The sequence below is a fragment of the Labrus mixtus genome, chromosome 21 (genome assembly GCF_963584025.1).
Source record: "Labrus mixtus chromosome 21, fLabMix1.1, whole genome shotgun sequence".
Taxonomy (NCBI): Eukaryota; Metazoa; Chordata; class Actinopteri; order Labriformes; family Labridae; genus Labrus; species Labrus mixtus.
In genome coordinates, this window is record NC_083632.1 from 6,519,588 (window position 1) to 6,652,510 (window position 132,923).

At 42.2% G+C, this 132,923-nt stretch overlaps 6 protein-coding genes across 21 annotated transcripts in view; 4 read left to right on the forward strand and 2 right to left on the reverse strand.

The window, feature by feature from the left end:
* Positions 1-5,462: 5,462 nt before the first annotated feature.
* On the reverse strand, positions 5,463-47,045 carry LOC132955992 (calcium/calmodulin-dependent protein kinase type II subunit gamma-like). Of its 10 annotated transcripts, none has more exons than XM_061029124.1 (23): positions 46,822-47,045; positions 43,865-43,959; positions 35,227-35,286; positions 31,119-31,173; positions 30,865-30,930; positions 28,125-28,197; positions 26,467-26,569; positions 25,921-26,004; positions 24,951-25,045; positions 24,271-24,393; positions 24,017-24,100; positions 23,112-23,154; positions 22,233-22,295; positions 19,556-19,596; positions 18,254-18,337; positions 16,645-16,689; positions 16,483-16,528; positions 16,171-16,245; positions 13,374-13,514; positions 11,018-11,093; positions 10,609-10,703; positions 9,147-9,383; positions 5,463-8,249 (listed from the first exon to the last, which is right to left on the reverse strand). In XM_061029124.1, exons 1-22 carry the CDS (start codon positions 46,884-46,886, stop codon positions 9,151-9,153), a joined length of 1,845 nt encoding a protein of 614 aa, XP_060885107.1. In that variant the 5' UTR covers positions 46,887-47,045; the 3' UTR covers positions 5,463-8,249; positions 9,147-9,150. The 10 variants fall into 10 exon arrangements, with proteins under 10 accessions (XP_060885107.1, XP_060885106.1, XP_060885108.1 ...); XM_061029123.1 differs by having other exon boundaries at positions 16,474-16,528; XM_061029125.1 differs by lacking the exon at positions 18,254-18,337 and having other exon boundaries at positions 16,474-16,528.
* Positions 47,046-56,072: 9,027 nt separating this feature from the next.
* LOC132955991 (NACHT, LRR and PYD domains-containing protein 3-like) lies at positions 56,073-64,685 on the forward strand. 2 transcript variants are annotated; one of them, XM_061029121.1, is made up of 9 exons: positions 56,073-56,345; positions 56,607-56,747; positions 56,830-56,874; positions 56,976-58,764; positions 60,226-60,387; positions 60,482-60,655; positions 60,783-60,950; positions 62,186-62,232; positions 62,688-64,685. In XM_061029121.1, the coding sequence occupies exons 1-9, from the start codon at positions 56,279-56,281 to the stop codon at positions 63,206-63,208; spliced, it is 3,114 nt and encodes a 1,037-aa protein (XP_060885104.1). In that variant the 5' UTR covers positions 56,073-56,278; the 3' UTR covers positions 63,209-64,685. The 2 variants fall into 2 exon arrangements, with proteins under 2 accessions (XP_060885104.1, XP_060885105.1); XM_061029122.1 differs by having other exon boundaries at positions 56,073-56,330.
* A 928-nt stretch (positions 64,686-65,613) lies between these two features.
* On the reverse strand, positions 65,614-87,994 carry sec24c (SEC24 homolog C, COPII coat complex component). 4 transcript variants are annotated; one of them, XM_061029116.1, is made up of 25 exons: positions 87,834-87,994; positions 85,927-86,105; positions 83,462-83,542; positions 82,619-82,745; positions 80,584-80,753; positions 79,747-80,490; positions 79,528-79,670; positions 78,882-78,950; positions 77,352-77,460; positions 76,013-76,140; positions 74,137-74,275; positions 73,313-73,428; positions 72,026-72,150; positions 71,585-71,776; positions 71,389-71,482; positions 71,041-71,157; positions 70,748-70,918; positions 70,538-70,634; positions 70,229-70,374; positions 69,563-69,701; positions 68,721-68,839; positions 68,287-68,466; positions 67,693-67,878; positions 67,273-67,362; positions 65,614-66,594 (listed from the first exon to the last, which is right to left on the reverse strand). In XM_061029116.1, exons 2-25 carry the CDS (start codon positions 86,084-86,086, stop codon positions 66,454-66,456), a joined length of 3,783 nt encoding a protein of 1,260 aa, XP_060885099.1. In that variant the 5' UTR covers positions 86,087-86,105; positions 87,834-87,994; the 3' UTR covers positions 65,614-66,453. The 4 variants fall into 4 exon arrangements, with proteins under 4 accessions (XP_060885099.1, XP_060885101.1, XP_060885100.1 ...); XM_061029118.1 differs by lacking the exon at positions 83,462-83,542; XM_061029117.1 differs by lacking the exon at positions 78,882-78,950.
* A 4,089-nt stretch (positions 87,995-92,083) lies between these two features.
* Positions 92,084-106,557, forward strand: LOC132955380 (synaptopodin 2-like protein). Its single transcript, XM_061028225.1, has 5 exons — positions 92,084-92,492; positions 97,155-97,306; positions 97,426-97,692; positions 98,145-98,533; positions 103,621-106,557. The coding sequence occupies exons 1-5, from the start codon at positions 92,391-92,393 to the stop codon at positions 106,344-106,346; spliced, it is 3,636 nt and encodes a 1,211-aa protein (XP_060884208.1). The 5' UTR covers positions 92,084-92,390; the 3' UTR covers positions 106,347-106,557.
* Positions 106,558-112,068: 5,511 nt separating this feature from the next.
* myoz1b (myozenin 1b) lies at positions 112,069-121,725 on the forward strand. Of its 2 annotated transcripts, none has more exons than XM_061028526.1 (6): positions 112,069-112,232; positions 115,387-115,470; positions 119,211-119,377; positions 119,470-119,536; positions 119,653-119,827; positions 121,064-121,725. In XM_061028526.1, the coding sequence occupies exons 2-6, from the start codon at positions 115,389-115,391 to the stop codon at positions 121,296-121,298; spliced, it is 726 nt and encodes a 241-aa protein (XP_060884509.1). In that variant the 5' UTR covers positions 112,069-112,232; positions 115,387-115,388; the 3' UTR covers positions 121,299-121,725. The 2 variants fall into 2 exon arrangements, with proteins under 2 accessions (XP_060884509.1, XP_060884508.1); XM_061028525.1 differs by having other exon boundaries at positions 112,071-112,232; positions 119,467-119,536.
* Positions 121,726-123,343: 1,618 nt separating this feature from the next.
* usp54b (ubiquitin specific peptidase 54b) overlaps positions 123,344-132,923 on the forward strand; it is a 62,981-nt gene continuing 53,401 nt past the window's right edge. For both annotated transcript variants that reach the window (XR_009665914.1, XM_061028011.1), the window contains exon 1: positions 123,344-123,480. The gene's annotated coding sequence lies outside the window, so the exon portion shown is untranslated. The remainder of the gene's footprint in view (positions 123,481-132,923) is intronic.

Consider the following 132,923-nt stretch of genomic DNA (forward strand, 5'->3'; position numbering starts at 1 on the left):
TCAAGCATCTCAAGTCCTGGGATAGCCTGAAAAGGTCATTTTCTGTTTTCCTGGAAGATGCTATAATTTACATCAACTTCCTTCGCTAAAATCAAAATCAAATAACAGACTCTGGAAACGTGTAGAAGGCATCATAATTATTGTCTAACTTGCATTATTTTCTGTCAAACACTGTTGAAAAGGAGACCAATGTGTTCTCTTCAGATCAATAAAAGTGCATTATTCTACGGCCGTAATGGAGAGAAAAGCTCTGCAGACATGATGTTCCCTGAAGCAAAGTATTAAGAGTCTGCTAATTGATTTTTTTTTTTTCCTCCAAAAAGAAAACAAGAGTCTGCCCGGAAAAACAAAAAAAACCCTGAAACACGTCAACAGGATTTAATCAGCAGCGACGTAAGAGCTACATGATTTGTTGTTTGTAATTTAGGAGCTAAAACTTGCAAAAAAGGAAAAACAGCAGTATGGTCCTTTAAATTGTACAGAATCCTTTTCAAAAGCCATTGGAAGCTGAGTGTTGGGTCATAAAGTATTTTTTTGTACTGATTCCAGCAGGTGGCGCTAGATAGATAGATAGATAGATAGACGGATAGATAGATAGACAGATAGATAGATAGACAGATAGATAGATAGACAGATAGATGGATAGACGGATAGATAGATAGATAGATAGATAGATAAGCTGATAGATAGATAGATAGATAGATAGATAGACGGATAGATAGATAGACGGATAGATAAGCTGATAGATAGATAGATAGTACTCCTGACTTTAGCTCGTATGTGTACTGCATTCATTCTTGACTGAATTAGATAGCCGAACTCTCTTTAATGTTGTCTGTTCTGTTGTATTCTGAGCAGATGTGTGATCCGGCCACAAGAGGGCGACGTAGCTCTATTTTCACAGGGCCGCCTGCTCGCCCTCAGCCCTGATGGTTCTTTTTTATACTGTTGCTAGTAAGTGTTGGGACTTGTGCTTTTGATGTTGTGTGAGCCATCGTGTCGTGAAGCATCCTGCAACACATCTGCAGCTCGCCGTTATTATCCTGTACATAATCTCAATCCTCTCACTGCTCCTGTATTCCTGACATTTTGATGTTTGAACATACAGATCCGGTAGGTTGATGTAAATATGATCCATGTGTGTCTTTGGTTGGATGATGAGCAGTGTAGAGTGTTTTAGGCCTACTTTACCTGTGAAGCCCTCCTGCTGTTCCTCAGTATAATGTGCTGAATCATGGTGGACTATTAAAACATTAACCTGGTGAGAACAAATCCTCAGTGTTGGTGTCGCCTCTTTTTTTTTTTTTCTTTCTTATTTAATAATAATTCTTTGTTTTGTTCTCCTTTATCAAAAGCAACCAAAGGGGTTGTAAGCTAATTTTATTTTCTAATTTAAATACACTATTTTTATCTGATGTTCCTGACATTTTGGATTCAGGATACATTTTTATGTGTGTGTATTTTTGGAGGGGACTATTCATCTGAGAGAATCAGCAAAACAAGAATCCTCTTGGCACGTATGCGATCAAATAGGCATTTCCCAAAGAGGTCATTTAAACGCCGAAACACGGATTTTACAAGTCAGAAAAGAAATGAAACAAAATGTTAATTGCCTCTAAATGACAGTAAATCTGCTTAGCGGGCTGCTGTCGTCACCCATGAGCTTTGTTAATCTTTTCTTTTGTTTCCCTCTGAAAGAAGGACGGTCAGAGGAAACCCTGCTGCAGAGGGTTTGTTTGTCTCCATTGAAGAATATATACTGTAGGGGAGTGATTAAAAAGGGGGACAGATGAGTCTTTATGGGATATGGCAGATTATTTAGAAACTGAAACAACGGAGCATATGATTGAAATATAATTTATAATCTCAAAACGTCATACTCCAAGTGTGGCAGACATGTCGTGTCGGAGTATCTGTTACATAGTAGAGTACCGTAAAACTTGAATTAGGCACCCCAGCTTTTATTTGCTTCAGTCTATGAAATGAACGGCCTTTATTTGGGACAGGTGTCATTACGAGACAGATCTTTCATTATATTCAAACAAAACTCAATCACAGCAAAGACGGGAAAGACTACCAAATTGTAAATTGATCATATAGAATATTTAAGAGTGTACAAAAGTAGGATTTGGATTAAAAACTTACAAATCACTTAATTGATCTTACTTTGTAGATCTGCTAACCTACTGCACTGTAGGGGCCAGAGGGAGACCCCCCCCCCCCAAGTTGTGTCAGGGCTGTCATTAAAGGAATAAAACAAAGCTGATTAAAGAAACATTCTGACATTTGAGCAGGGAGTAATGCTGAGTCACGTTACAGTTTATATTGTCAGATCATTTGTTCAGAGCTATTTAAAGCCTCAGGTGAGAAGACTGAACGAGTAACGACTGTACACTGAACACTGTTTAATCAAAGGTAGTACTCCAAACGGAGTGAGTCTGGATTAATCCAGGCTTTTCAGTAGGAGCAAATAATAAGAGAAAGTCTCTTTGTCTCACTTCATCCCACTTCTTATCGCTCGTTTGGCAGACGGCTGCCTACCAGTGAGTCTGGTTCTGCTGCAGGTTTCTGCCCGTTGAGAGGAAGACTTGTGTTACTTAACCGAGAGCTGCAGGTTTCTGCCCGTTGAGAGGAAGACTCGTGTTACTTAACCGAGAGCTGCAGGTTTCTGCCCGTACTCAACAGAACAGAGAGTGCAGTCTAAACCTGGTTTTTGTTTGATTACATCGAAATAAAAAAAAGATTAATTGAAAGTGATTGATGATAGATAACAAAAGCCCTGATTTTGTCCCGAGAGATGAAAAACAGACACACATCTGCTTTCAGGGAAGGGAAGTTGTTGTTCGCTTCTTGATGAAGACGTCTAACGTCTTTCTGTGAAGACCAGACGCGTAGCTGGTTGGCCGGGGTTGAAGAGCGGACCGGACATCAGAACGTGCATGAACGACAAAGTTCTGTTCTGCAGGATGGATGAAGAGTTCGTCTGCTGGCTGAGCGTCAGAGAAGAAAACGAGACAAGACACCTCTCGAGAAAAATGCGAGCCGGACGATCCGGGAGAGGCTGCAGGAGCGGCACGAGGACAAACACCCGGGTGGACGTCAGTGGGACAGATATCGAGAAAGACACTGAAGACAGTGTGCAGGTTTGAACCGCTCTGATTGCAGCTATCGAAAGAAAGCAAATCAGAGAGGCAGACGGCAATCAAGAGGAGAGGTGAGGGCTTCATTAGAGCTCTCCAGCAAGAAATTAATGCGGAGTGCTGGAGCAGCTCTCACCTACCAGAGACCAGCTACGTGTCCGACAGAGATCGAGTTTCCTTTCAAGCATTCCACACACAAGAGATAGGAGAGTGCAGCCTTCAGATTCACCAGTATGAGAAGAATGGATGAAATATCACTATCTGTGAAGAGAGCTGCTAATGAGCGAGAATGCTTTCCACTACAAACTCACCAAGGATACGGGACAATAGAGCAGGAAGATGTGGTCCTCTCGCCTTGGAAGATGAGGAAGGTTGGGTGATTGCGGATTACGACAAAGGAAAGGGCCTCTTTCTTTATCCAAAGGCCAGGTGTCAAATCTGCTCATTCTGCTTTAAATAAAACTTTACACATTCTTTTTGTGCAGCTTTGTTAATGCACTGTTCGGGTAAAGATCAAGCCAACTAGAACCTCAGATCAATCCTACAAGACCAAAGGATGAATTCTTCAGTCTCTAGCTTTTAACTAACTAAATCAAACAACTAAAACGCAGCAGTTACATGGCGATGTACACCATCGCAAAGGCTTGGAGAATGCTCTTAGGTAGAACAAAAAAAAAAAAGGGAATTTGTGCTTTATGACCTCAACAAGGTCAAGAGTAATTTAGATTCAGGAGGCTTGTCCTGGGTCGGCTCTTCTCCTAATTTTATTGACACGAGGAGCCGGGGAGGTCAGAGAGAGCTAACAAGACACATTCCCTCCAGAGTTTTTTTTTTCCCTCTCTGTGTCTTTGAGAAAGTAAGAGCGAGTGTCTGAGTGAACCAACCGCTGAGCTCTCCTCATTAATCACACAGAAAGCAGAGGAACCGGGGGGAGCTGTCCTACATCCCAGGGACACACACATACACACACACACACACACAGACACACACATACAGATACACACACACACACACAGACCCAATCCTTAAAATAACTGGGACCAACATAAATAACACCAAAAAAGTGTTTTAAATAAGGCTGAAGCATTACTCAAAACTTCACAGAGAAAGACAGAAACAGGCCGATTCACAAGCTGTCGAACGGACGACAGTGATTGTTTCATCCAGTGTGTGTGTGTGTGTGTGTGTGTGTGTGTGTGTGTGTGTGTGTGTGTGTTAATGGCCTGTTGGCTATGCAGCGTTATGCGGGGCTTAATCTGACTTTATGTGATGACAGACGAGTATGGAGGGCAAATATTATGCCAGCTGGTGTTCAGAGCATCCAGCCAAGCACAGACACATGGTCCAGTTTCACTTCAGAAGGATCCAGAGCTGGTTTTTATTCCACTTTAATCAAAACCTGTCTCAGGTGTCTTAATGCTAAACGTCACCTGAGACAATTCCATTTCTCCCTTTTCCTTAAAACTGGACAACATGGGCAGATACTCAGCATGACTAATCAATGTTGCAGTGTTACGTAATCACAAACGTGTGTAGCATGTCTCCAAATTTGGTGATTTTAAGGCAGCGTGAGGAACGCTCTCTAAAGCCAGTCTGAGAAGGTCAAAAATGTGCGCTGATCAGGCCAAAAAAAGGTCTGTTATGTTGTAATTTAGAGAAACGTTTTTTTTCTTCTTCTGGACAGTAGGTATGCAGCATCAGTCTGAGAGACAATCAGTGCACAGAGCAGGGAGTTACAAGGCAGACAGAGAGAAGCACTGAACTGCTCTGGCAGGTTGATTGGGCCGGGGATAAAAGGAGAATGTTTTGAGGGATAGGATGCCTTAAAAACACTTTTTTTTTATGTGAAGTGGAAAAACTTTAAAGTATGATAACCCAGTATATGGATCAGCCAGTATCACCAGGCCTATATGGCCCTTTCATGCAAACATCAATAGATGCATTTTTCCTATATACAATACAACAAAGCTCCCTCTTTACACCTGGCAGAGGAAACAAGAATTTGCGTCAATAATTATGACCTATTATGGCCTTTATTTTGCTTAAATAAAGCAGCACTGCACCCACAATGCACTTTGAAAACTCACTCACAGAGACGTATTTTGATTGACCTTAAGTTCATTTAGTAATAGTGACTTCCCGGTTCATTTCTGGAGTTTGTATTAACCGCCATATTGTTAGAATAATCAATTTAAATACGATGATTCCAAATTTGAATTCCTTTAAATCAGTTTCACAAATTCAAATTGTTAGTCTCAAACAGAATTTAAATCTGACGTGAAGAGAAGGTGGAGAAAAATAACGCAGCCGACAGAGACAAACCAGTGCTGAAATAGTATTTTTATTAAATACTTTCAAGATCCAAGTTTGAAGAATAACAAAGCTATGATGAAGACCAACTAACACTCAGACAAACACTTGATAGTCGTCAATTCATGGTTGTATTTCATTGTACATCATGATCATGCAAAAAAACTCCAGCATCCATGTGAAGGCTGGGGGAGAAAGCGCAGCCCAATAGTATATCATTACAACGCAGGGAAAACGCTAACATCGAGGGCCTCATACCAAGCTACGGCTCCTGAATCCTTTTTTTAAAAATTTTGCAATTTTTTTTAAATATTTTTCATGTCACCTATTCAACATTCTGGATGGAGAATATCTTATTTCAAAAGATGCAAATATCATATATTAACACTAGCTCCATCCTTATTCAGGTAGGTACATGGTAGAAATGCGTAACTGAAACATGCATATAACTAGGTCTCCCGCTCTGGTTCAACAGTGGAGGTCACAATAACCTGCACGCCCACACCAACTCGCGCTCTCTCTCTCTCTCTCTGGCTTTAACACTCCTCTCAACTGAGCAGGCACGATTTAAAACCACCAAGGGTAGATTACATGAGAAATAATTTAGTCTTGATCAATCTGTCATTGCTCAATCTGTAAATTTGTGTTGTCTTTGCTTCCTCCCTCTTTTCCCTTTTGTTATTTTATTTTTTATATATACTCTATGTGCGAGGGAGAGTGCAGAACTCTAGCTTGGCAGATCGGCAAATATACCAAACGACAAGTTAACAGCAACAGCGACGACAACGGAAAAACTCAAACCAGTAACACGGGAACAGAGAAACAACAGAGAGAGAGGTACAAATAAACATCTCAAGAGCAGGGACACGTTGGTACACGGAGGAGAAGGTGGGTGGGGGGGGGTGGGGGGGGGTGGGGGGGATATCAGGATAGGGGGGAGGAGGAAGGGGGGTTAAGATACGACTGTTGCGGATGGATGGAGACAATTAAGCAGCACAGCAAGGGTGGCACCGTGGTCACACAGCAGTGGTGCAGATATGTTACAAAGCCTAAACACACCACCAGGCGTGCGTGTGTGTTTGTGTGTGTGTGTCTGTGTGTGTGTGTGTGTGTGTGTGTAAGTGCATATGATATGAAGAGACGGCTCACAGCATTGTGGGATCAGGATATAAGGACACTATGATGAAGGGGTTTCAGAGTCTTGTTGGGCGAAGGGGTGAAACGCTTTTCAACCGGTTATTTCTTTTATTCCCCCGTCTCAGAAAAAAAACAGTCTTACGGCCATGGGACAAGAGCCGGCAGCCCGCGGGAGAGTGTGTGCTCGCGTTAGTCGAGGGAAAGATTTGGAGCTACCGGTATTTTTAAGGAAGTACTTTTAAAGGAGGAGAATTAAAGCAGTTTTTTTTTTTTTTTTTGAAACTGTGAGGAAGATGATGCTCCTAAACTAGGTGGGGTTCACAGAGGTCATGGGGAGGTTCCCATGCCGAAACGCACAGGATGAGTGTCTCTTAGATACATGTACATATATTACACTTTTCTACATATATCTATACATACACTGTATTTACACAGTGATTATAAACAAACCAGGCCCTTGCAGAAAGCAGAGAAAAAGGGGGGAGGGTTAAAAGAGGGAATGGTTTAAGAGAGAGAAATAAAGGTTGAGGGGAGAGGGAGGGGGGGTGAATGAGGGAGAGGCGGCGGGCAAACATGCAAAACGCAGACGCCTTTCCCCGGCTCGCTCTCTCCCCCCACTGCATACAGACACAACAGAACGTGCCAACACGCGCAGGTTAGCTTAAACTTGCACAATAAAATCCCTCTTTTTTTTTTTTTTTTTTTTTTTTTAAAACTCACTGCTTTAAAACAAAGGGAGCCTCAAATATAGGATCAGTCAGACAAAATAAAATAAAAAGAAGGCTCCGGTTATGTATTCACAGGAACGTAAAAGGGAACAGGACGCTAAAAACACAACAAAACACATAACCTCAAATCAGACGCCCCTCCCCCCCCCCCCCCCCCCCCAAAAAAAAAAAAATCCCACAACACGATTTTTTCCCCCGTTCGGTCGGGAAAACAAGCAAACAAACGAAAACACATAAACACATAAAAAGCCTAAAGTTCTACACTTTGGTGCTTCATGTTTTTGATATCAAGTTTCTCTCGTCATCAAGTTCTCTGACTGAGCAGACCTGATTTTTTCCCCCCCTGCTAGAGTTGGGGAAAAATCTCCCTACTTCTTAACATCAACGTCCGGGTAATGAGCACAACACTTTCTACCCGGTAATCCCTAGAATGCCAAAAAAATGTGTCCAAAATCTCAGCTGCTAACCTCACACTCCCTTCTGCTCCTCCCTTATTAGATAGTGAAGATAAATGCTTGGTTGGGTTTTGGTGGTTTCTGGTACATCTAGTCATAATTTACACAGCATATTCATAACTCATACTCATAAACTGTCACAAGTTCAACTGTAAATCCTCTCCTCACGCAGGACGTCTCATGTCGCGCGGGCAGAAAAAAGATGGCTGCCAGGGGAGGGATAGAGGGCAAAGACGCGCCCTCCAATCAGGCGCCAGATGCATGCATCATCCCATGGGGGCGGTGTCTTGTGTTCAGCCGGCCCCCAGCAGGTCAAAGGGGGGACAGGATTGGTTGGTAACGTGGAGAGGGATGCGATCTTGCCCGGCCGGGCTCCTGGCACTAGCCCATCCACGCAGAGGACTGGCCTCTGAAACACGCTTGCTGAAAAAAACTGCCCCCCAAAACACACACTCCAGTAGACTGGAGGCTCAGGACCACTGGTGGGGGGGGGGAGAGAGGAACACATTAGAGGTACGGTTTAAAGCATACTTTCTGCTTATAGCATCTTACTTTCCAAGTATTTCCTATCTGTTTTTCATAACTAATTTGGACGTAAATCCAAAAAGAAGTCAGGCAGGTCAAGAAAACACCAGTCAGAACATCGGACAGGGTTACAAACAACATTTCTGGGGCATTTCCAGCTTTTATAATTAGGAGAAAGATGACAATGGGGGGTGGCAGAGGTCCCCAGCTGGACTTTATTTGGGCGCTTTGCAATGACATGGCAGATTGTTAAAACTCCAAGGACACCGGGATGCCCTCAGACAGCTTTTAAACAATTAACCAAACTTATTTAGAGGCAAAACTTAAGAAGTGTGAAATGAACATCTGTTACGAGTTTAAACCAAATTCAATCGAAGGTAAGAAGAGCAGGTTAATTAAGTTAAAAAGGGGCGTTGGATAAAGGGATTATCACCTGCCTGATCGTCTTAAGGCTCTAGCCCACAGACTGTTGTCATTACGGTAAGTGCGTGCTTTTATACTGTCATGTTGTGATGACTGACAGAACGACGGTCCAATCACAGGATAACAAGGCCAAAGTGGTCCACGTTGTAAAAACACTTTGTTCTTCCCGACAAAATCTTCACAAAATCTAAGTTAGAAATGTTTTTTGATTCTCTTAAAGGTTCAAATGTTTTCACTAACAGGATTTAAACAGGTCAAAATGTCAGTAATTGTATGCTTCAATATTGCGCAGACGATTTTGATGCTTATTGTGCAACAGCATAAAGTTCTCTAACTGTGCAGCAGGAAGACTTTTATATGAGCACTGGGATCAATTTTCTGCTTTCTCATTTGAGAAAAAAAATGAAAAATGAAAACTGTGTGAGTACCTGATCACTGAAGTGGTGCAGCAGGCGCTCCTGAGCAGTGGAAGTGAACATTGAGCCACTTGCCATCGCGACGATGCCACACCCTGGTCTCCTCCGACTGGCTGGAGCGAGGGCGGCCCGTGGTGTCCACAAACTGTGTGAGCCGGATGTAGGCGATGCACGCAGCGTCCTCGCCGATCAGGTGCACGTGAGGGTTGAGCAGAGTGGTGTGCACGGGCTTGCTGTTCTTGCTCAGCACTAGATGAGATGAACAGAGAAAGTTTAATATCCAGTTGCCTTTAATTCATAACTGATGAATCTTTGATTGTCTTGTCGCTGAAATGTGCAATAAACGTGCTGCCCCTAAATCGTTGGATTTTTTTCTATGGGGTTTTGAGAGGAGTACCGGCTCTGATTTTTCAAGACTAACTTGAAGAAGAAGACTGTTTGAAGAGCAAAATCTAGTTTTTATTAAGAAAATAATTGTATTTAAAAATTAAGGATTATACAAACATGTTGATTAAAAGAAGATAGGTTGTTGTTTTTACCAACGTATTCCACACCACCCTCTTTCTTGAATGTCCCAACAAAACTCCATCCATCCATCCATTATCTATACCGCTTTTTCCCCCATTCGACTCAGCGGGCTGTAGCTGATCCCAGCCGTCATTTGATGAGAGGCGGGGTTACACCCTGGACCGTCAATCCCAGGGCTGTCATATAGAGACAGACACCCAGACACACTCACAATCACACATACAGTACGTGCAATTTAGAGTCACCAGTTAACCTAACAGGCATGTCTTTGGCGTACCCGCAGAGAACCCACGCGTGCACGGGTAGAAGATGCAAACTCCACACAGAGAGGCTCCTATCAGACGATTTGAACCAGGAAGCAGTTAAGTTAAGCTTCTATAATTATATATTTTCACATTGATTTTCTGCTAGTTAAAGTTTAATGGCTCAATTTGTAGAAATGTAAATGATGACTTTTCTTCCACATTAGATTTTATGGAAAATATTTGACAGAAATGGTTCAACAGGATCATTAAAATTCAGATTACAGACTAAACGTGATAATAAACATATTGGAGTTTAGAACTAATCTTCAGACACACATACTGTATACTTGATGGAGAGGCCTTGGCTCTGTGAACATGTGATGGTCATTTTTTACTTTTAATTTTAAATTTATTTTATAGACTGGATGACTCGTAAAGTATTTGTCAGATGAATTAGTCCAATGTGACTGAAGTTTACCACTTTAACACAGGAGGACAGTTATCGGACTAAAGAGAACAACAACAACAACAACACCGGACCACACACATTCTGCCGATTCTTATCCTGTCTGAGACCAAGCGTCACCCAGGTGGATTAAAACAGCCGGATTCATCTGGTCAGTGTGCGTGAATGAGTGTGTGTGTGTGTGTGTGTGTGTGTGTGTGTGTGTGTGTGTGTGTGTGTACATTAGGAGACTCACAGTTTTCAAAGTAGAACTTGTGGAAGTCCATGCCCTCCACCAGGTTCCCCAGGGCCTCAGGTTCGAAAGAGGTGAGTCCAGGATCGCAAATCCTCCTGAGAGAGAGAGAGGGGAGAGAGAGAGAGAGAGAGAGAGAGAGAGAGAGAGAGAGAGAGAGAGAGAGAGAGAGAGAGAGAGAGAGAGAGAGAGAGAGAGAGAGAGAGGCGAAGAAGAAGAAGAAGAAGAGGAGGAGGAGGAGGCATGTGAGAAAAGAAGAGTGGGTGAAACAGAGAGACATTAAAGCAGAGAAAAAGAGTCTTGGGGGGGGGAACATAAAGACATCTCTAACAAGTGCTGCTAGAGTGCAGTATAGATTTTACTTCTGTGAGTCACCCACTTCTTCTCATCACACTCATGCAGTCGTACTCACGTGTAGGCATCGAAGTCTCCATTGTTGATGGCTTCAATCAGCTGCTCCGTTATCTTGATGATCTCCTGTTTACGAGCTGCACAGAGAGCGGGAGAGAAGAGAAACAGACAGTTTAAAAAAACAAAAAAACAGATAAAAGGTGAGTCAACAATTAAGCATGTTGTGGTTTTCACTTGATGACATTTTCTGTCGTCGCGTTCAGCTCCTGCCTCCTTCAGGCTCTCTCTCTCTCTCTCTCTGTGGCTGCAGCTCAACACTCCCTGTTTAACCTCTCTGTCACATCAAAGCAGCTTCCTCACTGCAGCTCGACCTCATCACTGTCCGTCCCTTCCGCTTCTCACCTTCTGTGCACCACACAAACTGACTGAAGCGCTCCTGAGCCACACACAAACAAAGTCGGCCCGCAAACACCGCAAGTTTAGTTTGACAGCAAAAAATACGGCTCTAGCGAACTGAGCAAACAACGCCGCAGTTTGACGAGTCGGCTCAGTGACCAAACGCGACCCGGTGTGAGAGACCTCGAGATGAGATCCTAACTTCACATCCTAACATCCTAACACAGTTCAGACGAGACGGCAAAGATGTTGATGTGGAATCATGCTACTGATCCTGGCACTGTAGATCACTTTGAACCAATCAAGCTTCTCGTTGCCTTAGATATAAAGATTGAAATTTAGTAGAGCGTCACGTGTACATTACATTTTCTTTATCTTATACTGTATCTTAATATAGGTTTACACGTGTATTTTAATGATCTACATGTTAGAAATGTTTGGTTTTTCTCTTTCTAAATTACATTGAGTTGCTTCATACATGAACAGGACTTTATAAATAAGCTTGCCTTGACTTTTAACCCACAGCTATTTACCCCAAACAAATGTTCTATTCTTTGTTCCTCTTTCAGTAATGTTTGCAAATACTACAGTTCCCTGCTGTTTGAGGTGGGACACTGTGTTTGTTTTGTGTTGAGGCAGTGCTGGTGAGGATGCAGCGATGGCTTCTTTGTCAGACAGAACTAGACTGAAGCTTGTTTTTGGGAAATCATTTGCACATTTGAAAACAAGGAGTAAAGTGAAGAATATGACTGGATTTAAAACTTCACCAGAACTGGCCATTTTCAGGTTTTATACTGCTAGCTCAAAGGTTGTTTTTACCTGAATAAAAGGGTTTAAAAAATAAATAAAATGGAACAGGCAGCTAGTGGAAGGACTGATGTCTGACTGAAAGAGGCGTTTGATATCACAACACTTATCCTGTCAATCAGACTAACATATCTGTGAATGACTTTAAAGAAACATCGTCTGAAACAGGCCGCGATGTTCACCCTCCTGGTCTTTAGTTAAAACAAAGAGCAGGAGGGTGAACAGTATGAAGCGGTATGAAGTCAAACTAAAACATAGCTGGTTTGATCTTTTCATGGCTCGCAATAATCTTAAGAAGAAAAAAACCTCATACTTTCACCGTTCATTTAAAAAAACAAACAAAAAAACTTTCGATCTTTGTTTTGTTTTTTTCCTCCAAATAACTTCAGGGGCAGTATAGCCTACGTTTGAACTCGCAGATCCAGTCCTCCCTATTTGTTCATGTGGTAACTGCAGTTAGGACCTAAGGCCTTCCTAAGTCAATGTTCCCGTCCTTACATAAGCTCAGAAAGAATCATAACGTCCCAAAATCTTAGATCAACTCCTCCCAACTTTGTGATAAACACGAGGTGGTCCTCGGCCAATCAGCGTGGTCAAACAACAAAACGTCTGCTAACTTTGTAACATCTGGAGAGAAACTTGAAGTAAGACACAAACCGGATGTTTAAATAAAGAGTGTTCAAACACCTTTGGATCACCTGTCTTAAAGTTTGGAACCAGTTGTTGCTTTTCTTTATTTTATTTGTACAATAAGAATATTGATTTTAGCTCAGCAGGAAGCAGAACGTAGCATTTGTTTCTAGGGTTACATACAAGCATTCAGCTTTGAAACAACGCTGGCTTGAGTATTTGGGATTTCGTACACAGCGAAGATATGAGGAAGTTACATAGGATCCCTACAGTTAGCCAGAATTAGCTCCTGTTGTACCAAACTGGAAAAAAAAACACATTTCACATCTCATCTAAAATCTCTAGATAGAACATTTCCTCTGAAATTGTATCTAGCTTGACACGAGGAGTTTCTTGCATGAATTTCGACTAGACTTGAGACTAGACTAGAAATGAAGCAACTACACCTACATGACTTCCTATGACTGATGCTAACTGCAGGCTGCTTTCTGTAATCCTGAGCTAACCGTTAAAGAAGTGAAATCAGCTACAGTGAGTGAGACGGGAAAGAAGGCGAGGTTTGTTAGTCATGACTGTGTTCTTACTCTGCTTAGTGTTGTTTATAGCAGCGACAGTGTTGCTCCCTAGCGGAGCGGCAGGCATGGAGGACTGTGAGTGCTCAGAGTCAGGGCAGGAGCTGTTGCCTGTGCTGTTCCATGCCATGCGCTTTAGGTCATGCGGTGGAACTGAAACACACAACGGATGGTCAACAAAAGAAGACACATGGATGGATGACAGAAACAAACACGTGATCATCTGCACAAACAACATGCACACAAAGCTCGTGCAGTTAAAACAAAAAAGGGGGTCGGAGCTGACATGTGTTAGTGTTCAGAAAAATGAATGGGAAACAAACAGTTAAAGTCAGTGTGGGGTTATGACAGGCATACTGATGGGTAAACACAAGGACAAGATGGTAGCTGGAAGCCAGATCTGTAAAAGCTCTGATGCTGTGTGATGGGATGTCGTTTAACTGCCTGCTCTGCTCACATCTACTCTCCTCTTAATGCTCGTGTGCATTAACAAAAGCTTCATCTGATGAGCTGCAGCGACTAGCAAAGAGAGGGATTGAAGCCACTGTTTGTTATGAGCTCATGTTATGCCTGTGGGGGAAACTTAGCATGATCAGGAAAGAACAGGGAGAGGAGGAAAGAGGAGGAGGAGGGAGGGAGGAAAAGAGATCAGACTGTCCTGTAGTGCAGGTGTGTCTGACGAGGGCAGGAGGCCAGGACAAGAGGTTAAGAGACGAGAGCAGAGATTAGAGTAAAGAAGGGGGGGGGGGGTCTGAGGGAGGAATGAGGTGAGAGAAGGATGTAGTGAAGGAAGGTGTGTTAGGAGAGAAATGGAGAGGAGATTAAAGAACATAACAAAGGAAGAAAGCATTAGAGAAGAGGAGAATGGGGGAGAAAATGTGAGGACAAAGAGGAACCTAACGCTCTGCGGAGTGGAGTGCAAGGTTCCAGTAAAAGTCAGACAGGCAGCAGGGGCCTGTCAGACGAGGAAGCCGGTTTCGGACACCCATCTGCACAGGGTAAGCAAGGCTTCCTCCAGCTGGAGCTGTCACGTTAGGAGGACGAGGGGAAAGATGCAGTGATCACCAAGGAACACACACACACACACACGCAAGCACTCACACTCGCACACACATTTCAGGGTTCCCACAGTGGCCCTGATATAAAAAATAAATAAAAAAAACTTTTTATTTTTGACTTTTTTTAAATTAACAATGCGCCTGGAAGTGAATGCTGGGTCATTAAACTATTCATGGAAAAACACAGCAGGAGACGATCTCCTGCAATCAGTGTGGAAAACAAATCCATGTCAGTAATGTCTCCTGGTTAAAGGAACATTCCACTCAAGTACAACTTGGATCTTATTCGTCCATTTAATGAAAAATAGAGATCCATTTAGGATTCAAAATCTGATAACTGATTGATTTGGTTTCACAGAATCTGTCCGATAGCATCTTCACTGTTATGTTTCTTCATAAATGTAGTTCTGTATAGAAAAGAAGCCACATGTCGGATTCAAACCTGGAACACCGGCTTGGAAGACGACAGCCTCCGTACATGGGGGGGCGAGCGTACTAACCACTTTGCCAATGGGGCCCCCACCTTTACTTAAAAAAAATATATATATATATTTCAGGATATTTTGCTTCAAATTAGCTTGACAATAGAATGAAAAGAGGCTGATTGCTGACTCATGTTTCTAAGTGCATTTCCAGATTTCAAATGAAAAAGAACGGAGCTTGTTTGATCCCAAGTCGTTACAATAGAGTTTATGAGTCAGTGTAGAAAGAGTCATAGCGGTGTGTTCTTAATGTTAATGCCAGATTATAAATACAACTTTTTCTTAATGTAAAAACTGACAGTGAGAGCACCCAAACTGTGTGAGCTACTTTAACTACTCTATATACAATCCAACCTGGACCGTCAGCGACAGCATGTGGGTTTGTTTATCTTTTTTTCCTCTTCTTGTACGTTTGGCTTGCCTGGGCCCTGTTAGGTCAATAATCCGGGTTAATAGGAGATTGTCAGGCTAAAATGATCCGGTTAAATCTCATCTGGATTATTTTGGTTAATTGTCAAATCTTCTTTTTTTCCAAGGCAACCATTGATCAAGCACATTTCGTTTTTAAACTCTGAATCGTGTAAATTACATTAACAGCTCCCAAAGGTTTCTCAATGACCGGCATGTTCTGTCTATTATGTTCATACCCCCCAAAAGATTAAGAGTATTGATTCATATGGGGGTTTGCCTTCAGGAACCAGCTAAGCGAGAACGAGCTCGTAGTTTAGACAACAGCCCCCATCCAGGTAATCGGCAGTCAAATAAAGCTAGCTTTGTTACCCATGGACAAATAACACCGCGCCTGAGGGGTTTGTTATAAACTTGTCTGATCACTCTTCACTGCTTGACGCTGTCAGACTTGTTTTAAGTGGTTGTCGAGAATCTCTAACTTTAAACATACGATGCAAGTTGTATTAGAGCAGAATCATCTTTGAAATGTATGAAAGAATACCAATATGTGTCCTCTTCACACCATTAGATGTTCCCTGAGTTTGCTCTGGACTTCTTTGAATGGAGTTAATACATTTATAAAATAAAAATCTATAATTTTTCCACATTTGCTTCACCAGTGGGAACCCTCAAAAACAACTTGGTGGATCAGAGTGAGGGAGCTCAAAGATGTGAGACGTCATTGCCAGTGACTACAAAAAGCCAGGGTGGGAGAGTGGGTGGTTGGGTGGAGGGGGGGGTTGGGGGTTGGGGGTGGGGGGGTGTTAGGTCCTTGCCAGTGGCGACCGCACAGCTTCTGGTTGCCATGGATGAACTTACTGGCAGGTGAGCTTTGAGGTGAGGGCAGAAGTGGGGGCATCTCCTCGGTGGCGCTGCTCTGCGCCGAATTGTCCGCTAGAAACACACACACAAAAACGCAGCCGGACACACAATAAGTTCGCACGTACACACACACACAGCACAGACGCACAGACAAAGAATGTGAGAGACACGTGATGTATCTCACCACACCTGCACGTCTCTACACCACAAATACACACTCTTCACTAGATGGGAGACAGAGAGAGAGAGAGAGAGAGAGAGAGAGAGAGTGGATAAGAACAGGGAATAACACTTGATCACCTATCCTACCTTTCATTTCCTCCTCGTCGTTGGTGGCGTTGCTCTCCGTTGATCCCTACAGAGCAGAGAGACGGACAGAAAGACACTAAAATTAACTCCGGCGGCTTCTCCCTCTCCATCAGGCCGGAGAGTGAAGCACCTGGAAGACGCTCTCAGAAAGACAAAGCTCACCTTGACTCCATCAGGAGGGTTGTGCACCACTGTGCTCTGAGACTCCTGTGAAGCAGAACAGAACAGTTAGTCCAACACATTGTAGTCCTGATCCAGTGACTCTCAACTGGCTTCAAACTGGGGACCATACTCTACGTCAGCCATGAAACCTTAACCCGATACAACACCTCCTCCTGGGTAGGTAGTTTGTCCTTCATACTGTCACGAGCTCTCCTCGTCAGGGTCGGGAGATGAAGTCTGTGACGTCTTTGAGCAAAGCTAAAAATGTTCTTTCACAGAAGGAGTTCCCTGACTTCATTGTTCTTAGTGTAATTGTAATCATAATCTGAGTTACTCGGGATCAATAAAGTATCTATCTATCTATCTATCTATCTAATCTAGAAGCTGGAACCCGTGAGATTTTAGTATTATAACATCTTAACAGGACTTGTGTCTCATATTGTGATAAGATCATTGTTTTACAAAAACGCTTTGAGCTAAAATATTGAAGCTATGGAGGAAATAATAATGGAAAATTGAAAAAAACAATTTGCTTGAGATTTTCTTTTCACATTGGAGTAGTTTTGATCGATCAGTTTTTATTATTTGATAATAAAAAGAATCCCACATTCAGGGTCCCAGTTTCTGTAGGGTATCTCTGAAGTCTTCATCCGTCTCATTTTTAAACCAACATTTGTGATCTTAAAGAGAAGCAGCCATTCCTGACACGAGACCACCTACAACCTAAACATTTTCTATAAGAGTCCTCGAGTAAAAGAGATGTAATCAAGTTCTGTCTGATTTAAATTATCAGATAAGGAACAGGATATTTTTCGGCACTAAGTGATTGTGATTACATTTAAGACTATATACAACATCTGTTCTGCTTAATAATGATTTGAAACATGTCCCTGAGACCTTTGGGTCCTGCACCACCAGTTGAGAAGCACTGTGTTGCCAGATCAGACAATGCATTATGTAACCTTACCAGTACACAATGTAATATGTAACACATGCTAATAAACATGCCAGCACTGGATAGAGCACAAGGATTTAAGTTTGGCATTTGGTTAGGATGTCAATGGGGATGTAATGGGAGTGTTAAAGCGGTTAGAGTAAGAATGATGGTTCACAGAGCTAAAAAGATAAATGTTAGGATACATGGATAGAGGAGATGGTTAATCATGGGAGGAATCAAATGACATAAAGGCCAAAACATGACATCACTACTTCCAGCAGCCGAAACAAGATGAACCAGACTCTAGGGTTCTCTGTACTGACGCTTTATAATCCTGAAGACAAGTTCATGCTCCTGTCAACCTCAGAAAGTGCACATGTGCAGCCTAAATCAAAAGTGAAGTTTATTTTTTTTTTATTCATATTCAATTCTGACTTGCATGATTTTGGAGAGTGATTTTCAGGAACACATGTGCACCCTAAGGGTGAGAGGATGGATGCGGACGGGACAGTGATTGTTACACCTCCTGAATGGTAGATGAAGGATGACAAGCAGCGACTATGACGATGGAGGATGATGCAAAATGGGCTACTATGCAACTACAGGGAGGGGAGGAAGGGGGGGGGGAGGGTGTTAGGGAGTTTAAAACGTCACTGTGGCGGCCTACTGTACCATCTGGGCGTTGGTTGCCATGTTGGTGTCTTTCAGGGCATTGATGGCGCTCACTATACTGTTCTTACTGTTGTTGGTGGAAGGCTGGGACGAAAACGCAGACACTCAGAGTGAACACATACGTTACACACACGCACACACACACATATGCATTAGAATTGCACGCCTTTCAGGGGCTAATGTTTGTCGAAGCTCCCGGGCTGTTGAGAGCTAACAGGGTAAATGAGAGGGTGAGTGCCACAGAATGGCCTCTAGATCATCCTTTTTACTGCCTCACTAACTCTCTATGCCTCCGCCACTTAACTGCACAGAGAGACCCCTGGGGCAGGGGTGAAAGAGAGGGAGGCGGGAGGCAGGAGGGAGAGGAGGAGAAAGATGCTTAATAGCAGCAAAGAATGAAGGAGACTGCTCGGAAAAGAGAGCAGCAAAGAAAAGGCAAAAGAGTTGCATAGTAAAATAATTGACTAACACTCTGAAATAGTGACAAAATTAGAAGCTGTGTCCCGCCTCATGGGAAGCATCCTTACAAGGACCCAGCCATAAGACTGCATAGAGCAGTCATGACGAAATGAAATAAGAGCAGGACTACAGAGGATTTCATGTTTGCGTTGTCGGCTGTTCCCGCCGTTACCTCTTTGTTAAGCAAGACCTTGACAGGTGCACCACAACCAGCTCATATGACTAGCCATCATTTTAGAGGTACTTTGAAGTGTCAAGGCCCCTAACGTTTCTCAAAATATAAGTATTGCTAGGTTTTCGATGGAGTTGAGACAAATGACGATCCCTTAAAAGGTGTATTACTCGGTTGCTTGGGAGTCCGGCATCTTGATTAAATTGGTGCAAAATGAATCGTAGGATGTCGGGCCAGGATGGATGCACTGATTGGATCCGACAAAAAGAGGCTGTCCCACTTCTAAGGTTCCTTCAAATGCAACCTTCGGCACACCACTTCAACGCAATCGGTCTTAAAATGCTCACTTGTTGAAGGATGCAGCCTCTGAATTGGGACACAGCTAAAGTTTTAAACTTGTGGGAGTGGGGAAATGGGAAAATTGGGATCTAGCAACATGCCACAGGAGTGCCAGAAACCCTGAGGTGAACAAAACTCTTCTTTAGAAATGCAACTGTGGAAAAATATATTTTACTCTGTGAAAAAGATCAAATGAACGGAGGAGAAAATGAGCTTCAGAGAGATACTAAGAAGAACAGAAAGTAACAGAAATGGGGGGCATCTAATAGAGGGGGGACAGGACACATTGTAGCAGAACAAAAGGGTGCGCAGAGGTGATGTGACAGCCTTACCTTAGCAGAATCGGACTTCTTGTTGAGTAAACTTTTGCATGCTGTAAAAAAGGGAGGATAGAGAGGAGGAGAGACAGGTAGATGGGAACAGTTTAACTGTTGACGACAGCATCCATGCCAATCCATACTTTGTATTCAGCTTTCATAGGAATCCGCAACTTGTGCAAAAACCCGGAGCCACAATTTTTCACATCTATGAAACCCTCCCCAATACCTGAGCCTTCATGACAAAGTGAGTCTGGGTGTTGCCAGAGAAAAAAAAAACATGCATTTAATGGATTTTCTGGGGCAAGTTGCTACACTCTGCAAAACCCATTCAACATCATAATCCATTCATTGCCATCTGGGGATAAAAGAGAAACCTGAGAGCAAAGTAAACTTCCTCAATCCATTTCCTGTCTGGAGGACCCCAGCAGATCTAAAAAGAGAGGGATGGTCAGACTCAAACTGCCGCCAGGACTGACTGAGATGAGTCGGTGTTAATGTAAATCATTGATTTCCTTTAAAGGCCCTGGTCACTTTTCCTTTTGCTCTCAAGCTCTCAACTTCCTGTTGCTTCCATTTTCTACTGACATACATCGTTCTCAAAAATCGGGTCTTTGGTATCTTACCTTTCAAAATGAAATGGGAGAGGGGAAGAGGGGGGAGAAGGGGAGGGTTGAAAAAGAGGGCTTAGCATTTCAGTACATGGGAGAATGGAGAAAAGGGGCACAGCATTTACAGCAGCAAACAATATCAAGTGATAAACTCATGCTCCTTAATCTCAGCTGTCAATATGCAGCCTCTATCTTAACCCGGTCATGCAGCATCCAAAGAAAAAAACCTATAGTAAATGAAAACAGAGCGCTCGTTATTCAGCTACATCTTCTCCCAAACAGCCATTAGGGTGCCAATCCTCGTGACAGCATGGGACCACTACGTTCAAATGCTCTCTAAACACATCCTGCCCTCCTGCTCCTCCAGGGAATAATCACCAAATTCCACATGACAGGATGAGCAAAGTCAAGATGACCCACAGCAGGAGTGCTTCACCACTCGAGCCACATACTGGCTCGATGATGAGCATGGAAAGGAAGGATTAGAAAGCATCTGAAGGTGTATTTCCCCGAGAACCTTTTTCTTTGTTTTTTAACGGGATTTAAACCACACAGGACACCCACATGCGAAAGGCAGCAAGGCAAACACCTTTCTAAATTTTTTTTTTACAGAAATGCTTCAAAACACTTCAGTCACATTTAGCTATAATGTCATTAAAAAGGAAAACAACATTAGCAAGCCTGGCCGCAGCCAAACGATGTATAGATATGCAAGGAAGCTTTTAACAGTACAAAGTGTTTGTAGTGATGTGTGACATCATCAGAAAACCAAACGCTAAAAAAAAAAAAGGCTGCATGATTTAAAGAAGAAAAAAAAAAGAGAGCTAGGAAGTTCCACCTTGAGCAATGATGTCATGTGTCTTCTTTATAAAAAAAAAACAAAAAAACATCAACAACTTACAAACAGGAAACTTGGTCCCGGATCAGAGAGGAAGCCCGCATTCAGAGGGCTCTAGCTGACAATCAAACCACCACAAACACCCCAAAATCTCAGCGCAACAATCACACATTTCTGACGGGGATGATGAATCCGCTTCCCTAACAAATTTGACCTTAAACCTGGAATTAAACCTTAAACCCTGTTAAACATCTGCCTCGTTAACTATGGGGAGATACCTTCACACTATAGAGCAGATGAGATTCTCTCGTCTGAAAAGGTGAAAGAAAATCTAGTCTGCTCTACACCGTCTGTTTCTAGTTTACTGAATCCATGGAGCCACCATCGGAATCGCTGACCTTCACCACCCACCCCGACCTAAATGGACGAGAGCATAGCCTGATAATAGTACTTTGAAAACAAAAGGAATCCATGCCTCTGGTCTTGACTGTGTTTAAGAGTGGTGGCAGGATTGATGCCACGTTAGCGTTCCTTTAAAAAGGCTTGGAGATTTTTTTTAAAGTACTAAAACAGACCTCAGAAGGGAGAGACAAGACCATACCTTTTACCTCAAACCTCATCAGTGCTGGTTTCCACAGTTGGCTATGTTAGAAGGACTCCTATCTGTCTCAGTCTCCCCCTGCTCCTCAACATCCACTTTACCCTCCCTCCCCTCCCGACCCAGGTCAGACGATGGCAGCACGCCAACCCAGCTCTTGCCGACCCCCTGCAGTGTCAGTTCCCGTCCCCAGGATACATGCCCCTCCTTATCCCCCGCCCCAGCCCATCCTGTGCCCGTCTTTGAGGCCGTGGCCGAGGGAGAGCACAGGTGAGCGTGGGGTCAGCTGGAGTTCAGGATGGAGCTTGCTGGAGGTGACGACAAAACTGATTTTGAAGATGAAATGGGGGTTACACGGCTGGGGCTTGAGTGGTTGTGAGGTGTGAATGTGAAAAGAACTTTGGAATGTGGGTTGGACTGAATCGATTATTGTTAAGTGATGCTGATGTTTATGACTGTGTGCAAACTTAAGACCCTAATGTGTGTGAGTATGCATGCGTATGTGTGTGAGGATGTTGATGAAGATGCTTGCATGAGGCTGCATGCAGGACTCTGAGGGTGGTGATGGGGTCCCACCCTGTGCCATGTACCAAAGAAGTAACTGTGTGTGGAGAGGAAGTGGATGGGCGTGTCTCTGGGACGTACCTTCCTGAGCCAGTGAGGCCGTGGAGGAGGCGGCAGCAGCAGAGTTGGTATGCTGCCGGCCCACTATTGGACAGAAATGCTACAGTTTGGTGGGGCTGTACAAATTAGTCAGGTCGATGTCACGCTTTTTTTTTTTTTTTTTTCGCTCATGGGCCTAGAGAGCCACGGGGCGTGCTGGCTGCAGCCCAGACGCATCACAAAGTTTGATGGAAATGGGCTGAAGCTAAAGACGTGCACCCCTGTGGTTTCCTAGGCCCAGGGTTGAAACCATTAACTATTGACAGACCAATTAACTTAGAGGCTGAGAACAAGGCTACAACAAAAACAAGTCACTCTCAGAGGACTGAGAAAGAAACACTTTATAACACCGCACTTTACCCCCCAATATAAAAATCGTAAAAATTTAGGCTTCCTCCTCTCAAACATGCAAACGCTCCATGGGCAGCAGAAAAGAGGGACACACACACACACACTCACACAAACACACACATCCACACGGAGAGAAACATTAGCATAGAAAAGGACATAACCATCGCCCACATATTAATCTTGTAAATGACAGAATATCACATATTAGCCTGCTCACATAAATCAGATTGTAATGCACTCATAATAATCATTTTTTATCAATATACTATTTCTACATTACTCAACAGAGCTTCATGTTTCAAATCAGTTTGGTAAGTAAGCAAACTCCTGTGCACACACAAAAACATATTGTTATTTTGAGGATGAGTGGGTGAGTGTGTGTGTGTGTGCGTGTGTATGTGTGTGTGTGGTGAGGGGGTTAAAAGAGGTGCAGAGGACTCTATCCATTCTCCTTCCTCCTCTCCCTCTGCATTTGCTGCGTGGGAGGCTTAGGGCGAAGGGCACACCCACCTGAGAAGTTTCTGGACACCAGCATGGTGGTGAGAATGGCTCCCTGGAGAAGCAGAGGAAGGAGAAGAGAGGAGTGAGGGAGGTATAATAACCGCAAGGAGTTAGGTTTTATTTTCAAGGATTCAAGTTTTATTCTTCCCGACTTTCTGCTTCGTATTCAATTCTTAAAGGACAACAACATTATTAAATCAAGTCAAGGCTGAGTGTTTGTTTGTTCTCTCTCAAACAATATCTAATTATTAAAACATTGGATCCAGTGCATGTCAGTTGAGAAGCACGATTAACAGTCCTCACATCTCCAAGTCCCAGAACATTTTCTTCTATGCAAATGTATTTAAATGATGCAGAGAAAAAGAATAACTGACACTTGATCCAGTAGTTTGCATGTTCTCATGTTAATGCAAAGTACAGCAGAATAAGCTTGCTATCGTTGAAAACATGTCATTAGAGCGCCTGGTATACTAACGGTTCTGTACCAATATCAAAGCAATAACCCTTTGTTGTGACTCTGAAGTTGAAATATATTTTCTACAAGCATTTTTTTTTAATCCAAGAAAAGAAGTCAAGGCATATCTCTTTCCCTGACTGATATTTAAGATGGGTAAGACATATTTCAATCAGGAACAAGCCAACATTGAGTACTTCTTCTACTTCTTCAAAACTGCGGTACCAAAATAAAAGTCCCCATCCCTTACAGCTACATATAATATAAAGCTTAACATAAATAAAGACAATACTTTTAAAGACATGTGAGATTATGGCAGCTGAGCGACTAAAAAGTGTGAGCTCTCGTAAAATAGAGGACTCTATTGTTAGTATTGTGGTTCTGTACAAAAAGAAGCAGACTCAGCATATAAAAGGGGGGCTTCAAATCAAAAGGGGAGGCGTAGGATTTTGAGGAGTACCTTGAGTTTTCGGCGAGCATTGAACTTGCGGAGACACTCGACAGTTTCCTGTCTGTGCATCATGGAGGCCACTGTAGAGCGGTGCTGAAGGAGGAAAAAAAAAAAACAAGAATAAGACATCCTAATATCTCAGCGGTTGAGAAACACACAACCATTTCAAACTAAAACATAGAATGACTTATATGTACTTATTTGTAGCAGTCTGTGTGAATCCAATAATTGTTTTAGGTTGGGCTAAGAGAGTGAATACTTACGCAGATCCAGGGGTGTTTGAGGGCCTGCTCGGCAGTGATTCTCTTGGCGGGGTTGATGGTCAACATCTGGTTGATCAGGTTCTTTGCCTCTGGAGTCACTGTATCCCACTCAGGGGACGGGAACTGTGCAAAAATGGAGAGAAAGTGTGAACGTTGGAAAGGAATGCTGATTGGAAACATGCTTTGTGAGCGACATGTTAAGAGTTTGCATCATCATGTTTCAGCTAATCCACACCATCTGGACTCTGGGTCTGTTCACATTAGACTGCAATTAAGACAAAACAGTTCATGTTCTTTTTCCAAGTTAATACAGACGCATTAACACATGCTTCTGTTTCGTTTATTAAAAGCTTCTTTTTTTTTTTACGTTGAGTGAATTCCCAACAAATAGGATTCCTGTTTGAGCCTTCCTCAGTCTGCAATATGACTTTATTATCCAGAGACCGAGAAAGAAGGATACCCCTTCTCCGATTCTCTCCCTCTCCCTCACACACAGACACAGAGACACACACACACACACACTCCCCTCTCTGCAATGCGTCAGGGAGGCCCTGATAGGATCAATAGCTTTGGACCAGCTCTCAATTGGACACTATTAAAGATTCAAAAACTGCTTAGCAAACCCCTGCACTGCACCCCTTCACAAATATACACCTCACAAACACACAATGCAGACTCACGTCGTACGCTCCAGCTTTGATCTGCTGATACAGTTTGTGTTGATCTTCATCCCAGAAAGGAGGATATCCCACTAACAAGATATAGAGAATAACACCTGACGGAAACAAAAAGGGGAGAAGGAATTTAGAAACAAATCATGTTTAGACAGCTTCAGTATTTTTCCATTCTTATAGGCGAGGCAATTTTATTCATATAGCCCATTTCATAACAAGAAGAGCTGCACTTTGAAAATGAATTTTACTGACACACAAATTACAGAAGCTTAACTTTCATGCTAAAATGTGACAAAGAGCTGCAGTGCTGCAGAGACGACCTGGCCTGGAAATCATATTCTTTGTTGTGATTTCACTAGTTTTTTAGAGTGTTGAAATAAATATGATGATGTCATAATGATCATTCCCTCTAATTGCGAGCCAGATCTGAATGAAAGATCTCTCTCAAAAATTGTATTACGACATCTTCCTATTCCACAGCCCTTTACAAGTAACCTAAGTTGATTTGCATTAAAAAGTATATTTACAAGTAGAATAAAGTTAATCAAATACAAGAAAATTATAAAAGCAGCTCTTTATTGTTTTGATTTTTAAGAGAGCCTCAATGTCTCTAAACTTCCTGTATTAGAGAAACCATTGACACAAGGCTGAATTCTTCTACTGTGAGCCAGAGGTTGATTCATTCAGCGTCAGGGTTTGATGGTTCATTTCGTTAGTATTATGCCCATCAGTGTCTACTTTTGGCCTTTGGTCTCTTTGTACCAAGAATGGTGTCTTGTAGGCCTGTTTTGGGTTGGGCATACTGTTTATGCATGACATCATCATTGTCAACCAATTAATTTATTGCAAAGGAAAACTACCTCTGCATGGTTTCACAACAGTCAAATAAGGGAACTTAAAAAACTCAAAAATGACAAAAGGCTTATGTTTATTTTCCCAACAAGAAGATTACAACATATTGGGTCTCAAGACTCACCACATGCCCAAATGTCCACTGGCTTGCCGTAGGGGTCCTTCCTCAGGACTTCAGGGGAGAGATATCCAGGGGTGCCGGCGAACCCTGCCCGACAGAAGAGCCACAAGACACAATTAACTGATGCCTTTCATTAAACTTGTCATGGGGGCTATTTCTGTGCAGTTATGTGAATGGTACGGATGATAGTGACCTGTTGGACTCCAGATTATGACAGTGTAGAGTCACAAGCAAATACCCGTTAATCATCTCATCCCTGCCGGAGAGTCAGCCAAATGCTGGCAGCTCGGCCGTATGCCAAGACACAATGGCCTAAGCATGAACTGGAAGAGTGTCTGTGAGCCTCTTAAGCAATGCTCAGACAACTACTCTTTGTCCTCCAAGTGGACAGGCGGATATGAATGTATGTGTATACAGACCGACTAGTTTGAATGAGTGCCTGTTCAGCAGTGATCCTCATGTTTAACACAGAAACTATTGAGTGCTTAACACCACAGTTAATGGACCAGCACATTTGATTTGTGTTTGTCACTGTTTATGTTTTCTTACCGAACCAAGCCTGCTGGTCACCCTGCACTTCAATAGCAAGGCCAAAGTCTGCCAGCTTCACTGCAGCTCCCTTCATCTTACTCGCCAACAACAGGTTCTCAGGCTGTGGGACACACACACACACACACACACACACACACACACACACACACACACACACACACACACACACACACACACACACACACACACACACACACACACACACACACACACACACACACACACACACACACACACACACACACACACACACACACACACACACACACACACACACACACACACACACACACACACACACACACACACACACACACACACACACACACACACACACACACACACACACACACACACACACACACACACACACACACACACACACACACACACACACACACACACACACACACACACACACACACACACACACACACACACACACACACACACACACACACACACACACACGGTGAAGCAGAATGTAGGACAAGAGATCAAGACAGCGAGAGACAGATAGTGACAGGCACTCTTCAGTAAAGCCCTTTCTGAGAAATATTCACATTTAATGTATTCGACACAGCCCGTGTGGGGGTGGGGGAAAGGTGCGAGAAAGCGACGGAAACATGGAGGATGAAAAGAGAAAAAAGAGAGAGAAAGAGGATGAGTGGTTGAGAATCTCCACAACGCCTTATATGGACATGGGTTGGTAGCCATAGAAACCACTTGGGAGTCATTTAGGCAGTGCTGCAGACTGCATGCTAAATGGAAAGTGTACTTAGCGAGAGGCGGCGTGTGTGGCAGCGTTCTAAATGCCGGTTGTTTGGGTAGTGGGACATAAATGGCCGCAGTAAAAGCCCACTCAGGACAAAAGGCTGACAAATCAGACAGGCAGTGCTCGAGGTAATAGCATTATTCTCTGACACGCACATAGAAAAGCCACCCATGAGAGTCCGAAACACCCCCACACCCCCTTTTATTTAGAACGTATAATTCAATACACATGATTATTACTGTTTCCTACCTGGATTATAATCATCACCTTAAAGTGGGCTAAGTACAGAACTGAAGGCGGCAGAGAAGCTCTCTTCTTCCACTCTTTAAATCTTAGCCTATCCAGCTCAAAGAAGGTACAAGCCCCTCCCCAATTGCTCTATGGGTGGTGTGATGTCATATGAGTCGTCTTGGCAACCATGAGGTTTATCCATGTCTTCACCTTCTCTCTCATAATAGATCCCCCCCCCTCACAACAGTACAAAGTGTGTTCATGTGCAGCTCGAGTCCTTGTCTTTTCCTTGCCATAGGTGAGAAACTGACCCCTGCACGTGATCATGACTCACCATCTCTGCACTCCACATGAACGCACGTGCACACACACACACACACACACGCACACAGATAGACAGACAGACAGACAGACAGACAGACACACAGAGCTGAGAACAGAGAGATGATTTAAAAAAAAAAAAAAAAGGAACAAAGGGCGGGAGAGGAAAGCAGGGGAGTAATAATAAGCTATAAAAGCGGAGATGCAGCGAGGAAAAGACAAAAGAGAGATAGAGATGGAGAAACTGAGAGCCATCTGTGTGTTGCCATGGCCACGAGCAGAGGTGTGTGTGAGTGTGTAGTTGTCACGGCAACGGGCAGCCACTCACCTTGAGGTCTCTGTGCACAATATCATGCTGGTGGATATGATTGACACTCTCCAAGATCTGACTAATGCAATGACTACGGAGAGAGAAAAGGGGACAAAACAGAGAGAGAGAGAGAGAGAGACGTGTCAGTCTCTGCCCTTCATCACAAACAAAATCGTCACATAGACTGGTTAGACAGATTTATCTGTGCGTTTCCTTCAAGACCGGTGGGTTATGATCTGGTTATAAAACAGATACATACATACATTTGATTTTTAAAAAATGACATTCTTGTCCAGGATGTGATTAAAAAAACATGATAATGAAACCATTTTGCATTTTAAAGCAATACATATGATGTATTACAGACAATGTCCAAAGTAAAATTACAGACCCTCAATATACATATACCCACAATATTATGTTTTGTTATATGACATCATTTCACAACAATATATACATTCTTAAATGTATTCTTTCCAAGATGTGTGGAAGCCTTGTGATTTTCTGTCCCCACTAAATTATCATTTATTGATCTGATGGCTGATATGTAAAGCATGGCAATTATACCGAAGCCTCCCTTCAAGAGTAAAATGTACAAATGCCAAGTGAGAAGGCAAAGAAAATAGAAAATATTTCATCTGATTTGTTGCATTAAATTCAAATGTTTGCGTTTATTGTAAGGCTGTGAAATGTCTTGAGTTTTCATTTCAATATTTTTACAAACAAGATTTAGAGTAAGATAATATTGTTTATCTCCATATTTATGTTGCATTAAAATAAGGTCACATGTCTGTAGAGCCTATTTCTGCTCTCACTGTCCCTCTCCCCCTCACTGAGCGAAACTCAAACACCGCCTACATAACTAAATACACAGCTGGATGTATTTCGTCACGCAGGAAAGGACGTTTTTATTTCCTTCATGTTATGTCATTTTGCTTGTACGTGTTGTCATTGTGCAGCTGGCTGTTAATAAAAGTGCCTGTGAGACATTTGGCATTTGGCCCATGTGGATTTGACTTACAACTGACTTTGTTTTTGTTATTTCTGTACCAAAAAAAAATATCAAGATATATATGGTGTATCGGCATTCAGCAAAAAAAAAATCTGAAGATGGTGTATCGGCATTCAGCTAAAAAAATATCGAGATATGATTTCTGGTCCATATCTCCCCCGCCCTAGTTTATTGTGAATTCTCAAATTGTGATAACAATACAATTGTGATACATTTAATCAGCCTTAATATTTAGCAATATACTGAATGTTAACCACTGCATGATGATACACATCATACCACAACATGTTAACAATATTTAGCCCCAATTATTAAGTAGCATGAAATAATAAACCTTTGTAGCTGGTAGGGCTGTAGGAGCAGTTCAACAAAGATTAAATGAACTGCAAACCCCTATGATAGTGTTTGATTTGATTGTTTAAGTCAGCACCTGGTGACATTTTCTCAAATGTGAGGATCTACTGATTACTCCGTCTTTTTTATCATCGTGTGCAGAACATGTTTGAGTTTTGGAACGAGAGAAATCATAATAAAAAAACCTAATCTTTTTGTTTTTACACAACAGGACGTGCGTTGAAGAAAGACTCTTTAAGCTGTAAAAGATGAACATTGGGCTGAGTCGCATGACAAACATTAAAGACACAACCATTTTTCATTCTTCAAAAGGCATAATCAAGGTACAGTAGTTTTAAACAATCAATACAGAGCAACTCGTGTGGGAGGCCTTACACCACACAGTCAATAAATCTCTATCCCAGTAGCAATTTTAATAATGGGGGCGTCAATTCAGCTGCTACTAATATAGTTATTTTCTCAATTCTGGCTGCTGATCATGTTTTCACACTCGCCTGGTGGTGAGTGTGTTGGCTCATGATGGGTCTTATAAAATGTTCCTACGAGCCAGTACACGACCACCTTATTACTGTCCTACGCACCGTAGTGTCAGGCTCCACCATCCCACTACTTGAGGCTCATGTTCATGTCACGTCTCGAGAAAGGTTACGGGTCAGAGGGCACAGCTAGAGAGAGCCAGGCTGAGGCTTAATTCTTAGTGGCTTCATTTGTGTGTGTGTGTGAAGGTTTGTGTGTTTCCAACCCCACCCCAACCCCCACCCATGAGTGCGTGAACACACAAAGACCCCTAATCCAATTGTACAACAGACTTCATAAGCTACACACCACACAGCCACAGGGAAAAAAAAGCAAAGGGAACTCCCAAAAGGAAGATGTAGCGAGGAAGGAGAGAAAGCTTAAATGTCACAATATCTACAAAATGTCAGGATGTGGTGTAAAATGCCCAATGCTGTTTCACAGCAGCCTAGGTGACGTCTTCAAATTGCACAGTCCAATCAGCAGCCCATCAACCAAGGATAATCAATTTGTGAAAATACAACACAAATAAGCAGCAAATCCGGACATTTGAGAAGCATTTTTTTGGCAGAATGCGTCATTTGAAAAATTGGTTTGTGATCAATTTGCTGTTGATCATTTCAGTAATATGTAGTCGTAGGATGGAGAGTGACTCATGTGGCCAAAAAGAGATGAGAGACCGGTATAATAACGCACTTGTTGACAGGGGGGGGGGGGGTCGCATTCGCCACCAAGAACACAAGCAAACCAATTACATCCACCACTGTGCGCCTGTGGGTTCACGCTCATAAATTGGGAGTGAGTATTCATATATTTAATGGGATTACACTGTATGTTTGCAGCAGAGCGTGTGTTCATATGTTGAGGGTTGCTTACCTGGCATCAGCCTCGCTATAGTACTCTCTGGCTACAATGTCTTCAAACAGCTCTCCGCCTGTCACCCTGGGAGAGGGAAGGAACGAAAAAAGGAGAAAGAAAGAGAGAGAAAGAGAGGAAGAGACAAGGGAGGTAGGAGACGTTAGCATACACAAACAAACCGTGGTCTCACGCATGGATAAAATGTCACAGCGTGTGTGTGTGTGTGTGTGTGTGTGTGTGTGTGTGTGTGTGTGTGTGTGGAATATACTCACAGGTCAAAGACTAGGTAATGAAAGCCTTCCTCTGAAATGCTGTCATGGAGTCTCACTGCGGGAGAGACAAAAGCCAGTGAGATGGAGGTATAAAGAAAGGAGACAGGTAAAAAGAAAGATCTGCTGTAGCATTTGAAGAGAGAAATGAACCACGACCGACCCAGCTGAATAAAATATCAAACTTGTCTGTTACGGTTTGGGTAGTGTATATTTGCAATTATTTAAACTATCATTTGATTATTTATTTGTATAGGGACAAGTATGTGGGAAATTAACCAATACCCCACTGCACAGCATGTAAAGCCTAAGCTTATTTGCAATGACCATCATTAGATTGGCCTTTTAAAAAAAACAAAAATTTGTTTGTAAAACACAAAACTGAGCACTCAACAATAATACAGAGTGAAGGAAGTATCAGATCATTATTGACTGCCCCCCCCCCCTCTAAAAACATAATGAAATTGAATATCAGTGTCGGGTTTGAGTTCGGTTAGATTCCTGGAAGTTTAAAATGTATCAACGTAGTGAACGTGTGTTATATGGCTGATATCCCAGCTCTGTGGTCAAAGTTCAAACAACTATGACTGCAGCTCTGGATCCTGAGCTTCTGAGTGATTTAACATACAAGAGACTTATTTGCTGTAAAAAAAAAAAAAACAGTTCACTCAACACTTTTGTAACATTTGAGTTATTTAGTTGAGTTTTAGGGGGAATTTCCTGTTTTGATGACAGTGTACATTAAAAACATTCAAAGAATAATAGATACAGGTACAAAGTGCACACAAGTTCTGGTGGCTAGCTTGTAATTGGGGATTATGCTTAAAGGGCAAGTGTCTTAACCTGTTGGTACTTTGCCTGAACACATCCGTGGTTACAAGTTTTTTTTTGTGTGTTGACATTTAAATAATTTTCAGAGGGCAAGAAGTGAAGGTAAGAGTTACCGAGCGGTACCTTCATATGTCAAGATTTATCAAATCTATTTATAAACCTTACATATGTTCGTCCTCTTGTTGAAATCCTAATGGCTACATTTTTGGTGGACGTTTTTTGTTTACTCATTTTCTGCCTTTGACACAGAGAGCTGAAACATTTTAGCATTTTTAAACATATTTCCACAAATGTTGTCTTATAGGTAGGTAGGTACTGGATTCTTGAGAAAAGATACAGTATTTGAACTTAATCCATCAAATTCCCACCACCCTTCTGTTGTTGGTTCAGAGAGACCCTACCCCAAATACTTATGGACAGCTATTGCACCCTAATACTAACAAGCATTATAGCCAACGGTAAGTTAGCCTCAACCAGGGTAGACATTTAATCACTTTGTTAAAATGTTAGCTACATGAAAGGAAATGGAGGTAAGAGAGGAGCCAGAAAAGAGAAAATATTTGTGTAGTGTAGTCCACAAACTCTATCCACTGTTATCTGACTGGAATGGTCTTGTGTGGCTTGCTCCAAATTGTATTAAAATTGAGTTTAAATTGAGCCCCATCTTAAAAAAAACAATACCCCTCCCCCTTCAATTGTGAAGAAAAAGCTCTGACTGTCTTACAGTCAAAATGTCTAACAACTGAAAAAGTAATTTACAGATGTGGGCAGTGATTCAGAGGTCTACAACCAGAAGAGGAAATGTTATATTTAAAAAAGAATTATGTTTTAAAGGGGACGTATTTTGAAAAATCCACTTTGACAGTGTTTTTGAACATATATTTGGGTAACCTGAGTGTCTACCGACCCACAAAATGTGAAATAAACCCATCCAGTCCTTTGTTTGTGGTCTGCACAAGTCTTACAACACAGAGAAAAGTGCTCCGTTTCAAATTTGCTCAACTTGTGACATCACAGTGGGATTCTGGTATAAAAAAGAAAAAAAAATCCCCTCCCCTGGTATCCCCACCCATGAACTCCACCCCCAGCCTAGAGCAAAACTTTTGCACAGGTCCGCCATTTTTATTCTCGGTAGCGAAGGAGGGATGTCTGCTGGGAAAACTCAGGGGGGCGGGGGGCTCATTGCATTTAAAGAGACACACACACCAAAACGGAGCGTTCTGAGAGAACTGGTTTATACAGGGTCACAAACCTCCTCTGGTGCTTGATTCATGTTATATTTTGACCAAAGCACAGCACAGATGTTTCATTTAGACCACAGGGGGACTGTTTGAAATGGTAGAAAAGAGGTATTATATGTCCTCTTTAACAGTTGAGTTTCCTGATAACTGATAGAGGTAAGTAGCTTTATGTTAGAAATAGAAAAGAAAAAAGTGGTGATTGCAGTAATGAGCTCATAATACCATGATACTGCGGTTAAGCAGTAACCATATGAGCCCTCCTGTCAACACAACAACACAGCAGCATAATGACAGAACAGCATACAAGCAGCAGGAGCATGGCGTTAGCAAAGACGCCTGAAATACAGCTTAGGTTTAGTGTCAGGGAGCCACAGTTATCGTTATGTAAAGTGAATATCAGTTGTATAATAAGATGAAGTAGGATGGCCCTGCAGCAAGAAACAAGAGTGACTGCTCTTTCCTCCTCCTCCCATCTTCTCACACTCTCTCCATCTGTCTCCTACTCCTCCTGCTTTCATCTCTCCATCTGTCTCTTTTTTGTGCCCTCTTTTGTCCAAAGTTTGAATGCAGTCCATGCCAGAATATGTCAAAAAAAGAGGAGCAAGAAAAAGAGGGAGAGAAAAATCTATACAGAGATAGGAAGGGGAAAATAGGCGAGGGGCGAATGAGTGCCTCAGGGACAGAAAAGTAGGACGAGGGGAATGAGAAATAAGGGAGGAGAGCAGAGGGAAAGGTGTCACTGATGTTGTCCTATTGCCCCTTTCCATTCTGTAAAACCCCTTTTCTCTGGACATCTCTATTACTGAAGCACAATATGTTCCATTTTTTAAAATCATCAGTGCGATACTAAATCCAGCAATAAAAAGGCTGTGACACTCAGTGACACGCTGTGATATCAGGATGGTCAAGAGTGATAAAGCCAGATCCTCAAGAAATCACAGAAGACATTTAATAGTTAAAGTCTGTTTCATCTTAGCAGGCGGAGCAGAGATCTACTGTCACACTGTTAGCGAGAAGATAACCTTCTGTCACCCCTCATTCTGAATGTCAGTTGTGTCACTTACATGTCCTTTTGTTTTTGTCATCATGACAGCTGATTTGATCAAGAGTCAGGAAAATGCAAATCTTAGATTAGCATTCATGAGCTTTCGCATCCTAACACCAATGAAAAGTATGAATACAAATACAGTGATGCCACTAATCACTAGTGCTGTACTAAAGAGACTTTCTCAATTAGTGATCAGATTATGGCTACAATGATTTAGTAGTCCTATGTCAATTACATGTTTGGTCAATAAACTGTCACCAATTGGTTAAATAACACCCATCAGTGCTTCCAAAAGCCTTAAATGACTTCCTCACACAGATCTAAGATTCAGTTTACCGTCATAGAGGAGAAAAACATTCACAGTAAGAAGCAGGAATCGACAGTATTGACTTCTTTTCTAATTTAATTACTCAAACAGAGTAATTAATTGTCAAAATGGCTGGCAATCTGACTTGATTGTTGACAACTAATCGATAGATTGCTGCAGCTGGGGATCAGTTCAACAATTTAACATGTCCCCTACTTCGGAAATATATAAAAAAAAGAGAATAAATCTCAAATCTGCTCCCTGCCGTGGGTGTAGAGATGTTTCTGCTAGTGCTGCATGTCTACGCATGGTGATGATGAACACTGTCAATAAGCACAAGTGACAATGCTCTTCAATGCTAAGCAACCTGTTTGCAATCATTTTTCCATCTGCCAATCTTGACAAGTGTGCAAAGCAGCCTGACAAAACCCTGCATCTCCATTCTCCATATGCCTCCCTAGCTTTGCTCTTTGCACCAACGTCCATAAATGACAGCAGCTGTGCAGTGAGAATGTACTTTATTGACATTTCAAGTGAGTGATCACAGAGATAGCTATACCATCTCAATGGCTGCAAACGACACAATAACTTTAAAAAAATTTCAGCTAAGAATCTTATCCCTTAAGCGTGAGCAACATAACAGAAACACATTTCACGCTTTTAGCGATGGGCGCAGAAACTCACCAATGTTGGGGTGCTTCAGGAGACGGCAGATGCGAGCCTCTCTCTCCAGCTTCTGATGGTCTGAGGAGAGAAAAGTCAATGTTTAGACCAAGTTAATTCACAAAACAGTTTGTAAAGTATTAACTGGTCTTGCTATTGTGTTCAGCATTTGATTCAAACAGTACAATTGCCACATTTCCAATAAGTGTTCTTTTGGAACTCATGATGACTGTCATTTGTTGTACAACACAGAAATTGTAAATGATTACAAACTATCACTGCTGTAGGCAGAACACGAATGAACTTAAAAAATATCATGTAGTATGCACAAATGTATGTCATTAATATTATAATCTAGACATTCTTTGTTATTGATAGGGGGAGAGATAAAGAAAGTAAAAGTGGGTGGTAGATGAGATTAAAACGCAATATCCCCATCTGAAATGTTGTGTTTATAATGGTATGGGTCTGAAACACCTACAATCAAAACTGGAAACATTCAAACCTGTCCAGCAATGTTGTTGTTATTATCTGGGAGAGATAAGTACTGGCCCCACAGGTCACCAAGCCCCTGATTTTGGAGACTAGAGTCAATCTGTTTGAGCGTTTAATGACATACATGTGATCTGACTTCAAGCTAAGCGGCATGTCCTCAGCTCTCACTGGGGCATAGAAATCAGGATATTGGTGAACCTGTAATGTAGCATTGTGCTGGCCAAGGCTTACCTTCATACTAATAAAACTTTGTGACCACAGGAAGCCACCTACATGTTATATTTGGGGACTAGTGTTAATATTGAACCCTGATAATTGAGCTGAGTCAGAGAAGAAGTGCTAACTTTGACTCACTGTCCATTTTTTATACTTTAGTCCTAAGTATCGCATGAATCCACAAGATTTCTCCGTGTCCCAGTTTAAAGTGTCTGCACCAAAGTCTATATGAAGTCTAATGCACAATGAGACAAATTCTTTGTCTTGAAAACTCACATACAAATACTTGCTGACTGATGTCATGTGCATATTTCTCCCTCCACCTGATGCACACCTGGCTACGATCTGTGCTCAGGGAGGAGGAGGAGGAGGGGGATTTAGAGGAGCCAGATAAGAGAGACTGTGGCACACACACGCCGGGCAGCAATGCGGTGAGGAGCTTTTGTCCCCATTTTTTTCTTTTCCCAGTCTAGGTTTCTGTTTTTCACCAGGCATGTCCAAAACACTTGGATTGACTCACTGTAGTTTCTTTTGTCATGTTTATTTACAGAAGCACAAAGACTTAATCATATCGTTAAACTAAGTATGTCAACGCAAATATTGGAAAAGTATGAGCTTATTTGTGTCACATCTATTTGTTTTGTGTACACAGAGGCAAATATATTTAAAGCCATGGCCCTGACCTATTAGTAATCCAGTCGTTCAAGGCAAGCCGAGTGGCCGCGTTTGCCTCTGAAAGGTAACAGGTGAGTATTAGTAGAAGGGCATTGACTAGGGATGTAATGATTCACTCATCTCACGATACGATTCACGATGTGATTTATTTCACAAAATGAGACTGTAGACAAATTATTACTGAAAAAGATTCCTTTAGGGTCTGCAGCGTGGTTTGGCCTTTTAATGTTTGTTTTTTTTCGCAACAAGGGGAGGTGATTGGAGCTTCTCACTGGGGTGTCGATTAAATGCCGCATCATGTTGGTTGTGCCATTTGTGTAGTTTCCTGTCTTGCAATATTTGCACACACTTTTTGTTTTGTCTGTTATCTTCTCACTTCTTTAATTTTCTGTCTTGGGGAAGCCAAAATGTTTCCACACCTCCGATGTAAAAGACGGTGGTGCTTTCTCAATTTCTAAATCTTGCTCTGCAGCTGCCAACCGCCTCTGCTCTACAGCTGCTGACGCTCACAATATTATTGGGATTCATTTTTCAGAGTACCGATGTGAATCTTGACACCTTTGAATCGATTCATCACGATTTTACAATCAATCTTCACATCCCTAGATAGGACAGTGTATAGAGCAGGAAACAAGGCAACAGGCCAGACTTAAACCCAGGCCGCCTGCTTGGAGGACTCTAGTCTCTGTGGGGCGCGACAAACCGCTAGGCCATCTGCGTCCCACGTGTGGTTCTTTTAACGGACTTAAACTGTTTGTGGATATTGAGGAGGCTTTGTGTAGCAATGGCTTTTGAGTTTCGCATGCAAGTGCGTATGTGGCTCTGTGTGTTTGTGTAAAGGGGTTAGTGTGAAGCAGTTAGACAAAACATTGGAGTGTTTGCACTCCAGGCTTGGGTGGGATGCTAGCAACAACACACAAACAAACATCCTTGTTGGGGATTTTACTAAATCCTGTAGCAGTATGTAAGTCTATTTGTACAAGATGTCAGTGTGTCAACGACATGACACTGTTAAACTGCACCCTCGTCACTTTTTGAGCCATGTAGCTTAGGTCAATGGTCATGTGTGGGAACTGTAGTGAGGATCCAGTGGGACTCAAATGTGTGTTTGTGTGTGTTATCACTGTGGTCAAGCAAACTTAACAGCTCCATTGCGATTACGCCACACAGAAGCAGGCTCGGAAAGATTTGCATTAATTTCCCCAGTGCAGCGACAGCCTGAGATACTGTCGCTGAAGAATCAACTATCAACTTACGAAGCTGTTCTTCAATATTAAACTGTATATTTTCAGTCAAAATATAAAAGGGCAAATTCAGGACGCTGGATAGCCAAGCGGTTTTGTCCCGTGCCCCATGTACCGAGGCTATAGTACTCATCGCAGCCACCGTAGGTTCAAATCCGACCTCAGGCTTTTGCTGCATGTCATCACCCACTCTCTCCTCCCAGCATTATCTGTCTCTTCAGCTGTCCTATTTAATAAAGGCAAAAAATGCCCTTACTTTGCCACTCCATCTACACCATCTCTGACTGTCATGTCTGCCCTTTTTGTCCTCTTGACTGTCTCTAACTTGTTGCTAACAGTGCAGTCAAAGTGTTTTTAGGCTATGTCTACCTTCCTCCAGCCTTCCCTTCGTCTTGCTTCAGGTATACATTTCCCTCATTTGAAAAAAAAAAGTCGGTGAATAACAGCGAGACCTGAACCTCCTTCTAATTACACCAGTGACGCAAGACAGAGAGCCAGACAGAGCAAAGGAGGGAGGATTACATAGAACGTCCATTTGCTAGAAGAGGATCACAGCTCCCCTGTGTGAGTTTGTGTGTGCGAGTGTGTGCGTGTGTTTGTGTACAGCCGTCTACCCTGGTGCAGTGTCACTGCAGCACTCACTAATTCATTCAATCTCCTTATTTGTTGGTGCAAGAGTGTGTGGTAGAAGAAGACAGGAAAGTGAGGGCTGGAGGGTAATTACTGGCACTTCCTGCTGCTCTCTAATTGGCCATCTGCTTTGCCACGGGGCGGGCCCACAGCCATCTTACATCAGCTAAGGAGGATGGTGAGGACCCAGCACTCTGACACACAAAACCCTACCCCAATCCCCCTCTATCTCTGCCACAAATATTAAACTGGCAATCTGATTGAAGGCTTCAGTCAGGCAAGTTCACATCAAAACTGCTAGGACAGATATTATCACAACACCACTTTCCTTTAACAGACTACCGCCACATGAAATTGTGCTTTCAGCAGCTCTATACCGCATACACCCCCAAACCCACATGATTAGGTATTCACCAATCACAGTAAGGCTGTCAAATGCTCAATACTTTTTAATGACATGTGTTTTAATCCATACAATCTATGTTGCTTTAATGATTGATAGTATCAAACACTGCAGAGGTTTTAAACTAACTTCAGATCTTCAGAAATATTTTTATACAAAAGCTGAACAAAAGAGCAAAGGGCACTGTCTAAATTTCAAAAATACCTTGCCAACATTTTTGTTCAATTTATCCAAGGCACAAGAGTTTTCCTGTATTTTTTGGTAATAAAAAGCAAACAACCCAATATTTGGTTGCTAGAACTTTTTGTATCTTTGTAGTCGTGGTATCGAAACAGGCATTGATATAATTTGATTTTTACTTAAAACCTATTTACTCAACTGGATATAATATACCAATATCATTTCATTAAAACAATATACATTTTTCCATTCAATTGTTTAAAGATACAATTTGTAGATTCCGTCGCCAGGGGGCTCTCAATCAATACTACAAAAACAAAAGATGCCGTCGAGGCTAGCGGGGAATCATGGGAGTTCTCTCTGCTACTGCTAATTTGAATAACAGTCTCACCTACCTATAAAGCATTATCACAAAATTGATGTTTAAATAACAAAAAGGCTTCTCTAGGCCCCTCGTTATTATATGATATCGGAATCAACATTTTTCACAGTGTGACAGAAATACACATGCAACTGGCATTTGGTCATCATGGTAACCAACCACTACACTAAAACACTCCATCAGTTGTCCTCCTGAATGACTTCAACATGCATGTCCACCAAAGTGTTTTTCCCCAGCTTGAGAGACGCCTTGTTGAAAATCATAAAGAACACAGTGGAGGTACAACCGTTCTTTAAGCCGGGACGCTTCAGTTCCCATGGTACTGAACTACAACATAAATAAAAATGGAGGCATACAGAAGAATACTTGATCTGCATGGAGGAGGGCAAAGAAAAAGCAAGGAAAGTAGACAAACCAGGCGGTTTTGTGTGGGTTCGTTAGATTTTGTCGGCTAGGTACCATCATGTGGTCAAAGAGCTGAAGCAGGATGAATCCCATTTTAGAAGTATTTTCATAAGAGTAGGTCATAGGTTAAAGTGTTTCTCCTGAAGTCCTGACCTTTGACATTAAGTACAGACACAAACTATCACGTGGCCATCAGCTTTGAGAAACGTATTTCCGTTTGTCTGGCGTACCAAATGCGGCCCAACCAAGTTTTACTTCAGCTACAAAATAAACGTCTACTTTGGGTGATTTTGTTATTTGCCCCGGCCTTTCTGTACAGTGAGTGGATGATTTTGTAAAAAGTAAGAATGACAGACTAGAAAAACAATTAGCCCAGATGGCATTATGATTTGTAGCATTGGGTTACGCAAAGAATTTGTAAATATCTGCTGGCCTCTTGGTTCTGTATTTTAGTGAAGGGAAGTTTAAGTTAGCAAGGTACCCATGTGTTGTATTTACCGGCCATTGGAGAGGAAAAAAATCCTGTTCATGCAGGCTTCAGTTTCTAACCAGCATCCATAAGGCTTGGCTGCCTATCAGGAAGTACAGTTTGTATGAGAGGAACTAAGTGATGTTAAATTAGCCAGCCTATGCACAAGTCTTTTTGTGCTAAGATTTTTTTTTAAAGAAGGTTGGTTTTGTTGGGTATTACAGTACATTGAAATCTTGCACAGTGTTGACTGTATTCATGCTCTTAACTATAAAAGTATAAATAGGGTGCAAGCCCAGTTGGATGAATGGGTCAGTGGGCTATGTCCTTTTTGAAACCAGAAGTTAATTTCTCTACGTTTTCAGACTGTTTAGGTTTAAGCACTAAAACTGCTTGGTTAGGTTTAGAAAAGGACCCTGGTTTGGATTGAGTTTTGGTTTTCATAAGCGAGGACAACAGCTGGCTCCTTGGTGTAAGAGCTATCTGGAAGAAATGCCTGAAGGCACACAAATAGCACATGCTTCTTTATCCTAAACTGACAGTTCTAGTTAGTGAACCTCTTTTAAAACTGGATAGAATAGCCATTTATAAGCACAACACCAGACCTGTTCAAAAATCTCTCAAATAACTGGAGATGTGGGCTGTGATGCAGAGGATTGGAACCAGGCTACACTCTGGAAGGGGTGGACTGCTGAGTCCCAGGGGTTTAGTGGTTTGCCATTAATAATAATGAGAGGAATTTCAGCTGCAGGATATTATAAAATAAGCAACTGGAATTAAGTGAAAATTTGCAACAATGTTTAGCAATAAATAAGGACAGTCAAGCAACACATCTGAGATCTTATGACAATCATAAAGGACACAACTGAATACTTTCAAGAGAAAAGGTTTAGGTTAGTGCTTAGAGTGGGTAGTCTGTCTCACCCCGACTCTCTCTCTCTCTTTCTCTCACCCACACACACACAAACACAGTGTTGCAGCAGACAATGCAGCAGCCGGCCACTTTTCACATTCACTCCACTCATAGAGAAAAAAAAAACAAAAACCTGAGCATTCATTCTGCACAATGAAACTTGAATCATACCATTAAACCCCTCCCATGTAAAACAAATATGATTGCTTAAAAATGTTAATAGATACCCTCCACCTTGTTGATTTTCATTATAGGATTTTTTTTTTTTGTATTGTCATCGATTGTTGTTGTGTGGATCGTTTGAGAAATTCACCAATTTGGTTCATGTCTAATAGGGATCCTGTTATGTGGCTCACGTTACTAAATGTTGTATATTTTATTCAGTTTATAATCAAAGGCCCACCTTGGGAAAAAGAGTTAGTAATAGCTATGAATTTTCTGTGCAGCACATCAGTGTAATGCTCTGTATTGAAACTACGTTAAATTGCATCATCCCTATAATCTAATTTTGTTCTTTGTGTTACATTTTTTGTCCTCAAATCAGATGGTTTTCTTTCAAGTTTTAGAAGTTGACCTTTTATTTTGGGTCCTTGTAATTACCGGTGCATACACTTGTTCTCAACATACAGTTCTTTGAGATTTAATTAAAGATTTTCTTGGGGCGAGAATCAGGTTCATCTATATTTGTAGAACAGTGTGCGAATACTGCGCATCCTGCTGCCCACACACATCCACCCCCAAACTGCATGTAGGCTGGAGCATCACAGCCAACTACCAACATCCATCCCTTATAGCTTGTCCATCTTTTCTTACTTCCTTCTTTTATTTCCTTCCTTCCTTCCTTCCTTCCTTCCTTCCTTTCCCTCGCTGCCTCCCTTCTCCCCCTCCCCCCTCCTCAGATTACTGCAGTGTTTACCAGAGCTTTGAGAGACTTACCCACCAGGCCACGCGTGAGGTCACACTCGCCCCATCAGGCTAAAAAAAACCCACCCAAATCCTACCAGGCAAGCTGCCTGCTCACGCACTGGTTGCCTGTGTGTGCGGATGTTTTTTTTTTTTTTGTGCGCATAGGTCCGTGTTGCGCCGGACATGGGGCCTACGGCGATTCTTCTCTTTGCAGAAAATCCTTGTTCCATCCTGCACTCACTCTATCACGTGTCATCTTTGTCTCATTTCACCTTGCTGCCCTGGTTTGGAGTGTCACTGATCTCCTTGCAAGACTAGATTGTTAAGAATCCCCTCCTCTTCCTCCTCCTCCTGGACAGCTTTCTTCTCCTCTGGCCAACACGGACACATACACACAGGCCCACATTGTGCTGCCTCCCTCTGCAAAGAGCCAACAGTTTTCTGCTGAGCCCTTACATTTCCTTAGTGGGACATTAATACCAGTAGCTGGCCCGTGTGGACACTTGATGGCATGGATAGAACAATAACAGTATTACAACACACTCACAGATGCCTCACAATGCAGACATGCTGTATTAGCGTTACTCCCTGCCCTCTCTGTCTCTTTCACACTCACTCACACTCACACACACACACACACACACACACACACAAATGCCTTCAGACGGAGACAACAACAGGGCCAACAGGGCAAACAGGGAGGCGCCTATGGAATCCGTGGGGTCTTAGTGGTTGATGAGATACATTTAGCATAAGTGGATTAGCCTCAATACAAACCAATCCCCCCCCCAATGCAAGAGAAAGGCAATGAGTAAGAGAGGAGGCTTGCAGGGAAAGCAGCGCAGAGCTAATCAGAGAAAGAGAAAAAAACCAAGAGAGAGTTCAGGAAAAGAGGACAAAGGGAGCCAGGTGTGTGTGAAAGTCTGGAAAGAGTGCAGGCCTAATTTGTCAAGATACAAAATAGGAGAAAGCAATTAAGTATCCGAGTCTGAAGCCAGGAGGAGGTTCTGACACACTGACATGGGCTCACGTCACCGTTACGACACGGCACACCACAGCATGCATGTGCGGGTGGACCAATGCTGAGACGCACTCAGTGACGCAACAAATAATATTCAGCAGAAGCAACAATCACAGACAAGAATTGTGTGTCATGAACTGCACGTTCATAGAGTTTTATTTGAATCCCATCTTTGTTCCCTTTTTCATGAAGAGCCTAAAATAAAATGTGGATCATTTCAATCATTCAGAGGCTTTCTAATGAAACCACAGAGAAGCAATGGAGTTATTCAATACAGTTTTTTATAAAGATTGTCAATAAAGCAAGACAAGAGGATGCTGATTAGAACTCCCCTCTGACATGCAGATTGAATAAAAGATAAACTCGGTCATTGGAAAATATGGGACTTTAATTTAGTTGCATACTCTCCTGTATACCAGGATAATTATCCCTCAAATCTGTGGTAAGCCAGAGCTACTTAAACTACTTAATGGTAGTATTGAATGCACTTGATTTTTGTTATCAATAGGATGAAGTTTTTTTTGTTTTACTAGATTAACCACAAATTGGCATTTCCTCTCTTTGTGGAAGATCTAGAACCCTTACTGTACATCATCTAAGATAGCTGTCATAATGTGATAATTATATACAGCATAAGCACTATTTTTTTCCCAATTCAGCGCAAGAAAAGGCGAACATGTGAATATCAGAATCTGTTTTGAGTGTGTGATATTACCATACCTCTTGCAGACAGCTTCTTAGTGTTGATGATTTTTGCAGCATATTCCTGTCCTGATGACTTCTTTACACACCTACGCACCACTGAAAAAGCTCCCCTAAGAAAGAAGAACACAAACAACAAAAAATCAGTTCTATTACACATGCTTGTTCTCTCCCTCACTTACACAAAGTGTGACATTTGAAACTGCATCAAATTTCACGACAGTGGTTAATTTTTTGTTTATGCTAACAACCCTGATCTTTCCCTCACACAAACACACACTGTGTATTACTATCAGAGCATTAGTGTGGGCAACAATCAAGCAAACTAGCACCATTATAACAAGCTTTTGAAGAATAGCTATCAGCTCGAGTCATTGATTGTAAATGAATGGCCAAGCACTTGGGCTAATTTTTGAAAGGCACACTACAATGCAACCTATACAGCACCAAAAGAAAATTCAATTTGCACCAGGCAGCATACAGAAGGGGCTGCATCTCACACACAACAATGGGTCATATTCAACACATTGACAAGGTAACAATGCTCATTATAAACCTGCTCAAGCAAGGAAATTAAGGGCATAACACACTATGAAACAACTAATTTCTCTGATGGGATTCATGTTGACGTAGATGATACATGTCCCTACATTTGTCACCTGCTGGCCACTTTATTTACTCTTTAATTTTGAGCATCACAGGACAAAAAAATATGCATGGCTTTTCATTCAGCCTGTATAGCTTACATTATCTTGTCCTATGCAGTTTTCTTTAAAGAGAAAGGCGGCCTTTTACTACTTCTGATGATATATGAAGGGCTGCTACTTTTATGCTGCACTCTGCTCCTTGTTTCAATTATTTACCAGTAAATGAAAGGTGACAGGTGACAGAAGCACAAGTCAGTGCCTTGATGTTAATAGCCTATGACGGAGCAAGATGCATTAACAAGCGGGAGCAGAAACATAAGCCGAGGTAAGTGGTCAGTGTACTGAAGATGCAGGAGGAGTAGAGCCTGAATCCACTATGGAGGAGGATGTGTAGGTGTGTGTATGTGTGTGTGTGTACTGCCTCTGCAATCAGTGCCATCGATTACTGTCAATTATTCGGCAGAGAGTGGAAACGGCAGCTGGAAATGAAGGCCTGTGTATCTTAACTTGTAAAAATCCCTTTTTCTTTAACGGGTACTGTCTTGGGAAACAGGATCTCTTTTTCAAAAAGAAAAGGGGTACAAAAAATAAACAGAGTTTTAAATGTAGACTGACGCCAAGAACATTATACAGACATACATTTCCAAGCATTACAGTAAAACCTTTTTTTTTTTTTTTTTTTTTTAAACGTTTCTGGAGCCTGTTCATTGTTTTAGCAGCAAACTATTTGAACCACATACTGCTAATGTTAAAATGTCCTTTGAGCTGATATTGCAAGTGCTGTATTTAAATGTGAGATGAAGTGCGATAAAGAGTCAGAGGCTTTACGGTTCATGGTGAATTACAATATCAAACCTGGACACACACACATCTCTCATCCACCTGTATTATAGTATGTTCATATCACCTCAATAAGTTATCGACCTGTACAATATGTCCATATTCTGTATATTATCTGTAATCTAGTATAGCATGCTCACTGCACCTTAATCTGTATATTATAATCCTAAAGATATACTTATATTTATAGCACCCCATTAATCCAGCCATCCATATATACCCAATAATTCACTTTTTTTTTTAAGTCTACATCTGTAAATTTAGCACAGATTCTTGCACTTTCTGCTTATTGCACTTCTGGTGAGATGCCAAACCTCATTTCGTTACTCTATACTTGTATCTGTGTAATGACAATAAAGTTGAATCTCATCTCAATATTAGACTGCACAATTATTGCAAAATAGACAGGCGATTTGTTTTCATATAAAAAAAAAATCTAATTTTGACCTTCAGTCTGCTTGATAGGGCCAGTGTCGCCCTGCAGCCTCTGGTTTTGGTACAACAAGGGGGGGGTGGGGGTGAGGGGGTGGGGGCAGCCTTCGCCGGCCAAGAACAACAGATGCTGCTGCTGCTGCTGCTGCTGCTGCTGATGATGATGATGATGAAACAGATGAGGTAGTGGCCCGGTTTTCTTGTCGTCATCAAAATACCGAGAAAACACGTCACTGCCTCTTGCACAAGTAAACGCCAAATTCACCATCGTAACCACCAACGCCTCGATAATCAACCTACGTTTTAAAAAAAGACTCGCAATGCATTTATTGATAACATGACGTGATGTTGAAACGTAACGCAGATACTTCCTCATTAAGTGATCCAGAGGGGGGGTATGTAAGCCTAACGTTACTCAACACGGGTTACACAAATCATCTGCAGCTGCTCAAGGGGGGGGGGGGAGATAGAGAGAGAGAGAGAGAGAGAGAGAGAGAGAGAGAGACAAGAAAAAAAAAAAGAAAAAAGTGGTCGGCCTAGTTAAAGCGAGCGACCGCAGCCTTTTTGGTGTATCGAGCCGGCGCGGAGCTGTCAGACCCGGGGGCCGGTGAAACGTCACAAGGCTACCCCGTCCAACGGCGTCTCTCCCGGGGGCCGCGCTGACAGACCAGAAAATACCAGGTAGGCAAACACGGGAAGGGCCAACAGCTGTTAACACAACATCATCATCACCATTAGCGACTAAAATACGAAACTCCGGTGGGGCTAACTCGGCTAGTTTATCAATATCAGCGTGGTAGCTGGTCGGTTGGTTCCTCGGCTAGTTAGCCGTTAGCGACGGGTGTTTAGCCCGACTGCACCACGACAATAACACCCTCGCATTAACGGACACATTATCGCGCTGCAGGAAAAAATGACATGTTTGTAAGCTGTTTTAGCCTTGCAGCTCTCTATCCAGAAATAATGTGAGGCGAGGTTGCGGGGGTGGGGAGGGGGACAAAAAAAAAACGACAAGACAAACACGATGCACACTGTAACGTTGAGACTGCTGCTTACTTCCCGAGCTCCTCGTACAGCTGGTACTCGTCGGTAAACCGGGTGGAAGTAGCGGGGGTTGCCATGGTCGGGTGCCGTTGAGTGGGGGAGCCCGAGCCTTGGGGTACGACGGTGGCTGGCTCTCTCTCTCTCTCTCTCTCTCGTACGGGGTCCGGGAGGAGGGTAGCCTAGCCTCCAATACTGGAGTACCTTTTCTGACAGGCAGGCAAAGCTGAAGAGGATAGAAGCGAGCAGAGACGGAAAGGGAGGGGCTGGGGAGAGGAGGAGGAGGAGGAGTGATGGTTAGTGTGTGTGTGTGTGTGTGTGTGTGTGTGGTAAAGGGGAGGAAGTCTCGCGAGAATAGGCTTGTGCAGCATGAGACCAGGGCCTCCAGTTCTAATGATGGGAATTACGACTCTCTTCAGTGAATCAGATCATTTGGCCCAGCTCAACAAAAAAAGAGTCGACTCTTTGTGCTCTCTTCATGTGTGTAAGATAGAAGAGAGCTCGATTCAATATTACATTTTATGAAAATGTTTTATTCTTGGTTTTTTTTTTGGTTTTTTTTAGTGCAATACAAGTGTGCAATATTAACCTTTCCCCTTGTTATTATTTTTTTTTGTATTATATAGTGTATAACTTCTGTACAGTTTATTTTAATTTACTTAGCTGTTAATACAACTTATTTATTTTTACTTTTTTGTACTTTTTTTCTTACAATGCTAGTCTATTTTATATATAATTTTAACTTTTTTGTAGAAGCTGACTCAGGGAGAAACGCACAAGAATTCCAATGTACCTGTACTGTCCTGTACCTGTGCAAATGGCAATAAACATCTATTCTATTCTATTCTATTGAATCTGTCCTCACCTTTGGTTTTATCCGCTGGCGCAGCGCACTTTCCTTGAAACAGAAAAAACGGCTGCAGGGAATCGTTAAAGTGTGCGGCAGGATTGCTGCCACTGAACTGAACAATCTCCATGACCTGTATGAAGTCAGGTCACTGAAAAAAGCCCGTCTTATTATTGCTGATTCATCTCATCCCTTGAACTGTGAGTTCATGTTGCTGCCATCAGGGCGCAGATATAAGCTGCCATTTTGCAGAACGAACAGATTAAAAAAATCCTTCATGCCTGCTGCGATCAGTCTGGTCAACGACCACATGTAATTGTGATTTGTTTTTTTGTCTTTTTGTTGTTTGGTATTGTTGTTTTATTTATTGTTTGTTGGCTGTGCCTCTTTTACTGCTGGCTGTATCAAATTGCCCCTCGGGGATAATAAAGATACCTTGAACCAATGTTTTGAATTTGGACTGCAGCACTCATTTGAAACGCTAGATGTCCGAGTTATATATTGCTCCTTTAATTACCTCTACCCCATTGATGATTTAGTCAAATTCAGAGTTAAGATTAAGATTTTCTTTACTGATCCCGCAAGGGGAAATTCTGTTTTTACACTCTGTAGTCATGCAACACACACACAGGCTGAAATATGTTGACATATGCACAAACAGGATCCTATGGACATGCACTAATGGAGGGACGTCAGAGTGATGGAGCCGCCCCCCGGCAGGCGCTCCTGAGCTGGTGGTGGGTAGGGGATTTGGTGCCTTGCTCAAGGGCACCTCGGCAGTGCTCAGGAAGCGATCTGGCACCTCTCCAGCTACCAGACCAACTTCCATATTTGGTCCGCACCGGGACATGGACCGGCGACCCTCCGGTTCCCAACCCAAGTCCCTACAGACTGAGCTACTGCCACCCCCCCCAAAAGAGTTTTTTTTAACCTATGACCGCTAGCCTATGTTGGAGTTGAGAGCCTGCTCCCCTCATTCACTTAAAGGAGTCGGATCTTAAAGTCAACTCGTTCCGAATCTACACATTACTATCTAGTTCATTGGAGCCTCTGAAGATGTGGGGAGATGGAGCTGAATTCTCAGTTTAGAATACATACAACTTCTTCATGAGGATTGTGGATCATAACTAGTTGACGTATTAGTGAAAAGTACAATATCAAGAAATGGTGCATGTGCCTAGCTGAAGAAAAAAACAGCTTTGAAACCCAGCTCCTGCCTCTTCTTGTATATACAAGACATTGCAGGGAACACCACACAGCAGCAGCATTTTACTGCACAGGTTGGGATACACCCAAGTCTGCCTGGGTCACACTTCACTGCAACAAGGAGGCAAACTGTGACAAATACATTTCATTTCCACATGCACACATAGACACGCACCCAAGGAATCAATATTGATTAATGCAGGTCCTGCTCTGAACACAGAAGACCTTCTGAACCACTGATTTTGCCTTTTTGCGTCTGAGAGCCTGCGCGTGTTTGTGCATAAGAGAGCGAGGGATGAGGAGAAAGAATAGTGTGACTGCTGTATCGGGTTTCCACCGACGAGCATGCACCTATGTTTTTTCCACAGTGTGAGGGCTGTTAGCTTGGCGGTGCTAAAAGATGGTGTCCCAAAGATCCAGAGTGCTTCACTAAATGTTTAATGTGGCATGAGTGGGAGGCCATCAGAGGACAGGAGGGTGGGGCTGCAGGGAGCCGTAGAGCTTGAGAGTTACAGGCCCTGCGAGTGTGTGTTATTGCGTGTGTGTGTGTGTGTGTGTGTGTGCCTGCTCAGCACTCCGGCTCACATAGTCGAAGAGCGAAATGGTGATTTTGCTTGAAAATCTTTATGTGTGGTTGTCAGCGTGGGAACACAAAGCTGGAACACTGAAAAGTTCAAATATTATGAAGCCATATCTGCAAGTGCAGCCTGCTGAATCTGTGATGGAGAGCAAGAAAAAGGAGGCCAGCATGCGTGCGTATGTGTGTGCATGTTATGTGGAAGACAAATGAGCACTGCAACGTAGGCTACTAGCCCTCTCCTGCCCTCCTTTTCCTACGTGCTAACCCTGCTGCCTCTCCTCCTCTTCCTCCACCTCCTCAGCCTCCACATAAGTTATATAATGGTGAACTCCTCAGCCTTTGTTATCACACACGAACCACACACTACGCCTTGCCGCTTGATGAGAGACAGAGGAGCAGAGGAGGGAAGAGGAGTGAGAGCACGGGGGGCCGAGAGACGAGGAAAGTAGGATGGTTTCAGCTGAAATCAGGACTCAGTGAGAGACAGAAAAAATAAATTAATCTTCCCTATTATTCTTTTTTATTGTTATAGTAAGCCTTTTATTAAAGTCAGACCTATCATTTCATCTTGAGTAACCAACCAGTCTCCACAATGCACTTAATGCATTAATAAACATATTTTTAATATTCAGTCAGCCTGGTTTTTGCACTTATGACCAAGACCGCAAGCTCATTATGAAATTACTTTGACAAGAGAGAGAAGTTCAGCTCTTTGTTTCAACCGAGATAAAGATGGCAGCCATCCACGCTGACACCGCTTTATGTCTTCATTCATCATATCAACCTAGTGGCCATTTCCCAGAGAGGGTCAATTCTCAAATGCTCTTGTGATGTTGTATTGTCGTGTTTCAAGCTGTAATTCAGACAACTGTAGGCTATATGATACATTTTTTTCCCAAGCGAAAGGATATAATGTAGCATAAAGAAAAAGGCTAGAAATTGGTAAGCACTAGTTTACATTAGCATACAAATAAATCATTTAAGTAGGTTTGGAAGTAAATCCCAAGGTAATTGTAACTTTACTTGTAAAATACCTTTTCTATGTGTCATGTAACACAGCCAAATGTTAATATAAGCTTTCAGCCTCTTCCAAGCTAACAGTAATATTAGCTAGTATCCTATGTGGAGGAATGCTAATTAACTGTTGCCAGTCCGTAAATAATAAAGGTTATAAGCTCTCAGGCGCTTTGTAGTTTACGGTAATCTTAGCTACAGCGTGTCCAAATGCTTCAAGATCGTCTGAATGTGGCTTTCAGTAACTTCCTACCTAACGGTGATGATAAGCTAGGACGTGTATGCCAATGTTAGCCATAGTCTGAATGTCGCTAATTAAAGAATATGTTGTAGAAACTTGAAATATTATCCCTATGTTCGATAAATCATGGAGCAGTGAAATGATAACAATTTGCCAGATGCCCAACATGTCTACAACTTTCAAGATGAAACACCGCAGCTGGATAAATTCTGATTCGCATCATGGCGGAGGAAAATGGTTGCTTTGTGACTATAATGCCAGCCTGCTGTATGACACACACACACAAATGGCCATGACAATATGATGTCTACTGGTTTGTCAGAGATACTAACTTAACATCATTTGTTAGTAGTAAAAACTGTTGCACTTCAATAATGCAAGAATACACAGGCGACATCTGGATATTTAAGATCTGTTACTTTCCTCCATACACAATTCACTTAAAAAAAGAAGACACCTTCAATAGATGACATTTTTTTAAGCACGTGTTTTTGTGTTAGTGCCTAAACAGGGTTTTTTTTTTTTTGCAAACTAAGGTAAAACCTGTCAGCTGGGTCACTAAACTGATGTTTTTTTGACAACATGCAGAGCATAACATTTGGATTATTCAGGTCCTTAACCACTACCATTTACAGAGCTATCTGTGACAAGAATCCCTTAAACATGTAGTGGAATCTTGTCGATACTTGCTATGTCTTTGACCAACAATACAAGCATATCCTTGTCTTGGATTAATACTGGATTGCTGTGCATCTATGTCAGCATTAAGTCTCTTCACAAACTTCCCTCACTGAATGTAGCTGGAGGAAACAAGTAGGCTATAATCCTGTTTTATCAGCAGTAGAGAAAATCTGCCCACCTATATGGCTTTGTATGAAGCAAGCAGCAGTACACCCATGCAAAAATTCGACATGCTCTCCTGGAGCTAAAACAGTCCTGGGGTATGATCTGCAGAGCCAAAATATCTCATATCTGTTTGCAGCATTTTCCCATAACTGAAGCTCTTTCTGCATCCAGAATAGAATCATTGTCCTCACAGAGCTGCAGTAGCTGCAATACATTTAGGCATGACTTTTCCTTTGTTGTGACTAATGAGGGTGAACATGCCATCTGTTACATCATCACAACCCAGAGAGTGAACAGGGCCAAGAGCTGAGTCATGACACTCCTGCTCCTCCGCCGCTTTCTTAGGAGAAATAATCTGACTGGAGGAAGTGAATGAGTAACGCTCCTTCCTCCTCAGATACCGTCGTCGTGATGCCCCAGAGCGATAAGCTACACTGACCTGACCTCCAACTGCTCAAGTCGACTGTCGTGGTTGTGTAGGACAGCGCCCTGGCTGTCAGTGTGTGTGGCTGAGTGGGTGAAAAGCGGGGTGTCGCTGATGAAAGGCCAGTGCTCAGTCAGCTCAGCCAGGATAAATAAATAATGCTACATTTTTGAACATCACAGCAAAAATCAGAGGTGACATGTTCTTTGCTCCTGTTCTTGATGATTATAGAGTTTAGTCATTCAAAGTTCAGAGTCTGCTCTTTTATACTTTCCTTTTTTTTCAGGCTAACCTAGTCAGACGTACACTGATAACAATTCAACAACATCTCCCTGTCATGCACTGGTTGCCCAAGGGTTCCTTTTTGTCGGCCATATAAGCTCTAATAAGGCGAACGGAGGCCTACATGCATATGCTAATTTTTCCAAACTAACAAAGACTGTCACCTCTATGATGAAAAGAACGTGTGCATTTAAGGACGAGGTCACTTTTATGTTATTAAAACAGTAGAAAGCTGACCATACAACACATTGAATCATATTTGAATCCTTCCTCCTGTTCATATACCGACAATTTTAAGATCACTTTCTAATGCTCTTCCAATCGAGGGCATCAGGAACAAAATGTCTGACCTTTCTAACAGTTCTTTGGAGAAAAACAACAGAAAGTTACATTTTTGTAGCACTTTTCTGGTCATTCATGGCTACTTTTCAAATGATCATGCATACCAACTGCCTGCTTTGTGCTCCAAAATACACTTCACCATGTTTTTCTAACACTAATATGTGTCCCTAGTTTGTCTACAAACCCCCCCAAATACGAGAAAAGTTCCTCCTTTTCGTCTTTTGCCTGCTCCACTTTTCAGAAAAATGTGTGCTCAAAGAGGCAGTTTGGAGAATTTCCCTTTGTGACATCACAATGGGCAGTAACTCCTCCCCCAGCTGGTTGAAACTCCCACAGCTTGGTGATTGTTCTGCCCTCTGAGTCGACCTTCTCACTGTTAACAATGAGGCATGGTGCAGAGAGCTCCAACTCTTTGCCTACAGGTTGACTAAAAGTTAGTTTGAGGCAGCGTTTCTAATATGGCGACCGCTGTCATCTGGCTTCAAAACTCTGCTTCACGAACTAGTGGGTGACATCACTGAGACCATGTCCATGTTATATACAGTCAGTAGTAGCTGCAGCCTTGGCCTTACTCTTGAATTATTTTGGTTGTAAACTCTGGTTTGGAAAGCTTTGGCTAAATACCGGAGTGATCCAAAACACAGTCAAAGGTTTCCTTGTACATATTGTCCTCTGCACTCATATTTTGGGATGCAACCTTTGCTATTCTTGGTTTAATTTTGTAGCTTGTTTGCAACGTAAGCGAGGCAACCAAAGCTGTCTTATCCAAATAAAGGCATAAAAGCCCCAAGATAAATCTTTAAATAAATAAATATATGTACAATTAAAAAGTGAACTTTGTTGAAATTGAAGAAAAATGTCAGCGTTCTAAACCATCAAAGATCGACACAAGAAGTTTGCTGAGTTTTTTAAAAGATAAGTTTTACTGCCCAGAGAAAATAATAATAATACATAAACTGCATATACATATAAAAAACACATACTATATTTATGTTTTGGAACACTTTAAACAACCATGTCAATGATTTTTTTTTTACAATTCATTCAATTTCCTGAGTTTCAGATAGCAGGAAGTAAAACCTCTCAATTGAACCTCACGTACACGGAAGCCAAGTAAACTATGTGATACCTCAAAGCTTTTTTTTTAAAGGAGTGTCACCAAACTATACGAGGCGCTGATATACACCTAACAGGTTTGTTTGCTGTGATACTTCCTCTTGCACTTGCTGACCTTTAAGAGGTCCCTAATTAATGTGCTTCCATTGTAAGTACAGGTTACAAAATAGGCCTCTATCTGTCTATAAATGTCATCAAACAAACACAAGACTTCAGCTGAGTCTTGCAAATTAACAGGCTTCTTTTAAAGGGACTCTCTCAGATCAGTTTTGATCTGTTTCAAAATGAACAGAATGAATGATTTCAACATTCATAAGCGTGTCTTTAAAGGAATAATTAAGAAACACTGAACCTATCCTTTAATTTAACCTGGGAAAGCATGTTTAAAAATGGACACAATTTTTGTAATGGTAACTTTAAAGTTTCAGTCTACGAGAGATCAGTCAACCTACCGAGGATTTTTAACAAAGAGTTCTGAGTCGGGCACTTTACCCTCACTTCTCCTGAGCGGTTCTCTCATGTTGGAACCGTTCTTCCTGGATCAAACGAAGCATGGACAGTTTGAATCAAGGTTTTATTCTGAGGATTTGAGCTTAGACAAACCTGAATCATGAAGAACATCGTGATGTGCACTGCTGAAGGTGACAATATATGAAGAAACATGAGGAGAAGTTCTGATGATTTCAAGTTGTAAAAGATATAAGAAGATGCAACGCAATAACAACAACCGGCCCACTTTACGCCCAATAGGAAGTATATCAAACCCTTTGAGGGGACATCATGTTGGCTAGGAAGGCTAGACCGATGAAGGGTTGGGGATGAACTGTGGAAATCTCTGATATCTAATATGGTCAGGAAGTTTTCATCTTTTCAAACCAAAATGAGAGAAACTTCAGAAGCTTCTAAATATGAAGTTCAGTTTGGCATCAAGATAACTGAATGAGCTTCAGGACTGTTTAGTTAATGTACAAGAACACTGTTTATCATGTATGCTGGCTTGATAAATGCAGAGGGTGACTCCTGGACCGACTTTGCAATTAATTTAATGAAGTGTATTGAGCATTTTTTTTTTCTCTTTGAAAGTAAATAGAAATAATTAATTGTCTAATGCACTGGAAGCAACGCAGAAGCCAAGTTGATCTATTCTATTAGTATGATTATTTTGAAGGGTTTCAAAAAAAAAGGGCCAGTGGTTATATGGGTATAATAATTATCGATGAAAAAGTTCAGTGACAGCATAGTCTGTGCATGGGGAGAATAAAACAGCCTAGCACAGTCTATTCTCTACCTCCACCATCTGTCCAACAGGCAGAGCTGCAGCATGTAGAAACTGAAACTGTAAAATCCCCAAGGACTATTAAAGTTCACCGCTGTGGTGCTTGATCCCTTATGAATAAGAAATGATTGCCACTGTTTTGTGAGATTATCCATGTGCAAAGATTCATGGAGAAGATTGAGTGGGATAGATTTTTCAGTTTTCTGTCAAATGATTGTGTAGAAACTCCTAAATCTCTCTCTTTGAAATCAGTATTTTAAGAATGTCAATTACAGAAATATCTGTTTATTCACTTTAAATTGTCAAAAGAGTCAACACGACGCTGACTGAGCCTGATACTTACAGATGAGAGCTCAATGCAAGATTTCACATAGACTGTAAATATTAATGGAAGAAGCCTGAGTGATGTCATCTGTTACTGCAGGGGGTCTCTGGAAGCCCATTGATGGCGGTTGCCATGCTGGAAATGTTGTCTCAAGTTAACAAAAAGCCTCTTGCTTGGCTATTAATTTTATTGTATATTTATATTTCTTATTTTGTAATATGAATATATCCGCATGTGCTTTTTAAAATCACATCCACACACTGTATTACAAAATATTGTTATTCTATCAGCTTTTCATAACAGGAATGTTACATCTTTTTATCAAATGTGAAGTTGTCTGTTATTAACAAGCTATACCTTTTTATGTTGACTTTTACGTCATGCTTGGGTTTTTCTATTTCACACCTTTTTGTGTCTGCAAACTATGACATAATCAGGCTATTGTCTTTGTAATTGAAAGTGATTTACAAACGTGAAAACCTTCAAACCACCTTGAGAAAGTAAAAGATACGGAGAAACAGTTTTTACGTTGTGTTCGATATCAGTCTATCAATCAAAATTTTACAAAAAACACATTGTGTAATGTTCCAGTAAAACAGATCAAACTGTGCTGTCACAGCACATCTGAAACATAAGTTCATTATGTAGTACATGAAACTGTTGTGGTTTATTCAAGGAGACTTGAAATAATGCTCAGCTCTGCAAAAAAAAAACCCAGCTTCCTGTTTTCTTCAGCATCACCCAGGAAGGAAGAAAGAGGAAAGTACACACACGTGTTAAAATCAAAATCAGCTCATTAGCAGCTGCAGCGTGTGCGTAAATCCACTCGCAATCAAAGTTATTACTTAAGTAGTGATTTTTCTTTAAATTTGAATCCGTCTGAACAGTCATTCTCCATTTGAGAGAATGATATCGATGCCTTGAGTTGAAGACACAGATAGAGACCATTTATGTGGAGTATCAGTCGACAAACATGGGAGTTGATGAGACAGATTCGGAGCACAGGAGCTTTGCTGTTAAAACAGGTGAGGTGCCTGAAGGTAAATATCAATTTGTTGTATAAAAAAATAAATAAAAAAAAGTTAGTATGGTATGAAATTAAAACCAATAAAACCCCAATATCAAAAAAGGGTTCAAAGGAGACTTTAAGTTACTAGACTGTGATCATAGACTTAAGCGTTTAGCAAGTTACTGATCTAAGAAACACAATAAAGGTCTTTGAATCAGGATTAAGTAATCTTTTTTCCCCAGCTGCAATGTATTTGTGTAAAATCTTTTTTCTGTGTTTGTGCTTCCCTTAGACTCACTTCCCTCTATTCAGACTGAAGATCATAATTTCTGTCCCAACTACTCTGCTCAGAGTCACAGCATTTTGATCGCTCCCTCCTTTCATGGCACCATCAGTCGTGACATAATCATCAATGTCAACTCACCATGCAAAGGTACAAATATATCATGAGCTAGAAAATGAAAACCAGGGTTTGGCGTCCACTGATCTCATTGATTTTTTTGTTGTTGTTGCAGAATCTAAAGAAGAATTCAACAATGATTCTGCCCCACAGCCCCAAAGTGAGTACAATTACTACGTTTAGAAATATTTATTGATTTTTAAAATAAAAAGCTTTACATATAAAACCTTGAGATATATTTATTCATTTTTTTTCCTTCAGACAATAAGATCGAAGAATGTAAAAAAAAGCTGAAAGCTACCCTAATGGGGAACTTCAGCCACTTGCTGGATGGGATGACAACAGCGGCAAACAAGATACCTCTCAATGAGATCTACACGGAGCTCTACATCACTGAGGGAGGAAGTGGTGAAGTCAATAAGGAGCATGAGGTGAGACAGATTGAGACAGTGTCCAGGATACATGTGACCCAGGAGAAATCGATCCACTGCAGTCACCTCTTTGTTCCTCAAGGGGAACGAGGTCTCCCCAGAAGAACCGTGTTGACAAGGGGAGTCGCTGGCATCGGAAAAACGGTATCCACCAATAAATTCACTCTGGACTGGGCTGAGGAAAAAGAAAACACCAACCTGGACTTTGTGTTTCCTCTCTCTTTCAGAGAGCTGAATCTGATGAAGAAGAAAAACTGCAGCTTTGTGGAACTTCTTAGCGTGCTTTACCCTGAAACGAAAGACACAGGAATCTTTACATACGGTGAACGCAAAATGCTTTTCATCCTGGATGGTTTAGACGAGAACCGACTGTCTTTGGATTTCAACAAAATTGAAATAGTGACCGATGTGACACAGACGACCACAATTTCCGTTCTTCTGACCAACCTCATCCGGAGAAGACTTCTTCCTGCTGCTCTTGTCTGGATAACATCTCGGCCGGCCGCTTCCGGTCAGATCCCTCCTGACCACATTGATCTTGTGACTGAGGTGCGAGGATTTAACAACCCCCAGAAAGACGAGTACTTCAGGAGGAAATTAAGCGACACGAGCTTGGCAGAAAGGGTGATCAAACATGTGAAATCCTGCAGGAGTCTTCACATCATGTGCCACATACCGGTCTTTTGCTGGATGGCGGCGAGTGTCCTTGAGAAGAATTTGGCGACGGGAGAGAGCAAAGACACGCCAAGGACTCTGACTCAAATGTACATTCACTTCTTGTCCTTGTATGAGGGCAACATGAAGAAGAGGATGTCCGGAAGAAAAGAGTCGAACACAGAGAACGTGAGAACTAACCTCATGTCATTAGGTAAACTCGCCTTCAAGGAGCTCGAGAAAGGCCACTTGATCTTCTACGAGAGTGACCTCATCCTGAATGGTATCAAAGTCACACAGGCATCCATGTTTTCAGGAATCTACACCCAGATCTTCAACGAGGAGCGGACACTGTGCCAGGAGAAGATGTTCTGCTTTGTGCACCTGAGTGTCCAGGAATTCTTTGCTGCTTTATACGTCTTTCTCACGTTCCACAACGAAAACACCAACGCCTTGATCAAGAGGTCGTCTGCTGCGCGACGATTCCTATCAAGAGGCTCTTCAGAGCTCATCCTCTACAAGGAGGCCGTGGAAAAGGCTATACAGTGCGAGAATGGACATTTTGACATCTTTCTGCGCTTCCTTCTGGGCTTGTCTCTGGAAACTAATCAGACTCCGTTGAAGCATCTAATGACGAGCAACAGAACCAACCAAAGGACAAGAACTGAGATCCTCAAACACATAAAAGAGAGGATCAGGGAGAGTCCGTCACCAGACAGATGCCTCAATCTCTTTCACTGTCTGAATGAGCTGAACGATCACTCTCTTATTGAGGAGATTCAGAGCTTCCTCCACTCTGGCAGTCTTAACAAAGCCCAACTCTCACCTTCCCAGTGGGCCACTTTGGTGTTTGTGTTACTGACGTCGGAAGAAGAGCTGAGTGTTTTCAAACTGAGCAATTACACCAGGACAGAAGAAGGTCTTCTGAGGCTGCTTCCTGTTGTCAAAACAGCACAAAAGGCAAAGTAAGTGCTCCACAGAGAACTGATCTTGAAACCATATCAGCTGTCAGAGTGGGGAAAGAGCATTGAGTCACATTTAGATGGCAGCGCTATCAAAATGTCTCCCCTGGTTGACCCTATGCTGATACGAAGCTTTATTGTCATTTTACTGGTTTGCAGGACAACAACACAATGTTCCCTGAGTCAAACCATTTGAACATTAAAAACACATTAAAAGCAAATCTATCAAGCTACAGGATGCAATGTGAGAAGCATTATATAGCAGAAATATTACACATAAACAATTACCCGCGAGCTGCTGTGTCCATGTGCACTACTATCTTGTTATAAATAATAATAATGAGATTAGGGCTGGGTGATGTTGACGGTAATTCACATCTCGATATTTTCTAGCTGGATTACGGTACACGATATATATCTTGATATTTTTTCTGTAAATAAATAACAAAAACAAAGTCAGTTCTAAGTTAAATCAAAGTGGGCAAAATGTCACACAGGCACTTGTACAGCCAGCTGGATGATAAAATAAATGACACATTCTGCATTTTAACATAGCAGAAATCAAATATTCCCGATGAATATTGTGTAGTAAAGCGTTCCTGAAGTCAAACTCCTTCTGGGTTTGTTGTTCTGAGCTCTGTGTTCACATGGACGGGACGGCACTTCCTTGAGCTTGTTTATATGTCACTCAGAGGCTCAGACGTGTTTCATGCATGTTTTTTCACATGAACCCCTCCCTGTTGGTCCTGCCACCACTCGGGGGAAGAGAGATTGACCCACCCACTCAGGGACTAGGGGTATAATAATGGAGTGTCGTCGAAAGAGTACAACAGAAGGAGAAAAACCAGACTTTCCAAGATTGTCTTTGGCCTAAAAAGACAAACACGATATCAACCCAATCAGTCTTAGAGATGCATATTGTCACTTCTTGTTAAAAGATGTTAAGAAGCACTTATCTGCAGCCCTCCGTTTCAGAGACACTTGCTGGTGAAACAGGAAGGAAGTTGGTGGGGGAAGTGTGGCAAGAAGAAGGGGGGGGCTGAGGTTTTAAGGAAGTGTGTCTGAATGGGGTTTTAATCTCGATTTATTGTTTTATTCCAGAGCCTGATGGGTTGTCTGTCAATGTGTTGGTAATATATTAATATTCTGTAGCGTGTTACACAGCCTCTTTTAAAAGTTCTCAGTCATCCAGGTCATGGTAATTCAAAGTTAATGCAACTGGACTTCTGTGAGGCATTTCGCCTCTCATCCGCAAGGCTTCATCGGTTCCAAAGAAGCCTCTTAACATACTTCAGCAAAGTCCCATTGCCTTTTGAACATGAAGAATGTGACAACGCTTCAAAGTAGCATTAGCTAAGCTCAAACTCTGTGCAGGTAGAATGCAGTAAGTCTTATTATCAAAGGAAAGGGTAATTTCTTTACGCTACAATTCACATTTCTCATCCTGGTTTTTTTCTACCGTAGCCTGAATGCATGTAACCTCACTGCAAACTGCTGTACAACCCTGGGGAATGCCATCAGCTCATCCAAACTCAGAGAGCTGGACCTGAGTAACAACAAGCTGACAGATAGAGGCATAGTGCTGCTCTCTGTTGGACTCAAGGACAGCAAACTGGAGACACTCAGGTTTCACCACAACAGCTTCTATCCTTTCCTAATCAAGTCAGAAATGTATTTAGTAACAATGTCTAAGCACGGTTTTTCATATTTTCTGTTTAAGACTGAGGAGCTGCAACTTAACGGACGTCAGCTCTGATCACCTGGCCTCAGTTATCAGCTCAGCTTTTTGCCAGCTGAAAGAATTGGACCTCTCTGATAATGACTTTCTGGATAAAGGAGTCCAAAAGCTCTCTGGTGGACTGGAAAGTCCTCACTGTAAACTGGAAATACTCAGGTGAGTGAATTCTCATGTCAGATGAATTATTTAACAGCATGCTACAGTGCAGTGCCCAACATGCAGAGTAAGTAGCTGTGGTTGCCTTGAAGATCTGTAAGAAGACGTTTTGTTTTCTGTTTTATAGTTTGTCCCTTTGCAGAGTGACTGAAGAAGGCTGCACTTTCTTGGTATCTGCTTTGAACTCATCCAGACTGAGAGAGCTCGACCTGAGCTACAACCACCCAGGAAACTCGGGTCTGGAGCTGCTGTCTGCTCTGGAAGCCGACCCACAATGCAGCCTGAAGAAACTCAGGTAGCGGTAGTGCAGACATTAGAGCCAGCCAGTGCGAAATAAGCCACATGAAACTAGCTTGTAGATACATTGGCACTAAAAGATATCAGCCAATGATTAAACGGGGTGCGCTGGTGGCGCAATGGTTAGGGCGCGCGCCCCATGCATTGAGGCTGTCGTCTCAAGTGGGCGGCCCGGGCTCGCATCCCGCCCGTGGCCTCCCTCCCGCATGTCGTTCCCCACTCTCTCTCCCTGGTTTCCGACTCTATCCACTGTTCTATCTCTCCATTAAAGGCACAAAAAGCCCAAAAATAAATCTCTAAAAAAACCAAAAAAACATATTGCAGTAAAGATATTAAAGATATATTTTGGGTGATTGCATACTTTGGTGTTTCCGCCACTGAGACCTATTAAGTTTACTTAGGAGATCAAAAAGGTTTTTTATGACTAAACTTTATAATAAAAAAAAACTATGTTCGCACACGTAGATTTCATCACACCTCCCACTTGCGTTCAGTGAATTTTTCCTGAATATTTCCTGCTGTGTTCTCACATTTGCTCACCCCAGCTTCACGCAGCAAAATTACCCAGGGGGCCGGCAGGAAAAAAATCAGGCCAAAGTCGAAGCGAAGTTGAAGCTGAAGTTTTTAGGAGTTTTGAGCATGTGTGAAAGCAACATTAATGTTTTCTATCTTCTTTCTTTGTTGAAGTTGGAAAAACTAAATCTCCTAATTATTTTGCAAAGTAACTAATCCCATTCATACACCGCCACCGAAGCAGAGGGAGCAACTCCAGGTTAAGTGTCTTGCCCAAGGACACATCAGACATGTTGCCCAGCTAGGGATCGAACCCTTGACCTTCTGGTTGAGAGGCAAGGACTCTACCAACTGAGCCACAGCTGCCCATGTTAATGTTAATTAATTAATGTTAGCTAACCAAACCAAAATGGCTTCCAGTTGTTAAGTCAGTAGGCAAAGTATTCCCCTGATGTCTGTTACACTGTTTAGATGGATTAGCTCAATTAAATAATACTTTTTGTGCTTTCTGTTGTCATATCAGTTGCGTCATGTTATGACGTGATCTGGTGCTGCAAACCTTTGGTACTGTTGGGGAGAGAGAGGAGAGTATTCCTGAGATGTTCACGTAGAAATTGTTGTTATTGTATGAAAGGAAAGGTTCAAAGTTATGTTGTTACCATTGTAGAAATACAAAGTGATTAATTTAAGTCATGTGCTTTACAATTGGTTGTGTTACAGTGTGGAGGAGTGTGGCGAATCCAGGAGTCAGCCAAGTCCAAAGAAATGTAAGTCACCCTTTATTTGGAGACTACATAACATATTATATTATGGAAGCCCAAAGCAGACATGCATCCATAGATTTTATTTTACTTTTCACGTGATAAAGTCATTTGTTGGGTGTCTTCTCTCTAAAGATCTCGGCTTATTTATCTCATTTTTCTAAGATAACTCTGGGGTTTTCCATAGTAACAAGTTGATTAAAGTTGTTTTCTTGAGATCTCAACTTACTTTTCCCGTTATCCCAGGGTTAATAAACCTAGTTTTCCCATTTTTACGGGTTAATTTAAGTTAAGCCTATTCCTGTTTGCTTTGTGATTTAGCAGCTGTGGATAAAGTCGACAAAAACCTGGAAATGACATGTTATTACAGGAAAACAGAGTTAGTAAAATGTAAGGATGCCTGTCAGCTTAGGGCTTCCGTATTACGAAATATTGACTGAAGTTCTCGATGTTCTCCTCAGATACCAAAAGACTCGCCCTGGACCCAAACACAGCACACAAAGATCTTCTTCTGGAGGAGGAAAACAGGAAAGCGACGCGCTGGACAAGCAACAAATATCCCGATCACCCAGAAAGGTTCGACTTCTGGACACAGGTGCTGTGCAAGGAGGGACTGGCAGAACGCTGCTACTGGGAGACAGAGTGGTGTGGGAGGGCTTTCATTGGAGTGGCCTACAAAAGGATGTGCAGGAAAGGAGAGGGTCTGGACTGCTGGTTAGGCAAAAATGACTGTTCCTGGGGACTTTACTTCACCAATGACGGGTACAAGATCTGGCACAACAACATATGCACTGCTGTGAACATCCCTCCAAACTTCAATAAAGTGGGAGTCTATCTGGACTGGTCCTCGGGGACACTGTCCTTCTTTAGGATCAGCTGTGGTACATCGACCCTCCTCCACACCTTCCACACCACCTTCACTGAGCCCGTCTACCCAGGGTTTTGGCTCGGTTGGGTTGACTCCGTCGTGTACTTGTGCTAAGTATTAACTGGACTTTCATTTACCCTCAGACAAAACTCCTGAAGATGGTAACATAATGTTGTATTTTCTGTCTCCCTGCTCATGAGCGAGAAACTAAAAAAGGTTTCATGTTCTGAAGTATTTCCTCAGTGTGGATTTTATTCTTTGAGGTTAATTCTGTACAGAAGGAAGAAATCCACAGATAAAGGATTTAGGAGAACCGATACTGAAGAGTCCGAAAAATTTGACAGAGACGTGCGCACTTTCTCTTTTTTTAACTTCAGTAGAAGTATGAAAGTTTCAATTCTTCTTTTTAGAAAAGTAGGTCAAAAGTACAAGTTTGTACTTGCTTTAATGTAAGAAGATCTTTAATATCTGTGCAAAGCTTACACAACCTAAGGTCATATTACAGCACTGTTAAACTCAAATGATTTTTCATGAAATGAAAATAATGAACATTCACTTCATTGCTCCAGCTTGCAAATGTGAATCTGCTCCATTGTTGTTAAAAATGTTGGCTTTTACACTGAAATCTGAGACCAAAAACTGCTGTGGGACCTTCCCTTTCCTCTGTTTCAATGTTCAGTAAAACAGACATTTACCTTTTTCTCCTTTAACTTCTTTTTATGAAGAATGCTCTTTGAATTAAGATCTTCAATATAACAAGGACACATGCATTTTATGTTAAAATGGCTTTGCTCTAATTGTTCACTGTTTGGAGCGCAATCCTCCAAACACTATCTGACGATTTCAGAATGGCAGTTCAGCTTGATCCCACAGATGTTTTAGGCATAGTTAGAGAAAATACAATAATTTGTAACTCTGTTAGCAATGAGGCTGATCTTTCTCCAATGGAAGTCTCATCATCCCCCCAGCTAGTTTACACGTATAAAGCACTTACGTAAAAAAAAAAAACAGTGACTTACAAAAAACATGGCTCCTCTGATGAATTTGAAGAAACATGGAAACCCTTTATGGATTATCTTAAAGTTCAAACCAATCGCCCCATTGAGCTGATTGTTACTAAGCCAGAGTATGTATAACCTTTATCACCGTCATTGTATTGCGTTAGAGTTAAGTCTTGCTGTCTTATTTCATGCAACTTTTTTCACTTTGCTCATTCGTTTTTTATTCCCTGTAATATGGATTTTTTTTAAAAGAAAAAAGAAAAGAAAAATGTTTAAAAAAAAGGTACGGAGCTCCTGAAGTCCCAAAAAGCAAAAAAAAAAAAAAGATTGTGCACACTATTCTTTTTTTTTTTGGGACTCCAGGAGCTCTGTAAAAAAAGTGATACTTATTATGTAACAACATATCTCTTGCAGAGAATGACTGTTTGGTATCTGTGTTTGTGTCATTTGTAATAAAGTTTTTTTTTACGGTGAAAACACAGACTACCAGAGAAAGGAGAAGCCGTGTCAAGTTTCACTTTCAACAATCATTTTATTAGCAGTCCCAAGAGGCAATGAAAAAAAAAAAAACACAAATCAAAGAAAAGAAACGGAAATTCAGATAACAGTCGAAACGGTGGGCCAATCACAGCCAGAGAACGTAAAGACGGAACAGAGGGCTAACACACGCACACACCAAACAAACAAGTCATATCGTTACAAAAGGAACAGAAAGTGATAAATGAAGAAGACTGAATTTAATCTCATGGGAAGAGACTGAGTGTGTGTGCATGTGTGTGTGTGTATGTGTTGGCTGATCCCTCTGTTCCTCAGAAGAAATTCACCAGGACCGACCCTACATTCACACACACAAACACACACACACAGTCATACCTTGCGTTCTCACTCTCTCACTCACAACCACACACACATACACAAACATATCAAAAAGCTAGCCAAGGCGTCGTCCTCTCTTCAGTAAAAGTCGTGATTTCATATTTAGACTTTTTTGTGACAGAGAAACCGGCCGTCAACAACCCACAGCTGTTCAGGCAGGTCTTTAAAATCGTTATTTTCTATTAATTCTGTACAGATTATATATTTTATTTACACACCGAGCAGATCGCCAGTGCGGACACAACTGAAAATTAGCAAACACCAACTCATGTCCATTTATCTGCTGTCCTTCTGTGCTGACTCTGTCTGCTGGAAACATTTTTTTGTACATCTAAACTTCTATTATTATTATTTATATAAAGTCTGCAGCACTTCACATAACCATACCGACAGGTTCACTATCCAGAGGGATTTCCATCGCTTTGATGCTGAAATCAAAAGTTCACACCTGTCTTGGATTTCTTTGATTCTTTATTTGTTATTTCTGGTCTCTCTTGTTGCTGCATAGACTTTGATCTAATGAAAGCTTCCTCTCATAACATGCACATCTGGATTGTAAGTGCTTTAACGTTTGAGCACAGAGAACAAAAAAAAACTCAACAGAGCCTGTTTTGAAACAAATACGGATCACATCAATCACTGTCATGATTGTGAAACCTTTACTTTTTCTGTTTATTTGTGGGTGATAAAACCACATTTCATACATTTCACGACACTTCTTTGATGCTTCCTGCAGGTGAAAAGTCATCAGACCCAGGTGTGAGCATCCAAATGTATGCTCACACCTGGAGACACACTGGTAAATAAGGACTGAGTGACTTATCCTCTCCCGTTTGTAAACACACACACATACATACACACACTTTTATGGATGATTGGAGCAGCGTGGGGAGGGGGTACTAAGGCCATGATTAAAAGGAGAAAATAGACAGAAAATAACAGCATTTATTTAATATGTATGCAGGTGTCCTTCACTCTATTGGGATTCAATCATATAAAAAGTGTTTGCTATCTGAGGGTCGTTTATGCGCCCAGAAAAGCCTTTCAGTGCTCGTAATACAGACAGTACACCGACTACAGTCAACACCAGCCGTCCCCGCCAATCACTCAGTCTGTTGCATACATTATTGTTCACTTGTGTATATACATTACCCTTCCTCGTCAGTTATTTCGCTCCTGCTGTGTTGGAGCAGTAGATTGAGGCAGAGTAAAGCTCTATTATCATCAGACTCTCCATCTCTCACACACACATTCACACAAACACACACACATGATGGAATCTGCCAGCTGGCCTCTGATGCTCAGCTGACAGACGGGAGGAGAGCTTTAGTATATTAGGTTTAAAAAAAAAAAAAAAAAAAAAAGATAAAGCGCTTTCTCTCACAGGGAAGGTGAACTTGGTGAGGCGGGTTTGTTTGGGTGGGGGTGGGCGGGGTGGGGGGGGGGGGATGTCATTAAGGTGAAGGTTTGGACTCTGTCGGCCTAGCTGAGAAGCTGGCGGATCTCCTTGTGCATGTGACACAAGAAGTCCACGTATGACGCTCCCCCGCTGGCGCTCTTGTCCTCGACCAGGAAGTGTCTGAATATCAGCTCGGTTTTGTCTTCCTGTTTCACCACCATCAGCTGCAACCAGAGGAGAGAGCGAGTGAGAAACAGAGAGCATGCAGGAAGAGGGAGGAGGGTGAAACCATCATTTTTTTTTGGTTATATATATGTTATATATGTTATGAAACAAAACAGCACTTTTTGAAGCTCCGACAGGTTCAACACTGTCATGTTTCTTTTACTTTATTACATATTTTTTCATGTCTTTATTCTTCTTTACTCTATAATGTTATTTGACTAATTCAGAGTGTAAGGTAGCTATGTTCTCTGTGTACAGGCTTCAGAAAAAATATTGGAGGGCACATCTGTTTACACAGATTGGAATTTGTGAACTATGTGTAGAGGATGACAACGCCTCTTGTCCTTAGTTATTTCTTTCTGCTTCGTATTTCATTTTCTCTGTTTTCTAAAAGCTTGCTTTGGTTTAAAAATAGAAAAGAACATATGAGAGAGTTCTCGGTATTAAGAGTGTGTCTTTTACACCACATTTCACGGTATATGATATGGACCTATGGGTCTGAAATAAAGTACAAAGTGAATTGTGTTCAAATCTAACTTTGTATTGACACTGATGTATCTTTTGTTTCAATGAAGAAAGGGGAGTCGTCAAAGCAATGTGTCAAGTCTAGTTTTGTTCAGAGGCCCACAAAGTGTCTGTACCTTCAGACTTGTAACAGGGAGCAGAATAAAGTTTACCTTCATGTATCGTGATCGTTCAGCTCGGAAGGAGTCGATGATCTCTCGGAGTCTCTGGGAGAACGGGTTGTCCAGCACTGGCAGGCTCGTCTGAAACACACGACAGTGACATTCAGGAAGTGAAACAGAGCTGGGTGGAATAGACATGGTGATCGTCACGTAAATATTTAATTTCATTGTCATTCAAACCAAGAATATGATCATAAAACCCTTTGGTATAAAGATGTACTCAAATTTTTTTTTTTTTGTGGATCTATAAAATTACAAGAAATGATTAGAGCACAAAGAGAAACGGCATTTAAAAGACAATGAAAGAAATGTGTTGTGTTAACACAAAATAGTTGTGCTAGTTGTGAAACTGCCGCTGGTCAGTCTGCCGCCTTCATCAAACACAACACAGGAGGTGATGCGTTCCCTCACCATGCTCGGGTCTATCTGGCTGAAGCTCGGCGTGCCGAAGATGTTGAGCAGCAGCTCCTGCTGAACGCTGGCGCCCACCCACAGGAAGAGGTGTAGTCCTGTCTCCAGAAGGTAAACTCCGCCTTTAGACAGCCTCTCCTCAGAGTCTCGCACCGCAACCGGCAACGAGTCGCTTTCCAACTTCGTCTGCAGAGTGGAAAGAGAAAGAAACGATGACCGATGAATATGTAAGCGATGCCATCAAATGACGGAATAGTGCTTTTACTGCTTTATGTTCATCCAATGAAAAGATGAAATGTTCTGTAATCCAAATCTGAAGCGTAATAACGTAAAAAACAGCTGTTTCTTTGCACCATTAGAGCGTGATTTTGCAGATTTATGCAGGTGACCTAAGAAAGTAAAATGAATAACACTATTATCATGTTGAGTAAGAGAGCAGCAAAGACGTATTTTACAAAACAAACATGAGACTTGCTTCCTGTATGATCACAGAAGTTTAAAAAGAGCTGCCTTACACGCTCTCATCCTCACATACAGGAATGAGGTGTGTGTGTGTGTGTGTGTGTATGTGTGTGTGTGTGTGTTTGGTCTCACCAGTGGCAGCAGGCGAGGGTAGAAGAAGACGTGGCTCTCTGAGACGTCCATGCAGCTGATGAGCTGCCTCAGGTACGCCCGGTCGTCCAGCGAGACGTCGGCGCCCGGCAGCAGCACGTCGCCCTTCAGCACACAGTTCAGATAAACGGGAAGCAGCTTCATGCACTCTGGAAGGATCAGCTGGAAAAACACACAGGTGTAATGTCAGACACTCCAATACCCAGCGGTTTATTCCTTAATTTCATATATTTTATTGTCTTATGAAATTAACTAATTTGACAAATCTCTGAGAGTAAATACAAGTTTGAGAAAATCTGCAAACAGGCATGTCATCATACTGAACACCAAGAAACTCAAGTGGTGTGATAACCACTTGAGGATGCGATGTGTTTGTAAGTATGTACTAATTACAGAGTGATGAATCTTTTCAGTACCTGACCAGCTGACGAGGGGCTTGCGCAGTTCTTTCTGTAGCAGGCCAGAATCTGAGCACACTGGTTGATCAGAGTGTCTCTCACCGCCTTGGTGGGGCTGTTCAGGATGCCACGGAAGGCTGCAACACACACATGTATACTTATGAGGGGGCGATCCACGAGTGTTAAATTAACCAGGAATGAATGTGTGTTTGACTCTGAAAGAAAATAAGTTACACCTGAATCTGAATTATGAAAAGCTGGTGTAAGACTTGACGCAACAGAGTCCTTTGCACGTCTCTATAATGTCAATGTCTGCCTTTATATCAATGCTATGCGCAGTGAACAGAATCAGAAAATCAACCAGAGAGTGGAGAAGGAACATAATGGAGAACAGAAAAAGTAATGCAGCAGATTAAAAAACGTGCAGGGAGATCGTAGCTGTCGCGTGCATACAGTCTGTGCAATGTGAACCTGTCACAGGATATAAACGTCACCACTGTCTCCCGCTGGCTCGATGCGTGTTCTCTGGATAATATCCTGCCGCTTCCTCACATGAGCATTCTTCCTATTTTATGTGGAAAAAATACTAGGAGGCTGGCAGGAGAAATTCAGGAAGTCAGAGGGAAAAACTTGGCTGTTTGTGTTCATACACACAGATCCTCCTTAAAACATCAGGAGTTTTTAGGAGGTTTCCGGCAAGTTAGAAAGCCCTATCACAAGTGCAGTACATTCCGACCAACAAGAAAACACAGCTGCAGCTTTCTACTGCTCCCCATGAGCAGCTGAGGGTTACTTTCTCACATTTTTAGAAAATGTTAGTCGTACATTTCTCCTTGCTAACACCGCAAGCCGCTCCTCACCATATTTAGAGAAGAAGTTGATGATTGTGTCGGTCTCACAGTTGCGGTAGAGGTCAGCCAGCTGAGAGCAGCAGTTGACCGCCATGTTGTGGATGCGGAGACGCCTCTGGCCGCTGCAGCTGGTGTACAGCACGGCGCACTGTGGGGGAAACAAAGACGAGCGTTTCTTACAAATTAACCGGCTCAGGACTTATTTACATTTTGCTCTTAGTATTTTAATAAATCTATCATTTGTGGATTAGAACTTTACATCAAGATATCCAGGATGGCACTGCATCCATAAAATGATGAGGAGTATTTAGATATGCTCCCCCTAAGTATATTTTAATACACTCATTATTCACACTTTTCAGATGTGTCTCTGTCTTTAAATGTCAACCCTAACACTAATCCTAAAATCACTGGTTCCCCAGAGCTTGTTTATTATCATAGTCCTGCTGAAGTCTAAATAAAATTGAATGCCAGATCAACTGACTGATGGACTCAATGTCTGAGATGTAAGATTATGTGACTCCATAATCCAACAGCACCTTGTAGGACATCAAACAGTAGTAACCCTAAAGGGCTTTTTGGCTAAGTACTTTGGTAATAACCCGGTAAAAACTACACATTAAATGTATTCCTTTCTTAAAAATGCTTTTCCTTAAAGGATATTGTTGCACCCACCTGCATGAGAGCCCCCGTCTCCTCGCTGAGCTTGTCGTCGTGTTTGAGCTCCACAGTGATGGCCTTGTCACAGTCCAGGCCCGCCAGCTCCACGTCTGTGGTGTTACTCATGAAGAAGGAGCCGAAGAAGTCTGTCGCTCGGACACCTGAGGGGGGGGGGGGGTGGGGGGGGTGGGTGGGGTGGGGTGGGGGTGGAGACAGAGAAAGAGAAAGAAAGAGACAGATCATGAAGCCATTTGTATCTTTGTTCTTGACCAAACAGATTTCTTTCTTTTTTTTAAAATATTTTCAATATGTTGGAATCCGTACCTGTGCTTGTCCGCACCCTCATGACGGCGTCAAAGCCAACGAGTTTCTGAACATCTCGTCTGAGGTCGTTCAGGAATCGCTCTCTGTCCGACTGAGCCTGAGATAAAGAAAACACACACAATATGTTACACAGGAAAGTCGTTTCCCAGCTGGTATTTTAAACATGATCACAGCGGGACACACCTCACAGAGTAAAAGATTGGCTCTCACCTGGAAGTATGTGTATTTGTAGACAGACCCTCCGGTGGAGACAGGAACCACCCCTAACGTAGCAACGTCAACATACCCGTTGGGGAAGAGGAAGAGATCCACACAGCAGCCTTGAGCTACACACTCCTTAGCTAGAGTGTTGTAGAAACCCACCTGGGGCTGAAACAGAGACTGAGGGAGACCAGAGAAGAAGAGGAGTCAGTGTGGAGACTTCTTGAAGCAGCGACATGCAAAACCTATTGAAACCACTACAACTAATTTACGTTGTTAAAAGTTTCCACACTTGTGTTTACCTTCTCTTTATCTGTCCCAATCAGCTTCTTATCTTCTCTGTTCTTTAGTTTTCCGGGAGCTTCTGCGATGGGCAGAGACGTGTGAAACACAAAGAGCTTTCCTGCGCAGTCTGCAGCCTGAGGAAGTGACAAACAAACAAATCATCAGGCATATCAGCTCCACTGAACAGACAAAGGAGTAAAGAGTCTCTGTACGTTTTAGAGACAATCTGCTCAGTCTTCTCTACACGTGTTTAGACTGACTGTTTTCTCAGTATGTTTGCTACACCGGATGAAAGAAGGAGATTTTAATTCAAAAACCCAATCAGACTTTTGAAATCCAACCAAAACTTTTATTTATTTTTTTACCTTGAGCGCTTCGAGTCCCGCCTGGATGACAGGTCCAAAGACCGTCTCTGTCTCCCTGGTGTCTGCAAACATCTCTGGGATCTGGTCCAGCAAACTGGAAAACACAAATGGCATCAATGTGTTCGTCCTAAGACTCCATATGTTTCTGTAATCGTGTGTGTGTGTGTGTATAAGCATTTAGTTTATGCCTCCTCACCTCTCGATAACTTGCCGGCTCTCATTCACGTTGACCAGGAAGCCGTCGAGCAGCGGTACGAACATGTCTGACACGTCTGACACCACCAACATCTGAGGCTGGGCCAAGCTCGACTTCACGTTGTAGAAATGCATAACTTTGTTGTAGGTGACGAAACCAACACGCACCACAGAGTCCATTTCTGGGTTTTCCCTGAGCACAGAAACACAGTGTTCAAGTTTGCATTTAATTACATGAAGTAAGCATGAAAACCAACAACTATGCAATTTAAATCTCCTTTGTCATGGCTTTGTTTTATCTTCTTCATCCTCACTTTCTGTCTCAGCTGCATATTTCTATCCTTCACTTTTCACTTTCTCTCTCTCCTTTACTTCCTGAACTCTTCCTATCTAATATCATTTCCTCCTACCCATCCCTATATTGTATTTTATGTTGGAGTACCTCGGCAGATAGTCGAGAAGGGTCTTGAGTTCCTCGCAAACGATGTTGACCATCCCGCTCTTCACAGCGTTGTAGGACACGTCGATGAGGAAGATGAAGGCTGGAGGCTGAGGGAGCTTGTTATTCTGTTAAATATAAGCAAAGATAATGGATGAAGTCACATGTAAAGGCCTTTACCTGGAATGATAGATTTAAAAAAAAAAAAAAGATTAAATCCAAGTATGAAACAAATAAAAGCGTAGGAGTCAAACTAGGAGCAAACTAAAATTTGCTCTTGGGTTTTTGTCACTAGGTCACTTTCACTCTCATCAATGTCTTTACCCAAACTTTTCCTTCCTTGTCCCTTTGTAATATTTCAGCAAGCAGTCAAGCTGAGCAAATATGTGACGCAGGAAACACTCATCACAAACAAGTAGGCGAGAGTGATGACATTTAGATCCCGGGACTGGTGCTAGGACCGGCTCGATCTTTGTGTGCGTAACAAAGCATCTTCTCACTCTTCTCTGTTCATCAGTGTGTTCTTTCCCGCTGTTTCGTTTCTGCTGTTCCTTTTTTATGTTGTGTCTGGCCTACTGAGACATTCCCACACACCCACACCCAGCTGACAGATATGTGAAAGAGCAACTCAGGAAGATTTCAGGGCCCAACGGCAGACTGGCATTAAAAAAATTCTAGAAACTTCCAGGAGTGCAAAGGAGTGAAAAGTGCTTGAGGTAATATCAGGATCATGACAGATAAGGTCAAGTAAAAAGAAATGCAAATACCTCACAAGCACTCACCGGTTTACAGGTTGGTATATTAATCTCATCTTTGTGTGGTGAACATATATAGTGAACTGCTTTATGAGCTCACTTTTAACACCCCCAAAAAGGTCTTACCTATATAGATAACAGAGTGTAAACCCTGCAGACAATCGTTTACATCTAATACCCATTAATCAAGAAAAAAACGATTTCAGCGAGACTCCACTGAGCAGCCTACAGGCTCGGCTTGTATTAGCTTACAGAATAATTAGGTGCAAATAACGGCTTTCCTTCTGTAGATTGTTGTTGATGTGTTCATTATTGTATCATTCTGACTTCTACTAACATTCATGTTACAAGCTTCTATTACACTGAAGTATTTTTGCACATCACTGAAGGGATTCATGGATACATAAACTGCATCAGACTCCATACCGGGGGAATTTAGAAGACATTACAATCTTCCAAACAGAGCTCTTAAAACAATAATGGAAGTTGTTTGTTTACTGCAGGACACAGCTCTTCTTTTTTTTTTTAAACTCACCTTACAGTAGTCGACAGTCGCCAAGAACTCATAGCTGCCCAGCGAAAGCTCCGGCCTGTCGTAACAGTCCATCCTCTTCCCGGTGTGGTCCAGATGCTGGAAGTAATGTGGAGGCACTGCGGGGAAACGACCAGGTAGCATCAGCACAATTCATTAATTTGGAAAATCAAATTCAATAAATGAACACAGACCCTTTGAGACCTCCTAAAGCCACTCCTGCAAACTCTCCCTTTCAACTGCCATGCCTAAAGCTAGTCTGCACCTATGCTGACTTAAGGTGCACTCACACTAGGCCATCTGTACCGTCCCCCTGCACGCTTCACCCTCAAAGTCCACTTTGTTTGACTAGTGTGAGTGAGTGCTCCAATCAGTGCTCAAGCACATATTTTCACTTCCTGTTAACAATTCAAATGTCTCATGACTCATCCTGCACTCAGGATTGTTTATTGATTTGCTTACCAAATAAAAGATTTGCTGATACTAACGACTCAAATTCATCCCAACGTTATGTCCCCCCTTCCATCTTGTGATTGTTAGATCCCGTTTCAGCTGGCAGTACAACACGGCAGTTAGATACTCTCAAAGTTCAGTTTCATGGGGACTTTAATTAGTCTCCCTGTCATAAATAGAAGCTGTTATTATGAGTGTGACATGAAACCATGCTGACAGAACGTTTCCTTCTTCTCCAGAGTGAAGGATGTTTAACCCAATGCTGGTTGGCATACTTTTATTGCCGTGCATCTTAATAAAGGGTGCATCTTTAAAAAGTTTGTGCGACTCTGAAAAGAGTCTACAACACTGTGGAGGAGTGTGTAGTTACTCACCCTCTGTGACGCAGCTGCAAAAGCCACACTGGAAGCGGCGACCTCCCTCGATGAACTGCATGTAGGGACACATGTACGCCTTGCACCTGTTGCAGCGGATCGGACCACTCTCGCCGTGGTCCACCAAGTACGGGGGGATCTGACAAGAAATGCAATGAACGGATTAAGATCATTCTGATGGAATAATCTGGAGTTCTGAGGAGGGCACACTTGAAATCAACAATTCATCTACAGACCTGGCTTCATCTAAAAGAAATCCTAATGTGAATGGATTTACTGAAACAGGATGTGATGTGAGTGGCACTGCAGTAAATATTTACACCCTCTGTCATCAAATGTTGTTCAAAGGGACATCATGTAGAACTGGTCCAGATGGATGTGTGTCACACATGTAGCGTGAGTGAAACAAGGTCATGCAGCCACTCCCACCTCAGTGAATCTGAGAGAGATAATCCCACATTACATAACATCCGCTGATAAAGACTACATATCAGGCTTTAGCCCTGAAACCTCCCGACTGCTTACTGACTGCACTTTGGAACATACAGGTAAAGAGACAGAAATACAAACAGGAAGTCAGAATGACGCAAACATCCCTTTCCACATCGGTGGGGCTACAACCCTCCAGTGAGATGAGATGACAGAGATAATTCATTGTTTCTGAGATGAGATTAGATAAAGGTAAAATAAACATTTACTGATCCCACCAAAAGGACATTTTCAGTGTTTACAGCTACAGAAACTTTCTGCTTGTCATTGTAATCTTTGCGAGTAGGTGGAGATTCTTCAACGTTGGGTGACATCACTTTGCTCTGAAAAATGTGATCAATATATTTCACATTTTTATGAAGTTTTATAGATTATTTCAGTGTATTAAAACAACACATAGTGATAATTATTATTATTTGCAGCCTTTATTTGGTCTATAAAGTTTTTTTTTGCTCGTTTTATTATTATATTATTTACAATCTTGAATTTGAACCCTTTAACCTCCTGTGTTTCCTCATTAAGAATCCATGATAGCGTTCCCTCCATTTGCAGGACCTCAAGGTCAAGGTTTCTTTATTCGTCTCCCTAGGGAGAAATTTGTCTCGGATACTGGGAAATTGCTGCATAGACAATACATCGAAGGACCTGTGGTTATTTCTTTCTTTCTCACCTTGTTAATGGGTTGTGGGGTGGGCGTGGGGTTGGGATTCATGTTAATGCTGTTTGATTTATTTTGATGTAAAGCACTTTGTGCTACATATCTATGAAAAGTGCTTAACCAATAAAGTTTGATCGATAATCTAATAAAGCCCTCGTACAGTTTATCACAGAAAGTTCAAAAGTGTTCAAATGTTTTGTTTTAAATCACAAACAGCAATAAGCACAAACATATTCCGTTTACTATTCAACATGAAGAAGAACAGAATCAAGTTCTCACATTTGAAAACCTAAAAACATGAACCATTGAGCTTTTACGGCTTGACAAATGACTAAAACATTAATAAGGCAGTAACACTGACTTTCTGATATTGTACTTATTAATTAATAGGAAAGTTTTTGCCAGACTCTCAAAGATAACATGCTATAAATATTTGATAGACAGCTCCTTTCACTGGAAGCTTATTCCACCATCTGTCAACCAAAGGCTTTGGCTCGGGAAAGTGGAAGTGGAGGCAATTGGATATTGTATATATTACCAGTAAGTAATTTGGATGACGTCAAAACGTAATCTTTCTTTGTCCTCCTGTTGGCTTTCCAACGAAAAATGTTACCTCTCAAAGGATTTGGTGTCATAAAGGTCCGATCAGACAGAAGGAAAGAGCTCAGAGTAAACAGGGCTTACAGGGGAGACAGGAGGGAGTGGAAAGAGGAGGGGGGCATCGCTTACCTCGTCTGGCGGCAGCGTGGCGAGGGGCTTGATGACAGCAGCCAGCGGCACCTGAGACTGCTTGGCCATGTCGGCTGTGCAAGGTATGTTATAGGCCGTACAGCGGATAAACCTGGGACTGGCATTCCCTAAACACAAACACAGACTCTCTATTAATATTACAATCATTACACAGGTAACACATAACCTTCATCAGATTGAAAAGTCAGCAGGTCTTAAGTTATAGAAAGTAAAACCATTGACTTTAGACAATTATCGACGATTCATTTCCATCCCCTTTAATTGTAAAAAACTGAAACGATAACATAACTCCTCGACGTGTGCTGACATATTGTGCTGTTGAAGTCATTTGGAGCAAAGACATTTCCCAGAATTGAGGTGAAGCCCCTTCTGCTTACCAAAGAAAACATTAAACTTAACAATAAAACAGCAAAGATAATTCAGGTCGCTGCAGCAGAACTGATTCTTGTGTCGCTTTGAAGCAGACATTCATGGTTATGGAGAGTTCAAAGATTCTTGCACCCAAGTGTTTGTTAGGGTTCCTCTCGCCATTCCAAAATGTAGTCGACATGTATTTTGATTTCAAAGTTTGCTCCATGTCCCATCTGTTAACATGGGGGAGGCCAAGCTTATGACCTACACTGCAACCAGTCAGTAGGGGGAGCTCTAAATATTTTGGCCTCACTTTTAGGGGTTGTTCTTAACTGCCAATTTCCACATACTCCGTCAGCGCCACGGTCTGTAACGCCGCTGTTCACTGCCACTCTAGTCAATGCTCCTGTTTCCACAGCGAGCGCAACGGCCCGTCTCTAGCACGTGCCAGCAGCTCGACTACGCTCTGCTCCGTTTCAAATACGCTGCAAGTCTATTTTTTTCGACAAAACACGCATCAAGATGGACAGAATAGAACGACCCGGACAGGAAGTCAGACAAAGAAATGCACAGAGCGTCCAGTCACTTTTGAAAAAAAAATACCCACAATTTACAGACGTAAGATCGTATTTCCCATCACTCTATCAACATTACATCAAAACAGAGACCCATGGAGCATCAAATCAACCTCAGAAAGACCAGGTATGTCTCTTTATTCCACATGATCTTGTAGTTCTCCTGTGATGTGTGTACAGCTACTTATGGCTGCAAACCGCTGTGCTCACGCTCCAGCAACAGACCCAGTGGGGCATGGTGCGCATTGCTAGACAGAGAAAACCCGTGGACTAAGTGGAAATTGGCAGTTCTTTTGGTGATCTTTTTATACCGTCCCAGAAAAAAACCTGTGAGAAATTAAGAACGCTATTGGAAAGAGTCATTTAATGTTACTTCCTCAAGAAGGGCCTACCTTGGTCTTTGACCTGGAAGTTGGTGGTGACCAGCGGTGGGGCCTGACCTCTGACCCCTGTTGTGAATGGCTCCGTGCTCTTAGCCCTGTCGTCCTCTATTACCTGGATCTAATATGGAGAGAAGGGGATAACAATGTCACATCTTCCATACATGTTTACAACAGAAAGACACACATGTGAAGTGCACATGATGACACATTGTCCCAGGGTCTCACACAGTCTAAAAAAAAGAAGGAACATTTAAACCCATGCAGGAGACGGCTTGCACACAACCCCTACACACATGTTGAGCTACTAAACACACAATGGAACCCATCAACGTCTGAGGATAAAGAACTTTTGAGATGAGCCATGTTCGATATGGTGCATGCGTATGCAGATGTTGGTTGTACAAATATGACAAACTGACTTTCAAGGCAAAACTAAATGACATCCCTGAGGAAAAAAAGGCAGGGTTATTAAATCATGCTGTTAACGAAAGGAAGGGTGAGTAAGTCCAAACAGTGCACAGTAGCATGCAGGAAACAGAGAGAGAAGGGGCGAAGGAAAGTGTCAGACTTAAGTATGCTGCTTCTTCAAACACAAAGAAAACAATGGGATGAAGGTGAGGTAGTAGGGATCATTATTGATTACACTGCATATAAAGCAGAAAACGAACAAACCCGTTCAATGGGGATTTGTTTGACATTTTTGGAAACATTTGCTTTCCTGCAGACAGATATGATAATGGTACTGTAGGAAACTAATGGAGGCTTTCGAAAGATACTGTTCCTTACAAAGAAATAGTCAGGTGTTTTTGCCCATAGGTTCTTGCATTGTTAATCAAATGCGGTACAACATGTTATGGATGAGCCCTTTGGAGCTGCTGTTTGGGTAGCAGCAGCTATTCTTATGAATTAATTTTATTAGCTGAAAGCTAATTTAGCTAGCAGCTGTTAGAGCCACAGTGCTGCTGAAAAACACTAGATAACAAAATGTATCTCTGATGGAAAGTATCACGGTATATTTACAGTATTTTGGATGGGAGCATGGTGAGTAGATTTTTGTTGTTTTGTCAATAAGCTCGATCAGCTACAGACCTCCATCATAAGTTACAGATTTAGAACAAATGACTGTATCTCTGAGTATACCATTTTCTGCTTTATTACCTGTTCATTTATGTTTTTTATCTATTTAAGTCATTCACGTTTCAGTCACATCAGTTTTAGTCCACTTACTATCTGTGCCTTATTTTTCCATTTTCTAATACAGTTTTTATCTTATTCTGATCACTGCTAATCGGGGAGACTTGAATCTTAAAGGCATTATGAAGGTTATAGTAAAACCCCACAAGAATCCTGTGACTGACCCTTACACTGAAGTTAAACATAAGTCTAAGAGACTAAGTCTATTTCCAACAGGGGTCTGTCTACTACACTGTGACTGTGAGGGGGGTGGGGGTTGGGGTGGGAAAGGACAGGTGGTGGAGGATGTTAGTGCAAGCAGACGGAGAGGACAAGGTGGAGAAGGCAGGCACACAGGACACTTACTGGGCTGGGGATAGCGTCTGGGTCTATTCTATGTCTTGATTTCTGCACAGCCGGCATGTCAGACGCTTGCTTTATATTCAAAAGTTTGTCCAGCATTTTGTCCAAAACGGGACAAAATAAATACATACAAAGAGTGAAAATATGAAAAAAAAAAAAAGTTGTGTGAGAAGAGAGATCTCAGCAAGACTGTGCTGAGCAGCAGGCTGTTGTTATTCAGACAGAAACTGATCATTAGTATTGATCATAGATTAGTGGTACTGTAGACAATGACAGTCAAGCACAGACAGATATAGAGTCATATACCAGCAGAGTGTTTGACACATGCTTTATAAAAGTTCCACCTTTATAAAGTGAATAATCCCCGGAAATCTATACATTTAATAACATGGTAATAAAAAGAAGGCCACATTATATTATGAGAGGTGTTTGGGCTTTTCTATCCTCCCTGTCTACACATGATTGGACCATATTATTAGGGCAAAATCTGCATTATATTGTGCAATCCCCCTTACAATATGTCATCCCTCCCTAATAATATCACTTTGATTGTGCTGAGGAGAACAGATAAGGGCTCCTATAAAAATGGATGGGGGGTTGTAAACTGGGAATTTGGTTCAGAAAAGTTTGTGTGTGGTCGTCTGCTCACCGGGCTAGGGATGGCATCTGGATCAAGTCTTTTCTGTGCAGGGGCAGCAGGAGCGGGTGCTGGTGCAGGGGCTCCGTAGTTTGGTTGCCCGGGATACGGGCCTGCATAGCCAGGCTGGGGACCTCTCACCTGCCCGAATGCACCTGAACAGAAGAAAAAAAGGGCTTAGTGATTGAGAAAACAATTATTTAGTCTTCCACTAAGAGGTCGTCCCCTCACCATTCTGCTGAGGGGGGAATCCTCCAGGCATGCCTGGCTGAGGTGGAGGCTGCTGCATGGGCCCAGGGGGGCCAGGTGGTCCTGGAGGCAGGTGGTTGCTCTGAGCCATGGAGGTTGGAGGCATCTGAACGCCGGGAGGAGGTGGACCTGAGTGGTAGGGAGATGGCTGGGAAGGAGGGGGATGCTGTTGGGGTGGCATCTGGCCGGGGTATGGGCCAGATGAAAGGGAAGTTGGGGGAGGACCTGGGGGAGGACCAGGAGGAGGGAAAGACCCCGGTTGAGAGGATGGAGGTGGTCCTCTCGGTGGGAAGGAGCCCTGGTTTTGGAGAGGCGGGCCAGGGGCGAAGGCTGGGGGCTGGCTGGCAGGAGGAGGTGGTGCGGAGAAGGGGGGCTGGGCTGGAGGAGGGAAGGACTGCTGCGGCTGGGAGACAGGTGGAGCGGGAGCTTGGCTGGCTGGAGGCATGGGACCTGAGTAGGAGGAGGGAGGGAAGGTTTGTTGGGAGGGAGGAGGTGCTGGAGCAGAGGAAGTGAACTGCTGCTGAGAGGTAGGGGGGAGTGAAGAGTTGAATGGCTGTTGAGAAGGAGGTGAAGGGCCTCCATAGTATTGCTGAGGAGCTGCAGGACCACTGGGAGGTGGTGGCTGGGTGGGGGCAGAGGATGCAGGGGGAGGGCCCTGGGCGTAGGAAGTCGGAGGTGCAGCAGTGTAGGCGGTGCTAACAGGAGGCTGAGAGCTGTTAGGTGGAGCTGAGGAGAGAGAGAAAGAAAAGAGTGATTAAAATCTATGAAAAAAAAAAAGAATGAACGAACACTGAAGTATAATCCTTCATTCTTATTCACCATATCCCGGTCCTGCAGGGGTCGGCGGTCCAGAGTTGATCTGCATCCCAGTCATCTGGTTAGTGACCTGCTGCATTGTGGGAGGAGGCCCATAGTGCTGAGGATAGGAGGGGTGAGGGGGCCCTGTCATGTTCATCCCTGCAGGGTTGTATGACTGAGACACAGCAGGCCTGAAATACAAACAAATCTCTCAGTGAGTTTACATTGAGTGACGTTACCGGGTTAATGTAAGAGTGTGTTTTATACGCCAAGTTAACAAGAAACCTAGATTCATAAATTGGATAGGGGGAAAAAAACATGACGTGTAATATAATTTGCTCATGCTTCCAAGATCGGTTGAGGGCAGAAAAGGAATCTAGTAACTTAAATGGTGCATGTTTATGTGGTTTCTTCAGGGCTCATAAACACAATGAGTAACAAGACAAACTCAGTGAACTTCAACTTGGGCTCAAAATCAAAACAATATATTTGAAGAAAAGAAAAGGAACTCTGAAGTCATTTTCACCTAGCAGTGTGTTGATGCTGACAGTGAGTGTTTTGCAGTAGACCTAGTATGATATTTTTCAATCCAGAGATGGGGTCTCAAGTTTCAGACTTGGAGCTGAGTCACACACAAATGTAACATGACACTTTACATTTGACTGACTTTCCCATGAAAGACTTGAGACTCTACTCAGACTCGAGATTTGGTACTTATGCACAATCTTATTACTTTGCATCAACATTACCACTCCTTCCCTCTCATCATCCGTAACCTTCAGATTCTGGTGCTTGAGTGGTCACACTCCACAGAATACATCATGGGGAGCACATCAACTGCAGCTGCTACAGTGCAGTGTTTTCCACATATACAAGATACCAAGGCATGATGGGCCGCCCCCCTAATATAATGGTAGGGGAAACACTGATATGTCCTTAGCAAGTCTCATCCACACACGGATTACCTGTTGGGTTTCACTAAAGACGTGATGAAATTTAAAAACTTCAGTTTTGTTGTTTGGGCATCTTTATAAAACGTACTGCAGATGAGTGTTGACACGTAAGAAAAGGCAAAAAGAAATGATACGAGGCAGGGCGGGACAAGCCTCTGTGTATGGGACACTAGAACAAGGCAAAGTTAGGCCTGATCTATAAACCAACCTTATATTAATAAATAACAGAACCTAATATAAAAAGGTTTTGTATTTTAGTGTTTTCAAAAGAGGGAACCGTCTTTCAATTGCTGGATTGGCCTTGCTGACTCATTAAAGGTGTATTTAATTTAACTATCAAAAAGGGACTTGTATCCATTCATGGTTAAAGCATCAAGACTTTTTCCCAGTGCAGTCTTTGCACTGACTAGTCTTATCTCAAGTTCAATACCAGCACATGAAGAAAAAAATCAGACTTATAACCGTCAGCAAGCTCCAGTTTTTCTGTCACTTCATTTTCAATGCCAGGCATTTCAATCACGAGCAACTGCTGTCTGTTACAAATAATAATCCATCTCTTATCACACATCACACTCAGTGTGCCTTTGAAATCCTTTTCCTTTGCTGGTTTTGAGTCCTCTTTCTTTCCAAACTAACCACATGACAGTCTCTATTTTAAAGTTATTTTTTGGGTTCTTTTGCCTTCATAGATAGGACAGCTGACGAGAGATAAGAAATGTCTGAAGGAGAGCGTGTGGGACGACATGCAGCAAAGGGCCGAGGTCGGACCTGAACCCACGGCCGCTGCTTCTGCACATGGGGCGCGTGCGACACAACTGCCCGGCCATCTGGCGTCCCCACATGACAGTCTTTTTTGAGCAGCCCCAAGTTTTTTGGTGTCAGTTTTTTTTTTTTTCCAGCGGTTGTTTAAAATGTCAATATGGATTCTGTAACCTGCGGGAATGAGCTGAACTTGTGAGGGAAAAGGTGCAGAATTTCAATAACCTGCTACGAGCGAAGATACCGGGAATAATAAAAGTACCTGTGCTTCCAAAAACCAATGCTTTAAAACCCATTTGCCTTATTACATATATGGTTATAGCAATCAGCCCACATGAATTTACCTGGGAGGGGCTTGTGTCATAGGAGGGGGTCCATTCTGCATTTCCCCTTGACTGTGACTGTACTGATTATACGGTTGAGGAGCCGAGACTGGAGGGGCTCCAGAAACAGGAGGACCCCTGACAGGACCTGAAATACAGAAGAAATTACACATATGTCTGCAAAAAGTAAAACGTTATCTAGGATTAAATATTTTCATGTTAATTTAATATCAGTCTTCCAATTGAAAACAAATATTTCAAAAAGCAAAACAAGACTTGAAGCAAGTAGGGTGCCCTAACAAATTATTCAAGACAACTGATCACATTTCCTGGACTAAACCTCTGGGGATTTGGAGCACTGACTACATACTGACACCATGCTAGGAGAGACTGTGTGCCAAGAGGGTCAGTTATTACTAAAAAGGCAATCAGACAACTGTGACAGGTTTAGGGAGCTGCAAATGAGGAGGCTTAATCTAGGCCAACTCTGCCAGGTAGATGTTTCACAGTCAGTGGAGTAGTAGGGTGTTAAAAAAGTGATTTCCCATTGCAACTTTCCTACTGGACACTGACTGTGTGAGTCAAATGAAACAAATAGAAACAAATATGATCAGAAGATGCAGAGACTGAAATAGCAACTTCTATTTCACACTAACAAAAAGGATATAATAAATAATTAAAAAAAGTTTGGTGATAAAAAGTTTATAACTTTTAAAAGTCACTGACTCTTCAAGACTTTTTTTTATTGTACACTCAGAGAAGGACATGGCAGCAAGAGTGCAGCCTGTAGGTAAAGAGAGGATTTAATGAACCGCAGAGCATGTGGAGTGTGAAATGATCAAGAACACGAAAGGAGGCAGTTACCTAAGTCAAGAGGAGAGGAGAGGTCAGAGACTGGGTTGGCGGCCACAGCCTTAGAGGGAAAGCTTGTGAAAGGAGAGTAACCTGAAATACAAGAAAAAGTGGGGAAACAGGCCAAATACAGAGAGATGAAGGGAAATGCCAAAAGCAATGTGAAGATGTGACAGGGCAGGGCATATTTAGATTAGTATGCTGAGGGGCTATGCTGTTCTTTCTCACACATACATGACAAATCACATGGCGGGTAGCAGGTAGAAGGACAGCCCAAGGTTATGGCTGTATGAGCGCTGCAAGTGTATCACGGCTGACTTGAGAGTCCTGAAAGGGATTTCTGGTATTTTTGAACCTGGGCCTTGTTTTGCATGTTTTCTTTTGCAAAACTAGTAAATAAAAGTAATGAGATTCAAGTGGCTGTAAGGTTATTTTTCAGAGCAAATGTAACCAGTCACAGTTTGTCCTTATCGCTGTTTTTGTCTGTTTTTTTTTTTTTAATTCGTCAACGAAGGTCTCTGACAACAAAGCTATAGAGAAGGACATTCTTCTTGTGTTAAGGTCCAATGGTTGCATTGCATTCTGCACAGCCACACAGCTCCAAGGGGGAAAAAATCATTTTAATTTGCAGGAATTGCTGGTTTACTGCTGCCTCAATCAGTGAGTTGGTTTGTTGTATTATTTTGAGATTTCTGGGTTTTAAATACTTAATGTGCATTCAACACGATGTTTATGTGACACACAGTAACACAAAAATATTGTTGCCGTTTTCAGATATAGACTTCTGAAATTATTTAGATAATTTCAGTTGGACTACACCGGGTATTCTCCTGACCTGGCTGTACACATATACTCCTCACAGCAAGAGACCTCTCCTGTCAGACAGGAGGGGGCGGGGGTCTCCTGAGGTAAGACGTGACGTAAAAAAAACAGCACTGAAGGAGAGTCTGCTATGCGATGCTATAATGAGAATATTTACCTCTCAATGCTACGTGTAACAGAATCAAAATGTCAACAAAAGAGTGGAGAACAACATACAGACTAAAAGAAAACATAATGCATAACCTGCTGCATTCTCAGAAAAAAGAATACTAGGGGTCTGGCAGGAGAAACTCCGGATGAAGTCTGAGCAAAACATTTGGTTGGTTGCTTTCACACTAGGGGTGTTAACGGTTACAAAAAATTGTACAAAAAATTGTACATTTTTTCGTGTACATGGTTAACCGTTTTTTTTTTTATTAATAAAAAAAAGAAGAAAAAAAAGGAAGAAAAGTGGACCGCAATCGCGCTATACAACCATTGGAGGGTGCGGCCGCTTTTCAGAAAGATTCCTCCGCATCACTGCCGCCACTCAAAGTTGTCAGACAGATACAACTGTGCTTTATAAAGTAGGCTATATAAGTAACACAGAAAACTTGCCATAGAAGTTATACGAGCAGGGTATGTCTGTCTGTGAATGGCTCAGTGCGCATGTGTGTGGGTGGGGGGAGTGAGTGAGGAGAGAGAGAGAACCAGGCGAGTGTGTGTTCAGCAGGTGTGTGCGAGAGGCAATGTTATGATGCCGGGGACCGGAGCAGAATAAGCAGGAGAAGTCAGAGTCATGATGTTAAGTGTATGTACAGTTCAAGCTCTGCGAGCGTAATAAACGGCCCGGTACCTCAAAATAACAAGCCGGACTCTCTGTGTCTGTTTACGCCTTGCTGCACCCCAGTGAAGTGACGGGGGTTAGCGCCGAAGTTGAGGACTACAACTTCGGCCCCGGAGCAGATAAATAAGTCTCCCCTGTGCGCCCTGACCACGGTTGGAACGCAAAGCAGGAAGGTTAACGCTCCGCTTAGTAATATGCTTAAATTCAGCGGGTTGTCTCGTCTGATCTGAGGTCGTAGTCGAATGGGCCTGACCCTCGGGACTGCGCAATCCAACATTGCAGTAACGTTGTCAAAGTGGAACATTTGTAGCTTTATTAATCTCTAAATAAATAGTATGTGTTATTTTTGATCAGAGATGATTGAATGTGTGTCTCTAAAACATTAATAAAAAAATAAAAATAAAAATAAAAATAAATAAAAAACGGTTTTCGTTTACTGATTTTTCCTAAACGGTTATGATTTACTAACCGGTTACACGTGTGCACCACTATTTCACACATACAGATCCTCCTGAAAATATCAGGAGTTTTCTGCAAATGTGAAAGCACTGATAGTGTCTTTGAAAATAGTACTTTTTTCTGGCATCATATTTTCTTTTCAAAAGAGTTTGGCACTGCAGGGATCCTCTTAGCACTGTTAGTGGGCAAACTTCGTACTGGTGCATATGGTCATAAAATTAGGTTTGCAGTCATTACAGCTGTGACATGTTTACAGATGTTGTGATCTACTGCATTGAAAAAAAAAACATGTAAAAAATAGGGCCCAGATATAAAATTACAGAACATCCCTTTTATTCACTCTTTAACTTGTTCAAAGACAGCAGTTTACCTTGTGGTGGAGCCCCAGGCTGGTAAGCTGAAGTAGGGCCGTTGTAGGGTGCGTAGGGTGCAGGGTATCCCCCATCCAGGGGTGCGTAGCCAGGCTGGCCGTAGCCTGGCTGAGGCTGGCCATATGGTGAGGCCATTGGAGTGTGCTGGTTTACATTCATCCTCAGTTCATACCTAAAACTGGATGACAAATTCACAGAGTCAGACGGCATTGTAAACAAAGACAAAAATGTAAAACCATGATCCTGTTTAGCAGGTTTTCGGGCTCTAAAAGCAGATTGTATTTCCAGGACCCCCAGTGTGTTAAAGCTTATCAGAATGTGATGTTATTAAGGATAAAGGGTACTGTGATTGTTTTAGGTCGAGGGCCTGGAGGAGGACAGCTTTCCGGTGCAGGGATAGTCTGCCTTCACAGCATGCCATACTTAAAAGGGAAAACTGGACTACAGATGGTATCCTAAAACCACAAACGACATATCTGCAAGACCCTCTCAACATATGAGAGAGAAATTCAGTTTAATGTTTTTGAACAGAAACGATAACCTTAACCATTTCCATCGACACTCAGTCAGAGAGAAGTGAAAGCAGTCCCAAGAAGACATGGACCAAAACTGTGTTTGTACACACTTTGCACAAAAAACTCAATAACTGTAAAGCTATTTTCACTGATAGCTGTATAGGTTCTTACTGTCAGTCACATGTTGACTTTCTTGTGACGTGAATATGTCCTGGTTAAGTGACAGCACCTTCATTGTCTTTTTTATATTTACTTGGCCCCACCTACAGACTACTTACAACCATCAAGTTCACACACAACGAGGACAAAGTCATGGCTCTCATAAGGAAAACTGCAAAGAGAAAAAGTAGTTCCCCTACATCTTAACTTTCCTTGTTGCTTTAACCAAGCTAAAACGTAACCCAGGCACAAACCACAAGTAATAGATACTTTCACTGTCATGTTTGTGAGATTAAATACCTGACACTATGCAGACAGTGTGTAATGTTTGCTGGATTCCTGCAGGTGTCTGAGTTAAGTGGTCATAACAGTGTTGTCATAAGATGAAGGTACCACCGTTGAGCTGTCAACTGTATTATTATGATTACTCCTTCATATCACATGTCAGCTTCAGCCTTCATAACAGTAGTGCATGCTGTTTATGCACTTGTCTTGTCTCTGGAGTGTGGACTAACCTATAAGACAGTGATGAGTATCAGCTAACAAGACAAACACGGGCTAAACGAGCGGGGGCCTTTGAATAATTCAACAATGCAGGTGCCCACAACGAGAAATACAATCGCTGGAGCCGTGGAGCTGTTTAGTATGCCGGGCCTACAGAGGGACCCACATATGCTGCCCTGGCTGTGTTTTTTTTAAAAGGAGCATGTTTAACACGACAATAAAAGTAGTCAAAACTTGAGAATTTATGAGAATTAAGATACGCCATGGAGGTATAACACAAGAATCCTACTGTAGGGAACAAGCAAACCCCGACAAAAGCTGGGAAGCATAGCAGTGTGCTAACGGGGAAAACCTCAATGCCGCATTACCAAATAGCTCACTTGCTATGTAGCAACCAAAACTTCCCAACACAGATCCTAAAGTAATAACATTAGAAGTCTAACAAGCAGTTCCCGATCACGAATGTAAACAAAACATCCTGTATTTGACAAACCTTCCAAGTAATATTGGCAAACTTAAACGTAAGCGGCGTTGTATCTCATGATGACAGCAGCAGTGGCTGAATCAGCTGTGACCAAACGGCTACATCCGGGGATAGCAAACCTTAGCACAGTAGCCGAGCTAACCAGCTACTTCGCAGTGCGATGCTACCAGTAGCCTAGCATTAGCAAACGTAGCAAAAGCCGGTTAGTTTAACGCACACTAATCTATATAAAATGGAAACCTACCTCCGAAGTGTGTTAAGTAGTAAGGCTGTCCTCAGTATGGGGAACAACTGTGAAACCCGCTGGTCGACAAATTGTAGAGACGATGTCGTCCCGGGGTGTTTCTCACTAATCCCTCCTCGGTATCAGAAGCGGACATTCAGCGGAACTGCTGCAGCGCTGTGCCACGTCCACATCCGGACTCCGCAGAGCGACTTCCCCCGCCCTCCCGCCCCCCCCGACTCACCTCACCTCCTCTACTGTACGGGAGAGCACAACATGGAATAGAATAGAATTACTTTATTGATCCCAAACTGGGAAATTGTGGCGTTACAGCAGCAGGTTATCCAAACACACAATATTAGTAAAAAAAAAACAACACAACGTTAGCAAATCTAAACATAATATAATATTAAATACAAAGTAAATAAATACTAAAAGATATCAAAAATACAACCAGGATTTAACTAAGCATTACTAGTGTTAAATAGAAAGATTAAATATGGAAGCTTGAATGTAAATGTTCAAAAACAGAGTTGTAAATGGTTGTAAATCTAAACACAATATAATATTAACTACAAAGTAAATAAGTACTAAAAGATATCAAAAATAAGAATGTGAATATATACAACCAGGATTTAACTAAACATTACTAGTGTTAAATAGGAAGATTAAATATGGAAGATTGAATGTAAATGTGCAAAAACAGAGTTGTAAATGGTTGTAAATTAAATATGAAAGATTAAATGTAAATGTGCAAAAACAGAGTCGTAAATGGTTGTAAATTAAATATGAAAGATTAAATGTAAATGTGCAAAAACAGAGTCGTAAATGGTTGTAAATTAAATATGAAAGATTGAATGTAAATGTGCAAAAACAGAGTCGTAAATGGTTGTAAATTAAATATTAAATATTAAATGTAAATGTTCAAAAACAGAGTCGTAAATGCTTGTAAATTAAATATGAAAGATTAAATGTGCAAAAACAGAGTTGTAAATGGTTGTAAATTAAATATGAAAGATTAAATGTAAATGTGCAAAAACAGAGTTGTAGATGGACAGTATTGACATAAGTTGAAGTGCATGAGTGTAGAGATATTATAAGCAGAAACTATACAATATAACGGCGAGTAGACAGACAAATGAAGTGAACAAAGTAGTACACCTGACCGTACAGTGTGTGTGATGTGTATAGTAAAAAATGTGTTTTAATAGTTCACCATTTTGTAAAAAAAATTCAGACTGCCACTAGCATTTAGAATATAATAGATGTTTATTGCCATTTGCACAGGTACAGGACAGTACAGGTACATTGGAATCCTTGTGCGTTTCTCCCAGAGTCAGCTTCTACAAAAAAAAAGTAAAAATTATATTTAAAATAGAATAGCATTGTAAGAAAAAAAAGAGTAGAAAAGTACAAAAAAGTAAAAATAAATAAGTTGTAGTAGCAGCTAAGTGATTTAAAATAAACTGTACAGAAGTTATACACTGTATTAAAGCAAAGATATAATACAAAAAAATAACAAAGGGGAACACTGTACAATGAAATGAAAATATAAATATGTTTTCTTGTCTCTAACTTTCTACATCTCTTATTGCACCTGAGGAAATTGCACACATTTGTCACATTATATAATTGCATTTTTTTCCTAACCTCCTTTTTTTTTGTATTATATCTTTGCTTTAATACAGTGTATAACAAAAGGAGGTTAGGATAATTATAGGTAAGGAGGTAACTTTTGCGCTTACTTTAAAAGGAAAAGAAAGCATCCAGTCTTCATGCAGCATTTCATATTTTTAACATTCATGTAGCCTATTTTAGATGTAGCCTATTGGTCAACTGATATCATCCAGTTTGATATAGGCCTGTCTGTCACCAATAGCCTACATCCTAAGTTATTAAGCCTATTTATTCACTTTTACAGAAGATGAGACTTGTAGCACAGGACATTAAGATGGGAAGGAAGTACTTCACCCCACACCTCACAGACTAAATGGACAGTTGACCACCTCACAGTGCAATACAAGTGCAATATTAACCTTAAAAACAAAAAAAACAGTGCAATTATATAATGTGAAAAATGTGTGCAATAACCTCAGGTGCAATAAGAGATGTAGAAAGTTAGAGACAAGAAAACTTATTTATATTTTTCATTTCATTGTACAGTGTTCCCCTTTGTTATTTTGTTGTATTATATATTTGCTTTAATACAGTGTATACCTTCTGTACAGTTTATTTTAAATCACTTAGCTGCTACTACAACTTATTTATTTTTACTTTTACTTTTTTTGTACTTTTCTATTCTTTTTTTCTTATAATGCTAGTCTATTTTATATATAATTTAAACTTTTTTTGTAGAAGCTGACTCAGGGAGAAATGCACAAGAATTCCAATGTACCTGTACCTGTGCAAATGGCAACATCTATTCTATTCTAATTTAATGCTTGGGGTGATGTTGGTGATAATTTCAGTCATCAAGTAGTTTGGCAGGCAGAGCACCTTCTGAATCAGAGTCATTAGCTGTTTTCACACATGTAGCCCTGAACATTTCTATAAAGAACAGGCTGCCCCTAAAAGGTTCATTAGTTTTTTATTAACACTTTCCAGTTTTCAGACTTCAGAAGTTTTCCATGTGGGACAGAAATTGGTGGTGGTGGTTGTGATGGCTCTCAGGAGGCAAGACATGGCATGAAAAAGGGTGCGTTCCATTTACCTCAGAAGTTGGAGCCTGGAATGACATCACACCCGGGTTGACCACGTCCCTGTAACCAGTTGACAACAAGTCTGAAAAGCAACATGGACGCCTTCAGGTGTTTGTAAGCTAATACCATGCGTTAACAACACATGCAATTGTTGTGCACAAACGCAGCACGACAACATATCCACAGATAGAACTTGTACGATACTATCAATGTGACTGATTTAATTACACAAAACCAGACTTGTTAATAAACACTATAATGTACCGCGTATACTTTACTGTTAATGCACCAAGAATCCATGTTGGAATTTGAGCTCGTGTTGCTGAAGTTCCTAAGGGTTTACAAGTCGGAGTTCCGACTTCAGGGGGCATTCTTGAAGATGTATCCGACTTCTGAGATCAAATGGAACATACCATTTTGGCGCTGTGGAAATCCAAGACGACGGATTATGCAAGAGTCCGATACTATAATGATTTTTATGGTATCATATCATATTAAAATGTACGCAGACACATCCATTGCTATCTTGGATCTTTTAAGACTAGTGGGTCGGGAATGTGTGCCTGGAAAAACATCTCTCAAAAAGTCTATGAAGCACTTCTTAAACATGTTTGTTTGTTCTGTTTGTTTGTTCTGTTAAATGTTTTGTACTGTCTGAGGTCCAAACTGCACATTTATTTCAATTAATAAATCTGATTGGTAAGAAAATATATAATTTGGGTCATTATTTTTCATGACGGAGTTGGTGGTTGGTCCTGAGGCTCGATTGGTTGAGAACCACTGCTTTAGCTAAAGGGCATACTGCATTGTTAATTTTTCAAATAATAATAATGATGTGGCAAAGGGTAGCCATCTGAATTGGGCCCAATGTGAACCAGCCTTAGCCTGTATGTGGCTGCTGTTATTGGCTATGGTTTATTTTTAGGTTATTGAGTTAATGAGCCAAATTTTGTCCCAGATCACTTGAAAATTAGGCCATATATGGAACTGAGCAGTTCATCACAAACCTGGCATGAGTTTCATAAGGTGGACAGATATATCTTGCTGTTTGGTCATTTTGGGTACTGTTGTCCTTTTGCTTTTCCTCTGCAGGATCAGAGACGTTGAAGCTGATGTGATTCAGCCACGAAGGAAAGCATTTATCAGAGGGGCTTTCCAACAAAGAACCAGACCCTCATGGTCAAAACTCATTTGTAAAGATTTATTTGTTTAAATTTTGTGAAAAAGTCATTTAAAGGGATGGAAATGACATTTTTTTAGGAGATCTGCAGGAGAACATCTCCATCTAGAACTTGCTGGGAAGCTGCTAAACTATGCAGACAGTCATCCAGCTGAAATCCCTGAAATATGTCATCCTTAATCCCACGTCTGTGCAGGTGGGGGCGGGGGGGGGGGGGGGGGGGGGGGGGTTGAAGACAAATCTGTGGGCCGTGGCTGCTGGCCAGGCCGACTGAGCTGGGGGGGTCGAAGAGGGAGTGGCTGTTGTGGTTATTTCGGGCGAGTATATCAGCAAGCATCCCCTCCTGAACAGAGTGCTTGAGAGTGACATGGCAAGTGTTGGATACTGGGGAGGATGAACACACACACACACACACACACACACACACACACACACACACACACACACACACACACACACACACACACACTCTCATGCCCCTTCTCACCCTCCTGAGTGCCCACCCTCCGACACAGCATTCCAGCGGGAGCAGATGAAAGCCAGCCTCCCCTCTGTCTTCTTGTGGGTGGAGAGATTTTTCGGTGGTCACAGAGAGGAGCAGGAGACCTCACTCACTGACTCTGGCAGTGTGAGGGACTGAGGAAGGGCAAAGAAACGTATAAACCCCCATCTTACACACACAGCAGGCTGTGAGCTGGGATGGTGGCGGAGGAGATCGTGGTCTGCCTCTCAGGAGGAGCTCCGTGGGGCTTCAGGCTGCAGGGAGGAGCCGAGCAGCAAAAACCTCTACAGGTGGCCAAGGTATAGTGGATCCCTTTTGTGTGTGCGTGTGTGTGTGTGTGTGTGTGTGTGTGTGTGTGTGTGTGTGTGTGTGTGTGTGTGTGTGTGTGTGTGTGTGTGTGTGTGTGTGTGAGAAGAGGAGTTACTGCCAAGGTGGTAACATGAGTAGATGGGTTTGATAGAGACTGCAGCTGTAAATTGCGGTCTGAGGCCTTGGTGGTCAGTTTTGTGGTTTGCCGCGTTTGTAATTGGAGCTTTGGTTAGAAACCCTACAGTCGAGGACAAAAATCTGAATAAAAGATTAATTGAATTAGCGTCATTATTAGCAGAAACCTCTGGTGCCTGAATGTACTTGTTTCACACACTTTTTGTGTGAATCCACTCTAGGTTAGTATTTTGACTTTCACTAGTTTTAGAAGGCAAAACTGACCTTTAAGTGCATATTACTGAATTGAAGACGGATTAGTTTCACAGTGAAGTCATGTTAAAATGCTTCGAATCAGAAACTCAATCAGAATATCTTTTAGCATCTATGCTTTATCAAAGAAAAATCAACCTTCTCTTGGTTTCTGGAGAAATTTTGACCACAAGAATTCCTCTTTCTATCACATCCAACATACAGTATTATACAGTACAAAAAAAAAGAGAAACAGATACCTCAAGGTGTTTTAATGACCTCCACAACACAGTGCATGTTTGTATTAGTTCAGTGTAAGAGAGGAGAATTCATAGAGAAAGTAAAATGGAATGTCATAATAAAATCTATCTTTAGTCGTGTAGGAGGGGCCATTGTTAAAAAGTACGCAGCATCATCAGAATAGAGGGGCATACTTTAGGGATGTGCAATTAATCACAGTTTGATCATGATCAGGATATGAGCCTTTGCAATGAACACATCGTGAAAGTCTGAAGTTAACGCAATAAACCCTTTAAATGTCATCTAGCAAAACTCTCTCACTCAGCATGTGTACAATACAACTATTGGATGGAGGCCTGGCTATGACGGCCATGCTTTCCTACCACTTTGATGCAGTCAGATGAAGCTTAAGCTAGTTATAAAATACCCTCAGATTTATAAGAATAAGAACACTTTACATATTTAAAATCAATGTTGGATTCAGGTGGGACATGCTGCAAACAGGTATTGTATAAAAAATGAAGAACAGCAGATAGACATTGCACCTGAATAAGAGCTTATATGCACTGTTTAATCTATCGCAATTTATATTGTTATGGCAACATTGAACAACGTTATCGCTCATTGCATATATTTCTCGTATCACCTAGTATACTTACACTTAGAGCTTTTATGATTATTTTCATTTTCACAATAATTGCCTTGAATTATTGTTCAGTTGGTTTGTCTATAAATTGACAGAATGTGGTGATAATGTGGTGATAATGTTATTTTCTTGAAGCCAAGATGTCCTTATATTTCTTATTTTGTCCAAAAACCAAACTGTCATTTAGATGTAAAGGGAGAGGTGGCTTCCTTTTCCACAAAAATGGCTCAACCCTAACCATTGGAAAAATGCTGAAAATGGGATCGCTACAACCACAAAGACTCCTCGATATCTATTGCTGTATGTCAGAATGCCTCTGTGTGTATTTTATAGTTTATTAACTTTAATTTGTCAGTCATTACACTGCAAGGTGTTTTAAATCACAAACCAAACTGTTTGGTTTGCTCGATTTGTGTTAAGGGGATAGTATTTTCTCAAGTTTCACGACTGCGTCCTGAAAATCGTTCAGTCGGCAGCGATAAGTGTGAAGTGGAAGTGAGCAAGCACGTACAGTCTGTATCACTGTAGAAGAATTTATGTGGACAGATACACAGCACACACACATTTGTCGACTTTGAACACATAATGAACTTGTTTTCGGACCTGTCATCATTGCACATTTTTTTTAGACCGAATAATCCGACTTTAATCCCAGGAATATTCCACTTTTTCTGTTCGGTTTCTCTGCTGGCTTTTTGTGTCCGAGTTTATATTTGTTGACAGTCCAGAATGTTCTCTCTAATAAGAAAATCTATTCTGGAGGGGAGGAACGCGACCTCGCTCACCACTGACGTTTACAGAGTTGGCCGGTCACTCAGAAGCTGTCATAACCTCTGATGTGAAATAGAGGTGGTGTGATTTTGGCCGCCATAAGACCTCTCCTTTATCCGGGATTTTCTGATAAGGTCACCTTTAATCAGAGTTTGATCAGTGTGTGCTTCCTCTTGTTGGTGTAGGTGTTTTTGGCCTGTTGTCTGTGTGTGTGTGTGTGTGTGTGTGTGTGTGTGTGTGTGTGTGAGTGTGTGTGTGTGTGTGCTCCTGTGTGGGTTGTTGGGCATACCTCAGATAAGCCCTGTTGGGACGGGAGCACAAACTGCAGGATCAGAATAGCTCATTTAAGAGGAGCTGGAAGCGGAGCATGGAAAAAGAAGGCCTCTTGTTCACACACAAAGATACAAACACACACAAACACACACAGACACTTGCACACGTTCTTGACGCATAACCAGGGGTTTAATAGTATTGTAGGTTTTTTTTTAATTCAGTTTCCCGTCAAAGTAGCGCCAGTCTTTCTTCGTCTGTCTAGGAATGTGGTTGATGCTTTTCGGTAAGGTTTTATTTTGGGTTTGTGAGGAACATATGGCGAATGACAGGAATCCCCCAACGTCCAGACTGGTGATGCAGCTGTTCAGACCCCCTCTTTCATGATGCTCACTTGTGCAGCGTGTGTGTGTGTGCGCGTGTGTGTGTGTACATTTGTGTGAGTGGGAAAGTACGACGTAGACAGTTTGGTCCTGCATGTGTTCTTGTGCTTGCACATTTGGATTATCAGGTCAAGAGTTGCTGATAAAAACAAAAACTGCAGCCTCTAAAGAGTCCAAGTAAGTGCAGGAACACTTTCCCCCTCTTAACATTTTTACAGTGATAAGATGTGTGTGTGTGTGCGTCTGTGTGAGGCCCAATATTCTTCTTTAAGAGGACACGGTAATCTAGTTTACAAGAATACTTTCCCATATATACGCCCCTCCCCCGGCCGACATACTTCCTGAAGGATCCTATGACATCATATCTCAGCGACCTCCAGGAGCAGCTGCATGACCTCATGAGTTATTCTCAAACAGGGACCAGGATGTCTAACATTAGAAGGGTTGCCCGTTGCTGAGCACTGTTCATCAGGTCCTCCAAATGTTGGCAGAGTTACAGAACATTTTATCAAAGGGAACTTGAGTTGACTCACCACATTCGATCTGTAGCAGGGAGAGCGTCAGGGGATTCTGGGTCTCAAGAGAAGATATGACATTGAGGCCCGCACCACCACAACCCAAACAATTCATCTAAAACTGCTATGAGCACACACATGTCACGCAAATGACCCAATTAACTTTAAGAGTTTGGTATAAATACTGACAATTTGGGCTTAAAAAAATCACAGCAGAGAAAGTGTGACACTTCTTCGGTAACATCTGCAGTTCTTATTTTTTTTAAACGCTTACATTTGTCCACATCAAAATATGTATAAGATATCAATAAGTATGCAGTCTATTTCAGTTGCAGGGGACATATTATGAAAAATCCACTTTGACAGTGTTTTTGAACATATATTTGGGTAACCTGAGTGTCTACCGAAACACAAAATGTGAAATAAACCCATCCGGTCCTTTGTTTGTGGTCTGCACAAGTCTTACAACACGGAGAAAAATGCTCTGTTTCAAATTTGCTCAACTTGTGACATCACAGTGGGATTCTGGTAAAAAAAAAAAAAAAAAAACCCTCCCCTCCCCTGGTATCTCCACCCATGGACTCCACCCCCAGCCTAGAGCAAAACTTTTGAGCAGGTCGGCCATTTTTATTCTCGCTACAGAGGAGTGCCGGGAAAACTCACTGGGGGGGCGGGCTCATTGCATTTAAAGAGACACACACACCAAAACGGAGCGTTCTGAGAGAGCTGCTTTATACAGGGTCACAAACCTCCTCTGGTGCTTGATTCATGTTATATTTTGACCAAAGCACAGCACAGATGTTTCATTTAGACCACAGGGGACTCTTTGAAAACCTTAATGCAGCTTGATTAAACTATGAATATGTGGGGAAAAAAAAAAAAAATGTTATAAATGCAACTGTCTTGCATTTGAACCGATAGTGCTTTCTTTGTGCGCCAGCGTCAGTCACTTTCTGGTTGGAATAAACCATTCTGCACGTTTAGTAGGGGTGAATGGCACCTAAGAGAAAGACTTTTTTTTTTGGTAAAAGAATTGAGGTGGAATTTGGTCATATGCAGATCTGTGTAAAAGTAAGAGGGACAAAATGCATCGAGCAAATAGAACATGAGCTCATTGTATTACTCCCAGGCTTGCAAAGAATGAGAAAATTATACACTATATTGCATAGAACTATAATTACTCCGTCAGTATCTCCATGAAGTTCATCTTTTTTGTGATGATTGATTTTCCCCAAAGATATATAACCCTTCTGGCAACTCCTTATAGGCATAGGTAACAGGGCAAAAATCTCAAGCATCGTTTCAAGTATTTTCATTTTGAGAAAGGAGAGAACCTCTCTTCTAAAAGTTAACTACTTTAAAAAAGGATGAAGGGCAAATCATTCTCATTAACGTCAAATAAGTGTTTACTGTGCTCTATCTACAAGAATCAATGTGTTATTAACCCTTTCCTCTCTGCAGGTACGCAAGCGCAGCAAAGCATGCAGAGCAGGACTGAAAGAGCATGACGAGCTGGTCGCCATCGGTGACCAGATGTGCACTGATTTCAGTCATGCTCAAGCCATGAGCCTCATAGATACACAGAGCGCTACACTCAACCTGAGGGTCAAAAGGTCAGAATATGGATTCTCTCACACACACACTCTCTCTGATCTTGTTACATGAGGAAATGCAGAACAAACATTTTTATGTTTGACATTTTTACAACATGTCATCACCTGTATGTTTTTAGGGCTCCTTCTGGTTTCCACGCAGCATCAACCCGCTCCTCCACTAGGGTCCAGTCTCCCACCTCCAACCGTTCCTCCGTCCTCTCCCCCACAGGGGTACCCAGCGGCATCACGTCCCCGCCTGACAGCGAGGCGTACTACGGAGAAACAGACAGTGACGCAGACACACAGTCGCACACACATCGACGCCAACGTCGCACACCCCCACACGCTCGCTCACCTGCTCGCTATGACAACCAGGAAGAGGAGGAGACGTCAGAGATGAGCGGGTAAGAGACATAGAGCCCACTTTTTGTTCTCTGTGTTTTCTCCCCCCCAAAAAGTTTATTTTCCTTTTTAACAAAAGATTATGTTGTGGATATCAACATTTTACAAGATTTCATAAAGTAAATAGAACGTACCTGGTTTATGCCCAACAAGAAACATAGTATACCCTTTAACAACCACAATCCCCACTGTTTGTAAAATATATTGTCATTGTATCCTGATAAAAAAAATATATATAAACAGATAAGGTTTTAAGATTTGACCTTCCAGTACAGAAGCAGATTTCTATTTCTCGCACGACATCAACTATGAGACAGAAATGTTTCCCTCCCAAGATGTCAACACTACACAATATAAGGCCAACTGAGTCACTGTGACAACCTCTCAATCTCAGAATTTTAGACATCTGAATTATTAAACGCATCAACCTAGTTTGTCCTGTATCCCCTCTAAGGTATGAAAGCGCCACAGATGCCGGGGTTTCCCTGCAGGGGCAGTGGGATGGTCAGACTCTTCTTGGCGTGCCTCGCAGAGAGCTCATCTACCAGCCCCTCCAGGCCGACTGGACCACTCCAGCGCACACTCCACACACTCTGACCCCTCACTCGCTCACACCCACCCCGGATCAGGGGTTAGCTGAGGGGGAGGGAGAGGGGGACAGCGGCTTCCAGGAGGCGGGGGTCGTCATCGGGCTGACCTGCCCGCCTCTCGTGTCTCCTGAGCGGGCTAAAGAGGCTCTGATGTCGGGCTCAGGTAAACATCTGGTGCCGATGGTGGGACCACAGATGACCCCTCTCAGTGATGAGCTCTCAACCACTTACAAGGATAAAGCCCGGCAAGCCAGTGAGTATATATCTCTTTACAAACTACAGTACACCTACAGTACACATACGTAGAGAAATATTTATTTACAGTTTGAAATACAAAAAACTGTGGGGGGGTCGCGGTAGCCTAGTGGTTAGTGTGCTTGCCCCACGTACGGAGGCCATAGACTTCCAAGCGTGCAGCCTGGGCTCAAGTCTGACCTGTGGCTCCTTTCCCGCATGTCATTCCCCACTCTCTCTGTCTCCATGATATCTGACTCTATCCACTTTCCTATCTCTAAAATAAAGGCATAAAAACCCCAAAATAAACATTTTAAAAAACAACTGAACATCACAGGGTATTTTACAAATAAACAGGAAAAAAAAAGACACACAGTCATTGTGTATTTGCATTTTAGTTTTGTGAAATTCTTAAATGCTGACATAAGTTTAAAGGATGATGGGAAAATCCCTTTCGTTTCCAATCAGCAGAGAAAAGATGTCATGAAATTAAAAACTCCTGTTCGTGGAAAAAAAGGAACAAAAATGAATATAGTCCTAATGTTGGACAACTGGACCTTTCAGATTTTAGAGTGTACATGATATCACAACACTAGTTATAGTCTTCCATACCCTAACAGCATGACATGGCTGTATATATAATTTCCATAAATACAATGTCAGACTGTTGCCACAGTTATCTCCAGGGTCTCTTATGAAGACAAAGTTTTCGGACCGCACCACCACAGACAACGCCAGCCCAAACATGCTCTAACCACTCCTCCAGAACCAAAATAATAGTTTTGAATAACTCTGCAAAGATACTACATGCATCACAGAGGCTCTCTTGAGGCTTACTTGTTGCCCAAAAACTGAGAAGAAAAGTATCTAATTACTAATTTTCTGATGCAACTTTATTCAGTTGAATCTGAACATTAGCTTATCAAGTTAGAGGATTAAAGACCAGCACTTAATGAATAAGCAGGAACGTATCTTGCTTCTGATGGTGATGCAACTATTTCAGACTTATCCGCAATGTTTTTACTTTTTTAATTTAAATTCCAAAGACTCCTCTCAGTGTCCCCAAAGGCATCGGCTGCAGTTTTGTGGTGTAGTGTTTGAATCTGAAACAACGGCTAGACCGCCCTCTAGTGGTGATCTCCTAAAACTGGAGCATCAAGTTACCTTTACAGGCTGGTGGTGATGGGGTGAGATATACCAGATACCCACAGAGATATTCCCCTTCCCCCCCCCCCCCTCCCATCCCTTTCTGTCCCCTGAAACAGCAGTCTGTCTCTGCTGTCAGTATTCTGAGCATTTACCTCACTCGCTGTATTTATAGGCATCAAAGCTTCTGATTGACATCCTGGACGCGGAATATAACTCATAGGCCACACAGCTGAATATGCGGTGAATGTGTGTGCGGTTGTGTAAATTTGGCTGAATGTGTTAATGTGCAAGTTAATGTACTGAAACTGAAAAGTAGTGGGGAAAAAAACATTTGTGTTCTATTTTGTATTGTAAAATAAAGATTTGGAGACAAAATAAGATAATGAAAACTGCTATTGAAAAGGTGATTTTGGTGATCAGACTGATGCCAATGGATGATAATACACTTCTTTGCTTTCAAGCTGGGGGCAAGAAGAAAGGATTTATACCGGTTTTGTATGTGTAAGGTTGATACGCAGGTATGGGGATGGGGAGGAGTTAGCATAGCTTAGCGTAAAGACAGGAACAGGGGAAAACAGCTAGCCTGGTTCTGTCTAAAGGCGACATAATCTGCCGTCTAACACAAGTGAAAGAATACATAGTGAGCTTTAGAGACAACAAGCAGATAACAGCTATTTTTTTTTTAGAAAGTATCCAACCATAGACTGTAAATATTAATGGAAGAAGACTGAGTGAGGTCACCCAACTGTTAGTGCTAGGGATGAGTTGTAAAAAATATTCACCCCTCGTACAGTGTGTGCCGATGAATACAATAACTAAACAGATCAACATAGTTTATTGTATCAGGCTGTAAACATGTACATTTCTGCTGTAAAAATTGGCATTTTTGGAAAGGGTGTGTATGTGACGTCCGACTCTATTGGAGTCAGCCTCAAGTGGACACCCGATGAACTGCAGATTTTTGCACTGGCTCATTTTTCAACACCGGAGGTTGCCAACCTGAATAATGTAAAAGTCAATCCCAGAAGCATATAAAATATGCACTGCCTTAATTGCCATGCAGGATGACTAAAAAAGTGCTGAGAAGCAAATCACAAACCTAATCACACTACTTTTTTCTGCTTGTCTTTAATGATTAGCTTGTTTGCTAGCTAGTGCACAGGCAGAGTGTGACGGTGGGCAGGTATGTACTGCTACTTACACAGGCAGATAAGCCTTTAAATATTGTTTTTTCTGACAGAATGACATGATCGTCAGACTTTTAACCAGGCATGGCAATCACAGATATCTGATTTTGGTCTTCTTTTTTTTGTCATTGCACTTGATTCATTGATTGTTGTTGGGCTGTAGTGAAAACACTAAATGCTTTGAAAATTTCCGACACAGACATCATGTTAAAGGACCAACACGTGAGATATCTAATGAATTAAATCATAAAATGATCCGACTATGCTATGTTGAAATGCTGGCTTCTGTCACAACAATGCAGCAGCCAGTATGCAGTATGTCGTCCTTCTAAGTTTTGAGTCTGGTTTGTTATTGTTTTGACCAGAGAAGGTAGACCCCCCACACGGCCATTTTGGACACCGCTCAGTTTGCCAGACAAACGGCAAACCAACAGGTGTTTGCCAGGCAACGATGGAGCAGTTCAGTACTTTCAAAGAAACAATGATCACATCTGATACAACTACATAGTTATGCACTGAGTGAGCTGTGATTCATATCAGTGAATGTCGCTCTAATGAGAGATCTGTCCTCAGGTACGAATGACTGACGGCCAGAATGTCTTAGGGTGAGCTTTACTATAGGACCAAATGATGACTGAGGTGTCCAGGGACCTGCCCTTTCTCAAGTTACTAACACACACCCAGACGCACACACACACACACACACACACACACACGCGCACACACACACACACACACACACACACACACACACACACACACACACACACACACACACACACACAAGCATGCATGGCCTTTGGATTCAAGGTGGTTACTGTGTAGAGAGCTGTGTGTGTGTGTGTGTGTGTGTGTGTGTGTGTGTGTGTGTGTGTGTGTGTGTGTGTGTGTGTGTGTGTGTGTTTATGTGTGTGAGTGTGTGTGTAGTGGTTGTATGGTGTGAAGTGTCATCAGTGAAGAACAGCACATCAGTGAAGAGTTATGACCAGGCTTTCCTCTAAACTATAAATGGCTTTATGAACTCATACACACACACACACACACACACACACACACACACACACACACACACACACACACACACACTAAAACTAACACACACACCTACACACACATACTCACAGATACATTTAAACAAACCACAAATGACATTACTGTCTAAATATTCTCTTATGAGGGGTCTTCTGTCCTTGTCTGTGTGTGTATGTGTGTGAGTGTGTGTGTGTGTGTGTTTGTGTCTGAGACACAGCGTGGACAGGTGTTTAATGCCTGTCACGTAGACAGGAATAGTGGGTTGACATCATGTGTAGCTTTGAGTTCCTGGACGCAGACAAAGGTCTTTACATGGGCTGTGCTCTGAGAGAAGAGCTGGAAGACAGACACAAAACAGTTACCATTCAGAGCAGAAGTGGACTGGGTGTGTGTGGGAGGGTCTGAGGGACTTTAAGGACACAAACACACTCATACTTGTGACATGAGGGACCTCACAACTACTTCAGGTTCAGATGTAGGTGGACATACAATCCCAAACACTGTGTACGCAGGTAAGACACATTCAAACTATTCTATGTACATGTAATTCATTTTCACTGTTTTATAATGAGATGTGGTCCGTCCTTTTCAATGTATTACTTAAATATGATATGGATTTATTTGAACGTTCTCATCAACATAAAAAATGAACATCAATACAAATATTATTAGAACTTGATGGCCGTGACTGAAGATCCTTAGCTTGAATTTCGGAAGTAAGTCACTCCACCTGCGGTTGTATCAAAATTTGTCATTTTGTGTAGTAAGGACAATTTTTTAAAGAAACAACAATCTGTAGTGCCTTTTCAGCTTGTTTAGGCTTTATCGTTTGCTATGAAACCGGTACATAATGAATAATTTGAAAAAAAACTGTTACTTCACAAATTTTGCCTTGACTAAATTATCTCAGTGAATATTGAACAAAAGGGATGACATTCAGAACACATATTCATGTCTTTGGTGATCCCTGACTTTTGCTATTTTGATTTTTAAAAAAATCAACATTTGACTTTTCATTGATATTCTCTCAGATCTCACTTGTTTTTTTGTGTATAGTGCTCATTAGCAAACATTAGCATGCTAACATTCTAAATTAGAAAGTGTTAGCATGTAGTTTCCTGCACCACTTTGCCAAAAAGCGTTTTAAAGAGCTGAGAGTACAGCTGTATAGTCTTCTTCACTTTATGTCAATTCTTGTGGAGTTTTTCACAAAACTTTGCAGCTGGAATCCCAAAGTCTGATACTTAATGTGTCTGTGGGATTGTTTTGTTTGGGAAACTTTAAGTATATTACGCCAGTTGAGTTGAATGAGTTGAGGGTGCATCACTCAATAGTTATGTAGTGAAGATATTCATGTGAGGTAAGCCAGGGTACTAAAAAGTCTTAAATAGCCTTGGACTAAGCAGAGATACACTTGTGTGCACATGCTGGTGAGCACAAGTGCAGACACAAAGGCAAAGACAAGCATATGTGCAGGAGATAAACCCTGATCTAACCTTCCTGGAGAGTGTGAGTCAACTCGGGAGAGCAGCAGGAATTCTTTGTTGTAAATCCTCATCACACACTCCTGTCTGTCAGTGGTAATCCTCATCCCAGCTATCCCACTGTTGTTTCCGTTGTATGTAGCCTTTGCCTTGTTATTTATTCATCCAAATTCCATTACTATTTCCATCCTTTGTTTCCTCTCCAATAGCTCATTCATTCCAGCGTCTCTCTCTATCTTCTTTCTGTCTTGCAGAGTTGCATCGTGGGGAGAGTCTGGTGGAGAAACAGGTGAAAGAAGCGCGTACTAAATGTCGCTCTATTGCCTCTTTGCTGACTGATGCCCCCAACCCCAACTCGAAAGGGGTGCTTATGTTCAAGAAACGCCGGCAGAGGGCCAAGAAATACACACTGACCTGCTTCGGCAAAGTTGAGGGAGACAGAGGAGGTGATACAGAGGGGGAGACGGAGGAGGAAGGAGGAAGTTCAGTTCTAAGTGGTTCAGAAGTAGATGAAGAAGGATTCTCGGCATCATTCGACCCAACGTGGGATACAGGTTATCTAGATCTGCTTGACAAGAGAAGCTCTGCTTGCCCATCAACAACACCAACTACTCCTACAACGCCAACAGCCAATCACAGCTTTGGGCTAGACGTTTCAAACTATCGTAGTCCAGGAGTTGTGAACCCTGTCAATCCAAATCCAGGGTTGGAGATATCAGCGCTGGAGAGCTTAGCCTATCAGGGCTCCAGACTGGAGAGCAGCTTCACAAAGCAGCCTATCAGTAACAATCCTTCAACAATGTCTCCTCCTGCTGTTGCTCTGACCAATGGAGGGTCAGTAGCTGTTAGTCGTGCCAGTGTTGTTTTGAGTCCCCCAACTCAGACGCACCTCCCAAGTCAAAATGGGCAACCTTTCAACCCTAATCCTACTCCTAATCTTAGTACTAGCCTTATCACTGACTCCGATCCGAACCTGAACGCCAATTTCAGCCCTACTCCAGGTGTTCTGAACCGTACTGCACGCCCCTTCACCCCGGGCCCTTCATCTTCCCGTGCAAATGTAACCTCTGTGATGTTTCGCCCTCCCCAACCTAAACCGGCAACTAAACCAGTAGCTGCAGTCTCCATGATGACCATACAACCTTCTCGCCAGTCATCAGGGCCAGATCCGAGGAGAGCGGTATCTAGCACCTCTCTGTACATCTCCCCAAGAAACACGAATGGCAACACTCCCCCCTCTGGGAACTCTCCTCCCTCCTCTTTGTCTTCTGCGCCATTCTCCCAGCATACACCAAATCCACCAACATTTTCCCCTCAGCCTGCGGTGTATGCTTCCCAATCCACTCCATTCTCTCCTTCAGCACCTCAAAGCACCCTCGTCTATCCACCACCTGCTCAACCTTTCTATCCTCAACCTCCTATGTCATATTCATCTCACCCATCTCCTTCCACCCACACAGCTGCTTCTCCCGTCTCTCCACCACATGCACCTGATCTGACTCATGCTTCTTTCCATACCCAGCCAACCCCTCCTCCTCCCATCGCCCAACTTGGTTCATCACCATCTGTCCACCCCTACGTCAATACAACAGGTGCAATGACTCCTAGTTCCTATGCTGTCATGGAAACTGCATCACCTCCACAAGCTCCTGCAGCTGATTCAATAGAGTCACGAGAGCAGCGCATCTCTGTCCCCGCCACTCGCACTGGCATCCTGCATGATGCCCGCCGTCGAGCCAACAAGAAGCCAATGTTTTGTGCAGTCCAGAACAAAGATATTAATCCAAACCCTGACCTGATGTCAATGGTCCAGAACATGGATGATCATTTTGAGAGAACCCCAGGTGCAGAGACTGGAGCTGCACCCAGTGGGGAAACTGGACATGAGTCAGGGCCTGAAGAGGATTGGCTGAGGCTTGGTGCAGAGGCTTGCAACTTTTTGCAAGCTCAGAAGGGACCAAGACCACCTCCTGTTGCTCCGAAACCACAGGCACCTCAGGTGCCACAGCTGGGAGGGAAAGGAGGCCAACTGTTTGCCCGTAGGCAAAACAGGATGGATCGATATGTTGTGGAGCGAGCCCCCTCTGTCGCTGCCGCACCTTTCTCCCCCGCCCAGACAAGGGAGCCCTCACCCACACCTTCTCTGCCTGCCACCTGGAAATACTCATCAAACATCCGTGCTCCCCCTCCCATCAGTTACAACCCGCTACTCTCTCCCTCCTGCCCTCTGAAAGCCCAGAAGAAGGCAGAGGTGGCAAAATTGGGGTCAGCTGGATCCAAAGGAAAGAAAGCTGCGGCGAAATCCGTGGACATCATGAACCACCAGCCCTACCAGCTCAACTCTTCTCTGTTCAGCTATGGGGGCGGGGTTCCCCAGAATACCTCCACCTATCAGCAGCAGCAAGGAAGTGCAAGTGGTCCTCAGAAGACAGCAAGAGTGTATGAGGTAAAGCGATTCTCGACACCTCCCCCAACATCCACAGGGCCAGCCCTCAAAGTTATCGTACCTCGGTCAGCTACAACACTCGGAGAACCTCTGTGGCGCTCTGATATGACATCCCCTCCACCTACAGCTGGTCAAACCCCCTACCAGGCCTACCAAACTCAACCTTTCCAATCTCAACCCCACCCTTATCAACCTCAACCACAACCTTACCAACATCAGTGGGCACCCTCCCCTATGTCTCCTCCACCTCCCCCTGCCCCCACTGCTCCACTCCCACAGCTTCCCTCCTTCTCCTCAGCTCATGCTCAAAATCTTGTCCAGTGTCCTACTTTCTCACACCTTCAGCCCTCCAACACTGCCCAGGCCAACAGGCAGTTTAAGAGTGCCCCAGATCTGAGTCCTCTGAGCCCCACTGGTGGCTCTCTGCCAGTGTCTAGCAGCACTCAACTGGCCAGGGTCCCCAAGCCCAGGTTCAGCACTTCCAACCTGGGTCTGCAGCCTAGTGTCTGGCGCCCAGGATCTACTGCACACTGAACTCTGTTCTGGACATTTCAAACCATGGCTCTGTGGGAGCGCTGAGGAATGTTTTCTATGTGTTTTTAGTATTGTGTTATTGTTAATCAGGGCTGCAGCTATCTTTTTTTATCAGCCATGTTTTATCACATAAACCTTTTAGAATGGCCACCCAAGTAGCAAATTTAACATTTAATCTTTTTGACCCATTTACAGTATCTTGTGATTTAAATTTTTTTTTTTTTTTTAGGGAGAACTGTGTTTTAGGAAATGCGGCGAGGTCACCTGAGAAAAGTTGAAAGAATTGTGCGCAATGGCATAATGAAAGGACCGGCTGAGGGAAATTAATAAAAATGCACTGATTGATGATGAACATAAAAAAAAAGAAGAATAGAGGATGTGAAGACAAGACTGTTGAAAGAGGTGTGGTCACCAATGAAAAGAAAAGCACTGATGAACTGAGGTTTTTTTAGACAATAGCTTATGAGCTGTAGAAATGCATGTTGGACTTGTAGCCTCACAATGTGTACATATCCGATAGTACCTGTTGCGATCCAGAAATATAATATTTGAAAGGTTGCCTACTAACAAATTTAACGTCCTGCTATTGCTTTAATTCACAACATTCACTCAGATTAAATTTTCCTCTGATGTCAAGTGGAGAAAAGAAGCCGGTATTATCTTTTACAGTTGTGTTCCAGGTTGAAAATTGTATAAAGGGGTGCAGATGTCCTAGCAGAGGTCGCGCCCCATGTACGGAGGCCATGGTCCTCCAAATGGGCGGCCCGGGTTCAAGTCCGGCCTGTGGCTCCTTTACATGTCATAATGTTGTATAAACAAAAAAAAAAATCTGACAATCACTATCATTTTACTACTTCCCAATTTATCACAAATGTTTGATTTTATTATTTTTGTTTTATGTTAGCACTGGCCACTTCATAGCATTCCCTTTATTAGTTAGGAAGAGGCTGAATGCAAACATTAGCTGTTGTCAGACAATAGCTTTAATTTAGTTGAAATTTAATCTGGCCTGATGTTATTTTTGATTTTCACTGTAAATTGTCTTTTTAGTTGGATATTCTTAAAATTCCTGAGGTTAATACAACACAGTACAACTTTGCAGATTCATATGCTTCCCACTCTGAGTGTGACATCAGATAAATAATCCTGCCATTTGAATATGGTCAGTTCCCCCCTCAGAAATATACAAATAAAAGAATTGTATTCATATTTCTGTTATTTTTTAGTATGCATATATGCAGCGGTTTGTGCTTTGTTTTCTGTAGTTTTTAATTTGTCGAGAAGAACAGCTGTTGTAAAGAAGGGAAATCTTTTACAGTATAGCATTTATTTTTTGATCCGTTGATATGATACAGGAGTGCTATAACGTGTCTGTTTCGCTGTGATTCTTTTCCACGGAGACTGAGAGACTGAATAAAAATAGACATGACTCACATCAGCTGTCACTCTGTTTCTTCCTGTGTCACCCACGTCATCACTTTCTCCCACACCAGGTCCCTGTATCATCTCCTCCCATCACTTTTTTTATTCTTTTCTCTCTTTCAGGTAGTTGCTGACTAGTCTTAACAGCTTAATTGTTCCCTCAGGATTTACACAGTTTTAGGATCAAATACCCAGCCTTCAAAGGCAATAGTTATAGCAGCAGGATAATGTTTTTTTTTTTTTTACTTTCACCACATGGAGGCACTGCAGGATTTGCCATCCAGGCATGTTGCACTTTCACAGTACAGTTTATGGTCTCCTTAATTCACTCGATTGATTTTTCCTTCCTTTTTGCTCACTCTTCTCTTCTGTCGTAGAATGAGCTAACAGAAATATTTATCCATGCCTGTATAGATGATGCACTTATATGTAGATCTATGCTCATTCTGACAGTTTATGTTATTTTTCTTCAAAACTATCAAATAAAAAGTATTAAAAAAATAATAATTAACTCGATTGAGAGTTAACATAGCTATAATTAAGACTTTTTCCAAATGCAACATTTTCCATTATATACTCTTTTCTTTTAACATCATAAAATATATTTCCTACATAACTCTAAACACAGGATATTAAGTTATCAAGATGAGTAATGAAAGATATGAAAGATTATGTTAAATAAATGCATTTCTTTTCTTCTGCTTGATATTTAATATGTGATAATTCCAGTTTTATGATTGTGGGCTTACATTTTAAAGACATTTAATGACAGCCACCCGATGTCCTCAGAGCTGTGAAACCCAACCACGTCTTCAGAGAGGGATCTAACCTTTGACCCTCGACTGGCATCAGGTGACAGACGGGCGCTAACTTTAGCTGCTAACTCCAGTTCAGGTCCACTGGTAAATTAAGCTGCTGTGCTGGTGGAAGATAAAACACACACAAAATCTCAACCTCTCCAGTGTGCAGCAAATTCACTTTTCAACAAAGTAGGTCATGGGATTTTAGAAACATATAAAAGCTTTGGCTGCACTTTTAGTAATGACTGGAGTGGCTGTTTTTCACTCCTTGGCCAAATTACAAAATTAGTTCTGCAGTTCGCCTATGTGGTCTCTCCCCTCTTTTCTGTTTATTCCTCTGTCGTCCACATGCACACACGAAAACACACACATATCCCATTTTACCTATTTTTGGAGCAGTTAATCTCCAGCTATTTGGCGCTGTGCTAAACTCTTAATTCTGATGGCTTTTTACAATGTTATTGAGAGTGGGAGGGGGGGGGGAGGGGGGGAAGCTACCTGGTACATCCTGTCTCATCCTGCTGCTTTGCCAAAGAGGCTCTTTGATCTCTCCGAGTCTCTGGGTCAAGGGAGTCGAGTGTTTGGAGTCAAAGGTCTGGGTTTAGGGGCAGGTCGGAACAGAAACAGTCTTTCTCACATTCTTGTGGATTAAACATTTGGGGATTTTTAGTTTGGAGATCATTTGATTCTTTATTGTTATTATTCAAATTACAGTAATTTATCTGCGCAGCTTGATTGGAAAAAAGTACTGGAAGGTGATTTGTAATGACAAACCAGCGTGTAATAAACCTTCAAACTGGGAGTTTCCTGCTCTGATGGATTTATGGCCTAGCTTCAACACACATCTGTGTCAAGGCCATCCGGCTCATCCAATTTCAAGACTACCACGCTGCACGAGTGATTGTTATCTGTGCTGCTGGCATGGCTTTATATCGCTCAGTTGATCCTTTGTCAATTTTGTCCTGACTGAAATATCTCGACATATACAAGATTGATTTTTATACATTTTTCTAAAAGCAACCATGGTCTCAAAGGATGAATCATGGATTCCTCTGTGCATGACTTTGACATCTCGTACCTCCAGCAGCTCAATTTTCAGTTATTACCTGCAGTAGCGTATCCAAAGATCTATTTAAACAATTTTCATACACATAGATATGTGCACAGACATTAATTGTTTCTGTGTGATGAATTATCCCATTAACGTATTGCATTGCATTTTTCCGGTTGCATTAGCCTTAGCAGTATTGTTGGTAAACTTAACATGCTAACAGCCTGTGCTTAGATGAAGACAATGAAACCCTATAAACCGTTTAAACATTTCAAAACTGAATATTAGCGCTATTAATGTTAGCTGATACGCATGCTAGCTTTCCAAAGTACTGCCCTCACAGAGCTGCTGGCGTGGTTCCTTGCCTCTTCTGCTGAAATTCTCTCCAGAAGATCCATTGTTGCTCGAAGTTGGCTGAACAAGGGTTTGTTTACTGCCGCACCACGACTCAAAGTAACACAGCGGAAAAGTCACGTCACTTTTATTATGTAGCACATTCAAAAACAACAGGATTCGAACCAAAGAGATTTACAGCAGACATTGATTAAGACATAATAAATATAGAAATGTAAAAAAAACGCCATTATTATATGCCGTTTGCATGACTGACATGCAGATACCAGTGTAACAGCTGCCAGTATGAAGTTTTAAATCATACCAAGATGTTTCAATATTAAAATACATGAATAAATACTACTTGAACTATGGTACCACAGTTTTTTTCATGGTTTTTGGCGTTTGGATTTCTTCATCAAACGATCACGATCACAGTCCTGTCCTCTGTGCTCTGGGTGAGTGAAGGTGAGACAATGCTGATGAACTCTTACATCCTGTATGTCAGACTTTATATTAAGAAATTAAATGATCTTTTCATATCGAAAGGCACTTGTAGAAAACAGTTCACTACAGAAATTTAATCGATCAATAAAGGTTGATATTTGGTGAAAGTAAAGGTATCAATATTCAATCTGGTTTCAATTCACCACCTCACAGTCTGGGTTATCAATTCCCCTGCCCCCATGTACTTGACACATGGGTCAGTGTTTGCTCACTAGTGTGCACATTTTGTCAGTTTTGTCCTTATAGATCGCAAACTTTGCGTGGTAAGTGGCGTACTACAGTTTCAAAGTCAAAGTCAAAGTCAAAGTCAAAGTCAACTTTATTGTCAATTCCAAAATATGCCAGACATACAGTGGAATCGAAATTGCGTTTGTCTCCGTCCCGCGGTGCAATACAACCAAAATAAGGTAAAATAAGATAAGGTAAAATAGATCAAATAAAATGACGTAAAAATAAGATAAATAATAATTACAGTAATAAATTCTAAATTGTGCAAAATGTACAAAATGGTAAATAAAATAAAATAAAATTTAAAGGAAAAAGTAAACTTGTGCAATATGTGCAATGTGCAGTAAACTGATTGTACTTTTGAAAAGTTAGCTTCAGAGTTTCAGGCCTTGTTTTGTGCATACTCAACTTTTATTGATGAGTAGAATTTTGGACATATAATATCCAATTTATTTCATGCCAGACCAGACACTGAAATATGTCATATGAAATATTCATCTGACCACTCTTAATGTTTCATCATTGTTATAAGTTGTATAATGTAACTATATAAAGCATCAGTGAGCACAGATTCCATACGCACAGTTTACAAAACCGTACCCACTGTTTGAAATGGTGAGCACAGACTATATAAACTGTGGGAACAGTTCTTTATTTTTTCTCACCTGAGCTTTTGGAGGCTCCGTTCTTCTGCCTTTCTCTGTGTAAAATAAAGAAAGATGTGAAAAAAAAAAAAGAAAAGAAGACATTCCAGTGACAAATCGAAAGATGATTCAGGGAAGGACGGCACAATGCATCAAAAAAAGAGCATTCCCATAGTCGCATCGAAAGTGCTGAATTTATTTTATTTATGAATGCTTTGTCACTCAAGGAGTATAATGGCCATATTATATTTTTAATACCTTTCACATCATTGAGAGTCAATCAGATGATGCTTAAACTATAATTCTCTCACAGATTGGTACCAATGTAGTAGTTTAAAAAATGCTTTCTGGATTAATTGCTTTGGTCGGGTCAATTTTTCATAGGAATCTTGAGCAATGTTATTGTGCATTTGATATTTTTCACGTAATGTGCAAACCTAATTCTGGTTGTTTTTCATAACTGAGGATTCAAATGGATTACTTTTTAGGTCAGCTGTCATGTAAAGCAAGAACACATGAATGTGATGTGCTAAAAGTTCAGTTGTTGTGAAGTGTTATCCTTGCCTTTCGAGGATTTTTCTTACTGATAAATGTGACGGAAAACAAAAAACAAACATGACCAAACTCTTTCTCATCTGAACTTTACACACCACACCCACCTCCTTCTTTACCCCCAACCTACTCAACTCATACACCTCCCCCTCCTCCACCCCTCCACCAGGGCCCAGTCCATAGCAGTGGGACAGCCCTGCTGATAGGGTTTCACTCTCTCCGGGGCGAAGAGGAGGGCAGGCAGTACAATACAAGCTTTGGGACTCAAATCTACCTTGGGATCCATACTCACCTCCCTGTTCTGGGACCTTCTGGGACCTGTGTCTTCCTGTGGATACCTGGGTCTTAGGTAAGACACCAGAGAAGGAAATCCCTCCTACACATTTAAGTGTTCATGAATTAAAGGTTGATGACTTACTGGTAGTTGAAAAGTAATTCTGGATCCTGTCTTGGGAGGCCTCTGTATGGAGATGAATTAATGAATGATTTTCCACTTTTTATTACAGAATTTGCAGTTTGTTAACTTTTTAAAACTCTAAAACATGATGAAAAAAGGCTTTAAATTACATATAGTTTGACCGTGACATTGAAAATATCACAATTTCATGAGAAAAGGGTCAATTTAAATATCAATTGGACCAACTTTGAATCGTATAAGCCAGCTGGTTGAAGGCTGTTCCCTCTCTTTCAGCTGCTCTTACCTAACTCTGTGGTAGGTGAGGAATGTGGCCCTGTGCGGTGGAGTTTTTAGTCCGTGGGTATGGATGTACTGTATGTGTGCATTGGGGAATGTGCTTACTGATGCCCTTCCTCCCCAGCTGTCCCCTGGAGATTTATCTGGAGCTAAAACCGGCTGGTCATGGGGGACAGGAGCGCCTCTTCGCTCTGAGGGCCGGTAACAGGAGCCAGGCCCTCGCGCTGCTCCTGTAGTCGCCACCAGCTCAGCCTCCATCTTGCATTTCCCAGAACATCCAAAAACACCTGTAATCTCCAGTTTTTAATCCACAGCCGCTGACTCACATTAATCACAAGGGGAAAGCAATTTAAGTGCAAATCTATGTGTGTGTGTGTGTGTGTGTGTGTGTGCTGATGACAGTCCCACTCACCACAGCGCTATAGAACATGTGTTCATATAAATAGCTCGTACAGGACTGAATCCCAGGCTAGGAAATGAGCTTCAATTACAGCGGATGAGAAGCAATTACATTAACTGTCTCCCAGTGGACTGGCCCTCCAGCTTTTTTCTTCTTGTACTGGGACTCACCTACAGCCTTACATAATTGCTTTCGACCCGTGCGACAGACAGCAACATACAGCCGGCCCCCATCTGAGCGGTTAGTCAAGAGAGACGAGAGCTGCCACCGGGAATTAGAGTCCTCAGGGGAATGCTGGGGCTATACGCCGTGTTTTAAGTGTGCTTAACTTAATTAGGGGACCTGGTTCTGCTGCGGCTCGTAGATTTGGGACGTGATCTGCAAGTTCATCGGACACGAATATATCTCGGGAATCAGTTTAGACTTCCTCGTGAAATATTTTAAAGCACTTTTGTTGTATCACATTTCACTGCCTGTCAGTGTCTTGTTGCTAATTCTGTCATGCTCTCTGCCAGACCCCTGAGAGAGCAAATACATTGAAACATTTTGGGACTGATATAGCACACAACACATTTAAAACAAAGTGCATTATCCAAAGCACAGATCCACTTTAAGAAAAGTGGATTCTACAAATTATACTGTTGTTGTCATGATAGTACAACATAACACTTTATATCTCAAGTTGAGGCGACCCTACCCATTTAGTGCCAAACACTCAGAAAATGTTAGAAGGCTGGTATATTTCTTCTTATCAGGGAACTATGGACACATTTTTTTTAAAAAAAGGCGGTTTTGAAGTCAAACTTTAAAAGTCTCAATCCTGCATGTATTGACAAAAGATACATTTCTATGACCAAGATTTTTTTTTTCCTCCACTTGGGGGCAGTGACACAAAATGCATACCAAGAAGTTGTCAACATTAAGCCGAGAAAAACTTTGTTTTCGCACTAACTTTCTGATCTTATGACTTTGTTTTGGACGGATCCAAATCTGCGTCATACGTAGGCTGTTCTCCACTTTGGACATCTGCTTGTAATCTTTTTCAAAACCCCCGTAACTAAATAAAAGAACAACATCTAAGCTAACAAGCTACAACAAAAATTGCAAGTTGGAAAATTGATGTGATGGTAAGATTGGTCAGTTGTGAAAAAGGGCTTTAGACTTTAAGTTGCTTCAGCATTTAATGCTTCATAAGGAATTTTCTTATTTGGGCCTGTTGATGCCAGGACTCGCCTCTCACATGCAAATGGTTCAATTTAACAAGTTCACTAAAAACATTATTTTCAAGGGTATACGGTTGCTGCATCTTGGGCAAAGATAGCATGTGGTTACAGTTAGGGACAATCATGGACAAGGCTTCAAAGTCCCTGCAATATATGGAAAACGAACGGTTGTCTGTGCATAGCCAAAAAACTAGATTAGAAGCTTGTTTAGAGAGACAAAACCTCTCACAGTCACAAAGTTGTTCATCAAATAAAAATAGTGATTGTGGGCACTTGCTAACCGGTTAATCCAACATCACACTTTGTTGTTCTCTTTGCTGTGTTTTTGGTTTCATCCAAACTTTTTTTCAGGAAATACAAGGTTCCTTATCTTCTAAAGACACAACATTGGCCCCGTGCTAGTTGCTAACCTTTTTCATCTGTTTGAACTAGCCAAACACTGTGCTCTCTGCTAAGAAAAAGGAGCTGCCTGCTTTGGCTGGTTGATTTATAAAAACGTAAATATTACAGGCAGAACGACCAAACAATGAGCTTTGAGGAACGGCCTGCTGGGCTGAGGGCTTCAGCACAGATGACTGATAACAGTCTTGTTTGTTTTCCTCTCTAAGCAGAAACCGTTCACGTTATACAAAGCGATTTGATCCAACACTCACGCAGTTAGTAAAGACCATGGGAGATGTTAAAGAATGAGGTTTATACTGTAAGTAGTGTATTGGTATATTTTCTCTCTGTGCAATCTGGGCCAATGGGGTATTGGCTATCATTGACATTTAGCAATGGCAAAACGGAAAAGCTGTTAGCTATATCAGATTTAGGCATGTCCATTGTCGACAGTCTCTCAAGTAAAGATGGATTTGGAGTAAAGAGGCGACAAATGGGTTGTTGGCTGCTTGTGCATTAAGATACCTTTTTCCATTATAGAGGTTCGTTTTAGGATAATCATCATCGAGTGATGGATGATGGATTCAGAGATTGCACTATGGAGGATTACGCTCCGTCATTTTTGCTCCCCGGTCAGTGATACTAGGTCAAGGTCGCTCCATACCACAAAAATCTGGTCACCTGCATGCTAATGGAGGTGACTCACTTTGTAAAGTTGCAGCAATTCTCTGTCTGAAATGTGCTAAATGTTCACGACGATGGTGATCATTTATACGAGTTATAATTCGCCTGTTCTTCCCTCCAGCCATGGCTCTCACCACTTCAGCCCCTTCCAACAAGAGGAAGGCCAACAAGATCATCACTGACCTGTCCAACATCAGCCAGGACGGTAAATCATACAAACAGCACCCACCGATCACATGCTAACACAACACCTGTGAGCATGTCTTCATCCACAGTCCTCCACGACCTTCCTGTATCCCCGTTAGTAATTTAATCAGGTTAGAAGTTTCTCTCTGTGGTGTCCGTTATCTGCACAGCATGTGTGAGTAAATTAAACTGCTTAGGTGTTAATCGCTGTGTGTGGCCTTATCCTACAATTTAATAAGAACACACGCACGCGCACACACACCACGCACGCACACACGCTTCTTCCAAGTAGTAACACAATATCTTACATGCATGTGGCATCTCTTGGAGGAGTGTGGAGCGTTATCAGATGGCAGAGCAGCTACAAATCAGGCACCATTAGCAGCCACACAAGATAGCAGATGGTTATTCAGCTCACACCATATTTGTCTCAGGCTGTGTGTATTGAAAGTGAACCAATTCAACTTGCTGAAAAATGACACTAAATCCACAAAAGGACATTTATTTATTGTTTTTTATGCAACTTAACTCCTTAAATCTAATGAGTTAAACTCTGATTATAAGATTAATTGAAATAGAACTGTAGTTGTATTTATGCCCTTTGCTTTATGAAGCCTAATGCTGCACATACTGAGCCGCAAAGCCCCTCTTTATTTCCCCCAAAACTAACTTGACGTGAACCACAGATTTTATTCAATGAAGGAGAAGTGTTAAAAACACACCATCTGTTCATCTTGCTGTGCAGCTGAATATTTTACAAACTTCAGAACTTTATTGGACTAAAAATGGACTAACGTTGGCAGAATCTTTATACAGCCAGAAGACACATTGAAGTTAGTGGCCAAGAGAATGTGTAATGTAATGTACTACACCATAAATGTTAAGGTACTAGCCCTAACCCTAACCCTAAGTGCGATTAAGATTCAAGACTGTAATCACTATTTAAGTAAGTTTCCATAAGATGAAGCAAATACAGAATAATTTTTTTTGCATAGTGTAGGAAATTGCAATAAAAAATCAGTATCAAAAACACACTGTACATAATGTTAGATTTCAAAACAATAAATACTGGAGCGCTGGTGGTGCAGTGGGTAGTGTGCCCCCCATTTATGGAGGCTGTAGCCCTTCAGGCGGGCGGCCCAGGTTCAAATCCGACCTATTGCTCCTTTCCCGCACGTCATTCCCAACTCTCTCTCTCTCTCTCCCTCCTATCTCGCCGTTAAAGGCGCAGAAAGCCGAAAAATACATCTGAAAAAACAAAACAAAACGAAAAAAACAAGAAATACTAAATCTCTAGGTGTGGCCCCGTTAGCTAGCCTGCTGAATGGATTACAATGAATTTGTCTCACATATTCATGTGAGCTTTTGAATGACAAGTGGGTCAAAGCCTCTGACTTTTCCAGTGCCATCATCGTCATCGTCATTATCATCCATCCACTGCGATTTGGGTCAATGTTTATGAATAACCCTGTAAAACTGCTAACCAGCTAACATGCCACACTGATCTAACAGAAGTTTTTCACATATGCACTCAAGAACATTTCTAGAGAATTTTAGGAGGATTTCCCCTGAAAGTCTTCCCGGAAATAAAATTAGGGGGCTGGAGGGAGAAACATGTGGCTGTTTGCATTCACACATACAGCTCCTAATGGAAATATCAGGAGTTTTTCAGGAGTTTTGTGCAAGTGTGAAAGCAGTAATAGTAAGTTGTATTCTTACTATACACTACACCTTACAACAGGCTCAGTGGTAGAGTCGGTCGTCTCTCAACCCAAAAGTTGGGAGTTTGATCTCCAGCTCCTGCAGTGACATGTCAAATTGTCCTTGGGCAAGACACTGATCTGCTCCTCCCGCTTTGCTGGGGATGTGTGAATGGAGTGTTCAGCGGTTAGGCGCTTCACGTAGCAGCCTCTGCAACCAGTGTGTGATTGTGGTGTTAAATGGAACATGCAGTGTTAAAGCGCTTTGAGTTGTCAGAAGACCAGAAAAGTGCTCTCAAACAGCAGAATATTTTAAACGCCAGCATAGTGATGTTAGCAACTAGAAAACCATTGCAGAGCCGCAAGCATGTCTGCAAACTCTTGTCACCCTTCATGTACTTTGTTACGTGTGAATAGCAAAAATTGTCCTTTACTTGCACAATATATAACTCTTACAGACCGCAAAACATCCTCCACCAAACTCTGAGAATGCTCTTTGCAAGAGTGTCTCTGTGCAAACCCTCACATTTGTCATTAATCTGTTGATGTCTTTGCTGTGTGTGTGTGTGTTTTTTTTTTTTATGCTACAACTCCCTCAGCATTCACATCTCTGTCTTTCCACCAGTTTGTTTTCAGTCAGTCATTCAGGAGCTTATCCTGCTTATCCCTTTTTTTTTTTTTTTTTTTTTTCCGCTCCAGTTAATGCCCACTCATCTCCCCATCATCCCTTCCTCTATGTCGCTCTGATTTTTGTCCCCCGTCTCTGTCCAACTCCGTGTTGTCCTTCTGTCCACCTTCTGTCTCTGTCAGTCTGTCCAATTTCGCCCCAGTCAGCAGCCAGCTCCAGTTTCACATTCTTCTGAATTAACACTCTAATCAATATCCCCATGGGAGGCTTTGCTCTTCTCAGCAGCCTCAATTACTCCCTATCGTTCTCTCTCTCTCTCTCACACACACACACACACACACACACACACACGCACACACACACACACACATGCTTAACACACGCCCACTTGCCCAAGTCTGATTTACGACACACTGCTACCAGCTCTCTGCAGCATTGCAATGCCAACTCCCAGCTTTATAGATGTGTTTGTGCGTATGTGTGTGTGTCTGTGTGTGAGTGTGGGTTATGGCTGGCCTCCAGGTGTTATGAGTGATATCAGAGTGTATTTGGTGGATGAGGGGAGTGTTTTATGGGGAGCTCTGTGGAGCAGTAAAATCCATCAGATCTCTCCATCACCGAGAGAGGAGAGAAGGTCCCAGCGTGTTAGACGGATTTCCCTCCATAAACAGTTCTCGCAGAAAACCCGCTCCGGCACTCCCCAGCGCCCCTTTTTCTTTCGTATTACTTTGGCCCAGTAACCCCTACAACTCCCCTGGTCTCTCTCACACACATCCTTCACAACTGGGTTCAACTATAACTCACCGAAACAAGCGTTCCATGGAAGCTAGAGGATGAAAACACACCTTTTAAAGTCTTACACATCCCACATAGATCACATTTTAATCTGCTAAATGGGTAAAGCCAAGGGGAGCACAGCTCTATGCCTAGTGCTCTCTAGTGCATGAGAACATTTTCATAAACCTGTATTTGGTGTACATTGTACTAAAGTTTGAGCAATGTTAGGAATTTTGGGAGAGTAAGAAGAGATTTCAAAAGTGTCAGATGCATCCAATATATTGATTTTATCAGCTGAATAAATTGATAGACATATGGTGTTCATTTTGTTCAGATACTTCATGCCAAAAGTAAACAGCCTGCTGCTTTCTCAGACAGATAGCTTAATTAAAAAATATGTAACATTTTTATAAACTCTGGTGTGAACGACTGTGGCTGTGATGCTCCGCTACATTCACTGCAGACAGCGTTTAAACTCGCCAAATGATAGATGATGCTGCTTCAGCTTTCGTGCCACATCACGGTAATTTTCTCATCACATGTGTAATCCATGACTGTTCCTCACTCCCTTTATTTCTGCCTACAACCACCTTCAGTTTCATGTTCAGCCCAGTCATTATATCGTCCTCTTATCCCCTCCCCCCACCCCGTCAGACAATGAGTCAGACCCAGAAGCCTCTGAGTTTGACCTGGGCACCAAAATCAAGACTCCCAAGGACACCATGTTGGAGGAGCTCTCCCTGCTCAAGAACAAAGGCTCCAAGATGTTCAGGATGAGGCAGCAGAGGGTGGAGAAGTTCATCGTGACCACCATGAACACGGTATTCACGAAATGGAAAAATGTAGCACTTTTGAGCATGTTCTGTTTCTGTGTGTCTGTGTACTGATTTCTTTTCTTTTTTGCTTCCAGCAGAACCTTGAGAACCTGCTGATGTCCCCTCCCCCCGTCCCGCCAAAGCCTGAGATGCCAAAGGTGGAAGGTATGGTGACGGTCATGGTTGCCCTTTAGTTCAAACGCTTTCTCTGTGTTAAGATGTTGTATTAATTCCTCTCGTTCCTCCTCCCCTGTTTTTGTCTGACGATCTGTGTGCCTCAGTGGTGGAGGAGCCAGTGGAAGAGGAGAAGAGGAAGGAGGAGTATGTACGCACCTATGTATCGCCCTGGGAACGGGCCATGAAGGGCAACGAGGAGCTGACGGCCACCATGAAGTCAATCATGCCGGGACCCATCCAGATCCATGCAGAACTGCCTCTGTACAAGAGCTTCAACAGGTAAGACCTCACAACCACAACATCTTAGTTATTGATATGCAAGTATAATGACAACAATGTAAAAAGACCATGACATTGAGATTGAATACATGTATTCATTTGGCAGGAATTTTTTATCGGTTTTTGCCATTTTTTCCGACAGCTGAAGAGAGACAGGAAATGCGGGGAGGAGAAAATGGGGGATGACGTGCAGCAAAGGGAGGGGGAGGGCCCATTCACTGTCTTTCAGGGGCCCAGCCATCTTTGTGGGCGGGCTGGATTGGCTGTATGCAAGAAACAAGTTTGTGTAGAGAGCAAAGCAGGCGAAGCCCAAATCTGCCACAATGCAATCACAAAAACCCAGGAGTGGTCATCTTTAATTAATCTCTATCTGTAACAGACATCTGAATGCGGGTGTACCTAACAATCCACTTTTAGACATCGTCCGTCAACGCCAGCTTACTGTCGCTTCTCAAGTTGCTGGCTGGTTTGTAATCAAAGGCTACACACAGAGAAGGAGGCCTTGGCTGGAAGTCCTTTACCGCTAACTTCTGGCTACATCAGCTCACGTCACCGTGACAACCAGCAGTCGTTTCATCAGCAGTAAAAGTGTCTAGCTTTCCCACCTGTGTTTCCATAGCAGCACTCAGCAGCTGCGCACATTTCAAAAAGTGCACCACATGTCTGACATTTGGGAATGTACCATTTACACTGACCACTGAGACAGCATCTGTCACAAATGTAATTATATTAATCTTATTTCAACCCTTGATCTCTGTCTGTTGTAATACTCCTAATGGTAGCTGAGTACCCTGGTAAGAGCAGCTGCATGTTTGGTAATTACTAATGGTTCTGAACCAGCAATAAACAGCCATAAAGGGACGGATTAGAAGACAACAAGCTCCTATGTACAAATATGAAAAAAGTCTCCAAAGAGAATCCCACAAGTCATAAGAAATCCAGTAATGGGTTCAAGATGTTTTCCTCTCCTTTGATAGTTTTCTATTTCCCTGGAGTTCTTTTGTGTATCTTTGAAGTTGAAGTTGCACCTTTTTTTTGTGTAATGACTCAAATGAATTTCACTTGAAATGTTAATGTTGCTGGTTTGAGGTCCTTGACATCGGGGTGCAATGTTTTTATTTTATAAAAGTGTCTGAGCTAGATTCTTTTTTTTTTACAGGAAAAGAGATCTCCCTCATGTTGTTACCTCGTCTCTCCTCAGCTGCCTATTTCTTTCTGTTTTTTTTTCTTCTCCAGGACGGCATTGCCTTTCGGCGGAATTGACAAGGGGGCCAAGACGCTGACCTTTGAACTCCCACAGGTCAACATGGCCAATGAGGAGGCCGAGCCTTTGCCCAGTCTGCAGGCCGACATGCGCTCACGCCCCTCATTCAACCGCACGCCCATCGGTTGGATCTGCAGCGAGGACAACTCAAACATCCACATGGACCTGGATAACATGCCCTTCGACGGAGAAACAGATGACCTGTGAACACGCATGAACACACAAGTGTATTTACAGTACATGTAGCCTGAAGAACACACACTCTGAAACTCATAAAACACACCTATTACCTCAACTGAACTAATGCATGAGAGCAATAGATCATAACTTACTGACAGACGCCAAAAACTCAGACGCTGTCAGGACTGCTGAGACTCCCATGAGCATATTTGGAAATGTGCTTGAATTACCTCTGAAAGAAATGTATGAAAATTATTTCAATATGAAATGAAATTATTTAATAAGTATCTCCCCTGGTCTCCTCTGTGCTTTTCATCTTTTTCTCCCTAACCATGATTGAGTCTTACTATGATTTTACAAACTCTGAGCTTATGAGACCTGTGTGAAAAATATAGATACGCACTCTGCACTCTTGAAACTATGTATTTATTCAATAAATTTCCCCTTTACAGACTGTCTGTGCTTCCTGTGTTAACACTGCATGTGTTTGTCAAGCAGAGCTAGTTTAAAAAAGGACAATACATGTTATGTTCTACTAAAGAGGTATACAGAAACCAATGTGCACCCAAACAAGCAAAGTAAGAATCTGAAAAGGAAGAGTCTCCCCTAAGCCACGCTCTACCCATGTATGCATTTATATATCATAAATATATTTCACTTATATTACAGCTACATTAATACTGTAAATTAGCGTTGTGAGTCAAGATTAAACTACTACTTTAATGGGCGGTGTGGGTCAGGCTAAAGTTAGCTTCATCTTAAAGTCAGCAGCTAGCTTGGAATGTTTTGTTTTGTTGCTATTTCTAAGGTAAAATGTGAATGTAAAAATAAAATGTGGTCGCTTTGATTGGATTAAAACTGTTCCTGGCTATTGTATAGGTATAAGGTATTTAGTAACATTTGATACATTGAATAGCCTGGGCAGAACTCGTTTTTTGGAGAAATATCTTCTTTTTCTTCCAATCCAGTCCAATGTTGGTTCAATAACCCATTTACGAAGCACAATACAAAAATAATAGGAACCCTTCTTGCACTAAAAAGCCAAAGTTACTGAACTTGTTGGATCACAGCAGAGGTCCATTGACATAGCTAGGGTTTTTGTCTTTTTAAAATCTGCTTGAAGAGTTTAAAATCATTGTCCCAGAAGGTGTTTTTTCTTCCAAAAACTCTCTTTTGTATGGAAGCCCATTTCCGCCAGTAAAAAAAATAAAAATGAAATAATAAAGTCTCATAATTTAAACTTTTTATCTCATAATTTTGACTTTTTATCTCGTTATTTTGACTTATGTCATTATTATGACTTTATATCTCATAACTTCGACTTTATATCTCATTATTTTGACTTATCTCATTATTATGACTTTATATCTCATTATTATGACTTTATATCTCATAATTTTGACTTTTTATCTCATTATTATTGTTTTCATTTTTATCTTTTTAACTGGCGGAAATGGGCTTCCATACTTTTGCCCAGCGTCTGAGCTTAGCTTAACTAAACTAACCAACTGTGGCTGTAGCTTCACATGTAGCCTAGGCCTACCCAGTGCTTTTGATATCAATTGAATCACCCTTCTCCACTCCAGAGTAGAGATTGCAAAAGGGTAGCCTATTTAATTTCTGTTTTTTTTTTTGTAAAAGCCTTCTTTGCTGCTCTGTTTTATAACTCTTTTTGTCCTTTTACCTTCTAATGCTCACTTTATCTCGGCTGTGGTCTTAAAAACCATTTCCAGACATAACAATGTCCCCATGACCTGCACTATGAATAGCTGAGATTGTAAACTTGGTGCTGGCAGAACTCCAGTGACAGCAGCTAAACAGATGTCCTTTACATGTTAGTGACAGTGGAGAGCAGCAGAGACGGAAAGAGACAAAGAGGGAACATGTGAAGGGCCACATAACCGGCTACGAGGTGACATCATCGACATCCATTCGCCTCGCGCCCAGAAGGCGGCGGCATCGTGCTGAGCAAAGCCCTCTTGATAAAAGCGCTACGTCACACACACTCCCCGTCGGAGAACTTGGAAGATGGCAACGGTATCGCGAGAACGGCGTGCCGCGACCGCAGCGCTGGATGGCGCTGGTGGGGGCTGGATGCGCCCACGGCTCGCCCTCTCTCTCTCTCTCTCTCTCTCTCTCTCTCTCTCTCCCGTTAAATCACACGGTATAACACGCGAGCGGACGGAGACTGGCGGTGACAGCACCCGGGGTGAGTAAAACAAAACCTGCACACACTCTACGCACTGACATGGGGCTCCATCACAGCTGTGGAGACACGCGCATGTGATACACTATCAGTAGGCGTGTGTGTGTGAGACTGCGTGTGTGTGTGTGTGTGTGTGTGTGTGTGTGTGTGTGTGTGTTTGTGGAAGTGGGGGCAAGTCAGCATGTCGGCCAGATGTGGACCTCAACAGATGTGTTCTCGTGACAGTCTCCGGAAGAAAGCTGTCACCTTCCTCCGTCGTCTCTCCATCATCACTCTCATCAGCAGCACGTGCAGCGTTTTGCTCCTTGTTCGTGGTCTTTTTCACTCTGTTGCTCTCTCTCCTCAGTTTCAGTGTTTTATCAGGAGGTCTCGTGTCCCACTACGCAGCAACTCTCCCTCGTGCTGTTCACCGGTTGCTGCTTTGACAGACATCAGCATCCCCCCCCCCCCCCCCCTCACTTCAAGTTCTTCCTTGTTTCATCACAGTCCGGGCTCGTTGTTTGTAGTTACAGGTGTTATAGTTCAGGTATCACATGCCACTACTGTGCTTCTTCTTGGTGAACTGTACCCCTGCGTGGACTTGTTGATGGATGACCGAGAGACCGCAGCCTTTTTACCAAGGCGGATTCACGCGCCGCTGTCATCGCTCCCGTGGGGGGGGGGGGGCCGCTATTGATTTAACGTTGCGGTTTCGATCCGCGTGATTGATGACTTTGGCCCCCTCACCGGGCCCCGCTTCACCGCCGGTCTACACAGTGCCGTCACATCTGTGAGGAGGAGGAGGAGGGGGGTGAGGAGGGGGGGTGACACGGCCCCTCTGCTGCCTGCCTGCCTGCCTGCCTGGCTGCCTCACGCGCGCGCTCACACGTGAATACTTACAAAACAAAAAAAAAAAAAAGAGGGGAAAATAGGGTACTTGCCATCCCCTCGTTAAGCAGCTGCACACTTTTGTTTTGGCTATACTTGTGAGGACATTGCATCAAAAGTCATTCCAGACTAACATAAATCACGACTTAACCTCAACCTCGCCAAACATGAAACCATAGACCACCCCTAAAATCACATTTGAGCCTTGTACAGTATCGTTTTATTCCTCACATGGTGTTGCAGCACAGGTTAATATCCCCACAACATGAGGAATACAAACCACACACACACACACACACACACACACACACACACACACACACACACACACAAACACACACACACACTGAGCTGAAATGTCGCCTTGACATTTAAACTGGATTTATCATCAATTTCAGTTTCTGGGAGATGAAACACTCTGCAAGTTTGTGCTTTTTGGTTTTGTTGTCTTCTTCTCTTTTTGTTGTTTTCATGTTTCGGTTAATGTTGTCACCAATGTGTGTACTTATCCGCGACTCCCACTCACTCTGACCTTTTATTAGATTAAAAAAAAAAAAAAGCAGCTGAAATGGCCAAATGTGTACTTTATTTAATATGGCATGTCCTTATATATGACTGTTTCCATATTTTATGAGCCATCACTGGAGCTTTGGTTCTGTAGCCTTGTTTAACAAGCTTTTAGCCCCTTGGCAGGAAAACTCACTTCTTTTATCTAGAAAAAAAGTTTGACTTTAACCCCAATAAGACTTACTTTACGGGGGGGAAAAAAACATCCTCCTTCCCAGAGAGTTAAATCTGACCAATCAGGAAGGTTTATTTGAAAGTGTACCTCTTGGTTGACTATCAGGAAACTTGACATTTGACAAAGAGCATCCTCAGAGCGGGGGATACTCAGGACTAAAACTTTTACTTTTTTTTTTCTCAGCTCTATGATTATGTGATTTCTTGGAATCAACAGGATTAAAAAAAAAAGCCTTTTTTCTGGTATTTCTCAGTTGTTTGCTGAAAATCCAGCAAATGATCTTGCGTGCGTGGGGAAATGTGTCTGAGAACAAATTCCAGGTCTCACTGACTATTACACATTTTGCAGACACGCCGTCATGTGGTGAAAGAATACGTCTGCTGCTAAACTCCACTTAAATTCACTTCATTGGTTATAATCCTCGGGAGTATTTTCTTTTGTAGACGTGGTCATGCGTGAAGAATCCCAGGTTGTGTCTCGGGATGGTTCCCAGGGCGCTGACGTTTGAGTTTGAAAGAGTTCCTGCCTCGGTGGTCGTGGTCGGTCCACATGTACGGGATTATGAGAGGGCAGAGTTAGAAAGACTAGAGCAGATTACATCAAGGATGAAGATGGAGTAGAAGAAGAAGAGATTGGCACGCTCACACGGCTCCTTTGACCTTTACCATCTCTTTCTCTGTTTCTCTTTACATGTGGTTGTTTCAAGATAAGACGTCTCCCTCCTGTCTTCATCTTTCCTTATTCGCCTCCTTTCAAACTCCTCTGTTCTCAGATTTTCCTTTTGTTCCTCTACTTCAATTTCCACTCCTATCCTGTACCTTTTTTCCTCTTCTTTCCTCTTCTTTCTTTCTTTCTGTTTCTCACAATTTCTTCTTGCCAACCCCTTTCCAACCTTTCTTTCGCTCTCATCTCGTCTTGTCTCCTTTCCTCACATGTCCCGTGTTACTTCCCTTTCCTTCTTGTCTCCTTCCCTCCTCATCTCCACTCCTCTACCCTCTCTTCTTTCCCTCTCCCTTCCTGCATTTTTCTTCTCTTCACCTCTATTATTTCCTCCCACTGTTCCTTCTCCACCTTCTCCTCACACCTCCCTTTAACTTTACCAACCCTTCCTTTCCTTTGTTCTCTTTTATTTATTTTCCTTTGTCTTTCCTACCTGTTTCTTTCCTATCTCCTCCTCCTTTCCCAATATTTCCATTCCTCCCCTCTTCTCCAATCTTTTCTTTACCCCTTCAGCTCTTTTCCCCTTTCCTTTCCTTTTATCTTGTGTCTTCATTTTCTTCTCTCCTCTCCTCTCCTCTCCTCTCCTCTTCCTCTCTGACTTAAACTGTAAAAACCTCACATTATTCCCAGCATGCGTTGTAAATAAGGCTGGTTATGTAATAGCCTAAATATTAAGCAAATATTCACCCCTCTTTATATTTCTCACTAATAGGATTGGCTGTGCACATGTGTCATGCTGATAATGGGTTGCATCTAGGTTATGGTGTGCACGTGCATGTGCATGTGTGTGCGTGTGTGCTTAATGTGCATCCATGCGATTACATGTCTGTTAGTGTTTTCCCATGTATACTTTAATGTCACAGAGCCTGAGCGGGAAGATGACCTTGAAGCTCACACAAAAAAAAAAAAAAAGAACCTCAGTCTCGCTAATATGCTCACACATGCAGCTGCACGTGTGCCCACTATATGTTAACACACACACACACACACACACACACACATGCAGACACACAATCTGGGTGGCTGTGGGTCAGTCGGTAGAGTCGCTGGGGTTTGATCCCCAGCTCCTGCAGCAACATGTCCGATGTGTTCTCGGGCGAGACACTTAACCCCGGATAGCTCCCGCTGCTCCGTCGGCGCCGTCTGCATGCGTGTGAATGGGATTAGTTACTTCTGATGGCCTCACTGCATAGCAACCTTTGTGAATGGGTGGGTGTGACATGCGGCGTAAAAAGGCGCTTTGAGTTGTCAGAAGACTAGAAAAGCGCTATATAAGCCCAAGTCCATTTACCGTTTACCGTTTACACACGTACACCTCCTCTCCGGACTCAATGTGGGAAAAAGGAGGAGAAGGAGAAGCTCTGAGGGGAGGATGAACTCTGGGCTCTCCCTATTGTCGACTAAGGCTATTTGAAGTTACACATAACCCAGTTACAGGGAAACCACTGCATGTGTGTGTGTGAGTGAGAGCGAGAGAGAGCGAGAGAGAGAGAGAGAGAGAGAGAGAGAGAGAGAGAGAGAGAGAGAGAGAACACATGTATTTGAAGTTTTTTTGGAAACAGAGAAGAACTAGACAGAGATGAATGGGGTAAGAAGTGGAGAGAGTGAATGAGAATGGAAAATAGAGGTCAGTGGAAGAGAGTGAATGACAGAGAGAGATCAGGAATGAAGTGAATGGGAGAGAGAGAGAGAGAGAGAGACTGTGCAGCCAAAGGAGACGGAAACAGAGAGCACAGTGAAAGAACAGCTCCAGACTTTCTCTCTCCGTCACAGGGATATATATAAATATACTTCTCGGCTTTATATTTGCCGGAGTGGGAGGGAGGCAGAGTGAGAGACAGGCTATTATCCTCGGGGACAGTATCAGCTCTTTGTTCAGCTTGCATGACACCGGTGTCACTGTCACCGAGCCACACTGACCCACAGCAGACAGTCATACTGTCATTCAGCGCGCTTTAGCCCCCTTCAAACGCTCAGGCCAGCTTTTGACAGTTGAAATGTTTTCCCCTAAGCTGAAAGGGATAAATTGAGTCGTACAACGGAGAACAAAAGAGCAAATGAGACTAAGTAGGAACTAGCGAGACGCTGATCGTTCACATTGATGGTGCTGTTTTGGACATAAAAAAGTGTGAAAGATGAAAACAGAAAATACATGACCTTTTCTTGGAGTTCATATTTTAGATGTTTTAACACTTAGGGCCGATAAATAATGTAAGACAGTTGTTCAATGATACATCACGGTATCGGAGGATATAAAATGCCCCTTAAAGGTAAAGTGCAGGGTTAATATATATGTCACTGCACTTTGTTGTCATTTAACCTCTTTTAACGTTTCAGTCCTTGAAGGAACAATGTGTGACTTTTTGATCCAGTAGTTGTCGCCTTTGAGCGCCAGCACTAAACCAAAACAAGGTGCTGTTTGGTGACACCTCCGCCATTCTGAAGCCTCCGCTCTCCTACGGCGACACACCTCCGACCCCCCTCCACTAGCGTTCGCACAAGGGAGGCATCATCTAGAACGCACCATAATTAAGCACCATTAAGCGCAAGTTACTGAAAAAAAAGAAGCCCTTTGCTTGAGCTGCAGTCACCTGAGTCCTGCATTGTTGTGTTAGCATGCTAATGTTAGCACACTTTGGTTAACTCATAACTTCATATTGCACTCAAATTGACACAGAATGACGGAGATCTAAAGACACTTATGTGATATCCAAATAAGCAGAGAGTGTTTTATTCGTCTTTTCTCTAGTCGTTTACTAAAACAGTTTTATACACAATGTCCTCCTGTCCATGTAAACATGATGTAAACACAGCCCTGACAACAATACAGCTGGCGGGACTCGCGCTTCTCACTCATTGTAGACAGTCATGACTCAGAGGACATACTTGATTTCTGCTGTATTTATGTGAAAAATGTCGCACATTCTTCCTTTAACTTCTTTCCAACACTGTCCGACATTTTCCCCCTTTCTTCTTCTTCTTCTTCTTCTTCTTCTTCTCCTTCCACCCCGCTGTCTTCTGCTTCTTTAGGCAAATAACATCCAATCACGTCAACATCATCCATGCCATGCCATACACACCAACGTGATGACTCAGGAAGTAGTGATGAGTCAAATTGGAAGATTTTTGTTTTTAGAGTTGCGTGTTATTTTTTTTAATTTAAAAGACAATATTTGGCATCAGCAATTCGATAATTGTATCAAAGAATTCAGGGCGATGATATATTGCCAATATTCAGATTTGGTCCCACCCTTACACACAGTACTTTCCACTACTTTCAGGCTGACTGGATTTTGATGGTCTGACCTATGGCTTTTTTTTTTTTATTTCCAAAAAGGAAATTCCAGAAAAGCAATCTAAAAACAGTTATTGTGCTTTTGATTATAACATATAAAATTTAATGACAACTTTGGAAACTTGGCCTGCAGAGGGAGACCATGTGATGCAAGCACAACAACAACAACCGCTGAATAGACACTGTGGTGAGAATGCTTTTTTGCACGTGCATGGTGGTATTATTTTTTAAGACAAAGACGAATTCTTCACATTATGTCCTGAGCTGAACTGTAAGAAAGGAAGTAGTGGTAATAGTAACCATGAAAACAGCTGTTTGTCCTCCAAGCTCCCAGCTGTGACCTCATTGACTCTTATTGATCCACATGTAATCATCTGCTGTCACACTGACACACACACACACACACTGAGGAGAGTGCTAAGAGGACAAAAGAACGAAACCCCTTTAAGATCAATAACAAGAAACAACTCATACCTGTCTGATGTAAGAACATTTCATGAATGTGAATTATTTTGAGACCTTTCTCCTGATGTTCGGTTAAAAAATTGACAGCAGATAAAGACGCCTCTGGACGCCACAACCAATCAGAGAAACTAAATGTGTGAAGTTCTGACATGATGCTAGGTTAGTTAGCCGGTTCCAACATTCAATATAAATGACTTTTAGTTGAACATAAAAGACAGACATGTTTGGAATTACGTGAATGAGTTGCCAACGCTTAACACTTGCAGGTGATGTGAACTGCTGCTATTGGTCATTACACTCACCTTAAAGCCAGTTCAGAAGATTCCTCATCAGCCATCTTGGGTGTTTACAAAATTGCTTTAACAGCCCTGTATTGGACCAAACAGTCAAGGAAAAAATACATAGGTTAAAAGTAAAAAAAAAAAATCAGACCACAAAGAGGTGTGCTGGGGGTTCCATCCCAAGCTCCTGCAGGCACATGTCCGATGCGTCCTCGGGGAAGACACCTAACCCCAAGATGCTCCTGCTGCTACCGCTGGCAGCATAGTGATGTGATAGTATTAGTTATAACACTGTGGGACACTTTACAGAGCAGCCTCTGCCATCAGTGTGTGAGTGTGTAAGTGTGACCAGCGGTGTAAAAAGCTTTTTGAAGCAGTTTGAAGACGACACAAGCTCAAATTCATTTACCTTTTTAAAAAAAAAGTGTTTGAAAAAAGCAAACAACTAAATCAAATTATCCAAATGAGTAAAAGAGCTAAACATGAATCTAAACAAAAAAAAAAAAAAAAAAAACGCTAGCAGAATCAGATGTAGACCCTGCAAACAGACTTTACAGAGTGAGAATTGAGAGGGAGATTTAAATCAACCAGCCAAACCAAGAAGAGCACACAGGGAGGAATACCTACAGAATAACTATAATTTAACATTAACTTACCCTGATTCCCCCCCCCCCCCCCCCCCCCCCCCCCCCCCCCCCCCCCCCCCCCCAGAAAGCCAGGCTCCGCCCTCATCCTCCTCTTTTGTCCAAACCAGGAAGGAGAGCAGGAAGCAGCCAGGTAACTCAAAAGAAAGAGAAAAAAGATTTGAGTTGATGCAAGTTGATTAAACCAAAAAAAACAACAAAGCCAAAGCAATATACATTCATATTTAAAAAATTAGTCCGAATAAAGAAACGCTAAACCAAACAAACAAGTTGTTTGTTATGTAATGTGAAGTGACTGATATTAAAAATAATGTGATGATGTGTGTGTGTGTGTGTGTGTGTAAACCTGCACCATACTTTACAACAACTTTCCCATAGTAAGAGTTAAGCTGGGACTCATTTCCACATGTTTGAAGATACTCACTCAGACAGTTTCTTTCAAACACACACACACACACACACACACACACACACACACACACACACACACACACACACACACACACACACACTGAAGTGCTTCGTGTCGGTCTGGGTGTCAAACCAGCGTCCTCGCCTCAACATCTCACGGGGGTTAAAAGACTTTCATGGGTGGTCTCTGTCTGGACCGCGACTGCAGCTCCTGCTTTCCTTATGCCTGCCAGGGTCAGAGAGTTTGATTGACTCGGGCCTTGACTCACTCTGGCTTCCAGGAACTCTCGACCATCAATACACATCATCATCACTCGCCAGCCGCGTCTGTCGCTGTGTGTGTGTGTGTGTGTGCGTGTGTGCGTGTGTGTGTCTGTTGGTGTGTGTGTGTGTCTGTTGGTGTGTGTGTGCGCGCCGTTTCAACCAGTGCAGCACAGTGTGTCTCTCAGTTAAATCACATGGTTCGGCTTTTCCCCCCGCGTGCCTGCCGCTTGGCCTATTTCCATGGTAACTAGCCGAAGATGTGGGGACACACACAGACACACATGCAAACACACACACACACACACACACACACACACACACACACACATAAGCGAACACACATTCATATACAGGCCTCAGAAAACAGCGCTTGGGCGACAGTTTGCCGGAGCGATCTCGGTTGTGTGTGTGGCTGTAGGGAGCAGTCAGAGAGAGGATGTGTGATCACACACTCCACACAGGCTCAGCGGGAGACAAACACACACTCTCACACACACACACACACACACACACACACATGCACACACTGTATGCTGAGACAGAAGCTCAGGATGCTGGGCTGTGGAAAAAAAGGCACACGGGCATGCTTGCCAAATCCCTTTATAAATCCTCTGGCAATTTGGATTTGTTTGTTTATGGATGAATATGCAGGATATGAATCTCTGAGTTTTTCATGCAGATGGATAGATAGATAGATTGACAGATAGACAGACAGACAGACAGACAGACAGACAGACAACAGACAGGTAGGTAGGTGTTGCAGTCTGACTGTGTGAAAAGTGGATGAACTCATGTTAAAATATTGCATAATTTTTTCTCTCAGTATCTGCTCTGATGCATTTTTTATTTTATTTTTTTGCCATCCCTGTCACGACATTGCCCCTACATCCACCCCGCCCCCTCATCACCCCAGTGTGGCCATCGCCATAGCGACAGCCCACGCTATACACTTGCTCGCCGCAGCATCCCCGCGCCCTCTGGCCTTTTGCCATCAGGGATGCTGTGGTGACAACGCAAGCCGGCAACCGGGGCGAGGGAGCCTTGCCAAAAAGTGGGGAAGCTATAGGGGAAGAGAGGGAGGGTAGAGGGGGGGGGGGGGGGGGGGGGCACTGCGGATCTGTTTGCTACTGCCCTGTGGTGTTACGCAACTTCATGTACACACACCCACTCAAAATTACAGTAGGGTAATAAACACACACTGCCTCTCTTTTTCTCCCTCTCTCCCTCTCTCTCTCACACACACACACACACACACACACACACTCAATCGGAAGCTTTGCATAGCCATGCTTGAACCAACATAAGCTCTAGATAATGTGCCTAAGTACCGATTATGTCATGACATAACTGATTTCTCCAAGCAGCCCCTGTGTCATATCACTGACTAACATGTTCATGTGATGATTTCCATGATTCATTGATTCATGATTGATGATGAAATAAGACGATACATACAGTATATATATATATATATATATTTCTTGATATATGGTCATTAGGGGGCAGAGGAACATCACAATTAGCTGACAAAGGCATGACCACTTTGTTAGCTTAAGTATTTGTTAATGCTAATGTGTTAGCAAAAAAAATGCCGGTTTTCAAATTACGATGAGAGATTGAAAATGTTTTATTTGCTTCTTCATGCGTTTCTGTCTCACTAAAAAGTCGAGTCTATACTTTTAGCATGTTTCGGTCCCTACTCCCTAGTAGTTGTGTAGCAGTTAAATATTTAACGCTCTCACCAGCTAGTCGCTAAC

What these genes read in the sequence shown, in the direction of transcription:
- LOC132955991 (XM_061029121.1), top strand. Translation starts at nt 56,279, where the DNA reads ATGGGAGTTGATGAGACAGATTCGGAGCACAGGAGCTTTGCTGTTAAA. An exon ending in AAAACAGCACAAAAGGCAAA is followed by an intron (nt 58,765 to 60,225) that starts GTAAGTGCTCCA and finishes TTTCTACCGTAG; the next exon opens with CCTGAATGCATGTAACCTCA. An exon ending in AGCAAACTGGAGACACTCAG is followed by an intron (nt 60,388 to 60,481) that starts GTTTCACCACAA and finishes TTTCTGTTTAAG; the next exon opens with ACTGAGGAGCTGCAACTTAA.
- LOC132955380 (XM_061028225.1), top strand. Translation starts at nt 92,391, where the DNA reads ATGGTGGCGGAGGAGATCGTGGTCTGCCTCTCAGGAGGAGCTCCGTGG. An exon ending in AACCTCTACAGGTGGCCAAG is followed by an intron (nt 92,493 to 97,154) that starts GTATAGTGGATC and finishes TCCTCTCTGCAG; the next exon opens with GTACGCAAGCGCAGCAAAGC. An exon ending in GAGACGTCAGAGATGAGCGG is followed by an intron (nt 97,693 to 98,144) that starts GTAAGAGACATA and finishes ATCCCCTCTAAG; the next exon opens with GTATGAAAGCGCCACAGATG.
- myoz1b (XM_061028525.1), top strand. Translation starts at nt 115,389, where the DNA reads ATGGCTCTCACCACTTCAGCCCCTTCCAACAAGAGGAAGGCCAACAAG. An exon ending in GTCCAACATCAGCCAGGACG is followed by an intron (nt 115,471 to 119,210) that starts GTAAATCATACA and finishes CCACCCCGTCAG; the next exon opens with ACAATGAGTCAGACCCAGAA. An exon ending in TGAGATGCCAAAGGTGGAAG is followed by an intron (nt 119,537 to 119,652) that starts GTATGGTGACGG and finishes TGTGTGCCTCAG; the next exon opens with TGGTGGAGGAGCCAGTGGAA.
- sec24c (XM_061029116.1), bottom strand. Translation starts at nt 86,086, where the DNA reads ATGAATGTAAACCAGCACACTCCAATGGCCTCACCATATGGCCAGCCT. An exon ending in GCCTGGGGCTCCACCACAAG is followed by an intron (nt 83,543 to 85,926) that starts GTAAACTGCTGT and finishes CTTGTATTTCAG; the next exon opens with GTTACTCTCCTTTCACAAGC. An exon ending in GCCCCTCGTCAGCTGGTCAG is followed by an intron (nt 68,467 to 68,720) that starts GTACTGAAAAGA and finishes GTGTTTTTCCAG; the next exon opens with CTGATCCTTCCAGAGTGCAT.
- LOC132955992 (XM_061029123.1), bottom strand. Translation starts at nt 46,886, where the DNA reads ATGGCAACCCCCGCTACTTCCACCCGGTTTACCGACGAGTACCAGCTG. An exon ending in CCTGAAGCACCCCAACATTG is followed by an intron (nt 31,174 to 35,226) that starts GTGAGTTTCTGC and finishes TCTCTCCCGCAG; the next exon opens with TGAGACTCCATGACAGCATT. An exon ending in GGTGTCCAGAAACTTCTCAG is followed by an intron (nt 22,296 to 23,111) that starts GTGGGTGTGCCC and finishes TCTGTCCAATAG; the next exon opens with TGGGCCGGCAGCATACCAAC.